The sequence below is a fragment of the Ctenopharyngodon idella genome, chromosome 19 (genome assembly GCF_019924925.1).
Source record: "Ctenopharyngodon idella isolate HZGC_01 chromosome 19, HZGC01, whole genome shotgun sequence".
Lineage (NCBI taxonomy): Eukaryota > Metazoa > Chordata > Actinopteri > Cypriniformes > Xenocyprididae > Ctenopharyngodon > Ctenopharyngodon idella.
In genome coordinates, this window is record NC_067238.1 from 23,930,452 (window position 1) to 24,074,630 (window position 144,179).

The 144,179-nt window shown below is 37.1% G+C and overlaps 3 protein-coding genes across 12 annotated transcripts in view; 1 reads left to right on the forward strand and 2 right to left on the reverse strand.

The window, feature by feature from the left end:
- The first annotated feature begins 7,897 nt into the window (after positions 1 to 7,897).
- atxn1a (ataxin 1a) lies at positions 7,898 to 117,341 on the forward strand. 6 transcript variants are annotated; one of them, XM_051871822.1, is made up of 6 exons: positions 7,898 to 8,108; positions 37,248 to 37,440; positions 58,349 to 58,516; positions 78,244 to 78,344; positions 105,576 to 107,673; positions 108,813 to 117,341. In XM_051871822.1, the coding sequence occupies exons 5-6, from the start codon at positions 105,892 to 105,894 to the stop codon at positions 109,371 to 109,373; spliced, it is 2,343 nt and encodes a 780-aa protein (XP_051727782.1). In that variant the 5' UTR covers positions 7,898 to 8,108; positions 37,248 to 37,440; positions 58,349 to 58,516; positions 78,244 to 78,344; positions 105,576 to 105,891; the 3' UTR covers positions 109,374 to 117,341. The 6 variants fall into 6 exon arrangements, with proteins under 6 accessions (XP_051727782.1, XP_051727783.1, XP_051727781.1 ...); XM_051871823.1 differs by having other exon boundaries at positions 58,349 to 58,463; XM_051871821.1 differs by lacking the exon at positions 58,349 to 58,516.
- A 2,799-nt stretch (positions 117,342 to 120,140) lies between these two features.
- Positions 120,141 to 132,965, reverse strand: gmpr (guanosine monophosphate reductase). 2 transcript variants are annotated; one of them, XM_051871828.1, is made up of 9 exons: positions 132,557 to 132,965; positions 127,825 to 127,944; positions 127,501 to 127,633; positions 124,663 to 124,836; positions 124,493 to 124,574; positions 124,261 to 124,367; positions 122,657 to 122,699; positions 122,033 to 122,192; positions 120,141 to 121,153 (listed from the first exon to the last, which is right to left on the reverse strand). In XM_051871828.1, exons 2-9 carry the CDS (start codon positions 127,893 to 127,895, stop codon positions 120,973 to 120,975), a joined length of 951 nt encoding a protein of 316 aa, XP_051727788.1. In that variant the 5' UTR covers positions 127,896 to 127,944; positions 132,557 to 132,965; the 3' UTR covers positions 120,141 to 120,972. The 2 variants fall into 2 exon arrangements, with proteins under 2 accessions (XP_051727788.1, XP_051727787.1); XM_051871827.1 differs by having other exon boundaries at positions 127,501 to 127,584; positions 132,557 to 132,962.
- Positions 132,966 to 134,512: 1,547 nt separating this feature from the next.
- The window catches only part of LOC127500951 (tissue alpha-L-fucosidase-like), a 9,929-nt gene continuing 262 nt past the window's right edge, over positions 134,513 to 144,179 (reverse strand). The window contains exons 1-8 of one of the 4 annotated variants that reach the window (XM_051872600.1): positions 143,844 to 144,179; positions 138,204 to 138,338; positions 136,925 to 137,062; positions 136,654 to 136,759; positions 136,366 to 136,566; positions 136,072 to 136,262; positions 135,475 to 135,577; positions 134,513 to 135,379 (exon numbers count right to left, since the gene is read on the reverse strand). The exon at positions 143,844 to 144,179 is cut by the window's right edge and continues 257 nt beyond it. In XM_051872600.1, coding sequence (XP_051728560.1) covers positions 135,248 to 135,379; positions 135,475 to 135,577; positions 136,072 to 136,262; positions 136,366 to 136,566; positions 136,654 to 136,759; positions 136,925 to 137,062; positions 138,204 to 138,338; positions 143,844 to 144,179 — 1,342 coding nt within the window. In that variant the 3' untranslated portion in view covers positions 134,513 to 135,247. Of the gene's footprint in view, positions 135,380 to 135,474; positions 135,578 to 136,071; positions 136,263 to 136,365; positions 136,567 to 136,653; positions 136,760 to 136,924; positions 137,063 to 138,203; positions 138,339 to 138,416; positions 138,883 to 141,088; positions 141,361 to 141,469; positions 141,573 to 142,528; positions 142,720 to 142,843; positions 143,045 to 143,131; positions 143,238 to 143,410; positions 143,549 to 143,630; positions 143,766 to 143,843 lie in introns of those variants that run through there. The other 3 variants (XM_051872599.1, XM_051872601.1, XM_051872598.1) reach the window with 3 other exon arrangements.

Below are 144,179 nucleotides of genomic sequence, written 5' to 3' on the forward strand. Positions count from 1 at the left end.
TTATTTGAGCATAAGAAACAACATTTATGGGACAGTTCATGTCAGATGTTGTTGCTGATTTGAAATATGTTATTTAATTGTGAGTTCACCAAGCAGTTTTTGAGATTTCAGGATTCCCCCATTCAAATAGATAAGACTTGGTCTTGGATGCCCGAAATAGCTGTCCAGAGGCGTTGCAAATATGGCTGCTGAGTGAACAGACTTTCCTTGAAAGGGACTTTGGTATCAAGGCAAAAGCCGAAGATGAAGAAGCTTGTTATGTACATTGTCAGAGAAGGTCCAGCAGTGGTGGTGGCAAATAGGCAAAGACTTGTTGCAGCTTGACGGTGCGTGTCCCCTGAAACAGGATTTTTTTCATTCCTATGGAAGTTGAAAACGCTCGCTCTTCTCCGCGCCAGTTTTTTGACCCGAGGGAGGGGTTCTAGCAGACCAATCACAACGCTTGCGGTCCGCGTAGAATTGACGTGTTGTTACATTTTTGGAGAGGTGCACGTCAGGCTACGCGTGCTATACTTAACCTACACCGTAGCTATGCCGTACACTCAACGCGAAAGTATAAATCAGCCTTTACAAAAATCCGACGGTGTGCATACAGTACGCGCATACTCTTATGATGACGAAATTCGCGTCACGTGAATTGAAGTAAAGTGAAGCATCGTTTGGACTTAAGTGTGTGAAACTCACGGTTATGGTAAGGGGCGTGGCATTTCTGATACATGTTTGAAGAGGTTGACCAATCACAACACACTGGTCCAGCTGACCAATCAGAGCACATTGCGCTTTTCAACAGGAGGGGCTTCATAGAGAAAGGAAATAAACAGACAGACTGGGAAGAGAGGTGCTGCAACAATGTAAAATATGTTAAAAAAAATGTTTTTTGAACATTCAAGCAAAAAAAACCTATTCTAGTACACCACAAGAACAAAATCGAGACTTTAAAAGGGCATATATGGCCTCTCTTTAACAAAAAATCTTTTGAAACATTTATATATTTATATATAAAAGGAAACACCCCCAAAAACATAAAGACTTTTAAACAGATGATTTGCAGTAGTTCTTTTCTCCCTCACACTTCTAAACAACAGTACATCCCTCTTTCCTATTTTTGTCCTGTCAAATGTCAGTCAAACCTAGTATCAAATTAAATATAGTTATAAAATAACAGATTCTGTAGGCCTATTTGTCGAATTGGTGGGAAATAACATCTGCATGTGTAGACCACCCTTCATATGACATGAATATGAACTTTAAATTTATTACAAACACAAACAGATGTCATAATACAGTGTCAGGATAGCTATAAACACACAACTAAATCCACACATTAATATGTAATAAATTGAAAACTCTTAAGCTGTTTTTTTAGTATGATTTAAGTAACAGTTGTTTATATAGGCGGTCCAAGCGTTTATACTAAAGATCAGAGGAGAGAGTGTTCTGGCTGTAGATGTAAGAAAATTGCTCAAGATAAATCCCTTAGCACTCTTTATTTGTTGAGTTCATTTAAGTGTAAAATAAACTTAGAGAAGAGTGCAATAGCAAACACCCACACATACATTTGTTCTCTTGTTTACAGCTTACAAATGCTTATGTTGAACAAGTACAGAGATCATCCACACAGACGTTCTCTGAAGTCCAGCACATGTATGCGCTGCACTGTGAAAAATGCAGAAGAGGTTTGATTTAGTGATGCATTATCCACTATCACAACATGACAATCTCACATTCAATAAATTATTATTACAGTGGAAACTCATAAGGAGCTTAGTGAGAGATAGAGAGTGAGGGCTGATAAGGGAACATTTTCCCTGTCAAGTTTGTACAACAGATGAATCTAATTTAGAGAGACTCATGTGGGCAGTTTCTGTTTGCTAAAAGCTTAAGCCGAACATCTTCTAATATAAAGTTCTCTCAACGTACAGCAGAAACATGAGCCATCAAGTATTGCAGGAACTATGATGAAAAATACATCAATCACTGTTTTTCTGCTATATTATTATTATTATGTGTAATAACTGATGCTTGCTAAGCATGTGTTGTTTGCCAAAGTATGAGAAATTGCTATTTTTGACTTTGAGTTAGTAAAAAACCCTCATAAACCTAAGTATTGAACATAGTATTAAAGTATAAAACTCATTCTATTTTATGTTAATGTGTGCCGTTACTTTTGGGTCACTATTTTTGTCCAAATCTATTAATTTATTCAAATAAATAACCTTAAAAAATGCAATTCATACATAAACTGCCTTATATACACCTATAATGATTTACAAATTAATATTTATCATAATTTTTGGAAGATTTTAAAATAACAAGGTGATACAAGTACAACTGATATCTTAACATAAAAAAGGCCTCATTAAATTAAAGTTTTTATTATTTATTAGAAAATATTAATATTTAAATGAATACTTGAAAAAAGTCATGAGGTGCAACTCCCCAAAAACGAATATTTATGAATTAATAGTTCATGAAAAACTTTTTACCTTGAAAAATATATTTAAAAATAAAAACAAAAGATGTATCTACGTATAAATGGTTCATGGCAAATATCTTATAATTTGTCAAAACCATTGGAAACCAGCATGAATACGAAGAGTACATTTAGATTAAATAGATTTTTAAAAGATTATTCCTTTTCTTTGTTGTAACACTTGCTTCTCATCGACCCACCCCTCATATTTCACAATATTTTTTAGAAAATCACTTATTTTATAGACCTTGCATGACAATAAATCTCTTTCTGTGACCAGCAGAGGGCAGACATCTTGATGAAACCCATTTAGAAACAACCCTCTTTCATTTCCCATAGTCTGCACACATTCTTCCTCAGACAACCCAAACTCTATTCAACTTAAAGACAGCTGTGGCTGCGATAATAGAGCAGAAATAAGGTATGGGAATCAACACGTCCCTCCATCATAGTGAATACAACTTGACAAGATGCCTACCGAGCGTGACTGTGCTTGCAGGCGGAGAGAGGACTGGCATAAAGTGCGTAGCTGATATACAGATGAACATCTGACATGCCAGGGGAAGGAGTGCTGTGCACACTGTGCTGTGGATTTGACAGGCAGATAGTCTCAGTGCTTGGGTGTGGTGCGAAAACAGGTACAGACAACTCAGTCTGTCGGTATTTAGAGAAAGTGAAATGTTAAAATGCTGCCGCAACTCCATCATCCCTCATTTTCATATTGAATAATGCTGTTTTTCGGCAGGCGGTGTATGATGTGGAAGTGGGTTGGAGAAGCAGTGGCTGATCATTAGGGCACTAAGTGTAAACAGCAGCAAGCCCACAGGGAGAGGCCTAAACATGCCCTCCTCACAGAAGATCAATAGCCCATCCACAGAGAGCGGCCTTGCCACTCACTCATGCACATACGCTCACTCTTATCCTTAGCAACAGTCTTTGGCCCTGTCCCAAATGGCAAAGTTTATACAAGACCGTAGGGTGTCTAATTCATCATTTTAGGTTTCAGAAGGGTGCTCTCCAGCACCCCCTTTGCGGCTAATATGCCCCCTTGATGCGCACTTTTGTCAAGCCCGCAATGAAGCGAGAGAAAGAAGAACTCTGAGGAAGATTGCGAAAGACAATACATCGAATCTCGATTTGTGATGATTCTGGATCAATTCTGATATTTTCTTTCTCGAATCGATTCTGAGCTTAGTTTTAACAGCAGATGGCGCTCTATGCTAGTTTTTAACCTCATACTCAAATGCTCATGAAGAAGAGTGCTGGACAGCGATTGTAAGTGGTTAAATATACTTGCACCTCGGCTCAGAATGCTTTTATGACGCAAGATTAATGTAAACACAGCCCACTGCGAACACCCTTGTAATTCGCTTCAACCTTTTCGAACTTTATGAATGATTATTTTAGGTTTGAGTGGTGTGTGTAAAGGAACTGGAAGCAAACAGAGTATGGGTGTTTATAAAGCATGTAGTGCCATCTGCTGTTAAAAACTACGCTCAGAATTGATTCGAGAGAGAATCGCGATACATCGGAAAATATCAGAATCGCTCCAGATTCTTTGTATTAAGAATCGATGTATTGTCCCAGCCCTACTCATTATTTACTTACTAATAAAAGTGACAAGGGGCTGTCAAAATGCAGTTCATATGACTTGTGCACACTATATTCCAAGTATTCTGAAGGATATTTGTGTGACGAACAAATTTACTGTAAGTTTAAGTTGTTATTCACCTCTCTGTAGCTCATTAGACACTAAATATTTGGTCTAGTGCTGTTAATCGATTAAAAAAAAACTAATTAATCACACATTTTTCTGTAATTAATCGCGATTATTCACATTCTAACATTAAAGTTTTTAATATATTTTTGTATTGTAATAATTTCACATTTAGTCTACAAATTAATGTAGAAACAACATAAAAGACAGAATATTTTAAATATTTGACCTAACAGGTAGGAAATATATAGAAAATGAATAAAGTTATCAAACACTTCACAGTCTTCACTGCATAAATTATAAATTAAAAATAGATTAATCCTTATTAAAGCTACAAAACTTATTCAGTCAAGAGCAGTGAGTGATTTTCTCTTTGTCTTTTGTTCTTTGATTAACATTAATGACAAACATCACAGCAGCAGGTTTATTAGGCTACTGTCACTTTAAGATCTGACACATCCGATGTCATCACAACTCTTTACAGTTATTTAAGACTATGCTTATGAGGGTACTCGAAAGTGGGCATTTTTTTGCCATACTTTTGTGTGTTCTTGTACGTTCAAGCGTGAAGAGAACTCAATGTAGCCAGCGCACACAGACAGCGCGGCAGTACAGATTTAAGTTCTTTTTTTTTTTGCAGCTTATCGTGCTTGAATGGTTTAATAGGACTTGAATGAATGATAGTGTGATCACACACACACACACACATATATATATATATATATATATATATATATATATATATATATATATATAAATATAAATGTAACGCTAGCTAAAGGATGATGAAAAAACGGATGCTGCATTAATTGCGTTCAATATTTTAATGAAGATTTAAAACTGAAAACGCGTTAATTTTGATAGCCCTAGGTTGTTCACAAGATGCATAAGAACCAATGTCATTTTGTAATAATGCACCATTTTTCTAGTCTATTTCAGTGCTTCAGTGGAGATGATTATCAGTAAATAACTACTTAAACTACTTTTGTAATACTACTTTTTTTTTTTTTTTTTTGTCATTTTGGGAATTGATAAACCCAGTTCACTTTCATTATACTGAAAAGAGCAGTCATCATATTCTTCAGAAATTTACCTTTTGTGTTTCACAGAAGAAAGAAAATCATATTGGTTTGTTACATATAATATGTCTGAGTTATCTTTTCCTTTTTTTTTTTTTTTTTTTGATAGTGAGCACTTGTAATTCCTAAAGATCTGACTGTTTTGGCGATGTTTTCAAATGCTGTATTTACAGGTTATGAACATGCAAAATGCTGTGAAATTCAAAATTCTTGACAAACTGCTGTGAAATTCAAAATTCTTGACCAAATGCTGTGAGCTGAAACTCTTAAATAATACTCCAGATATGCTGATGTATTTCAGGGTGGAGGATGGGTATGTTATAGTCTCCATAGAAACACAGGAGCAAACTCTTCTGGAAAGTCCCTTCCCAAACGCTGACCACAATGTGTCTGTGTATGTGAGTGCATGCGTTTAACATTTAGTCTAATTCTATTCACCTTCATAATGGGGTTTAAATTGCAAGAGTAAATTTTCAAAGAAAATATTATAGACTACCATTGTTACTTAAACTGGTATGTCTTAGCAAAATTAACAATAATCATGCATATCTGAATTGTGTTTTCTGGCTAAAACAGAATGTTCTACTCAAGCAGAACAGAAAATTAGTTTAATATGGCTATTTACTTCAGTATTTACAGGGGCTTGGCCATTTCAACTTGAATGTGCAAGGCTTACAGTGTCAGCTGCTTCCAGTTATTTTAGCTGTTATTTAGTCTCTTCATATTGTAAACTGGTATTTGTTATCACATTATTTTAATTTATTATCGTAATCAAAAACACTAGTTTGTGGCGAAAATAGTTTTATCGTTTACTGCACTTCGTTATTCTTTTAAGTATTTACCTATAGTGGCTAATGAATCGGAAGTCTTGCACATTCAGAGGAAATGGCTTACTTCCTTATTTTAAATAAGTGGATAATATGTGCAAACCCCGCACCTCAGCCGATTCTAAAGATTTCTTTGGTCATGTCAATCAGTGATGATTGACTACACAACGCTAAAGCCTAACCCTAACCTTAACCTTAAAGTCACCATGAAATCAATTCTTGTTTTTTTTTTTTTTTTTTTTTTTTTTTTAATGAAATATAGCAGTATTTATTATAAATGATTTATCCATGCATTTCATATTTTTTTTTTTTTTTTAAATTCATGTGCCCTTGTAATCATTAATCAAAATCCCACTTGCAGCGATCTCTTCTCTGATGATGCGTTTCCTGGCACAGGGGCAGCAATAGCAAAACACAATGATCCAACGATCCAATCAATTTTAAATTTTTAAGCAGGTTATGTTCATTTTTTAAAAATGTACATTTTTCAATAAGTACCTATATATAACAGCTTGGGGTGTGAGTGTGTGCAGTGTACGTTGTAGAACAAAACGTCAAATAATCATCAAGTTATGTTTACCACAGGCTTTATTTTACTCATAAATTGAAAAACCCCATAGGAAAATCTCGAAGGAACCATTGGCAAATTAGACTTCCGGGTTCTGACGTCATACCTGCACCACGAATCCATGAAGCCTGAACTTTTCTTGACAGGTGTCTGAGTGATTAAGTTGACCAATGAAATCAGCTGCAGGTTTGGTCTGAACTGGTTTCATGCGGATAATTCAGTCAGTGTTGCCAACTTAGCGACCCCTTTAGCATCTTTTTATCAATAAAGCACCTAGTGACGAATCTTGTGACTTTTTAAAGCACCTAGTGACAAATCTAGTGACTTTTTGGACAAACCTCAGACAAAAAAAAAAAAAAAAAATAAATAAATATATATATATATATATATATATATATATATATATATACTACCGGGGAAATGAGATATATAGGAAAAGAAAACGGCTTTATTAGACATCTGGTTATATTATATTATATTATATTATATTATATTACAGTATGTGAGCACAGATTAGGAGAGAAAACATTAGGCAGGCAGAATGCAAGTACGATGTGATGACGTTACAAATATGCAAATTAACCATGGCGTCATCTAGCGACATTTAGCGACTTTTTGGGCTGGCTTTTCCTATTTTCTTTCGAAAATAGTTGGCAACACTGAATTCATTTATTTCTATAATAATACAAGGCCACAGGTAACTACAGACGTGCTGATATTTGTTATATTTTTGTTATATTGCTTTCATAAAAAAGTAATATAAGAGAGAATTTCATATCGAGCAACACACATTCCACACAAAAATCGTCCATTTTGTACATTTCTTCTAATAACTATCGCTGACAAAGTTCCAAAAGAAGCCACAGCGTCTAGCTTTAAAAGCCGGTCTGGATCACTTTAAGTGGAGCGGAGTGACAGAGATTCACGTCTCAGCGTTTCAGCTCCACTCCGTTTCAATTTCCCGTTCCCTGTTCTGAGCGAACTGAACATTTAGTGCAACTTCACACAGTGTTGTTGTACTAGCGGAACACCTGCTCTGTCATTTAGATTCGAGAAACTCATTGACCTGTAATATTAAACTCTAAAAACGTTCAAAAAACCTAAAATACGATTTGTTTAACGTCACTATGTTTTTCTATACTTTTTAATGGAACAACCTCCCACCCCTTCTTTTTAACTGGGCCGGCCAACTGCTCCATATTTGGATTACACATTCACACACTCTTACGCACGCCTCCACACACTCACTCCCTCCGTCAAACACACTCACTCACTCACTCACTCGCTGGAGGTGGGGGCACGGAGAGATAGAGCTATTAGCTCGGGCTGCAGCAGACATCGTTGTACGAGCGGAGGGGAGACGATTCCACCGGTTGTGCGCGAGAACGCACGGAGCCCTGGCAACACGGAGAGCCTCGCGCTTCCCTGTCTGTTATACCGTACAGTAAGTCCATGCATTTATTTAACCAGCACAAAACTAGCTTTTGGGTTTGCTTGCTATCTGGGAATAATGGCTGGGAACTAAAAGACGCAGGAGGAACAGTATGACGTTTATTTAAAAACCCTTGTAAATATTTACTGTGACATTTGCACTAATTATTATGTCATCCTGTCTGCATTCGACCGGGCGAAATGTACAAGATGTGCTGTTTGTCATCTCGATTAAAAATTATATAACTACTTTGAAGTAGCGCACGGGAAGCGGGGCGGTTACTTGCGAGCTGTAAGCCCGAGCAGGGAGCGCTCTCGCCGGGGCTGGAGTAACTGCGCCACCCCGCCTTCATTCATCGCTCCAGATAGACTTATAAACATCAATTTACCGGTGGATTAATGATCAGTCAGCTGTACTTTTTAAAGACACTGTCAATCGCCGTATCTGTGCGCACTTCTGCTGAGTCAACACTGTTGCTGGAAGGCTTTTGATGTGAAAACACAATCGCGGAAGTTTTAGTAAGTCTGTACTAGAGTTGCGATTTCAACCCGTGTGCACAGTTTAATCCACGACGACGTGTCTGTTTAATTGTGAATAGCCCGTACTAGTAGTAGGCTACAACAAATTTGTCTCAGTTTCACTCCCACTGTGTTTTAATACAAACTGGCTGTGTTTCAATACCTAGTGAGCGTTATTTTTAGGCATCATAAAACGCAGTGTGATTTGTTTGGCGCGTTCTGAATTGACTCCAATACTGCTGTCTAGGTAGGCAGCCTTACTAGGTTTGGAGACGCAGCCATTGAGTGTATCCCGTCGTGATGTCACTCGGTTCATCCCGGCTGGTTATATAATGATCTGTTGCTGTGTATATTTCATGTGTTGGCAGGGCTGATGGGGCGCTCTATGCGTTGTGACCGACATGCAGTGCCGGGTTTTGTTGCTTTACTAAATAAACGGTGCAATTTAGCGTTGAATATGTAAACAGCTGGTTAAGACAGCCTTAAGTAGGTCTTTCGTAAGGGTCAGTATCACGATGTCACATACTATACTGTATTGTGTGTTCTGTTCATTAATATATAGCCTTGAGTTTGTGCAGTTGCATACTATACTGTACTGTACTGTACTGTACTATACTATATTGCGCATATAGCCTTGACCATTTTGAATAGAGATTACTTTGAAACGATTCATTGCATATGTCATATATTACTGTACTGTAATGCAGGATACTATGATATGCTACACTATACTATGTAACACATTGTTTTGACTTTTGAATTGCGCTGATTGTGGATATAGGTTTATGGCTCATGGACAGTTGCTTATACTATGTATTATACTACTATATTGCACTGTACTGTGTATGCTAAACTATACTGAAATGTATAAATGTCGTTTTTAATTTCATTTTTAGATAATTGTGCACAGGTTTACAGCTGTTGAAGGATTAGTTCACTTTAAAATGAAAATTACCCCTAGATTTACTCACCCTAAAGCCACGTTTATAATGGATGGATGCACTTTCTTCATACTCGTTGAAGAAAGTGCGGGACGTTCACTCCCATTATAAAGCTTGGATGTGTCAGGATATTTATTAATATAACTCAGATTGTGTTCATCAGAAAGAAGAAAGTGATATACACCTAAGATGGCTTGAGGGTGAGTAAATCTTGGGGTAATTTTCATTTTAAAGTGAACTAATCCTTTAATGCACATACTATACTATACTATACTATACTATACTATATACTATTCTGTACCATGCAATATATGTATAGCTTTCACTTTTGAATGGACTTTATTGGCTTTTTATTTGACTTTATGGCTGATTGGACAAATGCAGCATATTCTATTCTGTTCTATTCTGTTCTATGCAACATATAGCTTTCATTTTTGGATTTAGTTATGTGCAGATTTACAGCTTATAGGACACTTGCAGATAAAGTGAAGCAAAAAATTTCATGTGGAAACACTGTTACTCCCAAAGGTCTGTTTAAATAGATTCAGATTCAGTTTTTGAAGAGATTTAATTCACTTTTAGAATTTGCATGCCATAAACAGGCAAAGAAAGAAGAAAGCCTTAGTGAGAAATGACATTTACAGAGCGAAAAATTCTCACGTTGAATGTTGAAAGACCAGCATGTTCAAATAAATAAAGGCGGATTATTTGCAGGGTCACCGTGCTACAGTTTCACTGTGTTCTGCAGAGTATTGCTGCCACATGCTTGGATTTCATGCTTATTATTAGTGTACATTTTCAAGGCTCTTGGATGATTAAGAAATTCTAGCGCTTTTAATAAAAATTCTGTTGTTTCGGAGAGCGAGTGGATTAGTGTTTCCCCTGTTTTTTGTTTGGTTGTAATACATTTCAAACGGTATGGGCTGCCCTTTGCAACCTGGGGACTAAGCTGTCTGCTCTGATTATGTAGTGAATGCTTTTTTTCAGAGGGATTTGTGCAGCGGTGAATTGCTCAGTGCTATAACTCGGAAAGCAAATCTCTGATGTCCCCGGTACCACTTACTTTTAAATGCTAATGAGCAGTAATTAAGACACAGAGTATGGCCTAATCACAAGTGCACTAGTGCGTCTGCTCATTTGTTCAGGTTTACACACACACACACACCTGCCACTTATGAAGTGCCCATTCTTGCTTCTCCTTAGTAGCTGTTCAAACTACCACAGTGTCAATGGAATTGAGTTTGATGAACTCAAATGAGTTTGTGACAGATGCAGGCAAGGCTAACTTGACACGCTCGAGTGCCAGTGAAATATGGAGGGACACACCTCCACCTGCAGACACTGCTTACATAATTCCACTGTGATTGACAGGGACAGTATCAGCCAATGGGCGAGTAGGCCCAGCTGGACAAGAAGTTTGTTTACACATTGGAGGGGTGGAGCCTAAGTCAACCTGGTTTCACCCTTTGCTGGAAAATAAGTCTCAAGTTAGGCCTATCCAGGCAAGCTCTTGAAGTACACTCCCTCACAGGTATGCATGCATGAACTCAAGACATGGGACGCATTGTTCTGCAGCATAAAAGGCAAATTAATGATACGCCAAGTCTTTCTCTGAGCTCTAACCTTTTTCTGTGATTGAAATTTGAGGGAGGACATTCCACAGTCTTGCCCCTTAAATCTAATACTTGGAGTCTGTGTTTACACCTGGTATTGAAATCTGTCTTGGTTATTTGATCACAAATTGGCCATCTGTTGCTGTTTACAACTGGTAGCATGTTCCATATATACTTTTAAATTTTAAGCTCGCCACACATGTGATGTTTGTGCATAATTTTTAAAGGAATAGTTCACCCATTCTGTTGCGTTTATCTTTATTCTGCAGAACACAAAAGATAAAAATGTTTCAGCTGTTCATACAATGAAAGTCAATGGGGTCCAAAAGTTTCAAGCTGGAAAAAGGAGTCCAGTGGTTCAATTTAACTTTAAGTCTTCGTATTTTGTACATTATCAACCTATGCTCATTGGACATACATGCCTCTATCTATATTTTTTGCAAAACTCCAGTACATACAATTCACTGCAGTTTCCAGTTGAAATGAACACTAGAGGAAGTAAACACCAACAACTTTTGTTCTTTCACACAAATCATGATTATTGATTAATAATGACTTATTTTCACATGGTTCCTTGCACAATGCTATGTTATTATGACCTCAAAACACTTTTACCATAGTGCATGATTTGTAAACTAATTAATTTTGATGTTTGCATCACAGATCCACATGAATGGCTTTTCTGATGTAGTAAACTTGCTCGATAGCTCACCTGGTACAGCATTGCACTTACGATGCAGATCGCTCGATAACAGTTCCGTGAACTATAAGTCACGATAAATTAAAGTGTTTAGTGTTGGTGGTATGTTATTTTTTTAAAACACGATAGAGGATAAAACTGAACACATTTTCCTTCGAAAGTGTTGCAAAACATGTTAGAAGCAATGAAAAATCATTTTGCGGAAATGTCACAGGCGCATATTTCCAATGAGCTTAAAATGGAAACAACACGTATACAGAACCCATATTCAATTATGGTGCCACATCATTAACATAAAACCTCAGTGGTGCTTGTGTCTTTATGACTACTTGATGTTAAGTCACATGACAAGCAAGAAGCATTGAAGTATGATGTTACTGACATGTCATCATATTGTATCTGGCAAAGCTTAAAGTCATGGTAAAATGTAAGTTGCAGCAGATCTTGTTTCCTTATTGTGACATACATCCGAGTGAAACATTTGTTGTTGTTTGGTTTGGAAGCAGATCTGGATGTGAGCTTGTGGTCGATTTTTAAGAGCAGGACAGAGTTTATGCAGACGAAATGGAGAAGTCCTGTGTACACCACCAGAGAGAAGTCTGTAATTTCGCCCAAAGATCCATTTATGACATTTTGATTCAAAATTATGAGGTCAAAAATAATTTAAAAAATGTAACATGCATGTATGAATTGTTTACAATATCAAAAACATGCACTAAGAAAATAGATTTTCATTTCACGTTGACTTTAAAATCCTTGTTTTAGTGCAGTGGTTGATTGACAGGTGAGTAGGCGGCCCTTCAGTGCTTCCCTGGACGCCTCAGAACAGATTAGAGTTTACACTACAAATGCAACATAGTCACATGCGTTTTCGACTACCTCTGAATGTGATGTGAGAGATTTGTTCACAGAACATTTTGGACCCCATTTACACCTGTATCTCTGTCCACTTGTGATTAGATGCTAGTGCCCTGTGTAAACGGGAGTCTACAGGAGTTCAACGTCCTTTCGCAGTGTCAAAGTCTCACAGCAGGAAGAGAGTATGAGGTGGGGAGAAGGAGGCAAGGAATGGGATCGATTGAGCAATTCTGTTTCCAGACCTTTATAGCCCTTTTCTTTCATCTCTCAGCTCTATTCATTTACTCTCCCTCCATGGGCGCAGTACACATCCCCAACCTGCTATTGTACTGCAGCGCTCAAGAGCTTTTTTTGATATCGAGATGAAAAACATTCCTTTCTCCAATGAGTGGATGTCAGCGTGCAGGCTGCTCGTCTTCCTCTAGACTCCCCATGATGGCTTTATCTAGAGCCTGAATTGAAGCTTTTATTTTTCAGCTGAACAATGTGATGAACGTGAACGTGCTTGAAACTGTTCATTGTTCAGTGAATGTGCTGATTTTTTTAATTTTTTAATTTTTTTTTATTTTGGGTCCTCTTATTCTTTTTGTCAAAGTGTGGCGCTTCAGGATCATCAATAAATCTTTTCATCCATCTAGAAGCATAGTTAAAAATAAAGCACTTGCATGAATAAATCACATACAAGCCTCCAGACTTCATATCCAGGCTCTACAGCTTGGAGAGTAACATACTTGTATGTGGGTTCTGGAGAGCCAGGAGTCATTTTGAAGTCTTTTAAAGCCCCATTTAAGACTCATGTGGCCTTAACGAGTCAGAAATATTGTAATTTTGAGTTAAAAGCACATGAATGATCAAGCGAAGTGGTGAAATTCTCAGTGATACCTGGGTTGTGCAAGTTGGTGGAAGGCAACACTGCAGTAGATTCAAGTAGGGCTGCATGATATTGGGGGGGGAAAAATGATTTTTTTTTCTGCAATATAGGCTATATTGGCAAATGAAAAAATACAGAATTTTCACCGGATGATTTGAATAGCTCTATTTGCAAAGAAGTAATTATTCTAGAGTGATTGGGATAATTGTGTTGCTGCATACAAAAGAAAATAATTTTAAAAAGCTGAAATTACTTTTTACTCTTTTTTTTTTTTTTTTTTTGAGTCAGTTTTTTGGTTTAACAATGTGAAAAAACTTGAAAAATGTTGATGTACTTTTCATAAGATCCAACTTAAACCAATTTCAGTTACCATAAGTTTAACAGACTGAGTTTAAAAAATGGCTTTCCACTTTTGACCCATTCATTATGACTATAAACTATGATTTTTATTGTGGTTTTTATTAAAATATTAAACAAAATATAAAATAAATTTCAATAATACTGTTGTGCTATTATATAAAAAATCTAATATTTAAGAAAAATAATACAAATTAATTTATTTTATATTACACTGTAACTAATATTTACATCCTAATTTCAGCATTTTTGAACATTAATCCATCAAGCTTGAATTTTGGTGCGGCATTATGTTCACACATGTACAGCTCATGATATTGGTGCGGCTCGATTCACAGTAAATGAATCAATTCACTCTGAAACACCATAAATCGAAGCCTTTGCGATTAGATAATCGCATTAAGCTATATTGCAATATTGATTTTGTTTCAATATTTCATGCAGCCTTAGACTGAAGTGAACGATTTTGCTGATTCCAGTGCTGTATATCATTAATGCATTTTGTACAACAAGGTTCTGGTCAACAAATATAAAGCTTATGATTCACACATTGTGGGTGCTTTATGTAAATTAATCTATTATTTTTTATATACCATGCATAATTAAATCAAAGGCTGTGTGAAAGTGATGCAGGCATATTAAATAATGCTTATCAGCTTGTACAACTACTGTTTATTTGTTTTGTTTAGTCTACTTCCGTATTTTGTTTCCGACCTACGTGATAACTGCTGCCTACCTTGGAAGTAGCAGCTTAACAGGTGCGCGTGAAGCATCAGCTGATCTGAGACTTTGTAGTGAAGATGGGCTCAGAAGAAATCGATAATAAGTTCTGAATGGCAGAGTGTGAATAGTGTAGCGGCTCTGTGCCAGTGTGGGGATCGATGACCCCTCTATGGGCCGCTGTTCTCCTCTCGTGTGGATATCTGTATGCTTGGTGCTCCCTCTGGGCATATCCAGACAGTAGAGCCACTATTGATGCTACTCTTTCACCATGAAAGCAACAAAGAAGAGCAAAGCTTCACGCTCATGTGCAGCTGGTTTAGAACACGATGAAAATCCTCTCTAAGCTTGTCATGGAAAAGGCCTGTTTTTGAAAGCCTTAAGTAGCACTCTCTTTTGGAGCCTCCTTAAAGGGATAGTTCACCAAAAATGAAAATTCGGCCCTCATTTATTCAAACTTGTATGACTTTCTTTCTTCAGTGGAACAGAAAAGTGATGTTTAGCAGAATATTCATGCTGATCTTACAATGAAAGTGAAAGGGGGCCAAGTATCACACAGCTATGCGCTATGTAGTATATCTCATGTAAAGCAATATTTATACTATATAGCAAATCTTTGCTGCGTGAAGATATATCTAAAGATATTAAGATATTATAAATGTTAACATCTTGATTGATCTATAAAGCTGCTTTGAAACAACGCATATTGTGAAAAGCACAATATAAATAAATTTGACTTGACCAAGAGCTGCCAAGTTCAGAAAATACCAAAAAGGCACCATAAAAAAGAATCATAAATAACCCTTCCACTATTTTGCAGGTCATCTGAAGCTGAGTGTGGTGAACAGATTGAAATTTATGTCCTTATTGACCAAAAACAGTCGTGGTCAACATTTACTTTCATTGTGTGGGGAAAATCTCTGCTAAAAATCTCATTTTGTTCTTAGTAAAAGTCATTCTGGTTTGGAACAACACAAAGATGAATAAATGATGACAATGAAATTTTGAAAATGTCAATGATGAAATTTTAATTTATGGGTGAACTATCTCTTTAAGGTTTCCCAGTTGTATGTTACACAGTTCATCATTGTGCAACACCCCTCAGGAAAATGACAGTCTAAAAGTCTCATTCTCAACATACATAGCAAAAGAATTATGTATCAGTCTGTTATTGAGGTTCTGCACAAAGCTAGACCTCTGTGCAGTGTTAGTGTACATTCATGTCTCTCAACCTTTTTATCCCAGCAGTTGGCCTTCATTCATATTTAATGGCATTCGCTATGTAGTTTGGCACTAGAATTGCCTTATTTGTAATGAGGAACTTGGTAGGGAAAAATTGCCCACCTATTTTTAGGCTCCATACTGTCAGTCTCATGTTTCATGTCACTAGTAATTCTTTTAGTATGAAAATGACTAAATAATAGAGCATTATGTGGCCGAATATCTCATCTCTGCTTCTTCCTTTCCATCTGATATGTATTACGTTTTGAAATGGCAATAAATTTAGCTTGTTTTGAACTGTTTTGCATATAGTTCATAAACAAAGGGCAGCTGGAACCATTTGACCAGCATGTTATAAGCCCTGAAGCAGAGAACACACAAATGAAGAAAATTCTCGTGGAGCCAAGATGCCATCCTTCCTGATGCAACTAGGCAGATAAATAGGACCACCAAGTGTTCTCCAACCGCAAAGCATACTTCTGTCTACCCTCATGTATCATGCAGTACAAGGCGGGATTACAGATTAAACTCCCTTGGAGTGACAGCTTGATCATCAGAAGAGAAAGTGAAGGGGCTGAGGTAGGGATTCCATGAGGAATGTATTCACTAAAATCTTCTTAAGAAAAAAGTTAAAGGCCCCTTTTACAAGATGTAATATAAGTCTGCGGTGTCCCCAGAATATGTCTGTGAAGTTTCAGCTCAAAATAACCCACATATCATTTATTATAGCTTGTCAAATTTGCCCCTATTTGGGTGTGAACAAAAACATGCCGTTTTTGTGTGTGTCCCTTTAAATGCAAATGAGCTGCTACTCCCGGCCCGCTTTCCAGAAGAGGGTGGAGCTTTAACAGCTCACACTTCAGTTGCTGAACAACTGAAGAAAGAAAAGACTATCGCAACTGTCACAAAGGATTGGGCCCCAGAGGTGGGAATATACCGGAAGATGTCTCCACCTTGCCAGGTGAGTGGGATGTAGTGGGACCTTATAAGGATCACGGGTCTCACAGCGGGTATCAGGATTGAATACTTCCAGCACAAAGGAGGATATGCACCGAGAGAAGAATTCAATAGCAGGAAAACTGCATGGATACAAACAATCCATGGAATACCGTAATCCACCCTTACCACTGTTATGTTTGGCATGATGGAGTCTTTCCTTAAAATGCATGCTGTATTATTCAGGTGACGTGAAGTCCCTAGCAACTCCTCACCTTGGTGAATTTTGTGGAAAGAACGCAGAGTTTTTGGGCAGGGTGCAGGGACTTTACTACAAGCTGTACTTAGTGCAGTTACAGTACGTTGAAGGAATTTCCTGAAGTTAACGCTGGCCTTGAATAGACAAAGTGTGGTTTAGACAAAGTGTGGTTTTGACAAAGGGGAGATGGACCAGAAAAAAACCAGGCTGACGCAAAGCAAAATACTTCACGCTGAGATAAAACCAGCGAAAGGCCATCCCAGTTCCGTCCCATTTCCCCTCTTAAGTGATGTCATTGGAGTGATGGAGATGCGCCAGCTTTGGAGGGAGAGGCGCTCCCCTTTTTTTTGTGGAGTTATCCCGTAAAGTCTTTCCAGAGAGACTCTCAGAGGAGTCAGCCAAGTCAGACAAGCATTCCTCCCTCTCGCATCTCTACCGCTCTGTTTTTTTCTTCTTTTTCCATCTATCCCTCCAACAATGTGTGTCTGAGTCAGCCAGAGGTACTTAAAACGTAAATTGTCAACGTGGGCACATTGAGAACAATTGAGTGTGTTCATTACCATTATACAGCTCTCAAATAATTTGGAGAAGATCACAGATCTCATAAGTCTTATTTAATGACTGTTAGTTGTATCATATCAGTATTCTTTTTATTAGTAGGTATTATTACTATTGCTCATGCTTAAGGTTAGGAACCTGAGTATTAAGTATTAAATAGCCTTCATGTGTGACATGTTAGTGCCACATACATGATATCTCAAATCATGTGGTTTATTGATGAGAGGTGTGTTATTAATTTTCTGAGTGATCTGACTTAAATTTTATGCCTAGCAGATGATAAAACAGGTGAGAAAATTTAGTCTTGCACTGAGATTAAATTTCTACAATATTTTGTCTAAATAAATGAAAAATAAAATTGTTAAATGCTAAAGTGAATTTAAGCTTTGCAACGTTATAATGTACTGTATGAAAAATGGATATTAATTTGCTAAATTGTTGTTTATTTTATGATTGTTGTTATGCTATAATAATACATAATATTAAATATATACTATTTATGTTATAATATAAATCTTAATATATAATATTAAAGGGGACCTATTATGCCCCTTTTCACAAGATGTAATATAAGTCTCTGGTGTCTCTAGAATGTCTGTGAAGTTTCAGCTCAAAATACCCCACAGATCATCTATTGTAGCTTGTCAAATTTGCCCCTATTTGGATGTGAGCAAAAAAACACCGTTTTTGTGTGTCTCTTTAAATGCAAAAGAGCTGCTGCTCCCGGCCCGCTTTCCAGAAGAGGGCAGAGCTTTAACAGCTCGCGCTTTGGTCACTCAACAACAACAAAGCTGGAGAATCTCACACAGCCAAAATGACGATTGTCAGTAACAGTGTTCAGCCTTACATTGTTCAAACCGAAGTCAGGACACTGATAGAGAAACTCAGGAAGAAGTTACAACTTTTAGAATGCAACTGGACGTTTCTGAATGGTTAGTGGATAAATGTATGTAGTTGTTGTGGAGTTAAGTTGATTCATTCAACTCCTCGACTAGCATGTATCATCATGTTAATCTTTTGTGCAAATCCAGCGTTGAATTGACCCTCGTTTGTGAAGCAGTCCGGCGTAAAATGACGGCATGTCAACAACACTCTACTACAACAACTCTTCCTCTTCTCTAAAGGAGCCCAACATGGCGTGTTGCGTGTCGCTGGGGGCAGGGATTATGTAAATTTTGGGGTTTGTGATGTCATCAACCCTGGAAAAAACTTGTTGTAGTCTCTACCAGCCATTTGTTGTAGTCCTCAAAAAGTGATTTTTGTAAAAGAAAATACCTCCCTTTGCATTGAACTTTGAGTGTCGTAACTTTGCAGATGTTGTTTATGCTCAAGCAGCAACATTACACACTAACTAAAGTTAAAAAAGTGAAATCATAATAAAAGACACCTTTTAAATGATGCAAAATGCTGAAATTCAAATTTGCTGAAGTTTCAATTTAACTGTGTTATTAAATTATAAGTGTTTTTAAAGATTAATTTTAAGTGAGCGTAAGAAAAGTAATCTAAATGTAAAATAGAGGAAATGAGCATGAACAATTTAATATCCAATACTGGCCGATGAATATCCAATATGCATATGTATGAATTTAAAAAAAAAACTTCTTTTCTTGACTGATATGGTCCTGATATAATGTACATCCCTAAAAATCACTTGAAGGAAGGACACAAGCCATATCTAAAGACCAAAATATCATAGAAACTCTTTTTACAGTATGCATTCAGCTAGCAATGCCCGTAACACCTTAGTAACTTTTGTAATTTTGCATACAAAATGTACTTTTATAAGAAAAGGTAAAAATCCAGTGGCTTGCTTTTATATCTTAGCTAAAAAGCCTGTTAATGATAAATGTGAAGGTTCTTGCTAAATAGGCTGTCTCTTGCACAGAGTCAACAGCTGTCAGCGTGCTGAAGCAGCTTTGGGATGGGGAGGTTTGCAGGTTGAATGAGCAGCAGGCAGTGGACTGATGAGGCCTGACACAGATGAATGAGGTTAATCTGAAGGCCACCGTGTAAAGCGGTATCCCAGGTGTCAGCAGTGACTGAGAATATTTACCATAAGCTACTGCACAGGAAGTCCAGATATCTTATTTGTTTACTCTACTCTTCTTGTGATGGTTACCCAACCGAAACCGCCATCTCAGAAACCATATGGAAAATGGGTCACTGTAGTACACGGCATGAGGATGTTCTGCTGTCGATCTGCTGAGTCTTGTTCCTGAAATGTCAGCCGTCTGTGACATCTGCAGATCCACACTTGATTCTTAATGCAGGTTTAAAGAGGTCTGCTCGTCCCAGCATGCATTTTAATGCACGTCTCATTTTAAGGGCATCATGGAAATCCATTTTGAGCGTAGTAAATAAAGTCAATGGGTTTAGCTGGCACTGTAAAAGAGAATTTTCCCATACATGAAATAAAATGCATCATATCCGCAAACAAAAAGAATGATTGATCAGTTCTGAGGGCTTTTTGTTTGTGTCTGAAGTGGTATTTTCCAGGGAGAGAGGTGTGGTATGCAAAATAGATACTACAGCCTTGGCACTGCTTCTGTTAAACATTTCATGTCACGTCCGGAATTGCTATTTATTTACCCTTCACAGTTGGAGGCGAGAAGGAGAGCAGGCGCGAGGGAAGGGCACAGGGCGAGTTCTCATCTTCAGCTGTCTGAATGCAGCCAGATATCCATCTCATTAGAAAAGACCATAAAAGAAAACATTTTCTAGATAACTAACTTTATAAATCACTCATTCTTCGGTGGTGGGTGGGACATGTTCAAAGCCTGCAAGGAATCAGCACCAGGGTTATTAAAGTTAGCTGAAACTAAAAACATAAAACAACTTTTATTGCTTGAAATAAAATAACCTTAAGCGGAAATATTTAAAAAAAAAAATAATAAATAAACTTATTTTATTTCAGCTATTATTCTCATTTTAAAATATCTACAGCTAAAACTGAAATGAAAATTATGATATAGACCTATTTAATAAACAAAAACTAATAAAAATGACAAAAACAAATTTCATTGAAATGAAAAGAGAAAATATTCAAATTCAGAATATTAATAAAATCTCTACCACAGATTACCACAGATTTTATCACAGATTTCAGCTGAACTGGATTGCCATCATCAAGTACCTTGTTTATTAAATGTTTTGTAATCTTATTATGTTTTCAGCTAATGTAGTACTATTAGCTTTGTTTAAAATATCACATAAACTTTCACATGTTAAAAAGTTCAATAAGACAATCGCAAAAGTAATCCATATGCATTTAGCGGTTTAGTCTTCTAAAGAGACACAGTTGTTTTAAATGATGAACATATAAAAATGTAGGCTTTTATTCACATATAAGCATATATAAACAAAATACCTTAATGTATTTTTTTTTTTTTTTGAAGAAATGTTTTTGAAACGACATGAGGATAACTAAATGAAGACAGAATTTTCATTTTTGGGTGAATTATACTTGCCACGATGTGCAGTGTAAAGTCTAAAGTCTGGGGGATCCTGCATGATTGCATGATTTTGCCAAGTAGGACATGTTCCTGGACCAGCATCTTTGTTGGTCCTGGAACAACATTTCAGATTCCTCAAGCAACCAATCAGATTATAAGGTTAGACTGGGCTTGGGTCTTCCACCACATTCTTATCAAGTCTGACTGTACGGGTAGATAAAGTGTTGGCTTAGGTTTAGGGTTAGGTTTGGGGTTAGAGAGTCTTATGTTTATTTAACAGGACAGTTGTTCTAGGACCAACAAATGATGTTGATCCAAGAGCACAATCTACTTGGCAAAGCCCTGGATCCAATTAGTTAGGGTAATGTAACATTACATGACAGTACTAGTAATGCACTAAAATGATTTTTTTTTACCAAAATTAAAGTTTAAATTTAGCTGAAAACCAAAAATAAAGTTTTTTTTAATACATGTAATATAGCGCACATATTTAGAAAAATGCTCCACTCCTTTTTTCTAGCTAACTATCATGTTTATGGTCATTGAATTTGAATGGCTTTCCTGAAGTAAATGTATTGTGTGACATTGTTTACAAGCTGTTTTATTGACGTCTTTCTGCAGTTGAAACACTGATTGAGCAATTACATGAGACGTGATACTTTTCAGTTACACTGTTTCTTTCAACATACCCAGCCCTTGCGTCCACACAGCTGACATGTTAAAGGGTTAGTTCACCCAAAAATGAAAATGTCATTTATTACTCACCCTCATGTTGTTCTACACCCATAAGGCCTTCTTTCATCTTCAGAACACAAATTAAGATATTTTTGATGAAATCCGATGGCTCAGTAAGGCCTCTATAGACAGCAATGCCATTGAACTTCTCAAGATCAAGAAAGGCACTCAAAACATATTTAAAACAGTTCATGTGAGTTCAGTGGTTCAATCTTAATATTATAAAACAACGAGAATACTTTTTGTGTGCCAAAAAAACAAAATAATGACTTTTCAACGATATCTAGTGATGGCCGATTTCAAAACACTGCTTCGAATCTTTTGTTTCAAATCAGTGATTTGGAGCGCCAAAGTCACGTGATTTCAGCAGTTTGGCATTTTGACATGCAATCCGAATCACTGAATAGGAGAAAGTGCAATGCACAATATGGCTGAATAAGTCCCGCCTTCTAAATAAAAGAACCAATTGCTGATTGGTAAAGTCATCGTGTCACTGCAGCTGCCATTAGAAGCTCCGGTTTCTATAGAAACAGTCAGTGTTCTGAGACGCGCTTAGGACTGCGCATACGCATTAGCTTGGTCCAGCCTGAAAAATTCAGTTTTTTTTTTTTTGTCATGTTTGAGCATTTATAAACAAAATTTATGAGACCATTGATTTCATTTCAAATATGAAATATAACTGCAAGCTTGGCGAACACTTGCATGACTAAAATAGATACCTGAGAGGTGTTTTAAAGATGGCCGCCGAGTTAAATGACTTGTCTTAAAGAGACTTTGATCCCTTGCTAGTACCAGGCTTTTAGTTCAGCCTTTAGCATGAGCAATAGATAAACTCATGGAGATAGTCTGGTATAACTGAGTGTAGCACCAGCCATGCCACGATACTTGTTACTAAACCAAGCCAGTCTGACACCTTCCCACGTTCATCGCGATTGTGATTCAAGTAAAGGTCAGTATGTGATGCATAACGAGCTGCCGGAGACTATCTTACAAGGATTTCTAGTTGACGCTGGCTGAGATGATTTGACCTTGAGTGTCCGTGAACTTTATTCTCAGAGGTCAGTTTTCCTCGGCTGTTTGCTGTGGTCGGGGTCATTGTTGGGATAACAGCCATCTCACCGAGTGTGCTTGTGTTTTTCTGGAGATTACATCAGGAAAGGCATACCAGAAAGGGGCTGGGGGCTTCTTCTTTTTCCTGTTGGGAAATGATTTGATTCATGTCGCCTGTGTTCTCAGTCTCAGCAACATATTCATACTAGTTACCTCAACGTTCGAGCACAAGCCGAGCTCTGGCGTTTTCTCTCAGCCGGTGACAGAGAGACAGCGGGATAAAATATGGGGTGTGTTGTGGAACACAGCACTGTATTTTTTGGGCTTTGAACAACTTCAGAAAAGAGGCAGTGTTTTTTTTTTTTTTTTTTTTTGAGCATTCTCTGACAGGAACCCACCCTTGGAGAAACATTATATGGTAGACTCGCAATTTCAAGGATTGTCTACTTTGAGCACAAAGACATTCTTTCCCATTCTCCGGCGAGCCTTCAAACTTTCAAGTCCAAAGACAAGGGAACGTAACAGTTTCCAAATAGTTTCCTCTGTGAAAAACGTTGGCAGATGATGTGCCGTAGACCTCGCTCTAACTGCTCAGAAGTTGCTAGATTAGCAGGTTTCATTGAATTCTCACAGTCTGTTTGCCAAGTGTAGCTCGTGATCGTTCCATCAATAGTAATATTTCTCAATCCTGCCTGTTCTAGCTTAGAAAGCAGTGTACTTGTTGTTGTTGTTGTCGGTGGTGATGTTTAATCTTTTAAGCCTGAGGGCAGATTTTGTAATGCATTGTAAAGGAATTACACATTGTTACACCAACTTCCCATAGTTACTCCAATTTCCCAAATCTCAGAGGATAAATCAGCCATTCATTAAGCATTCTGAGGATTTTTTTGCTGTTTGGTGTGGGGGGGGAAAAATTCAGTCTCACTATTTTTCAGAAGAACCACATTTCATGGCAAGTCACACATTCATTTGTAAATTGGGACCTAGCGGGACTCTAACTTTAGATAACTATCCTCGACCATCACCAATCTCTATAGTTATCTATAGTTATCCAAAGAATAGCACTCAACAACACCATTACATCACTGTCCATTCAATAGCATATGCTTTTGCATTATTATTCCTGTTTACTTTTCATAGCCATTCATTCTCATATGAGCAATTTGGACCATTTAAACTTTAACCAAATTAGTATTTTGTGTTATGTCTAAAGCTCTGGGTATACTTCGCTTTTTTACGCGTGCGCTAGTGTACGCGCACAGTTGAACGCACAGCCTTGCAAAGTATACTTCATTTGACTCGTACACGTGCATGCACAGTTTTGAGCAATCTCTCGCCACGAGTTACAACCCATGTAAACATCTTTGTATTCCTTCATGCTAGAGTTGTCCAAGTAAGGGTACTGTCTAACCTCTTCGCACAATCTCTCGTCTATGTAGGCCTCCATTGTCGCTGTAGCTTGCATGCGTTCCGGTCTGTTCTGTTTATGTAGTTTTTCTTTGACTACCTTGTAAATCGACGCCCACAGGGTCACGGTTGCCACCTTGTGGATAAACTAATTACTGAAAAAAAAAAATTAAATGCGCATGTACGTGCAGGTCGAACAAGTACATGTGATTACAAAAATCCGGCGGTGCGCGTACAGTACGTGCGTACTCTTCTGATGCCGAAATTCACGTCATACACACTGCGCTGACCCTCACGTACTCGTAAAAAGTGAACTAAACTTTGGGCTTTACTGTTAAGACATTTGGAACAGTTTTAACTTAAAAACAATTTTGCATAAATATAATAAAAACAACAGGAATCAAAACAACTGCATAAATAAGATAAATACAAAGGAATTAATAATAATTATCATATTATTAGTCATAATACATGTTTTTTTTTGTTTTCTAACAATTGTTATCATTGTGTCACAGCTAAAAAACAATTAATAAATAATTGTTGTAGTTTAGATAGCATAAATATAATAGGGTAAAAAATACTATTCATAGTACGTAATTTTTTTTATTGTTTTATAATATTTTTATTATTTTCAAAAAGCTGGAAAAAAAATTAATAATCAATTATGTATGTTATCTTAATTTGTAGCTTATCAAAGTCAACTAATTGCTGTGTTTCCTTAGATAAAGCTCTCCACTTTCGCTTGGTTTATTCAGTTTTCTCACAGCAGTTTAATCATGTTAACTAATCACTAGGGGTCAGATGGTAGTATTTCTGTTTCTGATAAGAAGTTTTTCCATTAAATAGGTCAGTTGAAAAGACATGAAGCACTGCGGTCTAATCTGGGAATTCTTCTTAAGGGCTTCTCGGTAACCGCTTCTTAAAATTGTGCAGCGTTTCTCTTATGGTTAATTAAAAGACCCCAGATCTTTCCCTCAATTACTTATCAATTATCCCGGTGCTTCTCTGTGGTTCTGCGGGGCTGACTGGCCCGTTCCCCCTGGTGATGTGAATTTGAATGGGACAGTATAATGAAGTGGAGCTGTGTTGGTGTATTTATGCGTATGGGGGGGGTCTTTTCATTTCTACCACTGCAGTCGTTTTCATTTTTTTCTTGTCATCATCTGCCCCACTTTCAGTCTTTCATCTTCAGAATGGACTGTCAAGGAGATGTATGTTTGTGTGGGAGTGTGTCACCTTGTGTTTTTGTGTGTGTGTGTGTGGGTAAGATGCCTTTACACGCTTTTATGTTACGCTGTGTGTGAAATGGGTGTGTACTCTGCGGTTCTATAGAGGGTAAGTGTATGCTGGGAAGAGCTATTTCGGGACTCTTGTGTTCTTGTATTTAAATCTGTAAGCGTGTTGTGTGGGCTGGAGACTGAACGTTATGAGCTGCAAGCGATATGGTCTGTGGAAACTAGTGGGGTCATTGGTGAAACTTCAGCTGGGGGATCCCCTGATCCCTAGTACCTCTCAGGAGTCTTATATCTGTTTACCATGAGGTTAAAGTTCAGTTGCGTTATTTACAGGGTCTAAAATTAACTTTTTGCCACACCAGCCCATGGTGATTGTATTGACAAAATATATTATTGGTCATATATATGTTTTTAAGGGCCATGAAGCATTATTTACGGAAAAATATGAATTTTTCTCCCAATAAAATGGCAGAGTTGTGAATTTATTATTCATGTTTATTTATTATATTATAATTATAATCAAAAGTGACAGTTTTAAAGACATTTATAATGTTAAAAAAAATTTAATCTTTATTCTATTCCAATTTCTGTTCATCAAGTAGTCCTTAAAAAATATATCACTGTTTTCACAAAAATATTAAGCAGCACAACTGTTTTCAAAATTGATAATAATAATAAATGTTTCTTGAGCACCAAATCAGCATATTAGTGATTTCTGAATGATCATGTGACACTGAAGACTAATGATGCTGAAAATTCAGCTTTGACATCACAGGAATAAATTACATTTTAAAATGTATATTGAAACAGAAAGTGTTTTTTTTATTTTTTTTTTATTGTAATAATATTTCATAGTATTACGTTTTTTACTGGTCAAATAAATGCAGGCTTGTTGAGCATAAGAGATTTCTTTCAAAAATATATCCCAAGGGTTCGAACTGCAGTATTTATTTAATTAGTAATGAATATCATTTCAACCATGCATTATTTTGTTGCTAGAAAAGCTTGTTAATAAAGGAGTTTTATTGACTTGCCATGCCAGTTTTCCCCCCACATTTTTTATGCAAATTTGCGATATTCGAAAAAGAATATATTAGAATTAAATATGATAACACAAACACTTGTGTTTAGTATTTATATTATTACAGTAAGCTACACTTCCCTGTTCTTTCTTCAGGATGCCATTGCTTTTTCCACATACACTCACATACGTGCAGCTCTCTAGGCTTTCAACAGTGGCTGTTGTTGATCACAGAGGCCTGCATTCCCCCCCTGGGATTTAGGAAAGTTTTCAGACCTTGGTGTGCTGGCCAGACACCAGAAGGCTTCAAATCTCAGCAGATATCCTTAGACCAAGTATGCCTTAAGTAACAACAGCAAGAAGCTCTCTAGAGTAAGTTTGTGTGTCTCTGCATCCTTCATTACATAAGCAGGGTCATCGCAAACAGAGACCCGCAGATACAAGAACTGAGAAACACTGATGTGTCTGCTGTACACATACACACACTTTTTGTGTCTAGTTTTACAGAATAGTGATCATATAGCAGGGTCCCAGCAGGTCCTTAAAAAGCCTTAAATTCAGTATTATCAAAGTTAAGGCTATAAAAAGTCTTAAGTATCTTAAATGTTGTAAGAGAAGTCTTAATTATCATTTCAAGAGGTCTTAAATTTGGGCACAGGAAAACAAGAATCAAGATATAGCTTAATGTGATTGACTATTAAACATATTATTAAATCAAAAGGCTATGATTTAATTAAGTGAGTGCTGCATGTTTCAAAGTAAAAAGTGACGCGTGTCCGTCAGTCTCGCGGTTCCAGAGCAGTTTGCAATCAGTGAATACTGCACATTTGTGCCAAGCTTAAAAATCTACTGTTGATGAATTATGACATTGTTTTCTTCATGGTGTTTATATCATACCTGCAGACTCGCCACCGCGTTCTAATAAGTGCAGCTGCTTTGTATACAGGTGTTACCAGGGTAGCCGCTATATTTCTGCTGTTCCATAAGCAGCACCTACTGGCTGGAAGTGAGTTTGCATTTTCATTATTATTATTATTTCAACTGCAAAGTATGTTATCATAGACACTGCCCTACCCCGTTCATATGGTATTAATTTTATTTGAGCAGGTCTTTAAAAAGGTCATAAAAAGCCTTAAATTTGATTTAAAAACTCTGCAGATACCCTGATATAGACAAATAAAAATAACTAACTAGACCATTTTTAACCCCAGGCGTGCAGGTCTCAATACTCTTCCTGATAAATATCACAAGGTGGGTCACATGACGGGCATGCTTAGGTCACTGGGTAGCTCTTTGGAAAAACAGCTCCACTTTGTAAAACAGGTTTTGTCTTCAGAATCAGTCGTATCATGTGTTATATGTCCCACCGTTAACAAGATTATTTTGCGGGTTGGTTCAGTATTTCATCGTTTGTTTCCAGCGGTTCCAGTGAGGGGGTACTAACTTCCATGGAGCTGTTATGTAAGAGTCTTCATTGAAAGTGACAGAAAAAGGTTTTCTGAAAGGTTTTGCGACCTTTTATTTGGCCCTTCCATGGGTGTAATGTTAACAAACCGTTTTGTAGGGGACCATGGGAAGGCTAAAAGGTTTTGCTGTCAGAGTCGCAAAACCTTGTGTTGGTTTGGACTGAATGGGCAGGTCCCCGCTGACTGTCTGCCTGGCCTAGCACATGAGCGCTCATACACACGCAGCGGGGGTGTCGCGCGATTGACTGTCGTTGCTGGATCATTGGGCTTGTGCTGTTTCATTCTCACTCCAGCTCCGTTTGTGCTGCTTTCATGGATCTCTGAGAGGAGGCCCCCACTTTTGTAAAGCACATGCTTGTGTTCATTCTTTACGTTCTGCGAAAGAGGCAGAGGTCAAGGCAGTGGGAGAGACAGCTTGCACTTACAAAAAAATATGATGGTATCACTATGATTTTTGGACATGTACTGTTCCATGTATGTAGACCTTTTTTTTGGGCATTTTTCATATTATTAGCTGCTCTGGCATTAAAATTCTGTCCTATAATTATTTTCATGTTGTGATATACTATTTTGTCTAAATGGATTAAAACTAAAACTAAAATTAATTTTGACATGTACTGTACCGTGGTATTGCCTTGTTTTTTAAATGTGCACCATGGTGTTACCTTGTTTTTTTTACATGCACCATGGTATTACCTTGTTTTTTATATGTACCATGGTATTACCTTGTTTTTTTTTTTTAGATATGTACCATGATATTACCTTGTTTTTATTGACATGCATCATGGTATTACCTTGTTTTTTATATGCACCATGGTATCACCTTGTTTTTTACATGTACCATGGTATTACCTTGTTTTTTTAGATATGTACCATGGTATTAGCTTGTTTTTTAGACATGCACCATGGTATTACCTTGTATTTTTACATACGCACCATGATATTACCTTGTTTTTTACATGCACCATGGTATCACCTTGTTTTTTACATGTACCATGGTATTACCTTGTTTTTTTAGATATGTACCATGTTATTACCTTGTATTTTTACATATGCACCATGATATTATTACCTTGTTTTTAGACATGCACCATGGTTTTACCTTGTTTTTAGACATGCACCATGATATTACCTTGTTTTTTTACATGCCCCATGGTATCACCTTGTTTTTTACATGTACCATGGTATTACCTTGTTTTTTTAGATATGTACCATGGTATTACCTTGTATTTTTACATATGCACCATGATATTATTACCTTGTTTTTAGACATGCACCATGGTTTTACCTTGTTTTTAGACATGCACCATGTTATTGCTAGGTTTTTTGTCATGTATGTACCATGATATTACCTTGGTTTTTTACATGCACTATGATATTACCTTGTTATTTAGAGATGTAAATGGTATTATCTTATTTTTGAGATATGTACCATGATATTACCTTGTTTTTACATGCACCATGGTTTTTTAAATAAGTGCCATGATAGTACCTTGTTTTTTGACATATATCAAGGTATTTACCTTGTTTTAGACCATGGTATTACCTTTTTTACATGTACCATGTTATTATTACCTTGTTTTATTTTTGACATGGTACCACCACTGTTTACCATGATTTGTTTGACATGTACCATGATGATACTAATCATCTTTTTTTTATTTTTATACCACCATTGTTTTTGTATCATGGTAGTAGGCTACTAGTCTGTTTTTAAGCTGTTGGCGTTTAACATTGTCATTATGACATCATTTGTTTTTGACATTGCACTACCATGGTTATATTTCAACCATCTTGATTTACTGGACATGATGGTACCATGGTAATAGCATGATATTATTCTAAGCACCTTTGAGTACCGTGTAAATACTATAGGATATGTATATGGTAATCATGGAATATATCAAAATATTACCATCTGGTAACACCACAGTATGTTTTTGTTATGGCAGGATAATTATTGAAAGAGAGTACAGAGAGAGTGAAGGCAGGTGAATAGAGATGTGTTTGAAGTGTGTGTTTTGGATTGTAATGCCTTGCAGCTGTAATCCCTGCATTATACCCTCTGTGGATTTGCCCATGGAATTACTCTGTAGTAAAGAGCTCAGTGTGTTTGACTGGGCCGTGCGTGGGCTGACAGTGGCCAGACGCTGATAAGTAATGCTGATGGAGGGGAGGGTTTGGTCTGAACGACAGCGAGAGGGTCTCTACTGTGTGTCGTTCTTACTGAGTGGCAGAAAGCCAGGACAGAGAGAGAATCTCATTGGATGTGACAGTGTTGTGAAACAAACCAGCAGCAACATAGCAAGTGAATTACAGAAGTAGAGGCCTGGTGTGTGTGTGTGTGTGTGTGTGAGCATGTGGTCTTGTGTGCATGTGGGAAGGGTGCGTGTGCGAGTATGTTTTTTTTTTTTTTCCTTTTTAGTTCTTTCCTAAGTGTGTATGCTCATAAAGGATCAAGTGTTTTTTTTTTCTTTCTTTTTAATGTCTCCACTGCAGCAAATTTAAATGCAATACTAATCGCTTTAAAAACAACAGCTATATTTAACACCCCATCTACACGTCAAGTGAGGAAAAAATGACAAAAGCACTTAACAAAATGACGAACTTGACAAATTAAAATGTAAGTATAAAAATAAAAACTAATTTAATGTTTTAATAAGTACTGTAATACCTAATAGTACTAATATAACATTGGTTTATATGTATATAATCTGTGTATGTAATGTAAAAGTCTTGAAATGAATGAAATTCCACATGCTTCCTGTTTAACCCCCATATCAAATATTAAGACTGATTTGATACATTCTTTTTGAACTTCAGAAAATGTGTGCAAAATGGTAAATAATTAGAAAAGTTAGCCTACAGTTTTGTCACTATGTCTAATATTGTGGGAAAATTTAATAGGGCTGTTCAGTGCATTAACTTTGATTACATTGTAAATCTGATGTTTAAAATGGACAAATGTTAAATTTGCAGTAGAAAGGATTAATAACTGTGTTGTGCTTTTGAAAAGAAAATACACTAGTCTATCCCTAGTGTAAATATGTAGTTTAAATGTATGTACTGGGGTAAATGTTTTGTATGATGACAGTGGGGGTGGTTTACCCAAAAATAATCCCTTTGTCTCATAATGCATTTAGATTTGCAGTCTTGGCCTCATCACCGATGCCTCTGTAACCTTTAGTTCCCATCAAAATATGTGGATTGGTTTAAAAAGCTAGAGATTCCCTACCATTTTAGTTGAGTGGAAAAACATCTTCAACAAACGAATAACCAAGTCCAAGTTCTCTTGAATAAAAATACCTGACGTTTACCGATGCCCTGCATGACTGAAAACCTTCATGCAGACATTACGTAAGTTCAGAACAGCAAATACTAAACACTGCCAGATTATCAACGTTCATGTCATAAAGCGTCTAGAGGCTCAGTCTCATGTCTGGATTTAAAGTTATAGTTCATACACAGAAAAAATCATATTATTTTATGGAATAGAGCAGCTGTTAAATTCTTCAAAATATCTTATTTTTTGTTTCATTGGGGAAAGAAAGTTGTATGAGTGACATGAGGGTGAATAAAGGATGACAGAACTTTAATTCTGGGTGAATTGTCCCTTTAAGGATTAGATTGTAGGTACTCCCTTAGGGCCGCAGTGTTATTACTGTGAAGCAAGAGTCCATTGGCAGTTAACTAGTAAGTCATTGTCATGAAGCTTGTTCTGGGTGGAGTGTTTGTGTGTGTTTTCATTATCCATGTCAGCAGTGTGCTGCGTGACCGGCTGCTGCGCGCTGACAGGTCAGAGGTCAGCCATCTGCAGTGAGCAGGAGAACTTTGAGCTGACCGATAGGGGTGTGTGTTCACGGTTATGTAACTGCCGCTGAGCCCAGCGTGTGTGTGTGTGCCAGGAGCTTCATTCAGTAGCTTCTAAAGGGCCGTTCACATTGACAGCGATTCGTAGCGACAGAGCAACCTGAAGTCTTTCATTTTCAATGAGAGTTGGTGATTTCCGACGAGCACTTACAGGAGAAAAAAAAAAACTTCCTATATTTGTGCTGTTGATGTTAAAGACTTCGATCAATTGGTAATAATAATACTAGGGGTTGCAACAACTAAAGGCCGGTTCACACCAAAAACGATAACTATAATGATATTAGCATCCACACCAATGTACAATATTGTTGTGTTTATCAGAAATGCACGCCGCAGTTGTATCAAGGCTTGAGCTCTTTAAAGCAGGATGGATTCTGATTGGCTGTCAATGTTTTTATCGGTCAATCAGCTGGAAAAAAATAATTCTGAAAGTGATTCCAACTATGTTGTTCCTCTGTGCTGCTATTGTTATAGTTGTGAACAAATTTAGAACAAATTTTAAAACTATATGTTTATCATTAAAATTATAGTCATTGCCCTGGGTGTGAACGTGTGATCGATTGCCAATCATTTTTTATTATGGAATTGGGAAATGATTAATTGTGCCTATATACAACATACCAGTCACGTCACTTATGGCAGGATGTATAATAATAACTTTTTTAGAAATTATAATGATAATAAAACACAATCAACATAATCATAATGGTTGGAACAGTGGTAATATTAATAAACCATCTTATAAGACAATTTATTTTTTTTATTTTTTTTACATTTTAGGACCAAAACAAAACTAGATAAGAAGAAGTTACATTGGGCCTACTGTGAAAAAAGAAGGTTACTTTTAGGGTATGTCTAATTATAATTTGCTTACACATTGGCCAAATTATGTTTCTATTTAAGTCTAGTGTTCTGCAAGGGTTTCTGTGAGGTTTATGCTGAAGGGTAGGGGTCAGGTTAGGTAATAGAAAAAAAAAAGTAAAATATTGATATAAAACCAATAAAATGTCCTCACTAATAGTAAAACAAATGTGTGTGTGTGGGTGTAAAAAAGAGGGAAAGTTGAAGTTAAGACATTTTTAACCTTTTCTTTAGTAATATAAACACAGCTGCTAATGTGAATGGGCAGATGAACTTATGACATTATGAATTTTTTAAAGACTGAAAGCCCTCAGGAACACACACTCTTTCACACACCATAGCTGCAGAAATAGGAGTGGTGAAGGTCATTTTGTTAGTAGGAGATTAAAGCTCCCGTCTGTCTGTCTTTTTTTGGTGTTATTATGCTCTCCTACTTCAGTGTAGTGTGGAATAACCCTAGTAGTATATCCAGAAATGAGAATGAGGCTGTGAGGGACGGAAGTACTGTTTATACTGTTGTATACTTGGGTGTTAATCAGCAGCAGATGAAAATGCATATTCTAGTAGGTGGATATATATGAAAAACAGGGTTTGTGAAAAAAAATAAAAATTGAGTAAGACTACATGTTGAGCAGACTGTGTTTTGGTTTAGTTTGTCCGACAAAATACACCATCGACTCTATCTAGACATATCACTTAGCATTGTTAGCATGTGAATGATATCTCTTGACTTCTTTTTCGTAAAGGAACAAATACAAGTGGTACAAATTTGACTGTTTGTGGTCAGCTGCCATTTTCTTATTACACTTCTGTAATTGCTCAGATAGAGGAGAGAGAGAAACAGCAGCCTGCAGCCCTTCTCAGCTGCTGAATTATGGGAAACAGAAACAGAGACTACTCTTTGTGAAAGTAGGAGGAGATGCTCTTTTTAGTGTTAGATACTAGAGAGGCAGAAATGTTGTTTGACGTGTAAAATACTACAAACAGCAATTGACAGGAAGAGATAAAGTTAAAATAAAGTAATACTACAATGTCACTATGCTTATAGTCATACTCTTTCTAAACTGCATTTATCTCTTTGTAAATAGCGATTTAATTCTAAATATCATAGTAAGAAATGGTTGCCATTAAAAAATGGTCTTATTTTAACCTGTAAAATTTGGCTAGTTAAGCAGATTAATAAGTTTAAAGGAAACGGTTCAATCTATTAACATTAGTTAAAGCATTAGGTATCATGAACTAACAATAAATAACATTTTTTTACAACATTTATTAGTTAATGTTAGAATTTAGATATCATAGCATTTATCTAGGTTAATGTTAATTAGGGCCCAGCACCAAAGCACCATGACCCCATTGGAATGAATATATATATATATATATATATATATATATATATATATAGAACGAAAGAAAAAAAATGTTGAATGAAAATTGTTTTAAATTTTGTCACTTCCTCCTTACTACCTATGTGCCAGTAAGCCTGTATCTTATTTTGACTGATATGTGATTAGGTTTTGAAGTATCAGATGACTAACTGTTAGTATTGTTATTATGACTAACTAAATAGTTCTCTGAATAGCAGCTTAATAAAGCCAAGATATTCTGTAATGTAATGTTGGTGTAATATGTATAATCCCTATGAAGAAAGAGGTGGGAGGTGTCTGACTGACAGTGGGCGGGTTAATATTCTTTCCTGCCTTTTTGAACAGTCAGCAAAACCCAAAAGACAAGGAAGGGTGATGGTTTACATGTGAGTATAATTGTGTGTCTACGTATATCTGTTTTTGGATGCATGTGTATATGTCCGATTCATAAAATTTGCTTTTAGGCTTTCTTCAGTGTTGTCTCCAGTACAGATCTCAAAAAAAGAGAGCAAAACTTGTCAATAGAGCACAACAGAGACCGCGTACTTGATCAAGAAGGATTTTCCCCATTCATTTTCTCCATAGGAATTTCAAATTATGCTTTAATAAAGAGTTCTAAACCGTGAAACACATCATTCAGAGAATGAACTACTAATTATGCCATATAAACCACAATATAATTGAAGGTTATTGCAAATTATTGAAATATATACGTTGTTTGAGATGGACAGTGACGTATGTCAGTTGCAATGCTTTTATAGGAGTGAGAAGTCATTCAGAGTTTGAAAAGTTTACATTATGTATGTTAAAAATAAATTTCTCTATGGAGAAAATGAATTACCATGAATTCAGTTCTGCCCTTTCAATCAGATTGGCCTGCAGATCTTCAAATCAAATCTTAACCAGTACGGTTTAAACTGATGTAAACAGCTTGTGACTCCTCTACACGCATAAATACTGTATGTGCCGCCCTCGTTGCCATGGGTGATGCCATCTAAACAAGATTAATTGGTGGTTAATAGATTTGACACGGCAAAATTTAAGAGCACAAGTAGCTCGTACACAAATGCACAAAAGGACTCGTATCGTCCTGCCAGAGCATACACTCCACCCTGACTCTTGTTTTGGAGAAACATACCAGAGCAAAATGAGACAACTGAGTGTCTTAAGTCTCAGCGTCTGCTTTGAAGCAAAAAGCGAAACATTTGAAGGGAAAAAAGGAGAAATAGTTTCTGATTCAAACAAACAAAGAGTGGTTGCCATGTCGACAGGCATCTATAAATAGTGTCCAATGTTTGTTTTGTGAATGCGGTCTCCCCTAGGAGCTTCAGAGACCCGGTGAGTGATTCTGATTAAACAGCTTTTCCTCATACCGCTCAGCCCTGGAATGAACCATTAAACTGGACAGAGAGGTCAGACGGTTTAAGGATAAAAAAACATGGCTAAAAAATGGCTTTGTGTAGAGGAATGTACACTTACTGATGGAATGAAATCAGATAAATGCAATTTAATAAATATTACATATTATATGCAGTGTTTGGGGTCGGTACGTTTTCTTTTTTTTTTTCTTTTTTTTTGTAATGTTTTTTTATGTTCACCAGGGCAACACAGTAATTATAAGAAGATTTTTTATTTTAAAATGTAATTTATTCCTGTGATGACAAAGTTGGATTTTCAGAATCATTACTCCAGTCTTCAGTGTCACATGATCCTTCAGAAATCATTCTAATATGCTGATTTGCTGCTCAGGAAATGTTTCTTATTATCAATGTTGAAAATATTTCTGCTTAATATTTTTGTGGAGACTGTAATACATTTATTGAGGATACTTTAATGAAAAGAAAGTTCTAAAGAACAGTATTTCAGTCATGACAACTCTCGGAGAGAATTGGCATGGTAATGGATATGGCAATGTAATGTATTTGGTCTTGGCGGATCTGCTACGCTGCTGTTGATTATTGCTGCTGCTGCTGCAGAGCAAGTAACGAGACTTGTTACTGCCAATATATTTACAGACATTGCTGTGAGCATGTAAGACATGCTGCTGCTGCTGCACATCATACATAAAATAAAACCCGTAGCAGATCTATACAGGTGGAGCTGGGGAAGGTGGAGGGTTTCTGAAAGCGCGCTGCAGACTGCTAACAGCAAACAATGCCAAGTATTTGAATGATTGAGCAGCAAGCTCATTGGCTGCTGATACCACAGCAACCAATCAGCTGTGTTATGTAGATAATGATGTGATCGCTACCAAATGAGTTAAGGACAGCGCTATCTAGTGTTTCATGTCAGAACTTTGTATTTATTTGAAATAGAAATCTTTTGTAAAATTATAAATGTCTTTACTGTCACTTTTGATCAATTTAATGCATCCATGCTGAAAAAGTATTAATTTCTTAAAAAACAAAAACAAATCTTACCCCCCCATCACTTATCACTTATATTTGTTATACTTGTGTGTATTAGTGTCTTTTTGTTTTATTAGCTACTGGTGCCTTGAATTTCCTTCGGGATTAATAATAAAAAAAAAAAAAAAAAAAAAAAAAATATATATATATATATATATATATATATTTATATTATTAATCCCGAAGGAAATTCAAGGCACCAGTAGCTATATATTTATATAAACCAAAAAATACAGTTTACAAAAATGTGTTTTTAAGGGCAACATTAGCAACTGATTAACTGATTTACTGACTAATTGATTGATTGATTAGTTAATCTTTTTATTTCCGATGGGCAGGTTTAGTCGAATAGTAAATTAAATCCCAAACTTGAGGTGTCTCCCTGGTTCATATGGCTGAAACTATTTAAAGTACATTCTCAACTAGTCTCTTGTTACCTTGGTTACATATTCAAGAGGAGTGACAGTAGCATTGTAAGAGGATTTCAGAACACATTTATTTTAATAAATGATATATATAAATGTATATCTACCTATTTAATATATTCATAAAATGTGCTTTTATATAAAACACATTTTCAGTTCTGGATGTTGATTGGTCAAAACAGCATTCCAATCATGATCAAATATACAGTCTAGCAGTACAATATAGGATAATGTTATATATCACAACAGCTGCCCGGAGCTCATTGCTGAAGTGTAAACCTCTTTGTCTTTGAATGTGGCAGGGAATGGTGAGGGTAGTTGGAGCCAGACAGACGCAGACGTGGACAGACAGAGTGGGAATCACGAACCGTCCCCTCAGACAGCAGGAGGAGAGATTTACCCATCCCCATCACAGTGCTTTCAGCTGGACCCTTTTCTCCGATTGAACATTGGAACCTTCTGCCTGTTTAAGATCCACCTGTATCCTCCAATTGGGTAAGACAGCAGGTTACTTTCACTTGAACATGTTTGGATTGGCTTGTGCACAACGCTCATAATTTCTTGGGTCAAGCTTTTTTACCTCCAAGCAAAATTACAAGCAGTTGCTGATTTTTTTTTTTCTTTAAGCACATTTATTTGTTATTTATTTGCTCTATAACAGGCAAACTGGCCTTAAACAAAAAATATCTGTAGCCATTTGAAATTAGAGGCAACATTTTAATCACAATACAAACAAAGATGCTACACACATCTAGCATGAGCAGTTGTTTTGTATTTGAACTAGATTGTATATTTTTAAGATTTAAAGCAAAAACAGAATGGTCTGACTTTAGATTAGCGAAATTATGCTACATAAGACACACCCGCACAAAACAAAAACAGCAGACGGACTGTTTTTGTAAATTCACTCTCTGACAGTAGGTGGCGCTTATCGAACAGCAGCGGTTTCTTTGGGTACTGCTGTACCTAAAGCAGCGCTGCGCTTATAAGCACTACTTTACATGGCGGTAAGAGGAAAAGAAAATGCCATCGAAACTTTTCTGAAGACATCCGTTCCCTTGAGAGATACATTCATATAAACCCCCACCCCCAATTCAATATTTATACTTTTCTTCCCATATTTCGAGCATCACAAACAGTGAGCTTGTTGTGCCTGGTACAGTATTTGATCTTGCCTGTGTTAACGTCCTGGTTACAGACTTCAAAATATTTTCACACAAATGACATTTCGGGAAATGATTGCAGTGCAGTTTGTGTGCAAGTCCGGAATAGAGATCAGCCAAAATAAAACTAAAAACAGGCCGGTTGTCTTCTGCCTGTACTGTAGGGTTTTCTGTCAGTTGTGACTACTGAAAAAAACGTGGAACGTTTTCAGCCCCTTTTCTCAGTAGCGGTTGTGTGTAAAGACAGGTGACGTGAGGTCAGCCTCATCACACAGCTGCGTGGAAATGTATTAAGTGTCTATGTTTCTCTTCTTCTTTCTCTGTAGTTCGATCATTTACTTGTTATCTCTCTTTCACTTGCTGACTCAACACTGGACTTCCTCTTTTTCAAAGTCATCTCACTTGTTTGCCATTTGTTTCTACCTCCAGTTTTCTTTGTTGTGATCACATAGTTGTCTGGAATTCTTTCTGTTTTGTAGTCTTTTTGTCCTCTGATTTTCACAGTTTATGCCTCTATGTTTATTTCCATCTTAGAGGGATATTTCCCCCCAAAATTAAAATAAATTATTCGCCTTCATGTCATTCCAAACCCCTATGACTTCCTTCTGCAGAACACAAAATGAGATATTTTCAAAAACAACACTTGACCTCATTGACTTTCACTGAAAGGACAAAAAAAAAAAGACAATGAGACAAATGAGACAAAAAAATGGACATTGAGACATTTTCCTTTTAAAATATTTTCTGTTAGAAAGAAAGTAATACAGGTTTGGTACGACATGATGACAGAAGTGTCTTTAATTTGATAATACTTTCAGCTACTAATAATTAGAGGTGAGCAGGATTATTGACAAGTTGTCCAGCAGCCGACTAACTTAATAAATTACTAATTGTGATAGTTTACAGCAATTACAGGTAGATATTTAGTGTGTTTATTTTTTAAATGTCAGTCGAAGGGCTGCACATTTCAGGTTTTTAAGTGGATTTAAATGTGTTTGTATACATATGCAGAAGGACGGTCTTTGCCATTTTTGACTTTGCGTTTTTAAGACAGTGTGCAAAAACATTTCTCTCAAGTTTGTTCTGTTGTGCTCTTTCAAGTTTTTTTTTTTTTTTTTTTTAATGGAGGGCAGTGTCTTGTTTGAATCTAATCAGGGTCAAGTGGACCCAATTTGTTTCATTTAAAAGAAACCCCAAACTTTTGAATGGTAGTGTATGTTCTCATTCCACAAAATTCAGCTTTTTTTGCCACAATGAGTGCAGAAATGTGATAGTGTCACATTATTAAACAGTTAGGCACACCTTTTCCTCATCAAAAGTTTGATCTTCATCCTTCAAAAGCTGTCTTCCCTCTCAGCGCCGCAAGACAGTGGAAATAATTTAGCTTCTGTTGTGGAACTAATTTCACTTCCCATCCTCACTACGAGCTCCTGTTTGGAAAGGATGAAGCTTCCAGCCTGTCATAGCGTGTTAGAGCACATATAGACTGAATGTGATATGTGGTGTAAGATGACGTTTCCGTGGGATTGGTTGTGTGTAGCGTGTCTGTGGGGACAGGATCTGATGCTGGTTGAGCTGTAGTCTGGCCCAGCGGTGCGTGGATAAACCCGTCAGGAGTGTCTGTTCAGCTTTGAGTTCTGACAGGAATCTCTCTCTGCCTCTGGTGTCATTTCACACTCCCTCATTTTCTCCTCCAGTCCCCCCTTGTTGGTCTAAATGGAAATCCACTCAGTCTCTCTTTCCCCTTCATTCGGTGTCATTCTGCAGCTTCCTTTTCCTTCATGTCTCTCAACCTTTTTATCAGTCTCCAGTAGGGATGTCAAAAGTACTGGTACTTCGGTATCAAGTCGAAAGTAAAACTTGAACATGTTCCTATATTAGTTCCACGAGTACCAGAGTATGTTACAGAGAAATGTGTGTCTTTTTTTTTTCTTGCCCCAAGTAAACGACGTGTGTAAAATTAGCCTTTTGCCATCAAATGTTCTTGAATAATGACAACTAAACTGATTTGATACATAACTGTGTACATTTTATGTCTCTTGTATCACTCCACAGTCTCTTAATTTCTCACATACTAAAATAAATTCAACTCAAATCAATATTTCATCCCCATTTATTTGGTTTGTACCGGTGTTTAAAACGGTATAATGTACAGGCAAGGTCCTGATCACACTGTTGGGTTATTTTGCGATAATACAATAGCTCATTGACTGTATGTTATATTATATATTATAATATTATTATATATAGGCCTAATACTGTTCAATAGTTTTGGGTTGGTAAGATTTTTTGTAATGATTTTGAACGTTTCTTATGCTCAGGCTACATTTATTTGATCAAAATACAGTAAAAACAGTAATATTGTGACATTATTACGAAATAAAATGTCTGTTTTATATTTTAATATATTTAAAATGTCATTTATTCCTGTGATGGCAAATCTGAATTTTCAGCAGTCTTTACTCCTGTCTTCAGTGTCACATGATCCTTCAGAAATCATTCGAATATGCTGATTTTGTGGAAACTGTGAGCATTCTTTGATGAATAGAGAGTTTAAAAGAACAGCGTTTATTTGAAATAGAAATCATTGTTATATATATATATATATATATATATATATATATATTATATATAATATTTTTATATTTCACTTTTTTAATTCTCTTACATATTTTTACAGTACGTTAATATTGACTTTGGTACTTTTGACATCCCTTTTTCTTTTTGCTGTTATTCCCATCCTCTCATCCTTCCTGATTTTTCTCCTACATATGTTCTCCTCATTCTTTCTTTTTCATTCTCTTTCTCTCTCTCCTGATCGCTAATGACTAAACAATGAGTTAATTACCTGAGTCAGAGCTCATGAATTTATTCATATGCTCACTGGCACTCTGGTAATTACCAAAAGCTTGTAGTGTACCAAGCAGAAAGGTTCTCCCCCCTCAAAGGGGCCGTTCATATCTTTATTACAGCACTGTGCGCCCCCATATCCATTCACTCTCTGTACAGTTAGACCGTAATGCTGTTACCAAGAGATGACTTATCATGCCACTTTTACAACTCATATTATGAAAGTCATGTCTCTGTTCTCATAGATGAATGTTTACAATTTCCCCTTTGGAATGAATGACAAAAGAAATCATTACATCATCATTGTTTACAGCAGTGATATTTTGGAAATGACTGATAAAAGGGAGGGCTGGAGGTATTTTTCAGCTGTGTTATTGTCCGCAAGCTCAAGGCAGAACTCCATCGATTGGCCCTTTTCCAGTTAGTCCATCCTGAAGTGAGTCTTTGTGCCGATACGACAAGCTCCACGTCTGTCCTCTCCACAGCTCTCGGCACAAACTGCACAACAATGCAGCCACTCTAGTATCTATAGAGATACTGTGTACAGAAAGCATCGCATAATGATCCTTAATATCTGCGGCTTATTGGGAGGTAATTCCTCCTCTGCGGCTGAAGTGCATCGATTGAAGGGCGACTGGGGAACAATAGTTTCATAATGGCCTAAGAGTTTAGATTCAACAGTGATTTCGATCTGAAAAATGAACACCAACAATATGTTTACAATGGTAAAATAATCCTCGTATTATATGAAATTATTTTGTGAGTGAACAGGATTGCGGGTCATAGGAGGTCAATGTCACATGAAAAAGACATTAAGAATATTAAAATTTTTCTTGTAATTTTTTTTTGTTATTTTTAGTGTGCTTGGCATAGCATCACTGCTATCAAGCATTCTGGGTGTACTGAAGCACTGTCATTTCCCTCATGGCCTCCCTGATAAAGACTAAGAGGAAAGGTCAGCCGCAGGACGGATGTCTCACGGACAATGAGTTCAAAGGAACTGCTGTTTTTCATAGAAGTTATTATCGAACGGGTCATTCTTTCTCACACTTTATTCAGCCAGATAATGAAACAAAACAATTGAAACATCCTTATCTGCCCCACCTTGCAAATCCACATATTAGCGTTATTATTTCATGCCGTTACATAACGATATCAGTAACGACTATCTCTGGACTATAATTAGATTTATGCTAAAGGGTTTTATGTGTCCCTCTCCACTCTTTCCTTATTAGTGTTATATTTCATTGTATTTTTACATATCCTCTTTAACAAACTACCACCAACCTTTTTGTGGCTATTTCAGTTTGCATAGATTCTTTCCTTTAACAGTGTCACGCGTCGTGACGTCTTGATGGCCTCTTGGTAGGGCCGTAACCACCATAGACATTGATTGGGGACAAGTCCCCCCAATAATTAGCAATGGCCAAATTGTCCCCCCCCAATATTGATGTTGCTCTGCTGTATTCTACTATGCATTGCTCTGTTTGTTGTTAGGATGACACAAAAAGTTGAAATTGTTTGGTCTGCCTCAGCTGTCTAACAGCGCTCATCACTGTCAGAAGGAGTGAGCTGGCCAATCAAATTAAAGAAGGCGGGGCTTGCTGTTCACTAGTGACTAGTGCAAATTCCAATGCAACGCTTTCGTTTTAGCAGTAACAGAGTACGTGTCGAGTAGCTAAACATTTAATATTTGATGACTATTTTATTGAAATATTAAGTGACTGACAGTAATATCTAGTGATGCAAACTACTCAACATTTTTATGAAATTTCGCCGTTTTGAATTGAAAACATGCTATTATTTGATTAATATGATATGATTAATGTAATTCATAACAGAATGTGATGAGACAAGACATTTTTTGCGTTTTTGACATATTTGACCTACAAATAAGTGTGTGTGTGTGTGTGTGTGTGTGTGTATATATATATATATATATATATATATAAAATATTATTTGCAAACAGTTTAATTTGAGTACTTAACTACAATCAGCCTTCTTTTTTGTTATTCCCTTAAATCCCTTTTAATCTTTTAATTATTTAATTCCTTTTAATAAAAAAATTACCCAATAAACATGGTCACCCCCCCCAAATGTTCAAGACATGGTTATGGCGTTTTATTCGCTGGGTAGCCCCACCCACACTAGAATCTCATTGGTCCAACGTCTTGCTTGACATTTTTGTATTTTAAACACCAAATATGTTCTGATTGGCTCTGTTTTGGCTCATTCAACTTTCATTTGTAGAACACAAAAGGTGAAGTTTTGAAGAGCGTCCTGGTCGCTCTTTTCCATGCAATCACAATGAATGAGGACTGCATCCACACTTTAAAAAGGACACAAAAGCACCACATGATAGCTTTATGTGTCAAACAGGCTGAAATTTAAGTCCACCTGAAGTTTTCCGATGCCTGTTGATGAGAAGTAAAAATTGATATAATACATTTATGATATTTATTGGAGCTTTTGCATCTGTATTGCTCATTCCCAGTTCTGTGCAATTGAAGGGAGGAAAAAAACAACAACCAGTGCATTCTTCAAAATGTCGTCATCATTTTTGTGCGAGAAATCGATGATCTTGTACTTTCGGTGGTTCTGCGCTAGTCAAGTGACTACTATTGAGATAAATGGGATACTAGTGGATAATAAGATGTTTGTATAAATAAATTGTAGTTTTCTTTCCTGCAATCCTGCAGGCTGTTTTGTCTGGGTCAGGGACACTGGCCACTAAGAAGCCAGAAAGAAGAGAACAGAGCAAGTCTTTCATCGAGACAGGGAGAGATGAGTCATTCCTCATGTGAGATTTTGAGGAAGAATTAAAGGGAAGCCTTCGGCAGGGACATGCCAGGTCTTTCTGCACTCTGAAGCTGCGAGAGAAAGACATGTGGCAGATAAGGTGCAAGGAGGGGGAGGTGATGTGTTTATCGTAGGCAGTGTGTGTGAGCGTGAATGTTTTTCCGCAGGACGGACAGCTTCCATAATGTGTGGCAAGATGCTCAAGGTCCCCGTGATTGACGGGTCCTGACGGGTCTGATGGATCCTCGGAGGGAGAGGATAGATTAATGTCTCTATTTTTCTGTCACTCGCTACTTTGTTTAGCTCTCGCCCTTTCGCTCTCACTCACAGTCTCCTCACTTTTCTTTCCTGTGCTTCAAACTACCTTTATTGTTATTCGGAGTGAAACTTGATTCATTTGACTGACAGGAAGTGCAGTTCTTGGAATGCAAACCTTAGCATGCTCGTATCTGTCACACCCTCGTGGAAATGCAAACATTGCACAGCAGTGTTTAATCAACACGTACAAAACATGCAGCGACACTCAGAAACGCTCATTTGCATGTAGTGATCCGTGACTTTTGAAATGAGGAGCCGAGATAAATTCATAAATTCATATCCCCTCCGAGGATAAATTCATGTTACCGAATGATATTTACATTTACATTTGATGTTTACAAAGCTTCTGCATGGCAGGGTTTTTCAAACTGGGTTTTGCGGGGAACAATAATGTAAAAAAAAACAAGAATTAAAGGGGTCATGATGCTATTTTAAAAATTCATTATTTTGATTATTGGGTGTAATAGATAGGTTACCATGCTTTAATGTTCAAAAAGCATTTTTTTCACATACTGTACGTTAATTCAGCTCCTCTATTCCCAGTCTGTCTGAAACGCATTGATTTCTACAAAGCCCCTCCTTCTGAAAAGCTCAGAGTGCTCTGATTGGCCAGCTGACCCAGTGCTTTTTGATTGGCCAAACACCTCAAGCGTGTGTCGGAAATGTAACGCCCTGTACCATAATCACGAGCCTCAGCTTTCAAGGCTTCTAAAGCATTTTTAAAAGGTTTTACCATATCAGTTTGAGTTATGTCCAATTCTGAAAATGCGAATGATCAAGCCGATCGATTGGCACCAACTTTGCAAGCACGACTTGAGCAGAACATTTCATTAGTAGTCTTTGTAAATAGCTGTCCTCTGTAAAATGTGCTGTGCACAAGCAAACTTTTGGGTTTTACTGTTTAGGAACAGCTTTATAAATAAATCTTAACCTCTGATTAAGCTCTGAAAGCAAAAGTGGCTTTACTTTCACATCCAAACACACCGCAACATGACGACAACACTTTAATTCACTGAAACCTTGCCTTCTTTCTTTGTGTATGCCTGTGGGCAGGCATTGTACTAATTTTTCACATTGTGATGTGGATGTTTGAGGAAGTAATATCTAAGAGCTTTGTAACTTTGCAGATCTTATATGAATGCAGAAACAGATACATTACACACTAAAGGAGAAGGAAAACATTATTGCATCATATGACCCCTTTAAAGACTTGTCAGAAATCATGACAGCATTCACAATTATTTGTTTTTATTGACAGCATTAGTTTTGAACTGTAAGAAATTAAAGGGTTAGTTCACCCAAAAATTTCTGTCATTAATTACTCACCCTCATGTCGTTTCACACCCCTAAGACCTTTGTTCATCTTTGGAAAACAAATTAAGATATTTTTGATGAATTTCGAGGGTATCTGAACCACACATAGGCAGCAACGTCATTGCACCTTTTTAGGTCCAGAAAAGTAGTAAAAACATGGTTAAAATATACAACGTGACTACAGTGACTCAAAAATATCTTAATTTGTGTTCCGAAGATGAACAAAGGTCTTACAGGTGTAGAACGACATGAGGGTGAGTAATAAATGACAGAAATTTCATTTTTGGGTGAACTAACCCTTTAAAACCAATCTACATTTTGGTAGAAAAAAGTATCTCTTTTTTTTAATTAAGTTATAACCTTCATACTTTCAAGAGTAGTGTGTATTTGTGTCCTTGGTTTTGTAGGGTGCTATTCTCTATTAAAATATACCAGAACAGTATTTGTGCAATAAAAGTAAATCTAACATTAAATATTGGGTAGAAAAGTGACTTTGTACTTAATACAGAGATTTGTATGACATTGAAACATAATTATTTTATATTTTAATTTCTTCTTTTGAATTTAGTACAATGAAATATACAAAAAAAAAAAAAAAGAAGCTATTTATATAATTTAGCACACAATTGTCTTGATTATATCATACTTAGTAATCTTCTCATCCAGTATAAAAGGGTCTTTATAAAATGTAAAATATAAATCATATTTAAAGGTCCTTTGTATCAAAATGTTTGAAAACCATTGCCATATGAAACCCCATTATATCAATAAGCAACCAATAATTGACATATTTAACTGACATACTAAACATTAAAGTGAAAAAACAATAGAAGAAGAATATGTTTCTACTAACAATTATTAGGCTATTATTAATAGTCACTTTCTTTTGAGACCATTAGTCAACAAATCCTTGGAAAACATACACTTTTATCTTGTAATATTCGCTTTGCTTTATTTTCTATACTGTTTTTTTTCTTATTCAAATTTTTGAGCAGTTACTGCCTCCTTGGACGGAAGCTGTTGGTTGTAATTGTTAGAGCATGTATTCAGTAGTCCATTCTTGGAAAACCATGCCCTCTTTAACTCTCTCCCTCTGTTCCCTTGTTTCTCTCTATTTCTTTCACATTCACAGAGACAGAGAGCGAGGGATCAGTTGAGTAGCTCTCTCTGGTTGAATGATTCATCCCAACACGCACACACACACACACACACACACAGCAGAAGAGCTTCTGATGCAGATATTTTTAGAGCATGTTGGCAGTGGGATCCAGAGAGATATGCGTTTGTGTGTGTGTGTGTGTGAGTATGTGTATGTGTGTGAGTGAGTACTATAGACAAAACCAGAACGTGATTAGAGAAGTAATGTCACATCAGAGTGCAAAGACAATGACTCAGAGAGTCTTCAATTCTCCTTCCGGTAAAAACACACAATGCTCACAATCAACAGACTCTACTGTTCAACTCATTATAGACATTGACTAAACTTCAGACAGAATGCAAACCCAACACAAATCAACACACTATGGCCAAATCACTGAGCAGTCAATTCACTTGCTACATATTGACCAATCAGCAACCAGAACACAGACACCTCTAGACACTACTGACCAATCAACACAGATGATACAAATAATGTTCTGTAACATGAAAATTGGATTGATGAAAATCTCTTTAAGAAAAAATATAATAAATTATTAGAACAATGTAAAGTGCAATACTTGAGAAATTCTTAAAGTTGTCAAATATTTTTTCCAGTTGGTAACCCTTAATGTTTCCATTGGGAAGACAAACTTCTAGTATACAAGATTATATTATATAAGTAAAATATTGTAGTAGTATTGTTATATTGAGCTAGTATTATAATGTTTAATACCTGAAGCAATCCAAAAAATGAATTACACTTCTTCTCTTCTCTATATTTTTAATAACATTTTTTCAAGAATTTGAATTCTTAATTTTTTTTTCTCTTCAGAACAGTCTTTAGAATAAAGAAACAAAGAAATGTTATTTTCAAAAGTTTCAAAAGTTTTTCTCAGAATGCAAACTTTTCTTAACTTAAGAAGAATTTTATTCTTTAGAATGTTTTTGAATCAGTTCCAGACACTTTATTTTGAATAGGTAATATGTAATATAAGTCTTTTTGTATTTACATCAAATAATTAGGTTAAAACTGATATAAGTGTGTATCAAAGTCGTGTCACAATTTTCTCCAAGTTTCTTCTTTAAAGTCTTCACTATTTTGTGTGGTGAATCAACAAATATTTATTATTTTATTTTTTATTTTATTTTATTTTATTATTTTATTATGTTTTGAAACTATCCGACAAGCCAACTTGAGGGCTGTGTTCTGAATAGCACACTAGCATACTAATCTTACTATTTCTGCAACATACAGCATGTATACTATAAATAGTATTGAAAATGTATTTTCAGAGAGTACTAGGATGGCCTACAACATTTGCCAAAAGGAGTTTATAACAGAGCACACTGCACAGAATACTGCATCCCACAATACAATGCACTTGCTCCTTGTGCAAGGTGATAAATATAAAACAGAAGAATTATTCATGTTGATTTCAATATCATTATTCGATCATACTGCTAAAAGACACAAGTGTATACTGCCATGTGTTTATACTGCACAGTATGTATAAAGCAGTATGCTAGTATTCCTTTACAAACATAGTCATACACTCAATACTAACAGCACATAAACAGTGATCTCATAGCACCATAAAAGCATTTCTTGTGATTTGCACATTGAGCATGTTCACTATGCTACTGTTATGCAAGCACTCATCGTTCAGCTATGTAATGTAAACACAGCCCTGCCCTAAATGGAGGTTCTAGTGCATATCGCAGACATTATATCAGCATGCTAATAGAAATATATTTCAATTAGCATGGATGTACTTCCATTTGGACTTAGCTAAATCCTTTATGTGAGTCATATGTCAGGCTCGGAGCTTAGTCGAAGCAGCCATTCTAGTGTAAATGAGCGCTGACTCTGAATAATTAAAATGCCTTGCCATTTCCCTTGTCCTTGCCGGGGCCTTCTCTCATAACTCACCCACATATAGAGACCCAGGTTGGAATGGTTTTGCAAAGCTAATACGGGCGGTTGAAACGCCTCCTCTAGTCGTTCCAAGGGACAACCTGTTCTCACTGTCTAGATGAATATGATGAGTGAGGTGTGGCTGTCATTCTCTCTCTTTCTCTCACTCTCACACTCTCTCAGGTATTTCACTTCACTCACAACTCTGAGTGAGCGAAAACTTGTTTAGTGAGTGAGAGCGTGGAGTCTGTAGGTGTGAACGGTGCGTCTGTGTGTGCGTTCGCACTTGAACCTGCATGCTTGCATACAATACATCGCATTGTATGCAGGAACGCCTGTTCAGTCTAGCAGAGCTTTATTTGATCAGCAAGTTAAGGCATTCTTACTTTTCATTGTTCGTATTTGCTTTGAATTTTTTTAACTACATACCGTGGCGTGATTGTGACATAACGTAACAAAAGGGTTTTGAGAGGGAAAGAAATAAGACATGCAAAAGGAAATCACAGCAAGAAAAAGAAAAGGATTTCAGAGTATGACGAGTTTATATATATATTTATATGTTTAATTATGAACAAATATGAGTAATTGTACATATCAGTATATGTATATATGATAATGCTGTATTATATATATATATATATATATATATATATATATATATTAATACTTTATTCAGCAAGGATGCATTCTTTTGATCAAAAGTGACAGTAAAGACATTTATAATGTTATAAAAAAGATTTATATCTCAAATAAATGCTGTTCTTTTGAACTTTCTATTCATCAAATACTTCTGAAAAAAAGTACGTTTTCAAAAATATTAAACATATGAAACTGTTTCGACATTGATAATATTGTTAGGCCATCTACAGTTGCCAAATAAGGTTATCTGGTGGTTAAGATACAGTGTAAGATTTTATTTTTTAAATGTTTCCATGAATTTACAACCACCACAGAAAATAGACGCCCACTAACTCTGCTACCGTATCCATCCTAACGTCCACCTATGCCTCTTGCATTTCTTATTGTCACGCCTGTGGATGTTTCTTGAGCCCTCAAAACACACATTTCTTCACCCGACAGTGACAGGCACTGATTGGAGCCTCGGACCAATACGAGGGTGTGAAGAGGGGGCGAAGTCGGTATTCATCCCGTATTCTCCGGTTGCTTTGGGTGGCTTTTCCTCAGGTTTCTCTCCTGACAGCCTTGGCTAGCACACGGGGCAGGCTGCTGTCACTGATAAGGCAGGTGACAAATGAGCCAGCCGCTGCCTACATCGGTTTTACATTTAAAAATGGCCCAGGCCATCTTTCGGGATGCCAGCATGAAAGATTCCCACCTCACACCATTGGAATCAAAGCTTGGTGATGTAACCTCCCAGTTCAAGTCCATTTTAACCCTTTAGAAAGACCAATGGAGGTTGGGTAGACCTGACTGGATAAGAAATGGAGCTTCTATTTAAGAACTGAGTTGAGTGTCAGTGGCACCGCCACTCGAACAGTGAGACTTATGAGAGCAGTGTTGTTATTTTACACTCTCCTCGTCTCCATGGTCACAGGGCAGATTGGAGTGCCAGTGCTGTGTGTTGTGATTAAAATGATGCCCTGGTAGCGGCACAACTGACGTGAGAGTGAGAGTTGTAGGAACCTGTATGCTAATAGAGGGGCGAGATGGATAGGGTTAGGATAGCAACCGAACACTTGACGACCAATCCATCAAACATCTCTCACCCCCACATCACTTTTCTCTCATTGTTTTTTTTTAATCTATCATTGTGCTTATTTGTTAGTTTTTTTTTGTTTTGGTTTTTGAGCATCGCCCATTTCCGAGATCCTTTAATTAGGACTGTGGCAATCAGGACATGATAGTACACTCGGCCAAATGACACTGTGCCCAGTGGCGTTATAATTTCATAAAGGCCATTTATAGTAGTGGTTAGCTTTGAGATATTAGATATGATGTACAGTACAAGGCATGCGCATGAGAAAATGTTGCTAGATTTTTAATAGCTGCCTATTTCAAGTCATGCTGTTGCTATTTTCGAAAGTTTAAAGTCAACGTGAAATCAAAATTATTTTGACCCTATTTATTTTAGTAGGCGTTTCCGGTACTCTGGTCTTTCTGTTTCACACGATTCATTAGTGCACTTTAGTCTAAATCAAAAATATGTTTGATGACTAATCAACACACTTAACGCAAACTTTACTGACCAATCAGAAACAATTTTGCTTGTCAGGTGATCTTAATTAAGCCAGTGGATCTCAACCATATATTATATTATATTATATTATATTATATTATATTATATTATATTATATTATATTATATTATATTATATTATATTATATTATATTATATTATATTATATTATATTATATTATTACAAACAAGGCTTGACCTTAACACCCTCCAAATGTGGGTAGATTTCAGCTGTGGCGGGTAAGACAGCCACTCCCACTAGCCACTTTGGCGGGTTGAATATAATTTCAGCCTACAGTATAATGAAAGGTAGCTAAACTTGTTGTAGCACAAAATTACAATCCGATCACAATTCTTTATCGATTAACTTGCAGTTAGTGAAGGCTGGATCGGCGGAATCGCGCTGAATGACACACAACAGAAGCGCTCTCTCGCGTGCGCGCTCTTTCTCTCTCTCTGTCGTGCGCGATCAGATCTCCTTGCGCCTGAATAGTCAAATACACGCACACACAGATGTGAAAATGTCCATCGTGTGGAGTATCTCGCGTGAATACAGTCGGTTATCGCTTAAGTGTACGTAAACAGGTGGGTAAAAACTGGATATGTGTCAGTATATTACGTACATGCATTTAGCAGCCCAATTAAATACCTGAATGTCATTAATGTTAATCAAACAACAGAAGATGTTAAATAATTGTTAAATAAACCTACTGTATCTGAAAAAAAGAGTTTAGGCTATTTAATTTACTATTGTATTTGTAATTTGCTAATTTGCTTCTTTGTTTTTTTTATATAGCCTAACAAAAATAACTTACAATTATAACATTTATCATATTATGGTCATGTTACCCACCCCTTTCCCACCTGTACATACCAGCTGATATAGGCTACCATGTAGGCCTAATCTTGATTTAGGTGGTCAATCTGCATTTGAAAGTTTGAAAGGGTTTTAAATCTAGCTAATCAAGTAAAATGACTCAAAATCAAGTAATTTTAGCATGCCAAAGTCAACTTTAATCATATAAAATGTAATTTCCCAACAGCACAATTGTGGCCAGTGAAAATGCTGAGTGGCTAGTAACTTTGAAAAACCACTAGCCACAGTGGCGGGTGAGCAAAAAAGTTAATGTCAAGCCCTGATTACAAATAAATTGACACTCACAGTTTCTGTTTCAAAAAATTGCTAAGCATACAGCTGCTTTGTCATCATTACAGCAGAGGGACCAGAGGAAATATCTTAACCTGCATATTGGATCTCTGAACATTGTGTTGGACAATGTGGATGTTGGCCTCAAAAAGGATGAGAACTGCTGATCTAGGCTGCATAAGCTTTTTTTTTTTTTTTTTCACTTCGACATGTGTAAGGTCATGGAAATATAGTAGGTTACGAATATTGTTTCACTTTGACTTTTTCATACTGTACTGGTTTCGTTTTGAATGGTCTTGAAATGACTGGCGAAGAACCAAAATGTAGCAATGTGAAAGATTACACAGCCTAATTTCACAGACAGGCCGATGCGGGGAATTCACACCGGACGATCTGATAGGTCACTGCGTCTTTCTTGAGAATGTGGTCTAGGCATTTGAGTCAGTAGAGTAAAAGACCCCCAGTGCTGTTTAAAAACTGTGGCCTTGGCTCTGTTCTCATGGTCCTGGTCCATATGCTAATCATTAAACACATGTTGAATGACCAAAGAGTCTGGGACTGCCGAGTCATTTCCTGTTTAACTGTACGTGTGAGCATGTGATATGCATTTAGTGAGTAAAAATAAAGGTTCTAAAATGGGGTTTTCACAGCAATACCACATTTTTGTTTTTAGTGTTAAGAACCTTTTTAAAGAAACTTTTTCCACTCTAAAGAACCTTTTGTGCAATGGAAAGTTTCTGTGGAACTTTGTGGAACCATCAATACCAATAAAGAACCTTTATTTTTAGGAGTATACAGTATCAAGATCCAAGAGGAGTCGATCTGTATTCAAGTGACAAAAAACAGGCCTGGATGGGGAGTGCTGGCAAATGATGGATGTCCTCATTTGGTCAGCTCATTGGATAATGTGATGGAGTACAGTGATGGTTGTTACAGAGTCAGTTTAGTGCATTACGTTATTGACTCGGCTATGAATGCCACATGCTGTATCCATTGTCTGTACAGTTATAATCTTTCCTTCTGCGTCGGCGTGAGATCTGTGTTTGGAGAGCTGTTACTTTAGACCTAAAAATACAAGCTGAGTTCACAGCTGCGATGGAGGCTGCTGTGTTAGTTTCCTTATGGGTTCGAGGGTTCGCTGAAAAGCATGCGATGAGGCTGAGAAGAGGTGGGAAATGGGAAAGCCTGTAGGGAGGGAGTGATTGTGAAATCTCTTTGACAGGGTTCTTGCAGTTACTTTTTTAGTCTTTGTGCATTTCTGTACTCCTTTTTACAGCTCCATGTCGATTCAAAGCATATCTTATGCCATGAGAGAGGATGAAAATGAAGGAGTAGCATGTTTTAATAGCCCCCTTCACGCTTCTATTCAGGGATGTGAAGCTGTGATGGAACACCTGGTGATCCCTGATTCGAAGACTTACTATGGGAAATGGAGCTTTTATGTTCATTAAAGGGGTCCTTGATGGTGATTTCACTTTTTTAACTTTAGTTAGTGTGTAATGTTGCTGTTTGAGCATAAACAACATCTGCAAAGTTATGACGCTCAAAGTACAATGCAAAGGGAGATATTTCTTTTACAGTAGCTGCTTTTTAAGGACTACAACAAACGTCTGGTAGGGACTACAACAAGCTTCTTCCTGGGTTGGTGACATCACAAATCCCAAAATTTACATAAACCCTGCCCCCGGGAATACGCAAGTAAGGCCATGTTGGGCTGCTTTAGAGAGGAGGAAGAGTTGTTGTAGTAGAGTGTTGTTACCATGCCGTCATTTTACGCCAGACTGCTTCACAAATGAGGGTCAATTCAACGCTGGATTTGCACAAAGAATAACATGACAGCACATGCTAGTCGATGAGTTGAATCAACTCCACAGCAACTACCTAAATTGATCCACTATCCATTTAGAAACGTCCAGTTTCATTCTAAAAGTTGTAACTTCTTCCTGAGTCTCTTCATCAGTGTCTGACTCTGGTTTGAAAAATGTAAGGTTGAACACATTTTGGCTGTGTGAGCTTTGTTGTTGTTGAGCAACCGAAGCGCGAGCTGTTAAAGTTCTGCCCTCTTCTGGAAAGGGAGGCACTTAATAGATAAAAAAAATCCCCTTTAATAGGTGATTTTAGGCATCTTCAGATGATTAATGTCAACAATAGGCTTTGGTGAGTAAAGTAAATAAAGTTTGGCAGCTGGTAGACATAGGCAGGTGTAGCAAAAAGTTGCGATGAACGATATATTCAGAGTACTATACCACAGTTGCATTTCCCAAAAGAATCGTAAGCCTAAGTAGATCGTAGAACCATTGAAACCAGTGGTCTTTATGATCAACTTAGCTCACGATGCTAGATTACTTTTGCCGTCATCTAAAGTTAATCTTTAAAGACACTATTAAGTTTATAACACTGTCAAATGTCATATTTAGCAAATGTCAAAATGAATATCCATTTTTCATACTGTGCATTATGTTGTGATTCTTAAATTCTCTTTTCTATTTAATTGATTTTAGTTAGTGTTTTGGTTTTAGACAAAATATTATAGAATTTTTCATACTATTAATACCAAAATAGGAAAATAATTATCGGCTTGCCAGTATCAGTCTCAATTTTTAATAATAATGCATGGCAGAAAGTCAGTGTCAGATATCGGGCTTGTAAAATCACCCTTCTGTATCGTTCTCTGTTCATCTTGAGGTCAAAGCGGTGACTGTCGAAAGGTGCATTGAAGCCCTGATATGAGTCATGTACTTGCACGTACATCCATTAAATGTGGAGCACATACAAAGACATCATTTCTCGATCTCGGTTTGCACATTATGGTCTGAACTTATAGAGGAAATGCATCTTGCTTAATCTATATAGGAAATGTATTTCTCTTTCTCCCTTTCTGCTCTCATGCACTCTTGAGTCAAGGTCTGGTTTTAGTCAAGGTTGTGGTTTTCCATCCCCCACAATTCCATAGGGCAGTGGTGAAAAGCTCAAGGGCTTGTTCTGTAACTGCCCTGAAGCTGTCAGTGTGTAAGCAGTTATATAAGTGTATGCTATATAAGCACCCATAATTACACCAACCTTGGGTCAGTGTTTTGTGTACCGTAATGAACAACTAGAGGAAATTGAGCCATATGACCCTCAGAATCTATGGATTATGGGAAAGTGTGATTGGTTCAAACACTGATACACCACAGTACATAATGACAGAAGAAAGGGTTTGCATCGATATAAAGGATGGGAATTAGGGCTGCACGATATTGAAGAAAAATGTGGTTAAATAATGTGATATGCGATGCAAAAATGCTTAAAGTGTGTGTAAAAAAAGAAAAAAAATGAAAAAAGAAATATGTTGACTGAAAATTATGCAACCACCAACATCTTACATGTTTCAATGGCTTGTTGATCCTTTAGACACATTGTGTGCCCAGTCTGTATGTGTCAACCTAAAACTTTACTTTTCATAACTTTTTGAATTGTTAAAATCATTCAGTTATCGCAAGCCATTTCGCATATTGTGATTTATACATTTGTTACGTCAATATATATTTTCCATTTCGATAATTTCAATACATTGTGCTGCCCTAACAGCAATCATAAGGAATTTGATTCTAGTTCTGATTCTACTAAACAGTTTCAGTTCCTTAATGATTCTATTAATAGGTAATTTAGAAGAAGCACCGAATTATTCATACTAAATATATAATTGTCACATAATGGCTGGTTGTAGTAAGCGCACAAAGATGAAGAATTCACAAGAACAATCTTTAGTATCAATACTAAAACAGGAACTTAGACAACAACCACGTAAACTCAAAATGCAAATGACACAAGACACTGAACAAAGGAAACTGAGGACTTAAATACAAGAGAGAGTAATCAATGGGAAACAGAACAGGTGCGTAAATTAAATTAACAACCATGGAGATTAACCAGGAACACAGACAAACAGAACAGAACCAAACTAATACACAATGAAACTAAACCAAAACAGAACTACACGTTACAATAATACCATGTTGGAAAGGTTACTTTGGAAATGTAATAGGTTACAGATTACAAGTTACCCTATTTAAAATGTAATAAGTAATGTAACTATTTCATTACTTTATTAAAGTAATGTAACTGATTACATTTGATTACTTTTCAAATTTCCAGCACTGGAACACATTTTTATTACTCGCCATGGTGGCAACTCTCAGACAGGTTGTAGCCTAAAGCCTTCAGCGGCAATGTGGATTGATGTCATTGGCAGACGTGGTGCGTTGCAAATTCAAACGAGAACCAATCAAAAGCATCAGAATAGCATCGCTTTACTAAACAGCCTTTAAGTGGCTGAAAACAGGCAATGCAACAAATTATTATTATTCAACATCCTAGATTTTTACAGAAAATATTCAGATGTAACCCCCTTTGTAATTGTAAACATTTTCATAAGTAACTGTAATTTATTTACACATTTTTTCTCAGTAACTGTAACTGATTACAGTTACATTTATTTTGTAATTAAATTACGTAACTGCGTTCGTTACATGTAACTAGTTACTCCCCAACTCTGGCCATACCATATATGATATATTTTTTAATACCAAGGTTTCAGATGGTGGAAATGCATTTTTCTGCTAGTTTGCGCCACCTCTTGGACTGGAGTATGAAGCGCTCAATGGCACACAGAAGAGCAGTGACATCTGACATGATTGTTAAAATTGATTCAGTGTATTTTACTGCTAAAATTGTTAAAATGGAGTGAATTCAGCGAGTGAGTAATTTTAGAGTTCAAGACTCATTTGTGAGTCATTTTGATTCATTAAAAAGAACCAGCTCAAAAGAATCACTCATCTGTGAATAGGAATACGCTGGTTGTCTTGTATGTATATTGTGACATGCATTCAAGCAGGAACTACACAATGGAATGGAATTCTCATTGTATTATTTCTCTCTTATAACATTCAATTCAGACCTCAAGCTCCATGTCACTGTAGATTCATTCACTTTGTAGCTCTACAGGAATTTGTAGCATTTTGTTATGGTATTTCCTCCTCAAAAAAATTATTTGGTTCTGTGTTTTTTAATATCCAGAACCAATTCTAAGCCAGTATGATTCTTGATACCCAACCCACACTGTACTTTTCATGTGAAACACACAGAGGTTACATACCCACTGACTCATCTATTAATCGATCCATCGATCACACCGCATGGTAGATCACCTCAAGACCACATCCTGATCTCGATATTCCTCCAGAGTGAGACACAGATAAATAGATCAGGATGATTTGCAGTAGACACTGGAGGAGCTGTAAAGAAGCAGAACACATTGATTAGGTGAGAGTGAGTCTGAGAGCTGAAGAAACCTCCTCGTCTCGCACGTAGGACAAGGGCACTTATCATTAATGAGAAGATGGGAGTGATTGCTGCAACAGCAATGAATATCAGTGCATATATCATGTAATATATGGATTAGATATGTTAGTGTGCATATAGTGTGTTTTAATGGATATGTGGGGGAGTTTCCATGTGTTTTAGTTGGTATGGTTCTGTTCAACACTTTGTCTGTTCAGCACTTTGTTGAAAACAGGGGACCCATCTGGGCAGCATATCTCAAAGCCAGACCACTCTTAATTCTCTCTCTGTCACTCTATCTCTCTCTCTGCCTGATGGTGTGGTGAAGTGGCACTTAAACTCCCACTCAACTGGACTGTATTCACTATCATATGACTAGTGTATAAACAGATAAACTGTGGCCACAAACATTATGCACTGACCAAAACAGATCAACTTCCTTTAAGTAGTAATGCTTTTCTGCTCTTCTCATGAGGTATGGAGAGGGCAATTCCTGTTTCTGTAAACTGGTGTGTAGTAAAATTATAATAATGGGGAATAAATATAAAGCTCCAGCATTGACAGTGTTTTTGCTCTTCTATATGCATAATTTTGATATTGAAATAATTTTGCTATATTTAGGGTTAATAAAGGTTAATAAAAACTGTTATTTTAATGAGGCTTTATTGGCATAATCTTTTATTATTATTTCTTAGAAAAATATTTTAACTTAAACATTTAAATTATGTCTATATATTTTTGCTTTACTGCTAATTAATATTTGGAAAAAAAACATAAAATGGAGGATAAAAATGGTCTGTCCAATCAAGGTTATGTGATTCAACCAATGTGCAGAAAACAATATATAAAACAGGAAATGATATCATAAAGAGAGAGAGTGTGTGTGTGTGTGTGTGTGTGTGTGTGTGTGTGTGTGTGTGTGTGTGTGTGTGTGTGTGTCAAGGTCAACAAGTCTCTTTGACCTTTTTTGAAAGGCAATGCTAGTTTAGGTTGTAAAATGTGCAAAAACTGAATATTTATATATGAATAGTTCCTGATATTTGCAAAAACAAACAAACAAACAAAAAAAACTTTACCAATTTTACAAATTTAGATGTGTACCTCATCGTTGTCATGAGCTACATAGATGGCAATTCCTTTCTTCTACAGCTCACTTGTATGTATTAGGCTAAAGCACAATATGGAAGCTCATTTTATGGAAAGCACCGGCATAATTGTTTTTTTTTTTTTTTTCGCAGGAATTCTGTTTCAGTTTTTGCTCTTGGCTCAAGTGAATCCAATACTTCCCTTCCAGAATTGTGCAGCGCATCAGAGCAAAGCAAGCAGGTTTCAATTAAAGAACGTGGGAGTTTGGTAATTTATTGTTATTTTGGACCTTCTGCTGCACTTAACGTCACGGCATTTGTGTAAGTGTGTTTGATGTCTGTGAGAATGTCAGACTTGATCAAGAGCATCTTGATTTGTGCATCTTATGTACGTGTAGCTGCGTGCATCTGTGTGTGCACGCGTGTTCATGCTTGTGTAAGAGGTAGTGGATTTGATTGATTGAGAACTAAAAGCCCTGCTGAGAGGCGCAGACAGCTGTGGGGAGAGAGTTAGCCGTGTGTGTGGAATGTGTGGGCCTTAATGTTGATGCATTATCACAAGCGCTGGTCCATTAATAATGACACATGTAATTTGCTGCCTCTCTAGTGCCCTTCTTCCTCATGCCCAAAATGGGATAAAAAGCCATGATTGGTGCGTTGTGGAGAAAGCTGTTTGTCAAACTGTGGATAACCCTAATCTGCCACAAATAGGAGGACGGCACTGGCAATGCTAACCGATTATGTCGGCCCCCGCGCCCTGCACGGATCTCCGTACTGCCCATTTAGAGCCGTTTAACTGGTGATCCTACTGGGACATTAGTGTGTGCAGTGGAGACATATCAAATGACTGTAAATCAAAATACATTGGAATGTGTGAACATTTCCTACGTTGTTTTAATAAAGCTTGTAACCATAGCTTGCAATTTTTAGCAGGATTCTTGAGAGATGTTCAGCTGTCATATATGTGAACTGAACCATGACTGTTAGAAAGTAAGAAATAAAACACAGCAATACTTTTTATAATATTTAATAATTAAAGTATTTATTATATTGTAATATTATAGTATTATAGTATTATAATTATGATAAATATACCAAAAAATATATTAATAATTATTAGAGTCATCATTAGACATACATGCACTAATTTTCTTTTTTTTTTTTTCCTGAAAGTTCTGTTTATATGAACCCTATAGACCTTATTTACCAGAGAAACAAGCGCGCCGCCATCTTTAGAATATTGTCTTTGAACTTCTGTTTTTGCGGTAGCTCTGTATATTTCTATGGCATCGCTGTTGAAGAATAATTAGCTGGTGAAGTGGATTTACCTGTTGTGGGGTTAATGAAAGTGCATTTGTTATGTTTAAAGCAGATGTCTTAACAAATGTCAGTAGACCGGGAAGATTTTAAAATGAGCAGTTCTTTCATAAATACATAAGATCGCTGTGGAAATACAAGCCGGAAGTCAAAAGACAACGAGCATAGCGCTGAAAAGGGGCGGGGCTACATAAGGTCTATACCTTGCAATCCAATTTAAATATTCGTTTACATGTTCATTGCACGTATTCCGAACAAAACCTCAGCGTAGAGCTGCATGATTCTAGATAAATTGAGAATCACTTTTTTTTTTTTTTTTTTAAATAGAAATCCCCATTCTCCCACAATTCTGAATAGAAGGCCCTCCATAGGTGGTGCAACTGGTGCGACCGGGCCAGGCCTGTACCTCTGTGATCATTTGAATTATTGTAACAGAAATAATAATACTGTGTGGTTGAAAAGACTGTTTGTGAAGCTGTTACATACCTATACATGACAACTGCTCAATGGGTCAGCGGCAGCGTCAACGCAGATTTGAATGTTCCGCTATTATCGTACTTGTCAAAGGTTTAGTTGACATAGCTGTATCATTGGCATTTAGGAATAAGATCACATGGGTGTTTTAATCAAGATTGATCTTATGTAAATATACGCATCATGGCACTGCACATGTGTGCAAGGTATTTTTGAATTCGATTGAGAAAATAGTCAGATTCAAGTATTTACATACTTAATTTTTTCCTATTGATTGGATTATATCAGGTCTACACCACCCCTTCCAACTCGATCGAAATTTGATTCAGATCGAGCTCAGTCAGATTGATTAAGGTGTTTACATGATGGCTTTTCAATCCTATTGCAGATTATTTGGTTGCATGTGAACATAACAATTGAACATTTCTTCTAATCATTATTTTAAACTGGTGATTTCACTATTTTGCTTGAAAATTAATATGTATAAGTGTTTAAAATGTGTATTATTAGCATATAGTTATGTAAGGAACTGTTTCACTTATTTTACTGTGAAATGTTGACAACAAATGATAGACAGCAACAGACAGTCACGGCACTCATTCAAACAGAGAGAACGGATAGAGAAATGACAGAAAAACATCTGGAGTTTTTCACGCTAAATAAAGACAATGTGGCATTTGCTATAATGTGTTTGTCTGATGTTTGCTATAAATGTATTTAAGTTAAAAGGTTTCTATAATGGTTAGTGAGTGACAAAAAAAAACTGTTAATTTGCAATTTTGGCTCTTTTAAATGTAAAATATAGTGTACTTTAAATATGGTTATGGTTATTACTCATTTTAACTTCTAAAAAAAAATCCATTTACTAGAGGTAGAGTATTAGTATTGATCAAAAACATTGACTTTGATAGTACTTATATCAGATCGAAAAGGAAATAACTGGTATCACCCTTGCCTTATATCAGTATCTTGCCTATCAAGTAAAATGATCTTGTTTCAAGGCTGCTGAGATGTATTTCCTGGAAAACAAGACACTGATTAAGAATAGGATTTTTTTGCAGTGTGTAGGAAAATCCTTCATTTTCAGCTGCGTCTGCTTGTGTGAGTGAGTTTGAGTGTGCACGCTACTTAGCAAGCATCTGTTCTTGTGTGTGTATGTACCTATGTTGGGGATAAAGTGCATGAAAGGGCACAGGTGTGGTTGACTCAGCCTTTTAGACTTAAGTTTGTGAAAGCATTCGGTTTCTCCTGCTTTCTTCTCTGTCTGGCAGAAATGCTAAGCATGCTAAATGCAAAGGGCCATCGATGGTTGTAAACTGGACGAGTGAGCTGTAGGCTGCTGTGATTCGCTGCCCACGGAAAGAGCTGTAAAACCAGCTGGGCTTCTAGTCAAGGTTGATTGGATTGCAAATAGCATCGAGCGGAAGGATCAGCCCACGTCAGTGGCTATCACCGCTAATGACCTCTGCATTGTGCCTGAATTAAAGCCTGTGACAGAGGCCACTTTGTGTGGATGAACATGAGAAATATATTTATAAAATTAACCTTACTTCAAATATTTGTATATAATAATTATTCTCATAACAATAATTAATAAGAAGTTAAAGGGTTAGTTCACCCCAAAATGAAAATTATCCCATAATTTACTCACCCTCAAGCCATCCTAGGTGCATATCTTCTTTCAGACGAACACAGTCACAATTTATATTAAAAAATATTCTGGCTCTTACAAGCTTTATAATAGGATTGAATTGTAACCGTGACTTTGAAGCCCAAAAAACACATCCATCCATCATAAAAGTAATCCATACGGCTCCAGGGGGTTAATAAAGGCCTTCTGAAGTGAAGCGATGCGTTTTTGTAAGAAAAATATGCATATTTATAACTATAGACTATAATCACTGGCTTCTGGTAACATCCATCCGCGCGTACACTAGAGAGTCGAGTTCCGGCGTATGAAACAAATAGGGCTGGGCAACAAACTCAAGCTCCCCTGACATTTCTCTTTAAAAATTCTCGTTTTAGACTTCTAGTTCGTGACTGGTGTTTTGTTTTGCTCTATCTTCTGCTCTTCCGCATTCGTCAATACGTCATGCATCAAGTCTAATGCTGCGTTCACGCCACCTTGTATTTACCTGAATCTTGAGATGACAACACATGATGTTGTATTCGGAGCTGTTCACGTCCTTTGACCGGGAATTATGCGTTTCTATGCCACCACTATCAACGCCTAAATGAATCTACAGTGGTCAGGTGGTACAGTGGTCACTTGGTACATGTGGGAGCTTTCAGAAAACTCCCAGCTTACAAGCTGTAATTACGACCTCTACTTGGACGTGAATGCTTTTTACGAGCCTGAATCTCGTAGTTACAGCAATTACGATATGGCGTGAACGCACCTAAAGTTCTCTCTTCCGTTGGAATCGACTCACGTACGAAAACAAGTGATTCTAGTTATAAATATGGATATTTTTCTTACAAAAATGCACCACTTCGCTTCAGAAGGCCTTTATTAACCCCCTGGAGTCGTGTGGATTACTTTTATGATGAATGGATGTGCTTTTTTGGGCTTGAAAATCTCATGCCCCCTTCACTCCCATTATAAAGCTTGGAAGAGCCAGAATATTTTTTAATATAACTCAGATTGTGTTTGACTGACTGAAGATAGTCATATACACCCTAGGATGGCTTGAGGGTGAGTAAATTATGGGATAATTTTCATTTTTGGGTGAACTAACCCTTTAAAGTGTTCTCATTGGTTGTTAGCATGATGCTAAAGAATGTTCTCTGTGGAAGTTAGCATATTGTTATGTAATTATTAGGGTGTTCTCAATGGCTGTTACTGTGCAGAAGTTAAAGTGTTCTTAGTGGTTGTTACAGCATGTGGATTGCTAAAGTGTCAGTGGTTGTTAGCATGTTGCTATGCTTTTTATAGTGTGTTCTTGGTAGTTTTTAATGTTGCTGTGCAGTTGTAGAAATGTTTAATGGGTGTTAGCATGTTGCTATGCAGATGTTAAGATGTTCTCAGTAGTTACTATCATGTCGTTATATGTGTGAAAATTTAAATTTTTAGCACCCGCCCTCTTCCATGAAGCACAGGTTCTCAAACCATATATAGCTTGCTGAATAAGCACAGAGAGAAGTATATAGGAGGAGTTTCCATGTTGCTTCTCAGTCTGGTTTTACTTTGCATGGCTTTAATCGAATGCCTGCCTGGGTCCTGCAACACAACGGCTCTCTCAAGACTGCATTTACCTGATACTCGTGGAAAGGGTACAGATCTGGCCTCTTTTACTTAAACATGGCCACTGATACTCATGCAGATTCTGCACACCGCCGTAATACTTTCACACATGCATACACACATGCTCGCTTTCACACGCTTGTGTAGTGAGTGTAAGTAATCCCTCCTGCTGTGTCAGGCAGTGACTCATCATAAACATTCATGTGGCTGGCCTCGCTGGAGTACACACCATCCTGTTAAACCACACACACGTACACACTGTAGTAACGAGAAAGGAAAGCACAGCCTTCTGACTGACAAACACACACATGCACTACTTCACACTGTTGTAGCTATTGTGGCTACAGCAGTACAAGTTACTGGCATTGGCGATTTATAGGCGGCAGCGTTTTCTGGGTACCTTCTAGGAATGGGCATTTTTGACAATTTTTCATTTCAAGTACTGATAGGTCTCGACTACCCGGGGGCGGGGCTTATGGGGGGCGTGCCCACCATAGCAATAATGAAAATATTTTTATTAAAGGAACACTCCACTTTTTTTGAAAATAGGCTCATTTTCCAACTCCCCTAGAGTTAAACAGTTGAGTTTTACCGTTTTCGAATCCATTCAGCCGATCTCCGGGTCTGGCGGTACCACTTTTAGCGAGATGCTAACGGTCTAATCAGATTCAATGAACTATGCTAAGCTATGCTAAAAGTGGTACGGCCAGACCCGGAGATTGGCTGAATGGATTCTATTTTCAAAAAAAGTGGAGTGTTCCTTTAACACTGTTATGAAAATTAATGTTAGCAAATAAAAATATGACATGAAAATATGTCTATCAAAATATGATTAGAAAAATAACTGCTAGATTATCAATAATGCAACAATGCTTTCGAAAAAGAAGCATCTAAAAGGAATAGCTGCATGAGGTGAAGCTGAATATTGAATGAACCCCAGTAAACTGAAGCCTGATCTATATGACACATATGAGATTAATCAGATATCCTGGATACACAACATGAACGTACTGTAACATTACAACTAGTATCTACACAAAAGGATGCAAATGCAACTGAACTTCAAGTAAGTTACGTGCTAGCCAGAAAGTGTTACTCCCGTTGTAGATGCGCTCTTCCTGTGACAACACGCTGAAACACGGGCAGCTAAAGTACAAAGAATTCACAATATTAAATACTGTGCACATCTTTTACTTTTTTTTCAAGATCAATCAAGTGATTCCAGGCATCACTACGCACTTTCAGATCCATAGTTTGTTTCATTTTATTTCGCCGGTCTGGACGACCTGTCTCTAATTAGATTTATTTTATTTTATTTTTATTTTTAAACATGAGTATAGACTACAAAGATAATTTCATTTGCGTTTAGTTTTATTACTGTATCATTTTTTTATTTAATTTAATTTATTTGTATTATTGTATTATTTATTTTATTTTTATGAAAACAGACTTTTTTTTGTATGCGAGTATAGACTTTTTGTTTTATTTTTGTATTATTTTGTATTTAATTTATTTATTTTTTATTTTAGAAATGTGTAGTAGACTATGTCATTCATCTATATGTCATCATTTTAATTTGTTTTATTATATAAACATTAGTAAAGACAAAATAGGTAATTTTTATTTCTATTTAATTTTATTATTGTATTTTTTTCATTTAACTTAATTTTATTTTTTATTTTATAAATTTGTGTATAGACTGTGTAGGTCATTTTTTATTTTATTTTATTGAGAAAAAAAACAGTTATTTTTTTATTTTTTTATAGGTTTATTTATTTATTTATTTATATTTTACCTGATGTTGCCAAGGGCAGCATGTGAGTCAGGACTACCAATGTGATAGTGGCTGCCACATAACACGCAAACATGTTTGCTCACATGCATGCATAGACACACATAACTAAAGCCAGCGGAATGGTTGCCCACAGCAGGAAAACCACACGGCATATGTAAATGAGATGCGAGGGAAGTGTGAGTGCACGGCTCCCATGCAAATGTAATGGAGACCTCAAAGACAGAGGTTATAAATAGACTCGCAGTGTGTGGTTGCCTCAATGAACACCACGTCGCTCTTAAAGCGACACTCACGACACATTCTCGTGCAAATGTGCACACTTCAGGGCATTTGAAAGGACGATTTGGAGTTCATGCATGGGAATGCTCAAAGCGACATGTAACCCAGTTAAACGGGGGGCCTGTGACGTCCGTTTGCACAGATTTTGTATTGTGTGCAGCTTGCTCAAAATAGACACACTCTCACTCTACTATATGATAGAAAGACTTTGAAGAAGAGGAGGAGAATTTTTAGGAACAGAAAGGCAACAAGGCATGATATGTCATTACAGGAATCTCTCAAATAATGGATGAGATTTTGCAAAGCATGCAGTAATGTAAGCATTACATGCCTGCTAGTCTGTTCTCCTCACAGTGCCTGGCTGTGGGACGCCCTTAAATCTGCTTGTAAAAATGTCATATTTAAAACTCACGCTCTTTCAAAGGCTGCTTTCCCAAACCTGTAGTCTCTTGCGCTGAGGTTCCCCCTCATTTGAGTTTACCTTCCTGAGTTTACCTACTTTTTTTCTCTTCATGTTTACGCTCACTTCATGAACCGGAGGTGTTAAATCAGGTTTTGTGCTGTTTGCCATATTGTGATCTCAAGAAACCACACACTTACCCACCCACTTCAAAACATTTGCATACAAACTGCATTTGCCATTGCAGAAAGTGTAGAAACTCATATTATAACATTTCCAAACCTGGCATGAAGGTTTTTGTACAGATGCCTGTACAGGGTGGGAGGGTCCCCCCACTTTAAATGAAATAGCTGGAGCCAAGCATGTGAGCGGCGTGATTTTGTAGGTCTCTTGTGCTGTGTCTGGAATCACCCCCTATACCCTTAAAGGTGCAGTAAGCAATTTCTGAGAATCATTGTTAAACACTCTTGATATTTGAAATCAACCCAAACAAACACACCCCTCGCTTCATTGCTCCACCCTCAAAGTGCACAAACACGCAATGCAAGAGTGGATGTCTCTTTATCATAGCAGAAGCGAGGCAAAAATAAAGCTTCATGAAAAATAAAGTGAAGATGACGAGCGAACAACAAGTAAGAACAAAAAACGAACATACAGTACACAAGTATAAACAAGCAAGAGCTTGTTGTTAGTCGCCAGCAGCACACACTCAAAATTAACGTTACCCACGTATGGAGCAGAAACAACACAACCTCAGTGTCTGTTTTCAGGCCTTCCCGCATAGGTCTCTCCAGCGCTGGAAAGCTTTTCTAATATTAACGATGGTCCTAAAGCTCTTGCCTGATCATACCCCTTCTTTTTCCAGTGATATTCATATGACCTTTACTCTTTTGTAATGTCTCTCAGCCATTTCTCTTTCTACAGTCTTTCTTCAAATCTCCTCTTGCTCACCCTCTCGCCTCTCCCATCTCCCATCCTATCAGTGTATATGCCCCCTACTGCTGATTGGGTTCAAGTTTGTTGTGTCCTACCTGCCTCCGCGCACTCTGTTTGCGAAATCACACGTCATCAGCACATTACATAAGGCTATGCAGAGTTGTGGACAGACAGTCACCGAGTGCCGCAAACTAACAGCAGCCGCCTTTTACAGTTCCTCCTGAACCAAAACAACTTATGCTGCGTTTACGCCATCTCGTACTGTAATTTAGAGAAGGCAACCCGTGACGTTTTACCCGGAGCTGTTCACGTCCTCATACTTGGATTTATGCGTTTCAATGTCAACACTGTCAACGCCAAAATTAATCTGCAGCAGTCAGGTGGTACAAGTAAGAGCTCTGTAAGTTGTTTACGTTCATTATTATTGTAATGTTATGTACTTTGAGACATGCGGTAATTTAATGCTGTCTCTTATGACACTTTGCTGAGTCTGCTCTGGCTGTGCGCGACCTGTGCGTTCATATTTTTGGACGAGGCATGGCTTTGGAGAGGGTGGGATCTAATGCTTTCAAAGCTAGCCCCTCTGAAATTGCCTACCCTACCTTTAAATCAGTATCAACAAAACATTTTGCACTGCAGAGGTGGCACAGAAGCAGCATCTTAAGTGGTATTTAGATGTATTTAAACAGACTGTTTAATGCAGCTCAGAGATTCCAAGAATGCATTTACACTGCAGTGTAAAATAATGTTATGAGATTAGTGTTTTAAATATGGAATATATTGAATATAGAAATATGAATTAAATTATACTTTAAATATGTAACTAAAACTGCCAGTAGGTGGCGGCAACTCACTGTCTTCATGATGCATTTATTCAATCAATTCGTTCAAATTGCCTGATTCATTCAGGAGTGAAGCAAGTGACTGTCTTTATGAATGGGTCATTGAATCATTGACTCGCCTGATTCAATCAAAAATGCTGAATAATTCAGGAATGAAACCACTGTGTTGATCAGAGATCAACAGTTCTACTCTGACTCTGTTTTTATAGAGCAAAAACAGTCAATATTGACATTGCGTTTAAAAAGTACATCACTTATTACAATATTAACTTGAACATAGCCTATTTCAATTCATTATAAACATTGAATAAAGCACAAAATAGTGATTATCTTAAAATGAGGACAAATGAGCGTCCGACTCAAGGCTGTGCCTATAAACAGACATGGTATTCAAAACCTGATTGTCTAAAACCCAGACAGAAAGCCACCTTAAGGATAATGAAGCAAATAGTGAACGAGTAGCAATTTTGGATACACCCTTTTTTTTTTTTGTAGCTGGAAGCTCCACCCACAAAGAAATGTCATTGGTTCAAAATCCTGCTCCGCACAACTATAAACATCAAATACGTTCTGATTGTGCCACATCACACTGCTTTTTCACTTTCATTGTGGACCGAAAACTTGGTTAGGACACGTTGCCACAGTAAGGTGTTTTACAGCCTGTTGTCAGACTCAACACCGCTTTTTCAAACGCAAACTGAGACCATATGGTAGCCCAACCACATGCAGTTATTATACTTCAGGTTCTTCCCATGGTGATTTCCACTGTGCCATATACATGTAATTATGTTGTGCAAATCTTGAGATCAGATTTGATAATACGTCACTTCATCATACCGAGACACTCCCAATGAGCACTGACTACAGATGAGAGTGGTACACAGTGTAATACATGTGTAAGCTGGTCCCAGAACTGTTTTGGTTTCCCCCTCAAATCACTTTAAGGTGAAATACAGTGCCATCTGGTGTCTAAAAACAGTACTATATCAGCCTTTTTTTGTATGAAAATAAATGCAGTTGGTTATCTATACATTATCTTTCCTTTGAATTTACTATTCTTTACATAATCTAACTATAGGGAGTTACAGAATTTTAATAATTCTGCATAGCCCTTATATACTATCAATTATGTATGAATGAGTTGAGTTTTTTTTTTTTTTATGTCAGCACAAAGCTGGTTTGGTCCGCTTTCAGGCTTGTCTCACAGTAGGGGGCCAAAGGAGCGGCGGTCCCATACGCGCTTTGAGTCGACTCCCAGTAGTCATTGGGGCTTTGAACGTTTGAAGATCTGCAGAAATAGACTCTCCCATCCTTCTCCCATGTTCTTGTCTCTCACTCCCTTTCTCTTTTATATTCTCCCTTTTCGCTGTTGTATATATCCATCTGCCTTTGAATCTCTATAGCTTTGATTCTTTTTCTTAGACATGATGTTTTTTTTCTGTCTCTGAGCTTGTATAAGGCTCGATTGCAGGGGTTAGCTTGGAGGTGCTTTAAAGTGAAAGCCTACTCATATGTAGTGCGTTTGCTTGATTAATTTGCTTGTCCTCTCTTACTGCAGATAAATAGACCCGAGAGTGTCTCGAACTCTGCTTTTATATATTTTTTCATGTTCTGCGCCAAGCCGACTACATGTTTTAACAGTAAATAGCAATAGCAAGTGACAAAGCTCTGTTTATCTGAACCATCTCATCTAGTGCCAAACATTTCTTTAAAAGCTGGTCAGAAAGAGCATGTGAAGAATGACGCAGGAAATCAAATTAAAACTCAAAATAAATGATTGTAGTTTGTCATCAGCATCTTTTTACACTCATGTAGTGATTAAAGGGATAGTTCACCCAAAAAAAGTAAATTTCATCATCATTTACTCACCCTCAAGTTGTTCCAAACCTGTATAAATTTCTTTGTTCTGATGAACACAAAGGAAGATATTTGGAAGAATGTTTGTAACCAAGCAGACCTCGCCCCCCATTGACTACCATAGTAGGCAAAAAATAGTATGGTAGTCAATGGGGGGTGAGATCTGCTTGGTTACAATCATTCAAGTTAATTATTTTTCATCTAATATTTATATTTTATTTCAGCTTTATATCAATTAACAATTAAAAATGATTTTTAATAGTTTTAGTCTCAGTTAACAATAGCAACACTGGCCTCCCCTGATGGATTTTTTTCTCCACATTTTTGCTTGTCTCGAGATATTCGGAGCCATGTCACACATTTTTTAGGTTCTTATTCCTTAACTTATAACTCTGTTGTTGAAAATAGCTTTCAAATGTTTTGTTTCCAGAAGGTGGTAAACAAGTCCTTGACAGAATAAGGACCATAGTGCCAAACGAGAGCACATACACATACACACGTTGACATGATGGGATGACAATGATGTCAGTCAGGTTGTCAGAGAAAAGGAGCACCTATGACGCCCTCAGCACTGAGAAAGAGAGACAGACAGAGAACGAGAGAAGTTAAAAGGAATGAGGTCAGCCTGGGGTACGACACGGTAACCTGAGAGAAGTACCTGCCCCTCACACTATCCACTTACTTCTGCATTTGTCCCAGCTGAGCACAGCAGGAGAAACTCAGGAAGCACAAAGCTATCTCTCAATCAGTCCCTCACAATGACCCAAAGACGGCCCTGAATGAACCTGTCACGGATTGAGTTTTACTACTTTGAGTGTGACCAGGAGCTTTGAGTGGCTTTTTAGGCAGTTGTAAATGAGTTTGTGTGTGAAGAGATATCCACTTCTCCTGTTGTACCTCTCCAGTAGTTTCGCACAAAAGGGAGGTATTGAATGGTGATTGTTGGTTGAGTGACAGGCTTTGTGGTTGTCAATGACACGATTACGCTTGCCATGATTTATTTGTGGCTATATCTACAGCTGAGGTATCAATGTTCGACTGTCCTGGTAAAAGTTCTCAGCATTATCTGAGGTGGACTGCATGTCTGCTGAATCTGAAAACAAACAACCAAGAGTTATAGATGAATATAGTTGAATATAGTTAATAGTTGAAACTGATAAGATTATGTTGAAACCATAGATTGAAATTGAACTAGATTTTGTTATTGTGTGTTAAAGTAGCATGATACAGCAAACAGTATAATAATGTGTGTTAAAATGGCCCAGTTTATTGTTCATTTTAACATAGATTTATGTTTTAATCATTAAAAAATAAATGAATAATTGAAAAATATCTATTAATATAATCCATAATCTTAAATCTACACTACCGTTTGAGTTGGTAAGATTTTTTAATGTTTTTGAAGTCATGAAGAAGTCTCTTATGAAGTGTCTTAGGCTACATTTATTTGATCAAAAATAAAGACAGTAATACTGTGAAATATTATTTAATTTAAAAAAACTGTTTCATATTTTAATATTTTAAATGTAATTTAGTACTGTGATGGCAAAGCATCATTATTCCACATGATCTTTCAGAAATCATTCTAATATGCTGATTTGGTGCTCAAGAAACATTTCTTATTTTTATCAATTATCAGTGTTGAAAACAGTTATGCTGCTTAATAATTTAAACCCTATATATATATATGTATGTGCGTGTGTGTATGTATATGTATATGTATGTATATATATATTCCAATTTTGAAAAAAAGCATCATTGCTATATAAAAGTATTAATTTCTTTAAAAAAAAAAATCTTAAAGACCTAAACTTTTGAACAGTAGTGTAAGCATAAATATTCGTCTGTAATATGAAATGTGAAATAAATCAATATCTAAATGTTAAATCCAAATATAAATCATAAACTTGACATTTAGATAATATGCAAATTGTTAAATTGTACATGGTGTATAGTCTATAACTTTTCATTCATTAAAAACAGATTAGATTGAAGTTTACTTAATATTGGCTTTCATATTTTAGCATATTTCTGTGAAAGTCTCCTTGTACATATTTTTTCTCTTAAATGCTCCTTTTTATTAAAACTTCAATATTATAAAAAAAAAATATATTGTTATAGTTATAAAGTTACATTTAAATGTTGCAAAATTGAGATTTTTTTTTTGTAACACTCTTTCTTTTACATATTTCACCCATAATATGCTATACTAAAACACATATTCCCCGAGCTGTAAGGTACGTTATTTGATAATATTAGTGTGTATAAGCCAAAGCCGCCTTCCATTAATATTAGACCGAGACATCCGTCCTCCAGTATGACTCACTGGTTTGCCGTGCTTGTTTCGTGTATAAATATTGCTTTTTCCCTGGCTGAATAAGCTAGTCCTGTCTCATTATGTTAAATGGTAGAATGAATAGACTGTAATATTGCTGTGGAAACAAGGAGCGTCCCTCAGCACAGAAGCTGTGTAAAGTCATTTCTCATCATTACAAACGCAGCCACTAGCTGCACGGCTGCTTACAGAGCTTAAACGCTGGAGATGCCTACCCTGGTTAGATGTGTTTCAATGTGTGTGTGTGTGCGCTATGTCAAACGTGGGGGAATTTCCTATTGCTTTGAGTGTAGATGCCTCAATTTGCCGGTGCTTGTGTGATATGTGTGTGTGTTTGAGGAGCAGATTCTCATTGGGTGGCTCCAGCCATCTGGCGTTAGCTCAGATGAACTCATTGCTGCTTCTCTATTGATCGGTGAAATAGCAGAGCTGCTGTAGTAATGATGTCATCACCTGCCTCTCAGCACTGACCTTGAATGAAGCGAGCTACTGAGCATGCTCACCGCACAACTGTGTGTGTGTGTGCTGGATTCCGGAGGTTGAAAGAAGGAAGGCTTTCAACCTGCTGTCCTCCTAATGCACACACACACACCTGCTGCTGAATTCCTTTGAGGCACTCCATCTTGTTTCCTCTCTGTCCGGTGAGAAAAGAGAGATGGTGTCTGCCATGACACTTCCATCTGTAAAAGAAAAGCACCATGATTACTCTGTGCAAAGCATATGGTGCACCTTATGACAGCGGTATGAGGCTTTCATGCATCATTATGTTTGAATGTAAATGACTTGATTTGACATTAAAATGCATTTGTATCATCTAATAGGTTTGATTAGACATGTTCAATGCATTTTAGAATAAATACACAGGTTTTTAGGAACTGATTATGCTAAAATGAAGACTCTGTCATCATTTACTCATCTGTTTGACTGATAAGTTCAGTGTTATAAGTCATACAAACAATCTAAAGTTATTTCACACAAAAATGAAAATTCTGTCATAATTTACTAACCCTTCCAAACCTGTATGAGTTTCTTTCTTCTGTTGAACACAAAAGAAGATATTTTGAAGAATGTTGGTAACCAGACATTTGACAGTAGCTTTTGACTTCCAAATAGTATGGAAGTCAATGGCTACCGTCAACTGTTTGGTTACCAACATTCTTCAAAATATCTTCTTTTGTGCTCAATATTCAGATTTGAAACAACATAAGGGAGTAAATGATGACAGAAGTTCATTTTTGGGTGAACCATCCCTTTAAGAATCATTCCAAACTGCTTATACTGTGAATCATCTGTCGTGACTCACTTATATCTGAGTCAAAAATTGAAGTTTTAAAGTTTAAACTTTGTTTGTTTTACATGGTGAATATTTCTGATACTAAATCACCAAAATGTGAAATATTACATTTTCTCAATACACCCACTATTGGTAGCTGTAGCAAAAAGTAAATTCTGTTCCCTGTTTATACAGATGTGGTCTGGCCAACTGGCTGATTTTAATCAGCCACTATCAGGTGATTAAAGGCCTCTGCAGTTGAGCTGTTAACCCCTAAACCTTCCTGTAACCTCTTCATCTATCATCCCCCATCATCCTCTCTGTTCTTCACTCTTCCTCAATTTCTGTGTTCTGTCTCTTTCCCTGCTAACTGAGCTTTGCTACAAGGATGGTATTGGCTTACTGCTTGTCCTATATCTGCACATGGAAACGTTACACGCTGCACCGTTGTGTATCACACACGTACACTATTCGCTACTCTAAAATGGACTTTGTGGAGCAGAATCTGAGAAAATGAACTTGTTTTAAGGAACCACAAACAGGTACAGGGAACAGGGATCCTGTTTGTGTGTGCGTGTGTGCTTGCATGCTCGAACATGTTGCAGTGCTGGCAATATTAGATATCTAAGATGTGTCTGAATTAATAATTGTCCTCCAGTCTGATATGAAATTTCCCATGTGACATTAAGGGGATACAATCAGGGCTTTTGAGTCTGAGGCCAAAGCAGCATTAGAATATAAGGGTAAACCATTAGATAATGACATCAAGATGGTTTCATTTTGAACCCCCAAAACAACAGCGATTCTCACAAAATTGTAAGTATGAATAACTATATTTACTATGTTTTCTTAAGTGCAAAATTCATAGAGTCCAAATCAAAAGTCCTAAGTCACCCTCAGGTCAATCTAAGTCTATGGATTTATTTTCCAACAATTTTATCATCCACCAGGTGAAAATCTTCACCTCCAAAGTCTGATTATTTTAAAGCAAATGCACATCTATCTTCAACAAGCCTCACGATTTGAGGTTTCATTCATACCTGTAGCACAAATGGTCCAATATGAGTTGCTTGTTGAAGTTTAATATTAAGGCTTGCTGCTGAAATGCGCACTTTTTGTTAGTTAAAGTGATAGTTTACCCAAAAATGAACATTATTCCTTGATTTACTCACCCTCAAGTCATCCTATGTGTAAAGGACTCTTCTTTCAGACGAACACAATCGGAGTTATATTAAAAAATATCCTGACTTTTCCAAGCTTTATAATGGTAGTGAATGGGGCTCAACATTTTGAAGCAAAATATCCATATTTAAAACTTTTTAAACTATAATAACTGATTGCCGTATGTGAGTCTAGTTTCGGCGGAAGACCTCTGACACATGATGTATTGATGAACGCAGAAGCGCAGAGGATAGAGCAAAACAAAACACCGGTCATGAATTAGAAGTCTAAAACAAGAATTTTTAAAGAGAAATGTCGGAGGATTTCGATATAAGAGAAGAGGAGCTTGAGTTTGTTGCCCAGCCCTAGATGCGCCTACTCTCACCTAAACATACACTACTCCTACATCCTACGGTCATAGTCAAGTTAATAAAGTTTTAAATATGGACATTTTTTTCTTACAAAAACTCATCGCTTCACTTCAGAAGGCCTTCATTTAACCCCATTTGCCCTATAACTCCGATTGTGTTTGTCTGAAAGAAGATGAGTACATTTTGGGATCATTTTGATTGTTGGGTGAACTATCCCTTTAAGAGCAAACAGCAGGTCTGTACAGAGCACAGAATCCCTGCTGATGTGATCTGATCCCTTATCAGGTTCTGACAAAGATAGTGATAACAGAGTGAAAACAGAAAAGATAAAGTGATTTCATTTCAATTCTGCTGGTGGCAAAAGATGTGGAATTGAAAAAATTAGTTTCCGCTTAGTGTCACTTACTATATCTATATTGTTTTAGGTTTGGTTATAAATTTTAACAGACCCAGACGTACATTAGGAGCTCTGTAGACTCTTGATAGAGTATGAAGCATTGTTGTCCTGAGGTGTTATGGGATTGCTAAGGTATGTCACAGAGGTTTGAAAGGACTTCTGTGGAAAAATGATACATCACAGCATGTCTGTCCATCTGTCATGTCTAAAACACTTTATGGAGGCCACATGGAAAACCAAACAATATGTCATTTCTTAGAAGTTTAGTTCAATCCACGATGGTACAGTTGAAATGAAATGTTAAACCAATCCAAAGGGGTCCTTTGAGCCTTGCTAGTAAATGCTGTAAGTACGCCATCTTGTTTTTAATAGCATTTTTCTCATACATGTCACCTTAAACACTGAACTGAGTGATCCTGCTGTTTACCCAACACAATGGCCTCAGCTTAGCCTCCTAGTGCTGATAGTAACTTAGAGGGAAGTGACATTCAGGGAAATGTTTAAGTGACAATGGCAGTGTGAGCCATGTCTCATAAAAAGACTGAGCTTGCAAGAATTGCCCCATTGCTGTTTATGACTTGTGGTCACAGCCACAACCACATGACACATGAAAGAAGAAAAAGGCATTAAAGTGACAGCAACAGTCTTTTTCACATACTAAAACGGCTAAATACATCTGATATAAACATGCAGCCACAGGATTTAGTTTTAACCTCAGATTTCTGGAAATTCAAAACAGATTCAATGGAATTAGTATCATGCTTGGTTACCTATTGATGAACAGCACTTGGTGTAATAATTTTCTCACTGTAGTAATGCAGATGTCCTCATGACTCTGGGTTAGATTGATCATTCACGCTGTGGTTGTAGCAGTGCTCTGAAGCTCATCTGAGTTGTGGAATAGAGACATTTTGAGGTAGGATATTCAAGCAGTAGAATCTACAGTATGTTTAATGTAGTGCATTGGTGTTGACCATTAATCAGCTGTTAGATCCTCTTTAAATCAATTTGTTAGTGAGTACTACAACAGGTTAATTCCACCAAAAAATCTCAGTTATCTGAAAAACACGACAAGATCCCAGCAACAATTTGTCTGTGGATATAAATCAGGGCATTTTATTCTAAGACCACATATATTTATTAAGAATGTAAATAGGTTTCAAAGCTTCCCAGGACACTGTGAGTCGAAACAAAGTGGCGTGTTTTGATGCCATAGCATGGTCTGTATGTCTAGGTATAATGTTGTATTGACTGTCTGTAGCACTTATGTCTTCATTTTCTCCTCTGTTGCGTTTAGGTTTCTCACTCGTTCTCTCCCTCGTTCACATGTTCACACATCCCACTATCTGTCCTCGGTCTCAGACTCCTGTAGCACTAATGGCTGTTGTCACAAGTTTTACTGCACCCACCCGCCGCGACCATCTGTCTGGTCTCTCTCTCTCTCGCTCTATCTCTCTCATCAATGATGCTTTATCAGCACGTCTGCCAAAATACAATGTTGCCAGAGAAGTACAGAGGATAATTAATCTGCAGAATTGGACGATATGGCAGAAGTGTATACTTGTTAATCACTGTAAAGAAAGACCGAAATGACATTGACATGAAACCGTGACCTCTCCTCTTCCTCATTTCCATCACAACTCAAGCCATAAAACCTGCTTCCTTGTTGCAACTAGGGGATGGGTGACAGTGTATTTATGAAAATTATATATTAATAAATATTTTTAATTAATTTTATATGTATTATTATTATGATTATTATTTTGTGGTATAAAAGTGGAGAGACTGTAAATTTGAAAATCATATATCTGTTAAAGGTATATTATGAATTATATTATTATTATATCATTTTTTTAAATTATATATTAATGAATCATATAGAAATAAATCAATAATTTATTTAAATTCTTATACATATATTATAATTTAAAATAAAAGTATATATTATTATTTTTATATTTATTTATTTATTTATTATATATTGATCGGTGTGTGTGTGTGTGTGTGTGTGTGTGTGTGTATATATATAATTTATTTAAATTTTTTTATATTATATTTTTTATATTTTATTGTTAATTATTTTACATGTATTATTATTGTCGTTGTCGTTTTAAATATATTTAAATATATTTTAAATATATATATATATATATATATATTATATAATTTATATAATATATGGGATATATATATATATATATATATATATATGTGTGTATGTGTGTGTATATATATATATATATATATATATATATATATATATAAAATAAAATTTATTTAAATTACTTTTTATTATATTTTTTATATTTTATTTTTAATTAATTTTACATGTATTATTGTCGTCGTTGTTTAATATATATATATATATATATATAAATATATATATATATATATATATATATATATATATATATATATATAGGATGTCTTCGCCCATTGCATCATAATTTTTTAAGCATTCTGCCACAAGCATAGTGTTTTTAAGATGTCATATCTAATTGAAAATAGTCCAACTTTTAAAAACGCATCTTAAAAAGAGCATTATCTAGTGCTTTTAGGATTTATTTGATTGCTATGAAATGCTGCAAATGAGGCTCAGGTGAACCTGAAATCAGCCTTTTTTTTATACAGGGCTTCCAGTTACGAAAGATTAGTTGAGTAGTCAACTTTTAAAAATATTTTTGCACATCCCTAGTTGCAACACAAATGCTACATAAGCAGGGGGCATGTCGCTTGGAAATAGATTGCCGCTATCTAATCCTCTAAAGACAACAGTTTATTTCTCACGTAATGCCCCAGAGATAAATTAATCACGGCTTCCTTGCTGCTATCTGCAATCTGTGCTGTGGAGTCCTACTCCTGAATACTGATCTAAGATCTGTGCTTCTGGGAGTTGAGGGATGTGATGTCATTCCCGTTGTATGCCTTATGGAATACCGCAGGTGGTTACTGAAAGAAACCAAACAGTCTAGCAGCAGATAACAGCGCATGCTGCACGCTCATGAGCTCAAAGCTGATCTCAGAGCAGCTCTAATGAGGACCATCTTTATTTAAAGAGCACACTCACTGTACACCCACACCTCCGCCTTTGTGTTGTCTTGTTACTCGGGTTTCCATAGCGGTCCGTTCTGTGTTGTGAGCGTCTGAAGGGAGTGGAGCTGCAAGATGACAGTAGTATGAGTGTGACTACTAGAGTAATTGCACCTGAGTGCATATGTATGTGGATCATGTTCGCTCATCGCTTAGTTCACGGCCTCAGGACAGGACGGGAATTCAAGGGTAGGAGTGTGTCCTATTGGTGACTGTGTACAGGCTGCTGGCTCTGTATTATTGAGTAATAATTATATATTTGTGTGTGTGTCCGTAGGCTGTGCTGGAGGCCTGTACTGAGACTACAAACCGTGTTGGGATTGTAACAACTTCAATGGGCCGCAACACTCACTAAAACACTGGAGGTGACTGAATGAGGTATGGCAGGACTCTCTTTCTCTCATACACACACACACGTGTACCTTTTGATAGCCATGACCTTTAATTCTGCATTTTACTACTTGTGCGGGGGCATTATCTGGAGCGCAATTGTAAAAATAACTCTTGCTTAAGCTGTGTCCTACTCACCCGTCAAATCAGGCCCTGATTGGTGGAGCAATAATACAGGTCTGCCTAGCAACAGAGCTGTTTACCAAACAACACAGCTGGGGCTGAAAGCAGCGCTTTCACGTAAAACACCTCCAGGAAAAAGCTAGCTAGCGCAAACCGCTTGGGACAACACAGCTTTAATGATTCATGCTTGAAGCGCGGTCGGTCGCAGGCGTACTGTAACACGCAGGTTTACTGTAGCGTGCTCACATGCTGACATGTGCAAGTGCAGCGGGTTCATAGACGTCAGTTAGGCATCTCATTAGCAAATAATATACGTGTTCATGTGAGATATGTGTGTATGTGAACAGGCCCATGTTCTCAAGAGTGTAGGCATGGTCTAATCAAATTCAAGTGCTTTACATGCCAGATGTTGATCGGAAATTTCTGCTCTGTTGTGTATATGGTCACAAATCCAGATTTCAGATGGATTTGTGAATGAATCCTATAAGCGCCCCCTATTGGTGGAATATATGTTGTAGTGCAAAAATGTCATTTTGAAATGTGGTAGTGCTGTTGCAGTATAATTTTTTTATGTTTGTGTATATAAACTTTATTTTAAAATGCAATACATTTATAAAAAATAAATTTTTAATTAATTTTACATAAAATATTATAATTATTAAAAGTATATTAGAAATTATTTATTAACATATAAATAATAAATATATAATTTATAAATAGAATTATTATTATATAGATTTTTATAAATTCTATATGCTTATAATAGAATTTATAAAAAGATGTTTTAAATTAGGCAAAATGAAAAATAGTTGCATAAAATGTCTATTAATCTTTGACCATACTGAAACTGACACAAAGGCAACTACCAAAATTAATCAGCCATCAATCAATTAACACTGCTTTTGTCATTTTTTTACAAGATGGACAAAATTTGTCACTAAAAAAGTCCAAAATATCGGTTTTACTGAATGACACTTTTGGTTATACCGAATGACTATATTTTCAAACAGTGCTAACAGGCTGATATATAGCTGGCTAGCTAGTTAGCTTGCTACCTAGCTAACAAAAGAACAATCAAACATTTTATATTTAGTACAATTTTTTAATATATTACAACATTTTCAATGTTTTATAGCAGTTGTACCGAATGACCTGATGTTTCGGGACATGCGTATGAGCAAGTGAAAACATGAACTTTTCAGATAGTTAAAAGAGAGTTCACAGACATGTGGTCCTTTGCAGGTGACTGAATGATGTCACATCCTGTCACATGATATTGACCGCATGACTTGATCCAAAATGGTCCCTTTATATCGGTTACTCCAAATTACATCAATGAAATTCATTTTTCCAGACGTTCTTTTTTGAAACAAAGCAACGACTTCTACACGACTTTTTTTTTTTTTTATACCATTTTGCACTATGTTGATATATGATGTTATAAAATCATGCCAGAATAAAAAATATATACATTTATTACATTTTAAGATATTTTAATCACAAATTAAATGGCTGTATTGGCCTTTGGATGGTTAAACCTTTTGACACTTCAAAATCTTTAAAATACCTTTATATGTAGCAAAATATAATTAAAACCTTTTGAATTCAATAAAAGAAATCTAGTTGTGCTACCTTACATACTTTGGATGTCATATCTTTTGTTTTTTTATAATTATTAAGGCCTTTGGACAAAAAAATGACCCATCATGTCATTGACCCAGTATAATCTCAAAATGGCCAAAAATGAGCCGATTAATTAGCCTGGCCCATATATTGCCGCTTGACTACTCAGAAAATCAGGATACGAGAGACAAATGGGCACACAGGCAGTGCTAGCTCATGGACGGGTCTGTTAAAGGCTTAATATGAGCTCATTTTGAGGTTAATTAATGGAAACTTATAAAAATTAGTACTTCATGAGCTGAGGCTCTCTTTTCTGTGTCTGTTTTCCCTCTGTCTTGCTCACTCCATTTTTCAGCTTAGACAGCTCTACTATGCCAATGGCTCCTTTAACCAATCGTGGGCTTTTAGAGTAAAAGCTCTCATCCTGTTAAAGGTCACTGGCCTCTTAGTGCGCCTGGTGAAGCATAGCAGTTCATCACACTCACGCTGCTGTTTTTTTACCCTGCGCTTCCTAATGCTTTATGAAGGTTCTAATCTTCCGTTAAGTGTTAATATGGCAAAGGTGGGGTTTGGCAATGTGTTTTTCCTGTTGGTTAGTTCTCAAAAGACATTTAAAAAAAAAAGTAGCCTAGAGAAATGGATGACAAATTGATGCTGTGAGCACATTGGAATGCATTAGAGTCAATTTATATAGTGTGATGTCATTGTAAAAAGATGGAGGATCTAAAGATTAAAGCACGATGTGCTTATGAAAACATTAAAGGGATAGTCAATGCTGACATTGTTTACTCATTTACATCATTTACCTTATTTGATTTCAAATTTCTGTGTATTTCTTCTGTTCAGTGTTAAAAATAAAGGTTCTTTGTTGGTATCTAAGGTACCATGAAGAAACATCCACAGAACCTTTATATTCTACAAAAAATTCTTTTTAGTGGAAAAAGGTTCTTTAGATTTTCACATTTTTATTTTTACTGACAATCGTCATTTTGGCTGCGTGAGATTCTCCAGCTTTGTTGTTGTTGAGCAACCAAAGCATATGCAATAAAGGGACGAGTCCTGGTTGAATTGCGTTAGCAGTGTGTTGTTACTCGCAGTTATGGTAAGGGGCGTGACATTTCTGAAACATGCTCCAAATGTTGACCAATCACAACACACTGGTCCAGCCGACCAATCAGAGCACATATGTGCTTGTTGAACATTCAAGCATGAAAACCTATTCTAGTAGACCCCAAAAACAAAATCAAGACTTTGTAAAAGGGCATAATATGGCCTCTTTAAGAGTGTTTGGACCTCATTGACTTTCATTGTATAGACAATATAAACAGTGGGACATCTTTCAAAAATGTCGTCTTTTGTGTTCCACTGATGAAAGTCAAAGTCATGTTTGGAGCGACATGAGGGTGAATTTTTGGGTAAACTAAGCTAGTCATCTGTGATCTTTGTATCCTAATAACTTTTTTGTCAGGTGTGTGTCTTGCACACATGACCCTTTTGAAGTTTGGGTGCTGCCAAACCCAGCCTTATGTTTGCTTAGTGTGTGTGAGAGAGTTTGGTGAGGACAGCAATGCTATTCTTGGCTGTTGGGGGAAGTCTTGGCTCCCGGGCGCATGGGAAAAGTGTTCTTGGCAGGAGTAGCGGTGGCATTCCATTGTGCCTGAGTCCCTCTCCCCCTCAGCACTTAAAACTGTGTCCTTTCACACTGTGATCTCAGCGGAGCGCTTTCTAGAAAGAGGGAGAATAAATAAATTACTAGCATAAACACAAAAGCACCTCGCAATCACAGCTACTTTGCCAACCGTCCACATAGATGTGCCCGTTCGCACCTGTTTGCATGCTTTTCACTTTTTAATTTCAAACATTTACACGCTGACATGTATCATACATCTATTTTCCATCTTCCTCATTTAAACAGTTTTGAACGGCTCGAGGTTCAGAATAACACAAACCTCGTCCACTGCTGTCATAAACATGTCTCTCAGCACATTGGCCCTCATTCGCTGGAGCCGCTTGGAAGTCAAAGGTTCTGGAACATTGAAAGAATGGTAGAGGAGTAAACATCCAGCTCTCTGACACGCTGTGATATTACCTTCCCAGAAATGAACTCAAAACTCATTTGACCTTTGACCTAGGGGTGGGAATCAGCAGGAATGTCTAGCTGACTGTCACAAAATGACGGTATTACAATTTTTTGAGTGGCAGTCACTTGTTTCTGACCAAAAATATTAATTTAGAGCTAAAAATATTTGTTCTTGGTCTTAATAGGGGCTATTTTGACTGCATAGTTTTTTGTAATGAGATTTAAGCTTAAGGACATTATATTTTATTTCTGATTTTAAATTACGAATACATGATAGATTAGGATTTATTTAATCATTCTTTACTTAATTAAGTATAGGAGCTGTACGGTTATGGTTAGAAATAACTGCCTGGGGGTGTTACGAATATGACTGCAGAGTGAACTGACTTGCCTTCAATTTATTTAAACACTCAACAACACTAATGGTTCGCTCTAATAATATACTCATTCTAAATACACACACATTCACACATTTATCCTTTATCCAAACAACCTCTTAAACTGAATGGCCTTTAGGGACTTAAGAGAACAAATGGCCTTTAGGGACTTAAGAGCACAAATGTTTGCTTTTGCTTTTTTAATCACCGAAGTGGTTCATCTGAAACCAAACAACTGTTGCTCTTATTCTCAGGTGGCAGAGGTCTTATGTCTAACAGACTGGGTCAAGAGGTCAGACTGTTACTGCTGGAAATCTAGACGTCAAATGCGAATTAAGTGTGAATTAAGTGCATGCATTCACAATTATTTTTAAAAGGATTATCATTCCTTTACACTAGACATAAATGCTGATGTTATCTTCAAGCTCTTTAGTTACTTGTTACCAGCCTGGATGATTTATGACTGCAGCTCATTCTTGGAAACCAATTATATGTTATATTATACCTCCAAACAAGCCCCAATACGTCAGGGATTTGGTGGCGTGTGTGAAAGGTGACCCGCTGACCCTCTGCCAGTGTGCACAAGCTTTGAGGTCGGAGGTGAGGAGCTTGATGCAGAAGACACACAATTCATATGTGGCGTCAAGTTGCATGAATTGCATTACAAACTCGTTCTCCATGTAAAACCAACAACTTTGTTAGGATAGAAACATGCAGGTTCATAGGTTATTTTAAAAATCCTTGTCTTTTGAAAACAGGGTCAAGGAGAGCCAAGCAATGAATGTGAAGTAATATTCTGAGAAGTGTTGCTGCTATTAGCTTCCATTTATATCCAGGTCGACCTCGATCCTGATATATTGAGTGTACGTTTGACATTTGCGGGAGTTTTGTCTTCCTGATTACTCACAATGAATAATCGTCAATATTCTGCTTTGTAACCCACATCACAGGGCATGTTTAAGCAACAGCAAAGGTCAAAATACCAAAAAATGACGTTGGTGGTGCTTAGAGAAAAACATGAAATGTGTTTTATGAGCTCCACAAATAAAAGCTTGTGTATATTTGTTCGACTTGTACATAAACTCAAAGCACCATCAGGGGTCTTTCATTGCGGCTGTATTTATTCCTAATATAAACTTTCTCGTTCTCTCCATTCGCACAAGATCGTGTGATTCTCATGCTATCGGATTTCGTGCTGTTTTCGGGTTTAGGTGGTCGGTTTGGGGAGCTGGCCTGTCATGCTCATTTCTCACCCTCTATTTATTACCTCAGTGTTATCTAAATGGTTAATTGGTCATAAATGAATGATCACAGGACTGCTAAAGAGAGCGTTCACAGGATGAGAGATATCACTCTGTTTAGCCTACGCAGAGAGATCACAGCACAATGTGTTATGATTTTGACCTGACCAGCAGTCTGGTTTCTGTGTCAATTATGCTTCCTTATGTCAGTCATACATTTTATTTTATTTTATTTTATTTTATTTTATTTTATTTTTTTTATTTTATTTTATTTTATTTTATTTTATTATTTATTTTATTTTATTTTATTTATTTATTTATTTATTTATTTATTTATTTTTATTTATTTATTTATTTTTTTATTTCCAAAATGTCAAACCAAATTACAATCGTTTTAAATTGCTAAAATAATAACAATATAAGGTACAATCAGGGTAATCACCTTTTGGTTTTTATTTTCGTCCAAAATACTAAATAGCAACAAACACCTTTCCTGAACACAAGGTCAGTGCGTACAATGACAAAAGGTCGCATATGATATATAGTAACCATTAACCATATTAATTTTTTAAAATGTTGCAAAAATGTAGCTAATAACAATCCCTCAAATTATCACATATATTTGACACAAAAGACTTTATGATTTTTAATATTTTTTTAAGCTGATTACGGTTTAAGATATGCACCTTTTATTTAAAGCAGAATAAATAAAAGGCAAAATGGCTCAAAATTCGAGATGTCACTTGGGTTTGGTATGTTTTATATATACATAAATTGCATTTCCAATACATTTTTGTGGCCCAGACCTGATGTGTACAGTACATCAGCCAGTCTGTGCTGTGTGGGCAGACATGAGTATTGTTATGGATCACAGCAGTGTCCTCAAACCAACCCTTCAGTCTGTCTTAGTTTGGCTGGCACCGCTGAGCCACGACAGAGCCAAACAAGGCCACACCAAACACAATTGCACGTCGTCCCATTTTGCCACAATTCAAAGAGCCTCCATCCTGAATCCTGTGGCCCTGCTCTCTCAGGAACATAAAGACTTCTCTGCATGGTTCACAGTGTGTGAATGGCTTTGAACAGGGCCTCATGCTGTGCTTTGGTGCATAGTGTATGTGTGTGTGTTTGGTGGAGGTCCACTTTTATGTTCTGTCTTTGCGGGTTCAGCGTGATGCAGCTGTAAGTTTGTTTGCAGGGGTCGGTTTTCTCAGCAGTACAGTCGTGATAATGGGCTATGGCTCTGAGGTTTGTGTTGCCGTACGGCTGCGTGTTGCATGCTGCTACATGGGTTGGTGGTCTTTTATGGAAAAGGACAGTGGGTGGAGGTGCACTGACGCAGAAATTCTTTCAGTGCTATGGACACACACTAAAGGTTAAATAATAATTTTATTATTAAAATGTATTATTTTATAAATAAATTTGTGTAATTTGTAATACTGTTTCCAAGTCTGAGACCACTAGTTAGTATTTTGCATTATTTTCTAAGTTATTTTAGAATTTATTTTGCTAATTATTATTATTTTTTTAAATAGATAGCTAATAAGCTGATTGTAATATGCCGCTGATAATACTTAATAGTAATCCTAATATGCTGCTCATAATAAATAATAATAATCATAATATGCTGCTCAATAATACCTACTAATAATCATGATGTTAAAGCATTCGAAATGTCACTTTACAATTTTTTTAATGAGATTTTGTTCTCAAATTATTTTAGAAAAATTTTATTATAAAAATAAAATATTTTATGATAATGTATTGCTGTTTTTTTTTTAATTGATTTTTTTTTAATTGATTAATATGGCACTCATAATATCTAATAATAATCATAATAATAGTAATAGTATACTTATACACACACAAAACACACTGTGGTTAGTTTCACTCAAACCATCCTTGTTCACATTACTTAAAAACCCATGTATCTACATGAACTTAATTCGAGTTGTTTCTTCTAAAAATGAGTATTGTCAGCTTTACTTAATAAGTGTTTGTTCAGTCAACTTAACCTTGCGGAGTGAAATGTACAAATTAATGTTAACATAACTAACTGGGCAATGGATTTGTAGTTCCCAGCATGCTTTGCAAGGGACTGCATTTGGAGAGTAAATTTAGGGATTAAAGTGTTATTTTATGTGTTTTTCAGTAAAGGAAAGCATGTTGTTGTTGTTGTAAGTTTATGTTAGTGTTTAATGTTCAGTTATGTTGGACATTTAGAGGAGTTTCTGTAATGTTTTTGAATTTTGTGGTTACCTTTATGCAGAAGAGAGGCGCCTGTGTTTAGACTGTTAGCACTCGTATACGCATGTTTATAGGATGAAATTTTTGCACTCAATTAAATTGAGTTTGTTCAATGAGAAATTTTTTGAGTGCATTTTGTAGAGTAAATAGTTAATTTAATAAGGTAAATTAAGTCAATAAATGTGTTCACCTTACGTAATAAACTTTTATAAATTTAACATAACGTGCAAGTAAACTGCACATATAAATATTATGTAACAGTGACAAATTCAAATTATTTGTATTTACTCAAAGAAATTTTGCCAGCTTTACTTAAATTTCTTTTGTTCATACAACTAATTTGCTATTTGTACAAATTACTCAATATAGTTGGATGGAACCACTTGACACAACTTTAAGTAAATCCAACAATTCATTTTTTGAGTGAAAAAGTATGCTTTGCTTTGCTTTCTTTTGATTTATTTATATGTATTAGTGATTGTGTATTTTCTTTAAAGTGTCTTTTGATATGTTCGTGCTAGTTTGAGACATGACCCATTAAACAGCTCGAACACAGTCTCCTCTCTGAGCGTGCGTGTTGTTCTGCCTCTTATTTGTCACAAGCGTGTGTATCTTTAGTCTCTATTTGTCAGTATGTCTGCGTGTTCTGCAAGAGCATGTGTACGCACTCCTGTGGGATTATTGAGTAATAGAGAGGCTTAGCAGTGCTTTGCCGTGCCGTAATCCGTCACACACACACTGATACACACTTCGCATAGTGGCGGATTTAGGATCGCTTGTGAATGGAGTGAAGGCAAGAAGGACACATTGAGCAGTAGCGGTGGACAAGATACAGAGGCACCGGCAACTGTTTGCGCTAAGGACAAACAAACCCGTGAAATCGATTCAAGGTCGAAACCAGATTCCGGCATATGTCTGCAATTATGTGCATCTAATCTGCACTTTTCGAACTCAATTGAAGCTTTGGCTCTGTGGCGCTGTCTCTGAGGAGAAAGGAGAGCTATTCATTTCTGTGACTCAGATTTAGAGGTCATTCAGTGCTAGTATTATTTCAGAATGACATAAAGCACTGTGGCAATGTCACCTCTGATCGGACACGCTTATTAATACAGTCATCATAGATGTCATTCATGTACTATCAACATATAAATATATATACGGGGGGGACTCATGAAACTCTAAAACATGCAGGCTTATAGGTCCTTTACATGTAATCTGCAAGCAATCACATCATTACCACATGACACAAGCTGATTGGCCTCTGCTGATCCTGCAGCCAATGAGATTGTTTGCTCAACATTTAAATAGTCTGGATCATTGTTTGCTGTAAGCTAGTCCTAAGCTAGTTCCTCTGAAGCCCTCTACCTTCCCCAGCTCCACCTGCCATGATCTGCTACAGGGTTTATGTCTATTCATGCAGCAGCAGCATATCCACATGCTCACATCTGTGTCTGTATATAACAAATCTTTACTTGCTCTGCAGCAGCAGTAATAATCAACATCGGCAGTAGGGTACCAGATCTAGTCCGCCAAGACCAAATATATTATCATTGCCATTTGCTAAAACTATTCTGAGAGTTGTCATGATTGAAGTTGTCATGATTTTGTACTGAGCAACCCATATCTTGACCCATATCAACAATATTATAGAGACATGCTCTTTTCATTTGGGGTAGTGTGTCTCTGTAACAGAATATCAAATTATGCACAGGCACAGCACACCTAGTTATCTAGCTGTGTATGTGTGTGCGTGTGTGTGTGTGTATACTCTATATATATATATATATATATATATATATATATATATATATATATATATATATATATATATATATATGTATATATATATATATAGGTTTTATCCCATTTCTAGAGCTTGCCTTACACTGGCTTTCTCACCTCCACCCACATACCAAAAGGTTGAGCTCCAGTACTGGGTTTGGGTAAAGGTTAGTCGGATGATGAAGTGATTGTAATTAGCTTTATATAAACACAATATAAGTCTATGGTTTATCCTCGTTTAGCTAGGTAAACGTATGTGAGTATTTTTGTTCAGTGACTTGGCTGACCTCAGAGACCTCCCTCACTCTCATTTATAGTTACACCCTCAGACTTCAGTGAGAGAGAATGAACCGAGCCAGGACTGAGTTTCTGTTCGTCTACGGTTTCATCCCAGCCCTCTCTCACTCTCTCTCTCCCCTCCTACGGTATTACGCTTATTAGAAAGAGAGAATGGGGCCTCTCTTTGGTGGAGAGAGCATTCAGGAATATAGAAACAGACCAACAAGGTTGGGCAAAATTCAGAATTGAAGAATTTAATCGAATTCAAATAGAGGAATTTACTGTACTTTATGAAGTTTTTTTTTTTTTTTTAATTTATTTAACATGATCATACATATATGTTGTATGTATAATGTAATTAAATGCGCTAAGTATAATAAGGTAAGTATAATGAAATTTTATGCACTCCACCATTCAAAAGTTTGGGGTCGGTAAGATTTTTTTGATGTTTTTGAAACTTTATGCTCTCTAAGTCTTTGTTTAGTACAGTAAAAACTGTATTATTGTAAAATATTATGATTAATATTGTTATTATTGTAATATATTTAAAAATGTAATTTATTCCTGAGATGGCAAAGCTGATTTTCTGCATCATTACTCCAGTCTTCAGTGTCACATGATCCTTCAGAATTCATTCTAATATGCTGATTTGGTGCTTAAGAAACATTTATTATTATTATCAATGTTAAAAAAAAAAAAAAAGCCATGCTGCTTAAAATTTTTGTGGAAATGGTGATACATTTTTTTTTCAGGATCCTTCGAATAGAAAGCTCAAAAGAACAGCATTTATTTGTAATAGAAATATTATAAAATTATATACTGTCACATTTGATCAATTTAATGCATTTTTGCTAAATAAAAGTATTAATTTATTTCAAAAAACTTAATATATCTTAATAAAATATGTTATATAAGTATGTAAATACTTTTTAAGTCTTAAAATAAAATCTTAATATATTAATACATTATCTAATGTTTTTTATTGTGTGTTTGATATGGGTCATTTATACAGACAAATACAATGCATTACTGTATTAAAAACAACACTTCTTTGAATTACTTCTTTAAATTCAAATTCATTTACAATTCTACAGGCACTGAATTGCAATTTAAAAAACGTTCTCCATTCAATTCTGAATAGCGCACAAACCAAGAGCCGACTACTTTTTGTTCTGACTGAAGTGTTGCGGTCTCACTGGTGTTAGCTGAGCATTCGGCCATCACAATTTGCTGCGGGCGATTCAGTAAAAAGCACATAAAGTTAATCTGCAGTCATTCCTCTCTCCTCAGGGCTCAGTATGGGGTTAATGCTCCACTCTGTAACGCTGCTGGGCATGCTGGGTATGACTGTGACACTTCTCTCTTTGCCAGTCTGTCTATTCACCCAGCTAATGAGTCATTGTTGGGTTGTTAGTGCCAAATGATGGTGATACAAGCAAGGGAGAATGTTCTGCATGATTATAGAAGTGATTGAGAGAAGGAGAAACTGGGTTAAAGGAATAATTCACCTGGGAACTGGGAACGTCAAACTCTAGAACTGCACTAAAATTATCATAAAAGTATTAGTAAGTCAGGTGGACTGTTTTTATAAAACTGCATTTTTGAAAACATTTCGACAGCTCCATTCGCTTTCACAATATGGAAAAAAGCAGCCAGGACATTCTTCAAAATATCTCCTTTTGTGTCCCACAGAAGAAAGTAAGTCACACAGGTTTGGAACAAGATGAGTGTGAGTAAATGATGACAGAATTTTCATTTTTTTATTGAACTATTCCTTTAAAAGTAATGTAGTATGTAATGTGCATGCTGGGAGTCTTGTGCGGGAGACCTCGTTCATGCACATATGTATGTGTGGGTGCGCGTTATGCGTATGTATAGAGCCTTTCATGTGTCTCCTTGGCGACACGTCTCTGGAGTTCACAGCGACACAGAAGCAGAGAGAGGGAAGCCACAGCTGAACGGCAGACAGTCGGAGGGAGTCACAGCCATTCTCTCTCATGCAGGTGCCATCAAAGGCTCGCTGCTATTCAGGTCTGCTTCTGAAAATGCATATCAGTCTGAAACCATTCAGTGTGCGTGCTTGTAAAAGGACACATCTGGCCATGAGAGGGTGGTTACATTCCGCTGAATGGTGCAGAGCTTTCCTGTGAAGTTTAATTTGAGTGGATTTTTAAATCACCGCACCCTCAGAATTACACAGAAAGAATAAATTCTTTGGCAGATGGCGAGAGTGCATCACACCTGAGCATTCAGTGGAATATGAAACCAATCATTCTGTGAGTTAGGCAAACACAACTGCAACTATTTATAGAAGCATGAATATAAAAGACTTTATGTATGTGCATATGGCTGGATAAATTAATTATTTTATTTTTTTTTTCATTTTTATTTATACATACTGTGATTAGCAGCATGTGTCAAGTGTTGTACTTGGATATGATTTAAACTCAGCTTTCCAAGTAATATAATAAAAGAAACTGTTAGAGTTTAAAATAGATGTGCCTGTGATAGTCTGGACATCCACCATGTTAGAGTCATTAGGTTGGATGATTTCAAGACCAGATGCACTCTGAGATCATGCTTTCACTGTTGGAACCATCAGGCTTTTTACACTTGAAATTATCCATATAAAATGTTATGTTATATTATATTATATTATATTATATTATATTATATTATATTATATTATATTATACAACAGTTCTTTCTGGTTCTCGAATCTGATTGGCTGAGAGCCGTGCGATATTCTAGTGACAACAGCACTCCTACCTTTTCACCGTTTGTACACTCCGCTTGAAGCGACTTTCATGGCGGCCGAGCAAATCCACCATTTTTTTTTTTTTTTTTTTTACAAATACTACACTTGTTGTACCACGAACTGTAGTTTTAGGAGTTTTTTAGGCAAGAATGTTGTTGTTTAGACCTGAAATATGTGACTCATATTTAATCGTAGCGCCTATTTTACAGTTTGTTTAGGCGTTTTTAGAGATGCAAGCTCCAGGCCACCAGCGGCCATTCAGTGCTCGTGTACCCGCCGAGAACAGCTTCATCTCGACCAGTGCTTCGGGGATTTGCAGCTGGCTCTTACAGTGGTTGAACATAAGATTATATTATATTATATTAACAGTGTTACCTGTACTATTCATTTTTAAATATTTTAAAAGATTTGATAGAGGTGAATACATTGAAACAGATCCTGTTTGGTATTGTGAGCATTACCATATAAACAAATCATTTCTGAACATTTGAACAACTCTGAGAGAATCTGAATTGCCATGTTTTAATTACAATAATTCTGACATGGCGTGAACGCAGCATTAATCCAGGGTTTCAAAATCTTACTAAACATTGTAAACTCTGGGGTTAATGTTTAATTTTTTTTTTTTTATTTCACATTCATATTTAAATGATTAATAACATTGATTGGACAAGAACAGCACAACAATGCCCTCTCTAGTCATCTTAAAATGAATATAATATCATTCTGTATCTCTCCAGTTATGCATTTGCCAGCACAGTTGCGTTTAACCCTATTAACTTCCCTCAGATGCTGAAACTAAAAACAGGAAGTGAGCATTTCTGCAACTGTACAAAGCTCATGCATAATTAACGAGACAAGCATGGCTTAGTTTATGATTGGTTGTCAGTTGCTAAACATTACAGATAGAACGGAAAGTCTTTCTTGAATAATGTGCAATATATCACATTTCATGACTTGCATGACAGCATTCCAAGAGGAATTAAAGCTGTTCTGAATCTTAAATGGACTCTCTTTCTCCTCCTTAATGACTGTAATTTGTAGAGAGGAGGAAGAAGATGTACTCCGCTGCAAAGAGTAGATTCATCTCCTGCAAAAATAATTTAAGGGGATATTTTGTTATCAGGTAGTTAGCAGATGCAGCCTTTTTATCCTACTCTACTTCTGTCTGTCCTCATAATCTCTTGTCTGTATCTCTTTGTTTCTCTCTTCCCCCTGTCCATTTATCAATCTCTCAGGTGACTGCACGCGCTTCAGAGTAAACACACGAAAACTAATTGAATTACCCCAAAGGCCTAGAAATGGTGAGCATAGCTAATTTGTTGCCACGGCAACAGACAAACCTTCCTGTGCCGCTTGTTTTGTTGACTGCGGTTCTGTAAACAGCACGCACTCCCTTGCCTAACAAGGGAACTCCTTGCGTGCCCGTCATGCGCTGCGCTTCAGATTGACTCGCATTAATGACCGAGCCAGAGCTCAAAGCACTGACAACCTCTGACTGCCTCATACTTTCCATAACACGGCCCATAGGGACACGTTCAGTCGTGCGTTAAATTGACTCATCGGCAGGCCCACATGGAGTATGCGCACGCAGAACTTCAGCGAGCATCATTCACAAAGTTCTGCGCACCCCTTGTGTGTTCGTTTATACCATATTTTGGTTATTTATATATGTTTTCAGCTAGCAATAATAGTCTAGTAATTCATTAAACACATTTTATCATATTTAAATACATTCCACAGACATCCGCAGACTTTCAACTAAAATCAGTGTAGGAAATGCAGAAAATGTCTGCAGGCTCCATCTAGGCCTGGTAGAGAACATCTTTTTTTCATAAAGAATGTGAGAACAAACAGGAAGTTTGAGCTTTCATCTTTGTTATTTTAGTATCATTTGAGATACTTTTTATTAATATTTTGAAATTATTTTTTAAATATTATTTTTTTTATATATTTTCCTTTTTTATTTTTATTTTGTAATGTTGTTCTGTGTTTAATACATCAAGTTAAACTAAATGAAAATGAGAAATATTGCCTTGGCAACTACCTAAAATAAAATAAGCTAATGTTTAATATCTTATTTTATTTTGGTTAACATTTATTGAATGTCAAGTAACAGAATTTAGTTTATTAATTTTAATAACCCTGGCTTTCACCCTCTTTTTCAATACTCTTAAAAATAAAGGTTCTAAAAGGTGAGTTTCGTATCCATTTTTGGTTCCCCAAAGAACCAAAGTTCTTAAAAGAACTCATTTTTATTTTTCTTAGTCTAAAGAACATTTGGAACAATGGAAAGAAAGAACAATAGGAAAGTTAAATTTCTTCTTGGAACCATCAATGCCAATAAAGAATCTTTATTTTTAAGAGTCAGTCCCTTTTTTTCCTTTGTGGGAGACATTTCTGTTGTCCGCTCTTATTGCACCATCCTCACCACCAATGAGCAGAATATGTATTTATCAAAACTGCATAGCTAACTAGGTCAGCTAAACAAACTCTAGCCTTTAGCTATGAATCTGAGACGTTGCTGTCTCTAGCACCACCTGCTGGTGAGTTCATAGAACTGCACAAGCGGTATAGCGACAGTTCTCTCTAGTATTTATCATTTAAATGGTGCAGAAACTAAGAGGTTCAGAGACCTCCAATTAGATGAGATGTTACTGTATGGGATTAGCATCACAGTGTTCTTGTGCATTCATTGATCTCACCTGAAATGAGCTTCTAATCCGGGGAATGCCGTGACTCTCCGTGGAAGTGTGTGTGGGTCTGTTTGTGTGCGCTCTTCTGCTGAAATGATTAGTGCCGTGTGTGGGAGTGCATACTGCACATATAAGGGAGAGGGCATATTTACTCATCTGTCTATAGGCCTATATCTTCAGCTATGAAGCCCTTTTGAAAATACTCATTTAATACACTTTTGACTAGTTAATTCCAGCATGAGATCATTCTGTGGTGGAAATGACATTTGAGACATTTTGCATTAAAATGGTAGATTAGTCTTGCCAAGGCTAATTTCATGTTGTTTATATCCTAAAAATAACAGTTAAAATAACACTCAGTTTGACTAGAAATGATGCACAATAAAAATTAGTCTCTTTGTTACACATTACATGTACTTGCTATAGTAATAACAGTAATTATATGCAATTAACCCAAACCAAACCCTGATCCTAACCCTATAGTAAGTAGATTAATTAATATTACTCAGTACTTAAAGCTGCTTTTTGTTTAAAAATTATCCAAAATAATTTGAGCGAGTACTCAAATTATTCCTGCTTTTTTACTTGTTCAGATGACATTTTCCAGTGAAAATTCTTATTTTGGTCATACTTCCAAGACTACAATCTGTGATTCCGAAGTACCTGTACAATATCCATCAGTGCGGTGACTGACAGCCACACATTCTCCTCAAAACATTAGATTCATCCGCGCTGAGGAGCCGTGCCGATGCACAGCCCACGTAAAGATGATAATTCCACAAATAACTGCAATTACAGGTTTCGAACAGAGATGGCAACAAAGAGGCAAAACTTACGGACTGCAGCTCTAAATGTATAATTACACTGTAAGAAGGACTCCTTAAAATAAAGTGTAACCAAAATAATCAGTTTATAAGTGATATTTACCTTTATTTTTTATATTTTGTGCGGATATTTACTGACCCTGTAATTCTGTCCTTTGTCAACAAGTATGATCCCACAGTTGTAATATCAATATTATCTTTTATTTATACACTAACAATCAAAAGTTTGGGTCTTTTATGATATAGAGATTAATACTTTTATTCAGCAAGGATGCATTAAATTCATCAAAAGTTTTAGTAAAGACATTTATGTTACAAAATACTTCTATTTAATGTATCAAAGTTTCCACAAAAATATTAAGCAGCACAACTGTTTCCAACATCGACAATAATAAGAAATGTTTCTTAAGGCACCAAATCAGCGAAAATTTTAGCTTTGCCATCACAGGAATAAATACTGATTTTTTTTTTTTTTTTTTATCAATAAATGCAGCCTTGGTGAGCATAAAAGACTTCTTTCAAAAACATTTAAAAATCTTACCAATCCCAAACTTTTGAACAGTAGTATTATATGTAAACAGTAGTAAATACTTTATGCTTGTTTCACTCTTTTAGATTATCATAGTTATATAATAGAGTATTATAAAACTATTTATAATAGAGATTAAAGAGTAAAGCAATAAAATCTATAGCTACGTAAAAAAAAAAAAAAAATGCATCTAAAGTTTCAAGTTTTAGTGTAATCTTCACTTAACAAAAAGAAAATCTGTTCATTTTAATAATAATCAACCTCTAGGACACAAAAAAGTGCGTGTAGCTGTAGAAACAGCCTTATATCTCTTCATCTCTGGTTTAATCTCCATCGCTCTCTTTACGCCACCCCCTCCCTCTCCTGATTTCCCTCGTACTCTCGTTCCCTCACCTCCCTCCTCTGTCTTTCTGTACATCCCTCCCTCTCTCCCTGATCTCCTCCCTCATTCTGCTTCTCTTTCATTCTTTTGCTCTCTCTTTCTTTAGCAGTGTGGTCTGGGCATGCTGCCAGCTGGCATGTGTCTTTTTTGAATGAATACCTGATGAAGTTGGTGGTGCGCAGTGAGGTGAGGAGTGGGAGGAGCTGAGCGAGTGAGCGAGCGAGCGAGTGAGGGAGAGGGAGGGGATAACTGGTGGCCTGGCTAGGCCTTGCATAACGCACGTTTGAGTGCTGCAGGCAGGGCTCAGAGCTCAGCGCTGCCTGTGTTTGACACACGGGGCCCGGCGGGGCAGGGGGCAGTGCCTGACCACAGCCATGACTTAGAGCAGGAAGGGCCATTGTTCACGTCGGCCACACCGCTGTACCTCCGTAAGGTGTCAGGGTCGCTTTGTGTCTGTTTGGCTCCTGTGGGAACAAGGGAGAGACTGAGAGAGCGACTCAAATGGCCTCTCTGAACACCAAGGTAAGCTTTAACGCACTGCTATTACATTGTGTTTTACTCAAATACATGTAAATGAGAGATTATGCAGGTCTAGCACCTCTCTTTTCTAGTTATAGCGTGTTTCTCAACCATATCCAAGGAAGTTTCAGCAGCTTTCGAGTAGTACTTGAAAAGATTTCAGCTTTGCTTCGTTAAACTTGTAGAAAAAATAGATTAAAATAATTAGTAGTTGACACATTATCACGTTAAGCTGCTTTTTAAAGCAAACAAGCAAAACAAAGTATGTGTAATATGTGCATATTGCTTGTGTAAATATTACACAACTCTTTACTTGATTGATGATAATGCCAAAAGATATGCAGTCTACTGTAATACGAGTTCACGTTTCTGGTTTGGTATTGATGAAGTGGTTCCTGAGCGTCAATGATTGAACTTTGAAGGCTGAAAAGACAAAGAAACTCTACTGAGCACAGTTTCTCTCTTTCTCTGTCTCGTCTTTGTGATTCATGTTCTTTATGAGTATCTCTGGACTTGAAAGTGCAAGTCATTCAGCTGCACTTCTTCATGCAGCTACAAAGCTTTCTCTCTCTTCTGAGAGTGTTCTGTTTCTTCTTTCCTTTCGTCGTTTCTACTTTACAACCTGTCTCTGTTTCACTCGCTCTATCCATTTCTGTGCTGTTCATTGTAGAGATCAGGCACTGGGACAGTTAGTGAGTATCTGCCCACCTTTTAAAGGGGAAAGCGCCTCAGAAAAGTGTGGAAGGGGCTACAGTACAGTAAGGTTGTGTCTTAAATGCTTGTGAGACACTCACCTAGACAGCATCTTAGATGCATTCTAAACTATGTTATTGGTACTATTGTTATTTATCAGTATCTATGAAGTAGGCAGCTCACTAGACTGGTTTAAGACTTAACATTTTTCAGATTTTAGGCTAAAATGTGCAGTCAAACCAAACATTATTCAGACATTTTTTATATTTTTGATATATTTTACTAGTGTGTGCAGGACACTATAGTTCATTTATGTAAGTGAGGATAGCAAAATAAAGTAAACTGTGACATATTATACCCAAAAAATCTTCATACAGTGGACTACCAGTAAAATTGATAAAAAATTTGGAACCAAAAATTATTCAGACACTTTGACCTGACCATGTTTTGCTTAAGTGTTATCTGACATAATTAAGATAAATTTTTTCTGACAGTTTAACTCTGAGATCTTGTCATATTTTATTATACCATTTTTTTAAACTATAGTGAATAAACTATATTAATGAATGAAATGTTCAAGGTTTCTGAATAAATTTTGGTTTGACTGTATTTAATTATAAATGTATAGTAATTTTATGTTTTTTTTACATAATTATATTATTTATTGTTATAAGTATATATCTTTTATATTTATATATTTATCTATATAATATGATCTTATATAAGTATATATATATATTTTTAAGTATACATATCTATACTTTATATATATTTTTTCAATTTTTATATAACTTATGTTTTAAATCATATAATATATATATATATATATATATATATATATCATTTTAAATGTGAAAAAATAAAAGTAAAAAAAATAGGGCCCAATGTATTCTGTGTTAATATGAAGGAATTTGGCGTATTGATTTTTCACAGATGTTTTATCCGTATTTTGAATTACCCTTTGCATTATGTTGTGATTAAAGGAAATGTCTGAAACTGAACGGATAATGTCCTTTCAGAAAATTACAGTTTTTACACTACAATTACCGAAAAATTTCAAAATATATCAGTTTTTAGAACTACACTAATATTTCATGTAGTTTCTCAATTAATATAACATGATCACAAACCATGTTTAATAATTATACAAGAATAGTGAAAATAATTTTATTTGAACTATAGCTTGACATATATAATATAAAAATAAATGCAATACATTATTTATAATTCCTTCCATTGTTTTATTTTTATTGTGATAGTTTTTTCCAAATCTAAAATATTTTTGCATTTTAAATCAATGCGTTCAGTTATGTGCACACAGTTTCATTCTTGTCAATAATGCGGTGGTTATATTGACTTAAACCTTGTCATCCTCACGGTCATCTCCCATTGACCCACTAATGCAGCCCACAGAGCTCTTTGGATGACATGTATTGTTGTGGTTTGTTATTGCGGTGCAAGTGGGGTTTTATGAAGAGAAATGCATTCGGAGAGCCCATGCTTCCTCTCGTTCATGGTTGTGTTAGATAGATTCACAGTGAATGTCTTTGATTAATGTCTCTGATTTGTCCCCGCAGTTCTCCGTGGCTCTGAGGCCCCGGGGACGTGATTCATAGTGTTGCCAGGGCTGATGGAGGACAATAAGTTTAGGTTTCAGGTCATCTGATACTGTTCCTAGTGCGCTCAGCAAGATCCAGCTGACAAGGCTTTTATACTGCAGTCTCTCTCTCTCTCTCTCAACTCTCACTACGCTCTTAGTTTACAGTTAGGAAGCAGTGGAGGTGTGTGTCTGAGTGTGTGTGTGTTGTGTGTGTATGTGTTAATGTGTATTTGAATGAGCCTCTGTGCTGGTCTTCTGTTGCTATGTGCTTGCTGTTTTACAAAGTGTGTGTGTGTGTGTGTGTGTGTGTGTAGGTGTAGCATAGTGTTCTCGCTAATGTAGGTCAGTAGATTGTTCGCTCCCTCCCTGCTGTGTGTGTGTCTGTGTGTGTGTGTTGGGTTTAATCCTGAGGGATAAGCAGGCAGGGCTGAGAGGACCCAACTGTGAAAGATTAGGACTTGGCTTTCCCCGGGATACCACAGCGACACACTGAGGCATGGTTGTGTGTGTGTGTGTGTGTGTGTGTGTGTGTGTGTGTGTGTGTGTGTGTGTGTGTGTGTGTTTGTGTGTTTGTACACAAAATACAAGCCATTGGCATCAGTGTCATTAATCCTAACTGGCTCCCTGCAGTATCAGACATTCATTAAAGAATTGTGTAAGCTGCAGTCAGTTGAGTTGAGAATATACTATGCCCTCCCTCTCTCTCTCTCGTACTATGGTTTTCTTTCTCTTTTGCTCTGCTTTTCTTTGTAATATAGTTACTGCATGCTTTCATAGTATGTACTAAATAAGGATGAGTCACGGTTGTCCATGGAGGTTGCTGCCTATAATATTATCTGTCAGTTTGATGGACTGAGTTGTAATATTTTTTTTCCCTCTGAAACTTTTCCAATCCATGGTGTTGGTGCTGGAAAGAGTTTAAACTATATATTTTGTTTTGTTTTTGTACTGTTGATTATTTTCTCATTCAAATTTTTGAGTTATATTTTTTGCCTTTATTGGATGGGTGGAGTCAAGTGGAGATAGTAAGTGATAGGAGAGGAGAGAAGGACACAGGATCAGAAATGAACCTTAAGCTGGGACTTGAACTTGGCAAATAACTTTTCCATTAACTTTTTTTTTCAGATATATGTTATAATGTCATTTAATTATACATGCAAATTCATTTATTATATATATTGTATATACATATCTGTATACTATTATATAACAATATTATATGTTATATTGACATGTAATAATGTTAATATGTTATATTGTGTTATTATATGTTATGTAATATACAGTTGCAATAAACAGTATGTGAACCACTTGCAGAATCTGTGAAAATGTGAATAATTTTAACAAAATAAGAGAGAAATTATGCAAAATGCATGTTATGTTTTGTTTAGTACTGTCCTGAGTAAGATATTTTACATAAAAGATGTTTATATATATATATAGTCGACAAGCAAAAAAAATAGCTGAATTTATTAAAATAACCCCGTTCAAAACTATTGATTCTTAATACTGTGTGTGGTTACCTGGATGATCAACAACTGTTTTTTTTTTTTGTTGTTTGTTTTTTTTTGTGATGGTTGTTCTTTAGTCTCTTGTTTGTCCTGAACAGTTAAACTGCCCAATGTTCTTCAGAAAAATCCTCCAAGTCCTGCAGATTCTTCAGTTTTCAATGATTTTTTGCATATTTGAACCCTTTCCAGCAGTGACTGTATGATTTTGAGATCCATATTTTTCACACTGAGGACAACTGAGGGACTCAAACACAACTATTAAAAAAGGTTCAAACATTTACTGATGGAAACACGATGCATTAAGAGCCTGGGGGTGCAATTTTTTTTATTTTGTTTAATTTTTTTTTTTATTTAGTACTGCCCTTCAGAAGCAACAGAATATACTTGCATGTTTCCTAGAAGAAAAATTAAGTAAAATTTACCTTGATATTCAAATTCGAAAGTTTTCACCCCCCAGCTCTTAATGCATCGTGTTTCCTTCTGGAGCATCAGTGAATGTTTGAACATTTTTTAATAGTTGTGTTTGAGTCCCTCTATTGTCCTCAGTGTGAAAAAAAATGGATCTCAGAATCATACAGTCACTGCTGGAAAGGGTTCAAATATGTAAAAAATGCTTGAAAACTGAAGAATCTGCATTTGGCAGTTTAACTGTTCACGACAAACAAGGGACTCATGAACAACCATCACAAAACAAAAAAACAGTCGTAGATCATCCAGGTGACGACACACAGTATTAAGAATCAGTGGTTCACAAACTTTTAAATGGGGCCATTCCATTCAGCTATTTTTTTTTTTTTTTCTTGTTGACTATATATAAACGTCTTTTATGTAAAATATCTCACTCAAGACTGTACTAAATAAAAAATAACATGCATTTTGTATGATCTCTCTTTCAAATTATTCACATTTTCACAGATTCTGCAAGGGGTTTCCAAATTTTTTCTTGCAACTGTATATATTAATTTTAATCACCTTTTTGCTTTTGGTAGTTCAATTAAATAGTCTTGCGGTGTGACAATTTTTAGAATTTTTAGAATTAGGAATACTCCATATATTTTCACAATTGATATGAGATGATAAAAACCACAGTTAATAATTATAAAAGATGCTTAAAAAATGTTTTATACACTATTTGATATCATATTTTTTTGCTTTTGTTTTGTTTTATTTTTGTTTTGTTACTGTTTTTGAATGAGAAAATATCAACCTTTTTTTTTTTTTTTTTTTTTTTTTTTTTTGAGGTACTTCTCCTCTTTTGTCCACAGTGACAAAACACAGTACTGAATGCAGTAAAGAACTGTCTTCTTGATTGTTGTTGAAGTGCATTATCTAGGTATGCAGGTGTGCAGCATCAGTACATTCTTGGAAATGTACGTTCTACATGTACTTTGACCTATGACGTGCTAACAACAACCACAAAAACGTACTGAAATGTTAAAACAAGTAAATATACAACAAGTACAGTTTAACCAAAGGGACATTTCTTGGTACCTATAGTAGTTAAACATGAAAAGAGCTACCCAGCTCACAGTTCTCTGCTACTTTTTTCACCACAGTTTTCATAACTTATTGATTGTACTTTTTGCATAATATGTGGCTGAGAAGTATGCATATTCAGATGCAAAAGAGTGTCTTTGGTTGTGCTTTGATTCATGGGAAGCATATATCATATGCTCTTGCAGGCAGAGACTAAATCAAGATGTAGATCATACATCAAACTAGGAACAATGAATCACTGATTACCATTTTAATCAGTTTTCAAAAATAATCTCATTATAAAGGTTTTAGTTCAAGGACCTGGCAGAGACCCGTTTAAACCTCTAGAAATGCCTTTAGAGTAAGTTATAATACCATCTGGATAATATTGTCATCTACCATGCATGATTACTTAAATCATTAATTAAAATGATTATGATAATTGGGTTATTAACATGCTTGATTGCCCTTGTCTGATGCAAATTATGGTAAAGGAAAAAGACTTAGAAGAGAGGTTGGGGGTGGTGCAAAGAGAGATGAAAAGATATATGTGCCAAAGAGGAGGAATGAGAGTGTAACGGATGGGGGGTGAAAAGTAGGGGAAAAAAGAGGCAGGAAATACTGATTGAGAGAGTGCTGAGAATAAACACCCTGCTCAATGTCAATAGCGTCAATCAATAATGTTCAGCTGTTGTGTAACCTTTCTACACTACTTTGACTTAAGAGCAAACAGAGAGGACATGCTCCTGCTGTTTGTAATCAGCTGAGGGCTGTTGTGTCTGCTTTAAGTGATGACATGACCTTTGTGAACCTGAACATATAAAACTATCAGTATTTTGTATGGTTTCTTATTTTAAAACAGAGTCTGATGATATGAAGTTTGACAGGCACGCTATAGTGATATAGTGATGCTATCAGATGTAATACCATAGAAATTGATATATATTATGGTTCTAAATGATTACCATATTCATATACTATGGCGTTTATCTGGTTTTTCATGGTACATACTTCAAAGAATACCATAGTATTGCTATGTCCAAACAAGCATAGTATTACCATTGTGCAGTGGTATAGTGCATCATATAGTAATACCATGGTACTTGCATAGAACTACCATCTGATACCTGTTACTCCAAGATACATCCAAAAATACTATAAGGCTACCATGGTACTTGTCCAAAAGGTATTGGTAGTACTGTGGTATTTTATGGTATTCTGTAAATGTAGTATTTTACTAAAACACCACAGTATTAGGGCTCTTTCACACAGAACGCATCTTTGCATCTAAAATGTGATCCAATAACGGAAATAACAGAAATAACCAAACAGCAGAACAGATAGATACTATATTTGACATGGAAAAAAGAAAATAATCGCACTGACTATCTGGACACAGCCACTATGAGCACCTCCTCCGCTATGTAGCCTTCAAATAAAACAGTTGCCATGCCAACTTGCTACTGTAAACAGAAGCTCACAATGCTTGCCCGGTCTCCGGGGTCATCTGATTGGTCCGCTGTTATGGAACTGACATTGATGAGCGGCGCTGCATGTAAAAGTTGAAATTCTTTTAATTTGACATGGCGTCTTAAAAACGCGACGTTCATGAGACGCAAGCGCAACGGTCATACACATCCGTCTAGCATGTGTTTACGTAGAAAAACAATGGAAAAGTAGCGCACTGGAATGGAAAAACATGTTCTGTGTGAACGGCCCCTTACTGTGGTGCCATGTCCAGTAAACCATGGAGAATTTTGCCTCCAAAAACACAATGCTAGCATTGTACATCTCCTAAAACATCATGGTAATACTATGGTACATTTACACAAGTAACTAAGTGTTGTATACACACAAAAAAGTAAGCAGCTATACAGACCAGCTTAAAGGGTAGGTTTCCCATACAGCAGAATCCGCCTGCTCTTTTATAGCATCATGCACTGCGACACTTGTTAAATCATCAGGGCCTGTTTATCATGCAAAACCACCCTCCCACCAGTTCTGGACAACAGACGCAGCTGAATGGATCCAATCAATAGAGCTCAGGGAGAAATGTCAAACAAGCCATAACACTGCACAACATCACTGTTTTGTCACGTGTATCCCCATACACTCTGGAGTGGGATGGAGAAGAAAAAGGGACTGGCTTCCTACTTTGATGGAGAGCTCTTAAGGATCACATCAAATCCAAATAGACAGTATTTAATTTCCTAATACACTAATGCATTAATTAATTAATTAGTGCATGTTATTCCTAAGAAAAAACATTTGTGTTTGCAGTCTTGCGTCAAAATGTGACGTGCTTCATCTCTGTTTCCTTTCGTTTGATGTCACCTAAGCCATGTGGGCAGTCGGTTAATGTAGTCCTCTAATACTGACAGCAAGTCAATTCGCCAATTCAAATCTAGCTCCATTATGCCATATAAACACCCACTTTTCACAATTCAGACAATTCATGATGGTTAAAATAGTCCCTGCCTACACTTTTTTTGTCTTTGAATATCTTTTTTTTTTTTGGAAAAATGACTCATTACAGAAGTAAAATGGGTTACTTTAAGATGTTTATATCACAATTTCAGAGTATAGTACAAACCCGATTCCAAAAAAGTTGGGACACTGTACAAATTGTGAATAAAAAAGGAATGCAATGATGTGGAAGTTTCAAATTTCAATATTTTATTCAGAATACAACATAGATGACATATCAAATGTTTAAACTGAGAAAATGTATCATTTTAAGGGAAAAATAAGTTGATTTTAAATTTCATGGCATCAACACATCTCAAAAAAGTTGGGACATGTTTACCACTGTGTGGCATCCCCTCTTCTTTTTATAACAGTCTGCAAACGTCTGGGGACTGAGGAGACAAGTTGCTCAAGTTTAGGAATAGGAATGTTGTCCCATTCTTGTCTAATACAGGCTTCTAGTTGCTCAACTGTCTTAGGTCTTCATTGTCGCATCTTCCTCTTTATGTTGCGCCAAATGTTTTCTATGGGTGAAAGATCTGGACTGCAGGCTGGCCATTTCAGTACCCGGATCCTTCTTCTACGCAGCCATGATATTGTAATTGATGCAGTATGTGGTCTGGCATTGTCATGTTGGAAAATGCAAGGTCTTCCCTGAAAGAGACGACATCTGGATGGGAGCATATGTTGTTCTAGAACTTGTATATACCTTTCAGCATTGATGGTGCCTTTCCAGATGTGTAAGCTGCCCATGCCACATGCACTCATGCAACCCCATACCATCAGAGATGCAGGCTTCTGAACTGAGCGCTGATAACAACTTGGTTTGTCCTTGTCCTCTTTAGTCCGGATGACATGGCGTCACAGTTTTCCAAAAAGAACTTCAAATTTTGATTCGTCTGACCACAGAACAGTTTTCCACTTTGCCACAGTCCATTTTAAATGAGCCTTGGCCCAGAGAAAACGCCTGCGCTTCTGGATCATGTTTAGATATGGCTTCTTTTTTGACCTATAGAGTTTTAGCTGGCAATGGCGAATGGCACGGTGGATTGTGTTCACCGACAATGTTTTCTGGAAGTATTCCTGAGCCCATGTTGTGATTTCCATTACAGTAGCATTCCTGTATGTGATGCAGTGCCGTCTAAGGGCCCGAAGATCACGGGCATCCAGTATGGTTTTCCGGCCTTGACCCTTACGCACAGAGATTGTTCCAGATTCTCTGAATCTTTGGATGATATTATGCACTGTAGATGATGATAACTTCAAACTCTTTGCAATTTTTCTTTGAGAAACTCCTTTCTGATATTGCTCCACTATTTTTCGCCGCAGCATTGGGGGAATTGGTGATCCTCTGCCCGTCTTGACTTCTGAGAGACACTGCCACTCTGAGAGGCTCTTTTTATACCCAATCATGTTGCCAATTGACCTAATAAGTTGCAAATTGGTCCTCCAGCTGTTCCTTATATGTACATTTAAATTTTCCGGCCTCTTATTGCTACCTGTCCCAACTTTTTTGGAATGTGTAGCTCTCATGAAATCCAAAATCAGCCAATATTTGGCATGACATTTCAAAATGTCTCACTTTCAACATTTGATATGTTATCTATATTCTATTGTGAATAAAATATAAGTTTATGAGATTTGTAAATTATTGCATTCCTTTTTTATTCACAATTTGTAGATGAGCCTCCAGTCTAATTTGTGATTGTGTGTTGCATGATGGTGAATGTGTTACTTGCTTCAAATAGGCCCTGAGTGCAGAGTGCCAGTTCATTATTAATGATGCTCACACTGTGTGTTCCATCTTGCCCTACAGGGGGTCCACTTACATACTCCAAACACACACGCTATGAGTGTTATCCACAAGATACTGATGCCCACTCCCATGTATAGTGATATTTTAAAAAGCTGTTGAATGCACTGAACTAGCTTTTTACTTTAAGCTGTCTTGACAGTTTATAGGCCTGTTTTAAAACAGAAATAACCTTAATGATGTGTGTGCTTATTTTTCAGGTTCTTCTTGCAGTCCTGGAGACTCGCTCTCAGAGGGAAATGATTCCACATGAATTGCATGGACCGCTCTCCCACAGCAGGTGTGACTTCCATTGCTTAAGACTGAAATCTGTGTCCATCCAACCTTAGGCACAGGACATATCCCCTATCACCACCACTCTCCTCTCTACCCCATCCCCATTCTCGCTCCGAGCCAATCAGTGGGAGGGCACACTCTGTTAGCAAGACAAACTGAGACCAAGAGGGAGAGGAAAAGAGCCAAAAACGCCAGGGGGAAGAAACATCCAGAAATTGTGGTACAAGATTCTCAGACACCATGAAGTCAAATCAGGAGCGGAGCAATGAATGCCTGCCCCCAAAAAAGCGTGAAATCCCAGCAAGCACTCTGCCCTCAGAGGATAGGCCCATGGTGATGGCGCCTGCAAGTGAGAGCCAGCGTGGGGGGAACCTGGCCTGGCTTGCCAGTCTGGCAAGCGGGCATGACAGAGGGAGGCTGCACATCAGCACCTCCGCAGAACCCGATGGGCCTCAATACAAACCGTTGTCGGCCACGGCTGATAGCACACCTTCCTCATCCACTCACTCAACCAGAGCTCCACCTGCAGTGACCACAATACCTGCAGTGTACACGTCACCCCACGGCACCATCCAGTACACACCCCTGCCTCCCAATCTACATTTCATCAGCTCTCCATACTCTGCACCATATGCTGGCTACATCTCCCCCCTAGTTCCCCATTCGGCTGCCACCACTACCACACAACGTGATGTTTATGCCAGCACCTCCATTTCTCCAGCATCCAAAATTGACCAGCACCACCATTTGGGCCGTTCAGGCCTGGTCACAACTGACAACACCTCTTCAGCCCACTCCACCCAATATGTCCAAATTGCTGGTTCTCCTCTAAGCGTATCCCCTCGGACTGCACAATCACCCCATGCTCACTTGCCTCTACACCTACACCCTCACCACACGCTCCCCCTCAGTGGCCCCTCGCAGGTCTTAGTTCAGTACGGAGATGGACTTTTACCCAAGAGGGAGGAGACAAGGCCCAGGGAGGTGCTGAATGGAGAGCTGGAAAAGAACAGACGCTTTGGTCCATCTCCCGAGTCCAGTGCAGGGAAGCAGGGCAGCACTGCCAAAGGGGGTTCCTCCTCCCATCAGCACCAGATTCACCAGCAGCAGAGCCCACATCACTATGAGGCTCGGCATGTGGTGCTGCCTGCTGAATATGCGCAGGACAGTGCAGCCTTGCGGACCTCGTTGGTGCTGGTTCCAAACAGTCATAGCTCCAGTGTTGCTGATCCCGGAGGTACACCGGACAAGCTGCCTCCCCCAACATCCCACACTGAAAAAGGAGGGATTTGTGCAGGCAAACCTGTGTCCCGCAGTTCCTCCTCTGCCTCCCTTCCTTTTCCTCCTCCCCCTCCACCTGTGGACAATCTGAAGGGAGCAGTTACCACACTGTCTCCCCATGCAGTTATCCAGACCACGCATAACACCACAGAGTCACTCTCCCTGGGCCTCCCCTCCACCAATTTCTACCCCACCCAGCAGCCCATCATTGGTTACATTGCCGGCACAGGGCACCAGCAACCTCTCAGCTACCACACCAGCCTACCCCAGCACCTGGTCATCCCTGGAACTCAGCCGGTCATCATCCCAGTAAGTGGAACGGAAGCTACTGCTACATCGACCACGACGCCCTTGTCTGCGCCACTGCCCCATGCTTTCGTCACCTCAACGGCCCCCAAAATGGAGAATTTTGAACCTCCGGCCCCATACCCCCACCCTGCCGCAGCTGTGGTTCAAGCCCAGTTGCATCTGCCTGTGGTTCCGGCCCCTGCCAGCCTGCTGACGACTCCACCACCACCCTCAGCCCCTTCACTGCCCCCTTACTTCACGAAGGGCTCCATCATCCAGTTGGCAGATGGGGAACTGAAGCGGGTGGAGGACCTGAAGACGGAGGATTTCATTCAGAGTGCTGAGATCAGCAATGAGCTGAAGATTGACTCCAGCACTGTAGAGCGCATCGACAGCAGTCATACACCTAACTTCGCTATTATACAGTTTGCTGTAGGAGAGCATCGCTCACAGGTGGGATAATATATTTTTGCTTTACAGTTGTTGTAGAAATGTTTGATGACAAATGTGAGCAATTATTTCCCATATACACTAAGGATAAGGGTGGGCGATATATCCATAGAAATAACAGTAGAAATCTGTCAAATGGTATGACTTTTTAAAGCATCATTGTACAAAACTTCCGGCACATGGTAGTAAAAGAGTTTATAAGAAAAAATAAGTTGACCCTTGGCTAAGCCCCTATGTAACTACAGTATATTGTTATCAAAAAATGTTTTCTAGAATATATATTTTTTGTTTATATTGCCCACCCCTATAAACAGACAGTACAGGTTGTCTTTTTGCTACATAACTATTGCAATGACTTATCAAATACTCGTATGTATGTTTATAGTGTATATTTTTATGGAGTTTTTATTATTAGGTATATACAGTGCTTTTTTTATTATCATTCACATTAGAATCACATGTGTTTGAATCCTGCTGTCTTAAGAGGTGGAATTACAGTGGAAATATATGCCAATATATTTTGCCCCTTAAGACATGTTTATAATATGCAGATGGTATCCAAAGATGGCTAATTTAATTTCATATTTAACAGTGCTCATTGGCAAAAATCTTTGCACCTTTTACTAATGCCCAGGCATCTTCTTTACTTTGTTACATCTTTCATGCATTTTTATCATCTCAGTTTGAATAACCATATGATAGTCATTAAGTTTATTTTTTATATGCTTTGAGGCTGTGAATGTCCACCTATATGAACTCCACCTGCACTCAATCAGTGTAACTAGATGTGGGGTAAATTGGCAGCTGAAATCATCTCCCTGTTCCATAATCCCTCCCCTGGCTGTCCCCATGGCATCTTTGTTTAGTTTGTGTGGGATTCACTGGCAGAATTGAGTCATTCCTTATTTCTGCTTCCTTCTGTTGTACTGTGAGTAGGCTGTATGAAAAATCTGCTTCATTTGTCTGGGAGTTGAGATGGGGCCACCCACTCAAAAGCAGTTCTAAAGTCTGTCAGTTTGAGAGGCGCTGATTAACAGATGCTATTTAGCAAAGGCCTTCATTCATATCATCAGGCATTTGTGCATGACTTCTACTGTATGAATTCCATGTCCTCTCTTTTTGCCTCCCTTTTTCTCTTGCAGGTCAGCGTGGAGGTTCTAGTAGAGTATCCTTTCTTTGTGTTCGGCCAGGGCTGGTCATCCTGTTGTCCGGAACGGACTAGCCAGCTGCTCGAGTTGCCATGCACCAAGCTTTCAGTGGGTGACGTCTGCATCTCCCTCACTCTGAAAAACCTGAGGAACGGCTCCATTAAGAAGAGCCAGGGGCAAGTCTTGGATGCGCCTACCCTCGGTCCACCCCTTAAATCACCCAAAGCACTCTCAAGCGGCACGCGTGGAGGTGTTCGGCACACAGAACAGGAAAATGGACTTGGGCAGTGTGTAGGTCAGGGAGGTGGAGGCGGTCAAGGCAATAGAGAGAATGGAGAACTGAGGTTTGGCGAAAGAGACATCTGCAAAGCACCACCGCTCACTGAATCTGAGTCCAGCGGTAAACCCACAGGCCGTAAAAGGAGGTGGTCGGCCCCTGAGGGCCGCAAAGTAGAAAATCCTGAAGGAGAGCCTCCTTTAACGTTCCCCAAGCCTTCCTTCATCCCTCAGGAGGTTAAAATCAGTATCGAAGGCAGATCAAATATTGGCAAGTGAATGCGCATTGGACTGTCAGATTTTAAAAGCAAAATTTGCCCTCAGAATGTTTTTTTTGTTTTGTTTTTTTTCTGATTTGATTTTCTATCCAGATTACTTTACTTAAAGGCTAAATTAACTCAGTATGTACATAATCACTTCTAACATTGTAATAGATGCATTCAATATTACACAGACAATTGGTGCAATTCATTTGATTGGTAAATTCAGGGCAGATGTAGTACAAGGTGAGAAGGTTATGAGACACCTGAGCACTGCATGGTATCCTGAAGGCTTTAGTATATACAATCAGTCACAGCTAACAAAGCTAAGCCTCTCTAGTCTCTTACCTATGATATACTTTATTTTTATTTATTTTATTTTATTTTTTTGGCCCAGACAAACTTGGTTCAACTATACCTAGTGGCAATTAAAACATTCGCCTGCTGAGTGAACCTAAAAATGTTAGCAAGGGATGATAAACAACTGGTGTGAATAACATTGCTAATGGTGGCAGAACGGAAATCACTCCTCCACTGGTTGCAGGAGTTTACATGATGTCAGCCATCTTGTTTAACTGTGACTAAAAGAGACTATCCAAATCAATCCTAACAATATAGAGCAGCATCGTCAGCGCAGTTAGACTAGCATAGATTATATTAACATTTATTGAAATGCAAGAAGAGGTTTCCAAATACTATGGTACAGGCCAAGAGAGATGATGTCATTGAGCGGGGACAGTTGGTCCATAGAAAGACGAAACTATCATTTTAAACAGGGAAGATGGACAAGTCTATTTTTATATATCCAACTGTCTAACCTTTTATTTAACTATTTTTGTAGTTTTGCATGTTTTAATTTTCTGTCTCACTTTTCAAACCCTCCTATCATACCTGATGGGTAGATTTTTCTAGGTTTTTTTTTTCTTTTCTTTTTTTTCTTTGTGATGAATGTGTAAACCTTGCAATCAGGGGTTATTTTTTTTACTTAGACACAGGATGGGTTCTTGTCTATATATATATATATATATATATAGATGCATGTATGTTTCTTGATGCATACAAACACAATGGAGAGTAGTCCCTTGTTTTTCGTGCGGTCTCGTCTGTTTTTTGTTCAAACAAAAGAAAGTAGATTATTTCAAAAGAAAGAGAGCGAAAGTTGTCTGAGGAGGATGAGATGAGTGTCCTGAAGCACTTAGTTAACACACCTGTCATGCTCACTAGCTGATAGTCAACTGAGTCAAATGATGATTATTATTATATTAATTACTATTATTATTATTATTATTATTATTGCTACTTCTATTTTCTGTTGATCTATAAACATTAACACAGTGCTGTATGCTATATCATGAATTGGATGTTGTGTGGCACTCTGTGGGAAGGTGATAGCTCACGAGGGTCGCTATGAAAGGATGAATGTAACAGTTGATGAAAGAGCAAACAATGAGATTTTGTCCCCAAGAGGACTGCTCTAAAGGAAGCACTTTTTTCATTGCGTTTGATTGGCTTAGCCATCTCAAGCAAGCTGACAGCTTGAGTAAAGACGGGCACAAGAGGCCGTGACCCGTTAAACAACTGCCATTTAAGTCATTTAAAGCAAAAAGAGTCATATGAAAGTGTGAATGCAGATGGAAATAAATACAGAGACTGTTTATATATTTACAAGAGATGTGAGAGATGAAAGTGAGAAACTCTGGCTACAGAAATTTTTGGAGGATCGAAGGGTGTCATATACCTGTTTGTTAGCAATGTATGTGGTCGTGCACGCATGTGAGTTCGTGTGCATCTGCGCACGGGCTTATACACGCATAAATACGTACACGGTTACGGTAATTTTCAATCATGTTGAAATATGTCATGTATTTTTTGTACATTAACATGTATAGAACTGCATATGCTATATCTATCTTACTGTATGAGAGCGTAAGACTACATGAGCACGTTTTTAGTCCCGTCCCCCAAGACACTGACTCATCGAACGTATGTGAAAACAGTCATGTAGTAATTTCAGTGATCTGTAGAATATTTGTGTGAGTGTTGCGTGAGTGTTTGTGTGTGCGTGTGCGTGTGTGTGTGTGTGTGTACATACCACACATATTATAAATAGATATTTAAGTTCTACTTAAGAGAATATTGCAATTTGCACATCTGGAGAGATAGTAACATGATTTATTTTTGTTTTCTGCCAGCACAGGACAGGGCCGAAAACTCAATTTTTACTGAAATGTAGCAGTTTCTTGACATGTTTGCTTGGTTCGCAGGTCTGTTGGGTTCATTTTCATTAGGAAAACAAGAAAGAACCTTTTCGGGGGGTTCGAATTACACACAAACACATGAAGCAGGATTGTATACGGTGCTGTGTCGAGGCATTTGCTTCGTAGGTATGGATGAAGTCATAGCCTGTAGCCTGCATACTTGTCGAGTCATTCGAGCGGCCACACTCAAGTTAGCTTGGGTAGGTGAAGATCTGGCAGGAAGATGGGTAGTAGTAGAAAGTAAAAGATGCATGGATGGATGGATGGATTTAATGAGTGGTGGAGGGTGGGTGAGTGCACCCCATATACAATTTGAAAATGCTTTATTTTTTTATAATAAAACAGGGTTTCTCAGATCAACACCACAATCGTGCATTTTTTCTTTTTTTTCCATTTGACATGGCGTCTTTGTCCCTTTGTAATGTGTTTTAGTTTTACTTAGATTGTATGTGTGGATGTATCTGCTTCAACCAATCAAACTTGATATTTTCATTGTGTTTATTTTTTGGGCCAAAAGGTAGAAACAAGATGTGATATTGTTTGTCCAATGAACCACCCCAAGAACATGACTGTCAATGGCGAATCGGTCTTGCATTCGTTTTGTTTTTCTTATCTTTCACTGTTGTTCTTCTCTTGATCAGTGTTTCATTGCTTCGATCATTTTACAGTCTGCCTCCTTCTGGTTGCACAGTGCGGTTCCACGTACACGAGAAGCATTCCGAACAACGGCACGTAGCAATAACCCTTAGTCTCTAGTGCTGAACCAAAAAAAAAAACAAACAAACAGAGAACCGGACATCAATGCCAGATCTTCTGTTCGACCTCAGCAAGCTGTTTTTTATCCTCTTTAGGTTGATTTGCGGTTTGCACATCCAGCCCTCAGTATCTTCAGGGAGAAATGTAAATTAATATGCAGTGACAGAGTCTGTCCCCTCCTAGCCGTCTTAACCCATAATCGATAGTGACCTCCAGATCCTCTTCAGGTGCCCATACAGAACCAGTACGCCTCTCTCAGAGTATGTTTACCCAACCGCAACCGTTAGCTACCTTCTGTTGCCTGGCATGTACGTGCGACCTCTTTTTCACCCAGCACACCCGCTATAGTTGAAGAACGTTGTTTTCTTTTCTCTTTTTATCTGTCTTTCTCTCTCTCATTCATAGCCATAGAACCTTGACAGTATTTGTGATGGAGTTTCATATTGCCTAGCCTGTCGAAATTAGTTTTTTTTGTGGGGTCAAATATGACAGTAATTCACTTGTAACAGTAATACTCACCTAGCATACAAGTCAATGTGAATTGACATTTGAACCCATTTTGCTTCCATAATGTGATGTATTCCAGTTAAACAGAATATTCAATCAAGAATAGTGGGCTTTTCATATCAGAATGAATATGAGTTTGCTAAAACAATACCTAAATAGCTGGTTGGTTAAGATTATCCAATAGCCTGTGTAACAGACATAGGCCGGTAAGAGCTATGCGTGTAAACCTCACTCCCCTGATCTCAAGAAGTGCTCTAGCGACTGACGCTAGAGACTGCGGTCTTTAGCCTCCTTGTTAGAGCGCCCGACTCCCATGCCTGCGGACCAGGGTTTGAGTCCCGCTTAGAGCGGGTGGTTCGAACAGGAGGGGTTACATTGGTGCCGTGACCCGGATGGGAGTGAGGTTTAGGGGGGTGAGTGTAACGGATGTAAGCCGATAAGAGCTATGCGTGTAAACCTCACTCCCCTGATCTCAAGAGGTGCTCTATAGACTGCAGTCTTTAGCCTCCTTGTTAGAGTGCCTGACTCCCATGCCTGCGGACCAGGGTTCGAGTCCTGCTTAGAGCGGATGGTTCGAACAGGAGGGGTTACACCTGCCTGGCCTTAGTGATGTCATTGGAAAAATAAAGTTGCTTTAAGTTTTTGCTATTTTTCTTTTCTTTGGAGTACCATGCACCGATGATTCGCTCACAAGAAGACCTGGAATGAGCATTGAGGAAGTAAATAGGTTTGATTTTGATTGATGTTGACTTTAAGTGTCACTTGTTATCAACCAGGAGACAAGCAAGTGTGTATGTTCAGTTTCAGGTATGTTATTTGTTTGCATTTGGAATTGTTACTTGAAGACATTTTGACGTTAATTTGATGTCACTGTTTGTTTATCTGATATTGAGGAACAAGTCCAACTGCAAATGAATTAAATATGCTTGACGTGCGATGACCTGAATGAATGAAACATCACAGATGTTCTGTGCCATCACTTTTGATGGTCATCACAAACAAAGAGAATAAAAGATGCACATGGTACAGCTGGCGGTTTATTGTGCTGATATTGATAGTCTCTTATGACCTCCAGTGCTGAGAGACGAGAAATAAAAGAACATTAAAAGTGGTGGCTGCTGTTTTGACACCTATTTTTTTTTTTAGCGTCAATGTCACATGAAACTCAAACCCCACTGGTGATGTTCTAAACTCTTCTTCTGTTTAAGCTTGACATGTTTCACGCGTAACAGTTTGTGCCATCTGCATGTAGCACTGTTTCTGTGGTTTCCATTCATATACCTTCTCCCACAAATTATATTCTTTGTAGCCTGTGGGTTTTATGATTTTATTTCACTGTTTGTGAGTAAACATGGCAAATATTGTGTTTCACTTTGTTGAAATGTTGCACATTTCTGCTTTTTTTCCCCCCTCAGTGTGTTTCATTTTCTTTGGCAGAGGGGTGAGTTTGCTGTTTCTGACATTATGACAACATCATTTGCTTTTCTGATAAAGGTCAAAATCTTTCCTTGGGCTTACTCAGGGATGGGAAATAGGTGTGAATGTGTGTCGAGGAGGTTGTGTGACCTTTGAAAGGTTTGTGTACATGTAAAGATATATATATATATATATATATACATACATATATTCTTGTGTGTGTTAAACTGCTGTAACCAGAAGCAGTCATTTCATTGGCCCTGTGCTTTGGTTTCCCAAAATGTCTCTACACCATATGAGGCCTTCCTAACACACTCTGTCCGTCTCCGTGTAAGCGTCTGTATCAGTCTGTTTGTCCCCATCACAAGCTGTCTGTCCGTCTGCCTGTTGTCCCTCTGACATCACAAGCCCAGATCCTCACACATGCAAGATACTGAAAAAAGACTGAGAAATGATTCATCGACCTCATCGAAGTGGGGACCACTTTTATAGAAACAAACGAAAACAAAATGCACATTTTTTTGTCATTTATAGAATAGATAGACTTGATAATACTGTTTCAGCACTTTCTAATCCCAAGGAAAATAGGGTGAGAGTATGGTGTCATCGCAGTTTCTCCCCTCCAATACGAATTCCCTCCGTCTCGGCCCGTTCCTGGGTCCAACGGGTTGAGACGACGAGGACAGAGAGTTGAAATAAAGTTTGAATGGTCCTCTACGAACCTGAGATGACTTTACTTTTTGTTGTACTGATGTGTGCTCGAACACCGTCGTTCTGTTTTGTTTTATTTTTATGTTGGTTCTATATTTGACCTTGCTTCATGTACTTTGGACTTTGTACTTTTGCTTCGGTCTCCTCTGTAGCACTCTTTTATCATGGTAGGAGACGAGAGAAAGTGTTTTAATGAATGTTTTTAAGAGAGGCTCTGTGACAGCTCTCTCTCTCTCTCTCTCTCATAAGAGGAGCACCGCTGACAATTTCCTTGTTTTTACTTTCATTTTTCTGGCACAAATGACAAAAAAAAAAAGACGAATGTTGGATTGCGAGTTTCAGCAGTTTGAAAAATAAATCAAAAGTTTTTCTTTTATTGTGGCTCTCATTGAAGAAAAAAAAAACCCTTTATTTTGAGTTTGCTTTTCTTTAAAATTAGTTGTAAAATCAGTCAGGATTTCTCTGTTCAACTTGACTGTTGTTTGACATCTTGTCAATTGTCCAAACAGCTGGATTAATAACCTCAGGCTGAGAATCTTCTACAGGCCCACATTATGGTTTTGTTTCACCCTAACTTGATGTATGGGCTGCTTGATATGGGTATTGTAACTAGTCTTATTGTTAATGCTATAATTGATATATGATCATTCAGCTATATCAGTGCTGGATAGTGAAAGCAGTGCACCGGCCCTCGTCTCTCACGTCGTTTTGGTGAGCCGGTAAACTGACAAACGCTTCCTCAGAGAGAGGTACATCCTGTGTTCTGTCACCCTCATCTGGCCAGGCCTGTCCAGAGTACAAGAATGAGACTCGCGCAACCCTTCTCTGTTGAATCCTGAGGAGTATTTGTCACTGTTGGGTCAAACTGGACACTCAACCATGGTTAACCACTGAGAACTAAACGCCAGGGACGTACTGACCATCACAGGCCGGAACCGACTCGTGTACAGATGCTGTTTTCACATACCCAACGTCACCTTAACACATAGCAATCAACAGCCTTGTAATGTGTGTATTTATCCTTCAGAATTTGTACAACTACACTCTCAAGATAACATATCTTCAAGAAAAAAGGTCATTTTGTAATTCTGGATTTCTTGCCAATGAATGCTTAATAAGATGTCTCTGTAAAATTGTACTCTGTAAAATCTTTTTAGGCCTAATTTTAACATTTCCAGGTATGTTTTGTGTAGATTCTGAATGAATGGTGAAGGTAGTTTCTCATGAATTATCGCCCCGTGATTTTAAAGCTGAGGCCAGATAGACTATTAGCCGGATGTGAAATAACACTATGTACACCTTGTCAGGTGAACAGCGTCCGGTTGTCATCAAATGTGCACGCATGTCCAGCCACCTCTATTTTTTTTTCCTGTTTGTTTTCCCTTTTGAGATTGAAATGTTAAAGAAGTGTTTTGTGATGCACACAGGAAGCCATTGGTCATTCCTCAGGAAGGAGTGGGTTCAGATATAGCAGTAATACCCCAGGCTTGCTGGACTAGAGGTGTTGCAGGTCTTGTCATAAGGAGATTTGAAGTCTTCCATTGGAAGGGAAATGGAAGCTGTTTCTAGTTTCTTTTTTCACTTGCCATTGGGCAGAAAGATCCACGATCATAAAACCTCCTGATTGGACCTTTACCTACTGTTCAAAAAACATTGACTCAGTGGAGGTAGGTTGCCATATTGTCAGTGTTTTGTTTTCTCCATAGTTTCAGTGCTGTGGATTTACTGGACCTATAGTATGTTAGACATCATGTAGAAATGTTGAGCCAGACTGTTAAAGAAAAAATGAATGTCACATCCAATCCTGAGGTTCTATTTTCTTGGAATTGTATTTGAGGATTCTGGCCAGTAGCAAGCGATGGTTGTTGGAAACGGAAGTTGTGTTTTGCACCTTACTTAGTAAAGGAAAATAGATATAAAAAAAATATATAAAGAATAGGACATAATTGTGAAAGGCAATTTATTTGTTCTTTTGGTTCATTTTATTTCCATATGCGTGCATACTCTGTAAGTTGTGTAAAATATTGTACTTGCACTAGCTTTTTTAAGAAAGAAAACTAATATAAAAAAAAAATTGAATTGAAATTCTATTTTCTAATTGTGGTGTGTCTATTTGTAGGATACACTCACGTTGTTTCTTGGATTTTTTGGTCCCTTTCTTTGATGGTGCTTGCCGGTTTTCTAGTTAGAACTTATTTCATTATTCTGAACAACAAAACAATATTTGATTCAGGTTGTGAACAAATTTGTTTAAAAAAGAAATTGTCTGTATACCAGTACAAGTTTATTGTTGCAGTATACACGTACTAATAAAATTACAGTGCCAATTGCAAACTGCACCCTTTTTGGAGTTTGTGATTTGTGAGAACGGGATTTCAGAGGTGCTTTTGTCAGATAACTCTCAAACAATTGCACATTTAGATGTTCCACAGGTTTCTTTGACTCCAGCGCACCTAGTCAATGGAGTGTGGGTGTTGGAGGAGGAGGCGGCCCTGAGTATTCGCTTCTGTTTCGAACTGGATCATTCATTTGAAAAAGTGTAGATGGAAGACATTGAGATCTTATCAGACACGACAAACCCACACTTGACTGTGTGGGAAACAGCAATGACTGGCACAATGAGCTTAGACTGATTCAGCTCCGTCTGCTTGTCTGTTTTTGTGTCCCCCTATAGTTTAAGCCACAGTACAGTATAGTCTGAAAAGAAGGTAAGTTGATTATAAAAGTCTGAATATACACATTTGTTGAAATAAACATGAGTTATCATCTGTGTGTGATGAATACTCCCCCAGGCATTGAACTTCGTAAAAAATCTTTACACATCTTTCTGGAATACTCGATTCTGATCAGCAGTCAGATATTTCCATGGCAAAGCTGAATATTAACAACTGAAACCAGTGTCGTGAGAAATCGTGTCTTTAGCTGGGTTCACGCCATGTCGTAATTATCGTAATTTTGAGATGACAACACATGAAGTTCTACTCGGAGCTGTTCACATCCTCTGGCTGGGAGTTATGCTTTTTTTGTAGCAACACTATCAACGCCTAAAAGAATCTGCAGCGGTCAGGTGGTACAAGTAGGAGCTCTTAAAAACATCCCAACTTACAAGTTGTAATTATGAGCTCTACGAGGACGTGAATGCTGAAGTTGAAATCTCGTAATTACGACATGGTGTGAATGCACCCTTTGAGCCAATGGGATTTGCTTGGGGTCCTAATCGGAAGTACAAATTATTCATTTTCTCCATAGGAGATTTTTAACAATTTATAAACCATTTAAGACGGCTACTGTGAGCTACAAAGTTGTTAATTGATGCTTTTGTTGAAGCCATTAGCCAGCTTTATTTCAACTTATTTTTTTAATAATCGTGTTCAACAGTGGAATTACCCATGATTCTTCTGAAAAAATCTTCACCACTTACTTACATGAAGTACTGCGTGATAAACTGCATCCGAAATCACGTACTGAGTAGGTATTACATTTGAACTTAAATTTACTTCACGACCGTTGAAAAAGGATGTTCTATATAGTACGAATGCGTGTAGTATGAATGAAATCCGGGCGTACTACATCCGCCATGTTGTTACTGTCACATGACCTACCAGCGTCAGTTACGTCCCTTCAACTCCATTCACAACTCCTCTCCTGTGGCCTCATGGGATAGTAAAGTGTCCATCGTATGCGCACTTCAGAATCTCGCCGGAAGTAGTAAGTCATCCGGGTACTTTTCGCCTACTGTTTTTCGAATACTATGAATTTGGACATACTACTCTGTTTTTCACTTACTATATAGTAGAGAAGTATTCGATTTCAGACGCAGCGATAGTCAAGTTGTGTCCCAAATGACGCACTATAGACTATGCACTATGTACACAACCATGTAGTTGAAGTTGGTGATGTTCTTAATGGAAAGATGAACAAAAAAAAAAAGAATTTTATAAGGTCATTTTGTCATCGGAGTCTAATAGCTCCTCCACTAATTGCACTATTTAAACTACAAACGTCATAGAATAGTGCATAAGTCTCCCTATGCTCTCAAACTACTTCATTTAAGTTTATTGCAAAATATGCATATTATCCATGCAAATATTTGTTGTTTCTACATAATGAGTGTCTTTAAATCAATAGTTTTATATTTATCCATTGTTTTTAATCATAACGTGATTATGGAATTCACAATGTTTCATGGGATTGTAGTTCTTTCCCTTATTTAAGCCATTAAATACACAGTCTTGAACCTTTGTCTTTTTTTTTTTTTTTTTTTTGCTTTAAAATCAAATTTTGTGATTGTGTGAATCCCCTCATAGCTGGTTGATTTGGTTCATGGCTTATGACTCTACAAAGACTTTTTAAAAATCCCTATGGGAAAAATTAATAGTGAAATAGTTCTGTAATCATTGCAGATATGGATTTTAAATGTTGTAAAATTGATTTTTTTTTTTTTCCATCTTTATTACTTAACAGGTGAGTAAGGTATTTTACTGAACAGATAAATTGCCACATGTAGCTCTCTAACAGAGTTGACCGTAAATCATTATCTATTGTGAAGGGTCATTTCATTATGGCTGTTGTAGGGCTGTGCATGGAATTTATTTTCAAGGAAGTGCCATGTCTATTAATGGGTATAGTAACAGCTAGTCATCTTGAGATCCTTTCCATCTAAACTGGTTATATCTCTTAAACCTAGTAGTGAAGGCTTTATGAGCAGTGATGAGATATCTATATTCATCTGCACAGTCCCGCAGAGCCAAAGCACAGCCAAAACAATGTTCTTCTGCAAAATGCATGCAGTTTAGTTTTTTAACCACTAGAGATCCAAAAGTTACATAGTGTACCTTAAACTGGTTATTTGTATTTTTTATAGTGATAAAGTATGTCTGCGAGCTGTTTAATTCATAAGCTTTGATCAAAATTAAAATGAATTAAAACTAAATACATAAAATACAAAGCCCTTTCTTCTACAAGTGATAGCGTTTCGTTTCTATAGGCCAACTTTCTTTTAAATACATTTTAATAGACACTAATGAAAGCATGAAGATTTCATGCTTTCATGAAGCCGGTCATTATTCCAAAATAACATATTTGATCACATATTTGAACAAAAATGGAAAGGTATTTAGGGCATAAAACAACCACAGTTCTCATTCAGATGTTTATTCCTCCATATGTAATGTTTTACTTATAACACTTTTAATCCTCTATTTTCTAACTCATATAAACTGCACAAGGCATGTTGAAGAAATGAGGTGCAGAAGTTTTCACATTCCTCTGGTCTGATATGACATCCCACCACACCCATTGTACAATCACAAAGGAAGCAGGCCAGCAGAAATAGTTCACAACAGTACACAATGCACAAATCTCTGCTCAAATCAGCTCAAACTTACAGTACAACACAGGGGCAAGCATAAAGTGGCAGAGAAGATTCTCTGCTGGTGTGTAAGTTCTTCACTAGCATACATTTCTTTCAGTTGCCATACTATAGGGAGAGAATGGGTTGCATAGTTACTAAGAATGAATCATTTCACTCTAGTATTGTCCTGTCAAGAGACTTATTGGGTGTTTCCTTATTCACCCTCTCGTACAGATGCGACCCCATTACATACTTAAAAGAACTTAAAGGCTTTAAATGAACAAAACTGAGACATGCTGCAACATTGACTTTCCAAAGAAATGTATTCAGCAAGGTTCCTGAGTATCTGGGCCTGTCTGTATGAGTGTAATAGTGTTTTTAAATGAGTTGGCTAAGCAATCAGATTAATCTAAAGAGCACAGAAAACTGCAAGACAGAGGGAAATCTGTTTGTGAATGTCTTTCCTCTCTTTATGGTAGAACTATGCTGCTCATGTACAGAAACAATTCACACAAATTGATAGAACGATGACAGAATTTTCATTTTCAGCTGAACTATTCCTTAACTAGTAATGGTGAGTCTGTATTTGTGAGTGTGCATGTTTTTAGCCTGTGTGACTAGGTGAACATTTGGCTAGCCTGCTGTGTGACTCTGATGAAGGTCGTCCTGCGGCTCAGTTCTTTGAGTTTGGCAGCTCCTACATATGTGCATGTGGACCGCAAACCACCCAAGATGTCCCTGATGGTGTTTTCCACGTCACCTTTGTAGGGCACCTGGACCGTCCTGCCCTCTGATGCCCTTGAAATCACACAAACAGATGTACATAAGATGACCTGCAGTATCACAGTTATTTGTGCCACACATCTTTTGAAGGGTTATTTCACCCAAAAATGAAAATTATCCCATGGTTTACCCACCCTCAAGCCATCCTAGGTGTATATGACTATCTTCTTTCAGATGAACACAATTGGAGATATATTTAAAAATATCCTGGCTCTTCCAAGCTTTATAATGGTAGTGAATGGGGAGCGTGATTTTAAAGCCCAAAAGAGAATGCATCCATCCATCATAAAAATAATCCATATGGCTTCAGGGGGTTAATAAATGCCTTCTGAAGTGAAATGATGGGTTTTTGTAAGAAAAATATCCATATTTAAAACTGTATTAACTATAATAACTAGCTTCCGGAAGATGTACGCATCGATTTGCTTATGATACTCCTACGTCATACATCGCGTCAGGGGTTACTCTTGTGGCGCAAGTTGACTTGCGCAGTATGCGTACGGTCTTCTGCCAGAAGCTAGTATTTTAGTTTAGAAAGTTTTAAATATGGATATTTTTCTTACAAAAACCCATCATTTCGCTTCAGAAAGCCTTTATTGACCCCCTGGAGCCGTATGGATTATTTTTATGATGGAAGGTTTTTTTTTTTTGGGCTTCAAAATCGCACCCCCCATTCACTGCCATTATAAAGCTAGGAAGAGCCAGGATATTTTTAAATCTCCAATTGTGTTCGTCTGAAAGAATATAGTTATATATATACCTAAAATGGCTTGAGGGTGAGTAAATCATGGGATAATTTTCATTTTTGGGTGAACTAACCCTTTAACAAACACACTTAAACCCCAAAATGAATAGCCATAAATATGCCCCATAAATGTATGAAAACATCCTCACCTGTACTCTGCAACTCCTCCGACATACTTCTTCATGGCTGTGTCCGAACTCATCCCGTAGAACAGCTTGAACTTCTTGCCCTCTTTCTCAATGACTTCACCAGCGCATTGATCATGTCCCGCTAACATTCCTCCCAGCATGACAAAATCTGCTCCAGCACCTAATGTAAATTTATTATTAGATAGATTAAAGACCCATTCACACCAAGAACAATAACTATAAAGAAAACTATAACAATAATATTAGCATCCACACAATGCACAATAACATTCTGTTTAGACAGTTATGTCGTCTGCCGCTTTAAATGCTCGAGCTCTTTAAAGCAAGATGGATTCTGATTGGCTGTCAATGTTTTTATCATTAAACAGCTAGGGGAAAATTCATTGTGAAACTGACTCCAACATATTTTGTTCCTCTGTGTTATAGTTGTGGTGTGGACTCTGCTATTCTTTTATATGTAGAATGATTTTTATAACTATATCATTATCGTCCTTGATGTGAATGAGAGTTAAAGTCTTTATATGGCAACAATACATATAATAATTTTTATAAAAGTACAAAAACAGTACAATTATGTTCTTATTGTTTGGTGTTGGAAACATGAAACCACTCATCACTGCTCACCAAAAGCTTTGGCAACATCCCCGGGGCAACTGCAGCCTCCATCCTAGTGGAAAAAGAAAGCTTTACTACAAACTCCTATAGCTATATAAAGGCATAAATTACAGCAGTTGCAAAGAATTCCTATAGACTTTAGTCAGGATAGATGCCATATTAAATTTGTTACAGATGAAAGCGAGGCTTTGAGGGATAGACTTACAGTCTTTACAATGGCATGCACTGTATAAAGGTCATAGATCGCTTAATTTTGCCAACTCACAACTTTCAAATATGGCACTACTCTGACTAAGGTCTATAGCTCAAATTGGAAAAGTGTGGCACTAGCGATACAAAGGTCATGGGTTATATTCCCAGAAATGCATGAGCTGATAAAAATGCTTCATTTGAAGTTGCTTTGGGGTACTTGGAATATTGATTTTACTATGTTAAGCCTATAAAACAGAATTTACAATTTAACTGGATTTCATTTATAAATAAATTCACTGTTACGTCTTTCCCAGAAAGTTTCTCCATGATTGCTACTAGCAAACTTAAAACTTATGAATGACAAACAAGCTCGGGTGTTTCATTAAAGGAAGAAACTACCTGAAAAGTGTTCTTGTTTAAAATAAAATAAATTGTAATAGAGTGCTGCATGGATATGGAAGCTTGTTTCTGCCATTGAATAAAAAATAAAAACTTTTTATCTCACAATTCTTACTTTTTTTCTTGCAATTCCGAGTTTATATCACAATTCTGGCTTTTTTCTTCAGAATTGCAAGATAAACTCTTAATTGCGAGTTATAAAGTCTGAATTGTGAGAATTGCGGGATATAAACTATTGCGAGGAAAAAAGATAAACTCACAATTCTGACTATAACTCAAATTAATTATACAATTTTATAACTAAAAATTGTCAGAATTGTGAGCTAAAAAGTCACAGTTTTGTATTTTTTTAATTCTGTGGTAGAAACAAGCTTCCATTTTTACGTTTTGCATATTCTACAACATAAAATACATCATCGATAGCCCCTTGTGATTTTTTGAAGTTTTTACTTGTTTTAAAAAATGCGATTGCTAACAAGTGGCTAAATGAGGCCACTTGTTATGACTGCAGAGGTTGTCGGGGACATTAAACATCAGTGCCAGAAGTGATGGTGTTGCTGGTTTGTTCATAGTCTATATTTAGCTTTTTACTTCTGCAAATTGTATTTAGGCTTCAAAATTCATTAAAGCTGTGTTAATTTGTGAAGATCATCATGATTAACAAAAGGTCTAAAGAATCAAACTTTTGCTGATAACATAGTTTATTTTCTGCAATAATCCAAAAGCTAACTGAAAAGTCCTATTGGGTTTTTGTGAGGGAACTTCTGGGTTGGCCTACAAAAATACGTCATTACTGCAGCACTATATTCTAAAAGATAACACACTAAAAGTAGCACATGTCTGGTTTGGTGTCAGCCTTTTCTGAGGGGACACATGGTAGGGAAACACTGGAATAGAATTGAGGATGCTGCCCTCTTGTGGTAATGTGATGTCACTTGTATGTGGGTTCCCACCTGTCAATCTATGCATTGTATCAAAAGAAGGCTTCATGCTTAACATGATAGCCATTTAAAGAGACTCACAGATATTATGTGTCCTTTCAGTCCATGGGCCGAGTCAGCACACTCAATAACAGCGCTCAGTTGAGGATAACCCACACCGGTCTTAATGCGTGTGGTGCACACAGAACCTGAAGATCACAGTGTAGTCAAACATCAATAACATGCTCCAAATTAAGTAACATAAGAATTTAATATGTAGGATGATTATCTATTATGAATATGTATTACAGTGTTGGGAAATCTAATCTGATACCTGGCCCAATGCCCACTTTAATGATATCAGCTCCAGACAGAATGAGTTCCTCCACCATCTCTCCTGTCACCACATTTCCTGCCTAAATAATCAAGATTATTGTGTTATATGACATTTGTAGTTCATCAAATACAAAATGTATATTTATATGATGCTTGCAGAAAATTCACCATGATGGTGTGCTTAGGAAACTTTTCCCGAACTCTTTTTACAAACTCTACAAAGTGTTCTGAGTAGCCATTGGCCACGTCCAAGCAGATGTACTGGATGAGAGGAATGGCCTCCAGGATGCTGGACAGTTTCTCCAGATCCGCCACTCCACTGCCTGAGCTGGCCGCCACATGCTGAGGATGAGACGGTAGATTGATTCACTGCATAAGCTTTGGGGTAAAATAAGGAATTAGCTGTCTTTAAAGCTAAATGTGCTAAACATTTAAAAGATAATTGCGACTTTTTATCTCACAATTCTGACTTTTTTTCCCTCGTAATTGCGAGTTTACATCTCGCAATTTTACTTTTCCCCTCAGAATTACGTGAAATAAGGTCGCAATTGCGAGTTATAATGTCAGAACTGCGAGATATAAACTCGCAATTGTGAGTTAGCTAGGCCCAGTTTATATCTCGCAATTCTGACTTTATATCAGGCAATTCTGAGAAAAAGGTCAGAATTTTGAGTTTATATCACACAATTTTGAGGGAAAAAGTAGAATTGTGAGATAAAAAGTCGCAATAAGCATACTTTTTTTTTTTATTCGTGGCGGAAACAAGCTTCCATAGTATTAGTCTGTTGAGATTATTATAGACAGATTATAAGTCTGAAAGCATGTATGCCTTGTTAAGTGGTTTCTAATGTATTGTCTGCTAGGCAGTTGCTTAGGTGTTGTGGCTAGTTGCTTGGTGGTTGCTAGGGTAAGGTGACCAGATTTTTGAAATGGAAACCAGGGACATTTCCTATTTGAGCGGTCAAAATATCACCAAAATCTCATTTGTTATCTATTTATTAAAAAAGCGGGGACAATACATTTTTGAATGTTTTTGTTTTTTAATATTATTACATTATTTATTATGCTTTAGTTTGATTATTAGGATTTTTGCTCTGGTTTTAATACAATTCACCAAAAAACTATTACACGATTAATAGTAACCATTGTAAAAGCAGTTCAAAACAATATGTAGTATGACTTTAGTATGACTTTACAAAAGCACATTATATTACAAAAATAAAACATAAATATAAGATAAGATAAATAAAACGGCATTTAACATTATTGAATTTAATATTTTAATTTTCACAAGCTGTTTTGACTATACAGAAATTACAACTGTTTTAACTTTTAACTATTATTTTGCATTTTAGACTTATTTTAAGCACAAAGTAAGTTGCACGTGTATTATTTATTTTATTTTTTTAATTATTTATATCTGAGTGTACCTTCACCACGTGATATAGTTAAGACTTGTGTGTGGAAATTGCTGTGACTGCGTAACGTTTGTGGACGTTTAAAATTGTGCAAAACAATCCAGCACCCTGTTGAGGCCCTGTTATAAAACATACAAACGGTATTACTTTAATTTAACATGAATAGTTATTATGTTACTACCTTGAAACTGTTAACGATGTTTATTTTGATATTCGACGATACCTCAGGGATGACGTGTTTTTGTAAGCCAACCCAGAAGTTAGTGGCGCACGGGTTCCCTTGATCGAAAGCCTATGCATTTTTCCCATAGACTTTTGGAAAATCGCAAAAAATAAGCTCTGTGTTTAATAAAGGGTTATGACACTTACATGTCTTGTCTATCAAGATAATCTTTACAAGTTAACACAACATTTATACATTTTGAAGCCTAAATAAAGTCAGATATAAAAAGCTAACAGGAGGTTATAAACGGACTACAGAACACCATGGTCGCGGATCAACGTCACCACCACCAAGCTTCCTCGAACTTTATTTAAAAAACAACTTTATTTAAAAACATGCTCGCTGATTATGATCTGCGCTGTGTATGATTACTTATCCACTTTTAGTAGTCCATTTTAGCAATTTGTTAAGACACAATAAAGGTTTAAAAAAATCACAAGCGGGTTATAACTGGTGTGTTTTATGTCATAGATCAAAACGTGAAAATATTTTTGTTAACCATAGACCTTATTTCAGGCGATTTAGCAAAAACCCATTCAAAAAACCCATAGACTTTAGGGCGATGGAACCGGAAGTCCTAAAATGCTAACTCGCTTCCGAATTTTGCCTACAAAAACACGTCATCCCTGAGGTACTCTCGCTCTGCTCTGGTCCAGATCCAGATTACGTTCTTCATGAAGTAGCGGCGCGCGCGCGCGACCAAGTGTAGCTGCACAGCCCCCTCTATTGGTGAACATGATCACTACACAATTGCTCCGATAACCAGCAGGAGTTGACCAGCAGGCTGCTGTATGCTGGTCAGGCTTTTTTTGCAGGTTGTTTTGAACGAGCTATAAAACAGGGACATTTCCGGGGACAGCACCAGTCGGGGATAGAACACCAAAAACCGGGACTGCCCCCGGAAAACGGGGACGTCTGGTCATCCTATGCTAGGGTATTTTGGCTGATTGCTTCTAGGGTGATTTGATAATAGCTGCTGGGGGATGCTAGGCCTTTTAAAGTGGTTTAATGTGGAGTTCTGGGTGATTTCTAAGATGTTGCTTGGTGGTTAAGGGATGTATGCCTTGTTATATGTTCAGTGTGATTGCTAGGCAGTTGATAGACTATACTGTTTAATTATGAAAATTAACCATGGTTTTACTACAAATAAAACAAAACAAAAAACATGGTTATTGTAGTTAAACCATGATAACCACAAATTAACCATGGTTTTGCTATACTAACCATAGTTTAACCTTGGTATTTGTAGCAAAACTGTGGTTATACAAATGGTAATCAATCCTCCAAAACTATAATAAAACCATGGTTAATTTTCCTAACTGCTTTTGATTAAGCAAGGCAAGAAAGTATTTGTTGTCCATTCACCTCAAGGCACTCTGGATGACTGGCAGCAAAAGTCTTCCACTCCTCCAGGGAGTAGTGCTTCTGGATGGCTGTGAAGAGAGTGTGCTGAAAGACAGAGCAGAGACATGTCTGAGAGGCCAGCAAGTGTCTGGCTCTGAGACAGACAGAAATATAAGAGCCTCTTGATCCCAGTGCATGGAAACAGGACACAGCTAATTGTGTTTCAGTGAGATCTTGATAATCACAGAGATTAAACATAGTAAAACAAGACTTTTCCTGGGTTATATTTCAGACGCAGGTGCTGTGTTTCTTCAGTTAGTGTGCTTTGTTTAAAGAAGCACTCACCTTGCTGAGCACCTGTGCCATCTCAAAAGTGCCGGTGGTGTCCATGTTAGCAGCGATGATCGGGATGCCATTGTATGTCTGCTTTGAATTCCGGAATGTGAAGGTCCTCTGCAGGTCAACCTTTGAGAACAAAAAATAAAGGGGAAATTACTTTTCAAACATACAAATAGTACATGTGACAGTCTGAAGAGCCTCATTTTAATGGATAAGCCCATAATCAACCCAAACAACCTGTGTTCCTATCCTATTCTCCTGTCCCTGTTACCCATCCAAGCATACACTCATATTTAGATCCATCTAATTGTCCCATATCCATTGTAACAAATGAACTGGAGTCATTCTCCATGTCTAGTGGATGTTAAATGCAGTGCTCAGTGTGCAGTAGGGCTTTCTCTGAATAAAATAAGGAGTGTCACAAAGTCCGCTCTAGTTTGAGATTTGAATCAAAACATACAGTATATTGATATTTTAAACAAGTGTGAGGCAAGTAGTCATATTACATGCAGTATTTACTATATAGTATATATTTCACATCCTTTTTTCTGATTAAGATCCTTAATCTGATTAAACCTTGATTCTGAAAAATATGTTTACATGCTCCACATTGGATTATTCCTGTACATGTAGTCAGCATGTTCAGAATAAAGACATGCACATTCCATGGATATTATTATTTTTTCCCTAATCAATAACATTTTTGGTATTTTTAAAGGGTTAGTTCACCCAAAAATAAAAAAAAACTGTCATTTATTACTTACCCTCATGCCGTACCACACCCGTAAGACCTTCGTTAATCTTCAGAACACAAATTAAGATATTTTAGTTGAAATCCGATGGCTCAGTGAGGCCTTCATAGAGAGCAATGACATTTCCTCTCTCAAGATCCATAAAGGTACTAAAAACATATTTAAATCGGTTCATGTGAGTACAGTGGCTCAATATTAATATTACAAAGCGAAGAGAATATTTTTGGAGCGCCAAAAAAAAACAAAATAACGACTTATTTAGTGATGGCCGATTTCAAAACACTGCTTCATGAAGCTTCGGAGCGTTATGAATCAGTGTATCGAATCTGCTGTTCGGAGCGCCAAAGTCACGTGATTTCAGCCGTTGGCAGTTTGACATGCGATCTGAATCATGATTCGACACGCTGATTCATTGTGCTCCGATGCTTCCTGAAGCAGTGTTTTGAAATCGGCCATCACTAAATAAGTCGTTATTTTGTTGTTTTTTTGGCGCACCAAAAATATTCTCGTCGCTTTATAATATTAATATTGAACCACTGTATTCACATGAACCGATTTAAATATGTTTTTAGTACCTTTATGGATCTTGAGAGAGGAAATGTCATTGCTCCCTATGAAGGCCTCACGGAGCCATCGGATTTCAACTAAAATATCTTAATTTGTGTTCCGAAGATTAACGAAGGTCTTATGGGTGTGGAACGGCATGAGGGTGAGTAATAAATGACAGAATTTTCATTTTTGGGTGAACTAACCCTTTAAGCATCTGATAACTGGTATGCAGAACCAATAACCAGAAGATTTGTAATTATTGATTTAATTCTGCTGTTGCCATTATATCTGCTCTTTTGTTAAAACATCCAAAAATATGTTTCTTCAATAGCTTGATATAATTGTCTGTATATAATACACCCAGATTTAACTTTGTTTGCACATGTTCAGATAAATATTAATGTTCAGTGGATGTTCTGAATAAGGTGTTATATGACCCAAAATTCAGATTAATTGTATTAGATTAGATTAGTCATATTCCAGCTGTATTATTAAAAAGGAATAATGACTCAGGTAAATGTGTTTACTTGACATATACACTACTTGGGGTAAGTTTTTTTTATTTTTATTTTTTTTGTTATTGTTACTGTTTGTGCATTAACATGCATATACGCCAATGCTTGAGATTGCTCAACTCTGATTGACAAGATGTATCTATGCACTGTTGTTATTATACTGTTATTATTATTATTATTATTATTATTATCATTATTATTGCAATTTAAATAAAAAAATAATAATTTGATGGGTCACAGAATTCGGTGTAACAAGGGGAATTTAAATATTTAGGTGTTTATAATGTTTGTAAAAGTTTTTTATTGTATTTTTATAGTATTTATTATTTTTATGGTATTTTACATTATTTCTGAATGTAATAATAAAATGTGACATACACCGATGCAACTTATCTGACTTTTTTTTTAATTATTATTATTATCCCCTCAACAATGCAACTTTGACCCGGTGTGACTTAAAGTCAGGTGCAACTTACTTTCTGGATAATATGATATATTTTAAAATATATTAAAATTGAAAACAGGTTATCTAAGTTGTAATAATATTTCACAATGTTACTGTTTTTACTGTATTTTTAATCAAATAAATAAAACCTTGGCAAGTGTAAGAAGATTCTTACATTAAAAGAAAACATTAAAAATTCTTACTAACCCCAAACTTTTTAACGGTAATATATAATCAGAATATGACCATATTATATAACATCATCATCCACAGCTGAGACATTGTGGTGGGCTTAAAGGATTAGTTCACTTTAGAATTAATATTTCCTTATAATTTACTCATCCCCATGTCATCCAAGATGTTTATGTCTTTCTTTCTTCAGTTGAAAAGAAATTAAGGTTTTTGATGAAAACATTCCAGGATTTTTCTCCATATAGTGGACTTCACTGGGGTGCAACGGGTTGAAGGTCCAAATTGCAGTTTAAATGCAGCTTCAAAGGGCTCTACATGATCCCAGACGAGGAATAAGGGTCTTATCTAGTGAATCAATCAGTCATTTTCTAAAACAAAATAAAAATGTATACACTTTTTAACCACAAGTGCTCGTCTTGCACTGCTCTGTGATGCGCCACGCATTATGTAATCACGTTGGAAAGGTCACGCGTGACGTAGGCGGAAGTACCGATCCAGTGTCTACAAAGTGAAAGTGCAAAGACTAAGTGAAACACCCTTTACAAAAAAGGTAAAACAATGATGTCGGACGATTTTGAAGTTTTTCGCCCTACTGCGGTACTTCCACCTACGTCACGCGTGACCTTTCCAACGTGATTACGTAATGCGTGGCGCATTGCAGAGCAGTGCAAGATGAGCATTTGTGGTTAAAAAGTATTTCTTTTATTTTTAGAAAATGACCGATTGTTTTGCTAGATAAGACCCTTATTCCTCGTCTGGGATCATGTAGAGCCCTTTGAAGCGGCATTTAAACTGCAATTTGGACCTTCAACCCATTGTACCCCAGTGAAGTCCACTATATGGAGAAAAATCCTCGAATGTTTTCATCAAAAACCTTCATTTCTTTTCAACTGAAGAAAGAAAGACATAAATGGGGGTGAATAAATTATCAGGAAATTTTATTCTGAAGTGAACTAATCCTTTAAGCGAATTTGTGCTGAATCATTTATAGGTTTGTTTGAAAGAAAAAAAATATTGCAAATTGATATGCACAGAAGCGCTCTTTCACACACACACACACACACACACACACACACACACACACACACACACACACACACACACACACACACACACACACACACACACACACACACACACACACACACACATGCTCAGACGTTCTCAGGTTCCCCGAATCAGTTCCCAGCCATTTCCAGTTCCAGTAACTGCTGCAGTCACATCAGTCACACTACACTGCCCTCTGAATAATCATCTTGCTGCTATTTACTTGTGCTGTGGGGAACAAATTCACCAATCTCCTGTTTGAAGAGACATATCCCAGATATTACAGTCATAAGATTTGGATTCTCTCGTTTATTGTTGGTGTCTGAGGCAAGGTCAGTGATTGATTACTGCAGGTTATAAAGAGGCCCTCAGCTGCTGTTCTACTTCAATGAGCCTGTATATCATCACAGCCACTGTTATTGGCCGTACACTGACAGCCATCAGATTAGCCAGCCGCAGCGAGATCTGACCGGCACTTTACGTCATCCTGCAGTGAAAATCACCTCCTAATTCATCAGCCAGGACCCCAATAGGAAAAAATGAACAGAATATACAGTAGATGATCAATGTTGTAAACCTGACAGATTAGCATGTAGATTTAGATTTTGAAAGCAGCTAACTAAGAAAGCTACACGTTAACTGGAACAAAAGGATGTCTGGGTGAAATATGAAAGAATTACAGGCAAGAAAACCTCATCACAGTGGAGCAAAGGTTTTTATCAGCTAAATGTCTGAAATAAGGCACTCCATATGTATAGATGATCATGTAGGAGTGTTTTGACCCCATTTTGTGTTTGGGTGGACCAAGTGTGACCAAGAGTAACACCACAGTGGAATCTGCCTCTATTGACATGTAGGCATGCCTCAGGCCTATTTTTAAACATGTTTTCAAAGCACTAGCTCTCAGGTTGCTTTTCCTTAGCCTGGTCAGTCGACCCTGAAAACCGCTGGGCTTGTTTCAAGACACATCAACATCACAAAATTAAGAGAAGCCAACACATACTGTAGCACTGTCTGCTGATCAAGCTTGATAAACCACCACTGGCTGAAGCTTAAACACGGGCCCCATAAAAACCAACTTCGTCAAGGTCGTCCTAATTTTCACTTTCATTCATTGCCACTCCCAAACATACATGCTGCTCCCTTGGTACTTAGTTTAAATTAATCTTTCGGGAATAACATGACAAGGCCAGTGGCACAGATTTCTTTTAACAGAGACAGCAAGCAGATGTTCTTACCTCAGACCTGCTCTTCAGACTGCTCCTCTTTGGTCTGAAAAGGACATCTTTGAAGTCCAGTTTGAGGTCAACATCCACCCGGGGCATAGTGACAGGCCTGAGAGCGGATGAGAATCTCCTGAGACGGGCTGGTGCAGTCAGTGGTCCAGAGCTCCAGGCACCAAACCCGAACCTGCAGAAGAGCAGCGTATTTATAGTGGAGAAAGGGCCGTCACTGCCCAGGCCCCCATGGCTTTATTTGGCAAGGCCTGTACGTTCTCTCCTTCCCTCTCTCTCTCTCCTCTCTCCACTTCCCCCCTCCGCCTGCATTCAGTCTGGAGTGGCAGCAGCAGTAGCAGTGATGTGTTTCCTATGTGGCTGTCTGGCACACATAAACACACACACACAAGCGCAGTCACTGCAGTTCAGCTCAGCACTGCAGTATGTGCACAGAGCTCCTGCTGTCCAGCAGAGGTATTGCTCCTCTGAATTAATGGGAAATGAGAGCGAGGGAGGGATGTAAAGGAAGGACATGAAATACAGTGTTAAATGTCCTTCAATTTTTGATGTTGTCTAATACAGAAATCATGGGCAAGCGACCCTTGAACTTTAAAAGTATAAAGATTGCTGCTGTAGTCCACATGGACTGTTTGTGGCATTTAATTATTTTTAGTATGTATTTAATATCATTATGCAGTGCCTGTTGTTTGTTACTGCAAGCTGCACTGCCAACCAGGTAAATTGACATTTTATTACACTGTATACATGCATACAGCTACCTACTGACTGAAAAAAGCTCTGCTTGACATTGTGTTGAGTTCGGGTTATTTTGACCTGGAGAGGATTTTCTTTTCCCCAAAAATGTTAGTTAATATTATCACATTGGACTAAGACTTACTGACTTTGCTCACACAGGGTGTAACCATTTCCCAAAATGTTTTGGATAATTTCTGTAGTTTTTTGGGATTAATTTTCCACCTTGTTACACTTGTGGTATTCCCGGTCAAAAATGGCCAGCCTACAAAAAATAACTTATAAATCTCTTGTTATGCTATATTATCACCAAATATTGGATTCAATCTTTTTTGTCAACTTTTTTTCTTTTAATTAGGACAGGTTTTGTATTTCTTTTTGAAACGCATTGATCATGGCCTCATAGATCTGAGCTTGTAAATGCACCTCAGTTTTTGAGTGAAAAAAAATAAGTATTTGTGGATAATTCTGTCAATATTAAATAAAATTTGGGGGAAAATATAGTTTATCACACTAGTGTGCTTTAATGTTTAACCAGGAAGTTTGTTTTGTACAAAATGGCACAAAATCCTGGTCAAAAATATCAGGCCTACAAAAACAATAGCTTATAAATATCTCGTTATGCTGTATTATCACCAAATATTGGATTCAATCTTTTTGTGAACTTTTTTTTTCAATTAGAACAGGTTTTGCATTTCTTTTTGAAACTGACTGATCGTAGGCCTCACTGATCTGAGATTATATTGGTCAAAAATTACCTTCCATTGAAAATGATTGGGGGAGATTGAAAATAAGAGAAACATTTAGTGTTCATGAGCATGTTCACATATGTAAACGTGGGCTTGCAAAGATAAAGGCCTCGGACCTACCGCTCTCACGCACACACACTCGCGTTCATGTACACAAACTATTTTGAGTATTACAGCCTTTTTCACAGAGATGAACTTTATCCTCAAATCAACGAGGCCTATGATTCATTAGTTCCAAAAAGAAATACAAAACTTGTCCTAATTGAAAGAAAATGTATCAAATGTACAATGTATAACATTTAAATATTAAACATGACTTTTTGTAAGTTATTAAGATTTCTTTGAAACAAAATAGTAAAATAACACTAACATCAGCTAAAATGACATTTCAATTTTATCCATGTGTTCCTAGGTATCTAACCTACAATGATAAACCATTAAATGCAATGAGTAAAAAAACTATTTGAAACTGACATTTAGTTCTCATGTGTTTCACTTGGTCATTTTATTTGAGCAATCAAATACTTTACAATAAAAAACAAAACATACAAAACTTTCTTAAAAGAAATGCATTACAAAAACCAGGCATGTGGACAAAAAAGGAAATATAAATATATTAATATTGCAATAATATTGCACTGTAAAATAAAACAAATGTAATCATTTTACGAAACAGTAAAATTACAATACGAATATTTATGGCTTTGTTGATTTCTTTGTTAAACCACAAAGCTTTTCTTTAGGCAGAAACCCACAGTAGTGCTTCTCTTTTGTTGACAACAGATTTATAAATGATTCTCATTACAAATCCACAAAGATGGTTGTAGCACTTGCAGACATGGAGTTCATGTGGAGCAGTTACTGCGAAACGAGTCGCTTCACTCTGAAACATCAGACTACAAATTTATATAAATTAATCAAAGCCTTTGAAATATGATAAATCACACTGTAACTTGCGAGTAACAGTTTCATACAGTATACTTGCCATTGCTGATTTGTACTCTCATTTAGTGCTGGCTGTAATAAATGTATTTGAAAACGCAGCATTATGCAGTTTGTTTAATAATTATGACCATTTTGCAGTTCACATGGGTCATACTTCTCAAGTAGGAAAATACAGAAATCTGTATAAATATATATAAAAAAATAATAAAAAAAAATCACATCCCTGACAATTTCATTAAAAATCTCCACAGAGGTTTTAAAAGCTTTATGCCACCCCGTCCAGCTTGAGGGTCCAGGCTTGAGCTGGTGAGGAAGGCAGTTCAGGCAGCTGCACAGTCAGTCCTGTTGATTGCAGAGGAATCCATTTCAAAGGCTCAGGGTTCCCCAACAAAGTCACCTAAACAAAGTGCAAAAAGAAACAGATAATTTATCGATGCCTTACCAAAAAATAACATTTTATTCCTAAATTCTAATGAATTCATAAATATTTACCACTGTGCTGTTGGAGGTTTTGGGCATCGAAAGCTTAAAGGTGTTTTGCATGGGATTGGAGGTGAAGATCGCATAAACAGTGCTGGTGTTTTTTGAAGTATACCTGGAATTAAAGGAAAATGTAAAACATTCTATTAAAGCTGTGAAACATCATTCATTTTAACTATACTACAAGCTAACTAAGACTAAATTAAAACTCCAGAAACCGGCAGAGAAGGAAGCAAAACTACAGTTGAGGAATCCAGGCTGCTTATAAAAAGACCAAGAAGTCGTCAAATCATTAATGACAATAAAATCATCATATGATCGGTAACGTCAACATTTCACTCTAGATTTCAACTATTTTACTACATCCTACCCCTATCAGCTTGGCTCATGAATATTAATTTAATTCAGTAAGGCACTTATGATTGGTCATAATTTTATGCAGTGGCCTTTAAATCTTAAATTATAATTTTCTCACATGGTTCCTCTTAAACTGATCAAAGTCTCTAGGTGACACTGCTTTCACAGCTGGAGCTTCTGAAATTTTTTGCTTCACAGGTTTGAACTGTGAGGCATAGAATGATAAGAGGAAGTTAAAAAACATCAACACACCAGACAAGAACAGTAGCATTCTCAGATTGAGCTCTCCAAGGTTTAGTTGCATAGATGGCTTCACCGTTGATCTTCAGCCAGGCTCCAATTCCTCTGAGACGTTCCTCAAAGACAGGTGCGATCACGCCGTCTGCTGTGGGCCCCACATTCAACAGGTAATTCCCCCCTAAGGCCACGGTGTAGACCAGGTCCTGTGGTCACAACATATGAGAGGATAAAACGTACTTGACTAGACACTACATGAACTTTCATATACTTGTGTGTCCATATGTTCCATTCATATACACATCGCACCTTTATGATGGCTGGTAGATCCATCAGTTCACTTAGCTTCATGTCTCTGCGATACCCCCATGAATATATGTCCACTGACTGGCATTTCTCCCACTTGTGATTAGGCAGCTGTCCAGGAGTGAACTTGTCCGCACAGTTATAATAACCTCCATGTTTGCAGGAACAGCCCGCCCCCCATCTGTCATTGGTCACTACCACATCCTGTAAGGAGCGCAATAATAAGGTCAGTATGATCAGAATTCAAATTTGAGATATTAAAATAAAAATTACATGACAGGATGATCTCACTTTGACTGGACTGTCGTTGTAGAGCCAGGCAAGGAATTCTGTAGAGTTCCAATAAGTGTCAGGTGCTTCCCAGTCCCCATCTGACCAAATCAAGTCTGGCTTGTACCTGAGATGTCAAAAACATCAACTAACCGTTTCATAAATGTAAAACCATATACACAATGTAGGCTGTAATGGCTGATCTTTACACAGACAAATACAACTGAACAGTCAGCCAATTGTTCTTTGTTCTCCAGCCCGTACCATCACATGACTGATGCTGCAAATTTACCTGTTGACCAGATTGGTGAGTTCTGGCAAAACTTTTTTTGCAACATACTCCTGGGTCTTGAAACCAGCTTGCTTGTCACTCAGGTAGAAGGGATTGAACCATTCATACAGAGAGCTGTAGAGTCCATAATGCAGAGACCTAATACAAAAAATTGAACAGTTTTGGATACAATTCAGAAAAGAAAAAGTTCTTAAAAAAACCTTACTGAGATATCCACTATTTTTAACGTAAGGGTAGTCAGTCACATCCACTTTTAATTTGAATGTGCAAGGCTTTGCGTAAGCCGAAGTTGTACAAGCATTCTGTTATGCTACTTGATGTTGTAAACTGGTATTTGATAGCATATTAATTTATCATCGTAATAATAAACACACTGGTTTGCAGTGTGAATTGTTTTACCGTTTATTTCACTTTGTTATTATTCTAGTTATTTACCTAAATTGCAACTGTTGGGTTCCAGAAATAAAAATCCCATTCATTTTCTCAATAGAGGAATTGATTTTTATTGATAATTTATAACCTTTAAAGACAAACCTACTGTGAGTTACTATGAGGTTATTAATCGATGCTCTATGCCTTTGTTGAAGCCATGTGCCATTATTATTTTAACTTGTTTTTTTTAAATAATCATGTTCAACAGTGGATTTATTGGAGAAAAACTACATTACCCATGATTCTGCAAGTGCCCACCCACTGCCGTGAAGCAAAGCGAAAGTTCCTTACGCACTCAAACTACTTAAATATATATGCATATTTTGCAATAAAAGTCAAATATATTGCATCATTATCTATAATCAAAATCTTTAAATCAATAGTTTTATATTCATTGTTTTTAATTCAGATGTCATTTGCAGTGGTTCATGGGATTGTAGTTCTTTCCCTCATTAAAGCCTCATTACAGTCTTTTTGTCAGATTTTCGAATACTTTTTTGCTTCAAATCAAAGTTTGTAATGTGATTCACGTCGTATATGGCTATTTTTAAGTTTTATTTTTTTTTTACTTTTCTTTTCTATATATAATTTCTATATTTATATAATTTCTATAAAGAACAACGGTAAAAGACATCTGTTGTTGAAAAAGATAATTTATGTAATAGTTAAATGACTGATTTTTGTTGTAAGATGTACGAGGTCTATCTACTAGATTATTATGCATATATGTATGTTTTGTAATGGTTTTCCCCTGATGAAAATATTTGCAGGAAAAAGCTTACTTCCGCGTTGAAAGGATAATGTAGCATTTAGCACCTGTCTCTCCAGACAAAGAAGCAAACAATACCTCTTTCTTATTGCCTTGCCTAAATCTCCAACAAGATCCCTGTGAGGTCCATTATCAACAGAATTCCAATTCCAGGAATTTGGGGACCCCCAATTTGTGAAGCCTTCATGGTGTTTCGATGTGAGGACCACATATCTGAAAAGAATGAAAAACTAAATTATAAATACGTAGAACAAACACAGGGAGCGTCACTGCCAAACGCATATCGCCTACTTTGCTCCTGAAGCTTCGAAGATATCAGCCCACTCATCAGGATCAAAAAACTGCGCGTGGAAATCAGGTGCGAAGTCGGTATAGCTGAATCCAGGGGGGTAGTTTTTGATCATGTACAGGATATATTTAATTTCATGTGCGCCCTTCCAGTTCCACCAGAACCACTCGCTGCCGAACGCGGGCACTGAAAACACCCCCCAATGAACGAAGATCCCGAACTTCACCGTCGTCGTACCATTCAGGCAGAGGTCTGGAGTCCAGACTGGCCCAATCTGGTGTATATCGAGCCCCGTTTGATGATGCGCATGATAGTAAACAAATAAGGAGCGATATCTGACTCAGAGTCACCTGCATGATGATAACAACTTACAGATGCGAAGCTCGTGCACTGTGATCAGTAAAAGTGAACTTAATGCATGAATGTTAGTATGCACCAATTTCCGCACTAGATATTTCTGCCTACATAACTTACGTTTCAACATAATGCAAATCCAGACAACCAGTTTGTATTTCCTGGTTAACCATATGACATGAAACATGTGACTTCAACACATGACTTATCTTTAAAACCACTTGTAACAATGGATGAGGAACCAATACAATATAACGTGTTAGGGAATCGGACTGGTGAAAGAAAAGGGTTTCGCTTCCCATCCGAGCTAATCGCTGCCACTTTAATTTTTCCCTTTTGTAAAAGGAGAAATGCCAGTTTCACTAACTTTAATATTTGAATTTAAAACAAAATTTCCTTCTCAAAAACAAAATGAAAAAATGAGCAATATGACTTGAATAACCTCTTGGTAAGTAGCAAAAGTAATGTTTATAGGCTAGTCAAGATAATGCATACATTACAGCCTAAATAATGGATAACTGTAACAATTGTTCTTTTGCAAAACAAAACAAAAAACAGCTCAGCATGTTTTTAGGTTTATGATGACAAACATACTCATAACACTGTTAGTTAATTAAACAAATGAAATGACAAGACCATTGACATGGTCTCTAAGGGTACGTTTACACGACAAGGATATACCTAAAAGCTCACTGTGATTTTGCCAAGTAAGACATGTTCCTGGATCAACATATTTTGTTGATCCTGGAACAACATTCTTATCTGAAAATTTAGTCATAACCCCATTCCTACCCCTAAACCTATCCCTACCCATAATTTATCCCTAAAATCAGAGGGAAATGATAGGTGAATAACACTGACGTAGAAGCACTTAACCCTGGGGCACGTTCGATGGGTCCATGTAAAGTGACTACTGTAACATAAAAATACTATACATATTTATATATTTTGCTATTGTATTTTGGAGTGACACTTTCATAAACTTTTCTATTCTCATCTGATTATATAATGGTAAATATTACAATATCATAGCACAACAATAGTGATAATCAATAATGATAAGCCTAATACTCACAATAAAAATAATAAGGTCATATAGATCATAACACAGTCTCGGAGGTAAGAAGTGGATTATCCTTCAGTGTTTGTCTTTTCATCCTGAAATGCGAGGTTGGATCACAGTTTCCACAAATCCCTTCACTCGATTGGGATGTTCTCTTTTATTCTGGACAGCAAGGGCAGTGACTGTAACATCGAGCGTATTTTGCAGTATTAAACACGTATTTATACCGATTTCATCAGGCTCCGAAAATTCTTCAAAAAGAACACAAAGAATGGCCTTCTCAGCTGCCATAGTTGCAACTCTTGCGTCATCAGAACAGGGTGTTCAACGTTTGCAACGTTTTGTCGGGGCTGAACGCAGCCCTGGTTGTAAGCCTAAACTTGACATAAACGGTAAACTTTTCCCTCAAATCTGATTGGTTGATTGGAATGTTGATCCTGGAACATGTTGTACTTCGTAAAATCACGTTCACCATGCTTAAAATGGAGAAGTTTTTCCTTTGAGTCTTCCGCGTACAGACGACACTATTGTCAGAACCATCCCCATTCATACGAATCCGTGAAAATGACTAAAAACGCTGTATTCTGCTGGGAGGCCATTAGATGGCGATGAAACAAACTGAACATGTAGTGCGCATGTGCATGACGTCATCGTTTTCGCAGATTCGCGTTTTTGTTGTTTACACGGAGACCGTTTTCAAAAACTTTCACCTTGAAACCTATTTTCAAAAGTTTGCGTTTTCAGACCACCAAAACGCCGTTGTCGTGTAAATGAACGGCCAAACGCATAAAAGGTTTTTAGTTGAAAATGGTGTCATGTAAACGGCCCCTAAGAAGTGTAGCCTACTTTAAATAAAAAAATATTAATTCAAACATAATCCATAATTGGCCACTGCAAATGTATACTAAACACAAATATAACGTTACACAGCTTTCCCAGTAATGTTTTCAATACAAATTAATCTTTTAATTCCAACAAATAATTAAATAATCTTTTCTATTCCACAAATAATGTGAAGGAAAAGTGATTAGAACTTTAGACACACCCTTCCTCAGCCTCTTTTTCTATGACAAAGAATGATTTTTTTTCTTCTTCACTATTTCTTACAATTTGGAAGTCTCATCAGTTTGTTTGGGCAAATAATAAAATGACACTAGCATCAGCTGAAATTATGTTTCCATTTTAGCCCTAGGTTATCTAATATGCAATGTTATCTAAGATTATGAGAAGCCGGAAATTAACAATCTGAAAATGACATTTGGTTTTGGTGTCTTTTAGTCAGATGTTTTTATTGAGCAATCGTATCAAATCATCTGGATAAAAATAAAAACTTGATTTATACAAAACTTTCTTAAAACAAATGTCATTAAAATCTTTTTTAAAAAGTTTTAAAGGCTTTATGCCACCCCGTCCAGCTTGAGGGTCCAGGCTTGAGCGGGTGAGGAAGGCAGTTCAGGCAGCTGCACAGTCAGTCCTGTTGATTGCAGAGGAATCCATTTCAAAGGCTCAGGGTTCCCCAACAAAGTCACCTGAATAGAGAGGAAATATACTTAAATTATATCATAAAAGTAATTTTATTTAATTTACAAAAAAAATAACATTTTATTCCTTAAACCTGATGAATTCATAAATATTTACCACTGTGCTGTTGGAGGTTTTGGGCATCGAAAGCTTAAAGGTGTTTTGCATGGGATTGGAGGTGAAGATCGCATAAACAGTGCTGGTGTTTTTTGAAGTATACCTGGAATTGGAGGAAAAAAATAAAATAAATTATTGAGTGTGCTAATTAAAGGGTTAGTTCACCCAAAAATGAAATTTCTGTAATTAATTACTCACCCTCATGACGTTCCAAACCCGTAAGACCTTTGTTCATCTTCGGAACACAAATGAAGATATTTTTGATGAAATCTGGACTTTCACAGTCCAGAAAGGTACTAAAGACATTGTTAAAATAGTCAACGTGACTGCAGTGGTTCAACCTTAATGTTATGAAGCACTGAACGTAAACAGAGTACGAGAATGACACGGAAGAGCTATTTTTGTTGCGTTTTTGTGCACAAAAAGTATTCTCATCACTTCATAACCTTAAGGTTGAACCACTGCAGTCACGCCGACTATTTAAAGAATGTCTTTAGTACCTTTCTGGGCCTTGAAAGTGTTGGTTAAATTGCTGTCAATGGAGGGGACAGAAAGCTCTTGGATTCCATCAAAAATATCTTAATTTGTGTTCCAAAGATGAACGAAGGTCTTACGGGTGTGGAACGACATGAGGGTGAGTAATTAAATTTTATTTTTGGGGTAAACAATCCCTTTAAGGCCAAACCAACATTCCAGAAACAGTGAGAGAAGGAAGCAAGACTAGAGTTGACTCAATCACAGAAATCCAGGCTGTTTATAAATATGCAGTCAGTAAGAATTCAGATTATTTATGACAATCATATGACCAGTTTACTGACATGTCAACATGTGAACAAGACAAACTTTTGCCCTAAAAATATTTGACATCTACATCCTTCCATATGGAGTGTTGGAATGATGAAAACTGAGGAGCAAAGGGCACACAATATAAACCCTAGCTATCAGCTTAATTAAGTGAGAATAAGTACACAGCAGTTCAGAGCTGGAGCTTCTGAAAGTTTTTCAAAAGGAACAGTAAGGCATAAAAAAATAAGAGGAAGTTTAAACACATCAACACACCAGACAAGAACAGTAGCATTCTCAGATTGAGCTCTCCAAGGTTTAGTTGCATAGATGGCTTCACCGTTGATCTTCAGCCAGGCTCCAATTCCTCTGAGACGTTCCTCAAAGACAGGTACGATCACGCCGTCTGCTGTGGGCCCCACATTCAACAGGTAATTCCCCCCTAAGGCCACGGTGTAGACCAGGTCCTGTGGTCACAACATATGAGAAGTTAAAAACTTACTTGACTAGACACCACACGAACTTTCACATACATTTGTGTCCATGTTTCATTCATATACAATACATTATTTACACTGCAACACATCGCACCTTTATGATGGCTGGTAGATCCATCAGTTCACTTAGCTTCATGTCTCTGCGATACCCCCATGAATATATGTCGACTGACTGGCATTTCTCCCACTTGTGATTAGGCAGCTGTCCAGGAGTGAACTTGTCCGCACAGTTGTAATAACTTCCATGTTTGCAGGAACAGCCTGCCCCCCATCTGTCATTGGTCACTACCACATCCTGTAAGGAGCGCAATAATAAGGTCAGTATGATCAGAATTCAAATTTGAGATATTAAAATAAAAATTACATGACAGGATGATCTCACTTTGACTGGACTGTCGTTGTAGAGCCAGGCGAGGAATTCTGTAGAGTTCCAATAAGTGTCAGGTGCTTCCCAGTCCCCATCAGACCAAATCAAGTCTGGCTTGTACCTGAGATGTTAAAAACATCAACTAACCGTTTCATAAATGTAAAACCATATACACAATGTAGGCTGTAAAGGCTCATCTTTACACAGACAAATACAACTGAACAGTCAGCCTTATTTCATAAACAATTGTTCTTTCTTCCCCGTACCATCACATGACTGATGCTGCAAATTTACCTGTTGACCAGATTGGTGAGTTCTGGCAAAACTTTTTTTGCAACATACTCCTGGGTCTTGAAACCAGCTTGCTTGTCACTCAGGTAGACGGGATTGAACCATTCATACAGAGAGCTGTAGAGTCCATAATGCAGAGACCTAATACAAAATGGATGAATAAAATTGAGAATACTCAAAACCTTACTAAGATATACATTTGTTGCAATTATTCACAAAATACCTCTTTCTTATTGAATAGCCCAAATCTCCAACAAGATCCCTGTGAGGTCCATTATCAACAGAATTCCAATTCCAGGAATTTGGGGACCCCCAGTTTGTGAAGCCTTCATGGTGTTTCGATGTGAGGACCACATATCTGAAAAGAATGAAAAACTAAATTATAAATACGTAGAACAAACACAGGGAGCGTCACTGCCAAACGCATATCGCCTACTTTGCTCCTGAAGCTTCGAAGATATCAGCCCACTCATCAGGATCAAAAAACTGCGCGTGGAAATCAGGTGCGAAGTCGGTATAGCTGAATCCAGGGGGGTAGTTTTTGATCATGAACTGGACATAATTAGACTTTTGTGCGCCCTTCCAGTTCCACCAGAACCACTCGCTGCCGAACGCGGGCACTGAAAACACGCCCCAATGAACGAAGATCCCGAACTTCACCTCGTCGTACCATTCAGGCAGAGGTCTGGAGTCCAGACTGGCCCAATCTGGTGTATATCGAGCCCCGTTTGTTGATGCGCATGATAGTAAACAAAGAAGCAGCGATATCTGA

What these genes read in the sequence shown, in the direction of transcription:
- atxn1a (XM_051871822.1), top strand. Translation starts at nt 105,892, where the DNA reads ATGAAGTCAAATCAGGAGCGGAGCAATGAATGCCTGCCCCCAAAAAAG. An exon ending in TAGGAGAGCATCGCTCACAG is followed by an intron (nt 107,674 to 108,812) that starts GTGGGATAATAT and finishes TTTCTCTTGCAG; the next exon opens with GTCAGCGTGGAGGTTCTAGT.
- gmpr (XM_051871827.1), bottom strand. Translation starts at nt 132,643, where the DNA reads ATGCCCCGGGTGGATGTTGACCTCAAACTGGACTTCAAAGATGTCCTT. An exon ending in GTCTGAAGAGCAGGTCTGAG is followed by an intron (nt 127,945 to 132,556) that starts GTAAGAACATCT and finishes TTGTTCTCAAAG; the next exon opens with GTTGACCTGCAGAGGACCTT. An exon ending in GGATGTTGCCAAAGCTTTTG is followed by an intron (nt 122,193 to 122,656) that starts GTGAGCAGTGAT and finishes AATTTACATTAG; the next exon opens with GTGCTGGAGCAGATTTTGTC.